This window comes from Nyctereutes procyonoides, unplaced genomic scaffold (genome assembly GCF_905146905.1).
Source record: "Nyctereutes procyonoides isolate TBG_1078 unplaced genomic scaffold, NYPRO_anot_genome, whole genome shotgun sequence".
Classification (NCBI taxonomy): domain Eukaryota; kingdom Metazoa; phylum Chordata; class Mammalia; order Carnivora; family Canidae; genus Nyctereutes; species Nyctereutes procyonoides.
This window is the reverse complement of record NW_026575044.1, coordinates 43,496,864-43,641,042: the sequence shown is the minus strand read 5'-3', so window position 1 is coordinate 43,641,042 and position 144,179 is coordinate 43,496,864.

The window sequence follows — 144,179 nt, the reverse complement described above, 5'->3', positions numbered from 1 at the left end:
GAGAGAAGGCATGGCTCAACTCAGAATAAAAGAAAAGGTTGGATTAGTGATGAGCTTCTCCCTTTCCAAAAGTCATGTTCAGACTTGGTACAGTGATACAGTACGTATCACCTAGTGTGGCTCTAACCAAGTCTCAGAAGTTTTATTTTATTTTAAAGATTTTATTTATTTATTCATGAAAGACACAGAAAGAGAGAGAGAGAGAGAGAGAGGCAGAGACACAAGCAGGCTCCATACAGGGAGCCCGATGTGGGACTCGATCCTGGAACTCTGGGATCCCACCCGGAGCCAAAGGCAGAGGCTCAACCTCTGAGCCACCCAGGCATCCCTAAGAAGTTTTAAAGGGAAGTCTCCATATAATATGTACAAATGAAAGTTAAACTCACTGGTTCTATATCTTAACTGAAACAATGGATACCACCCTGGCCTCTTTTGATCACATGATGGCCATTATTCTTACGTAGACTCTGTTTTCATATATCCCTATTAAGAATATACCTTATAAAATGTCTGTAGCCACAAGTGGAGCAATATACTTTTTAAATTGACCCTAAAACATTGTTTTAGATCCCTCTGACAGGTGGATAATGTGTTTACAACTGATACCTTGTTGCTCTTTTTCTCTCTCCTCAAGTACAATTTTTCTAGTATTTTACTGCCAGCCAATGATCAATTCTCACAATTCAGGAAACAAGGAGAGTTTGTGGCACTGTCCTATATGGCACCTATTAGCATGAGCTGACAGAAATCATGAATTCCAGTTTACAGAATTATCAAATGAATTTATCATGCAAAACCAGTTTCATACCAATGTTAACAGAGAAAATGTTACCAGAGTCTGTAGGATAGACTATGATGAAGAAGAAATAATGCCGCTTTTGTTTCATCTACTACTTATGTTGAGCTTTATTGATTTGGGTACTGAGTTTCATTCCGATTTTTTTTCTTTCTCATTCTTACAAGCAAAAGAAATTTACAACTCCCTCTTTTCTTCCATTTCACTCCTGAAAAAAATTTTAAATCATAATGGATTGAATGGTACCCAGCTGGGGCTTTAAATGTGTAATCTGTGTTGAGAGAGTCAACAAGATAAACAGACTCTTAGTGTCAACTTAACAATCTTAAATTCCTCTTGAAAAGGTATTTAGAACAAAGATGGGCTATGATGCAAATAATCACATGTGGGGTTGGGGGGTAAAGAATCTATGAGATGGCATCCCTGTAGTTTCTAAGAGTGCTTGAGAAAGAAATACTGATGTGGAAATGAAAAATATTCTACTCAAGTCAAATGAACTGTAAAGCTTGAGGGAAAGACCACTATAGCAATTTTTTTCTGTCTCTGTGTATCATGTTAGGGCTCACGTTAGCTTGTTTACTTGTAAAGGGAGAAGTTAAGTTAAATGCTCCTCAGGATCTGTCCCAGCTACTGTGATTCCAAGTGCAGTGCTTTTGCACCAAGATTAATTTTCATGTTCTCTTCACACCAGCTTTGGATTCTAACACATCTGCTTTTAAAAGATGCCTAAACTAAAAAAAAAAAAAAAAAAAAAAAAAAAGATGCCTAAACTGATAACCAGCTGTGTTCCTTCTAGCATTACCTCAGATCAAGGACTTGGTTTGTACAATAATATCTAATCACCTTTATATTTTAAAAAACTTTGTCTTAAGCTGTCAAAGAAAGCTACTAGCTTTAAAGGTATCCAGCCTATTTTTCCATAACTAAAATAAATAAACCATAACCTTTCCCAAATGACATATTTATAATATCATTAGTTTTTCCAGGTAATATTTGTCAAAGAAATGGACATGAGTTGCAAAACTATTGAAAATATTGGATCAATTGTCACCAATTGATCGTATCCATTAAGAGTTTTCAAAACAGAACAGAACCGAGTACCGCATTTTAGAAATCAGATTAGCTGGAAGACTGTAATTGATTTGGAAAGAGGTGATCCCTTGGAGATGAAGACAAAGAAAATCAAATCTTAAGCAGAAACCATTAGCAACTGATACAGTGTCGAGTGAGTAGGTGGCTCTGTGGCAGCTGTGAAATCTTTTGAAGTGTCTAAGTGGCAATTTCCTGTTGTTCTTAGCTCTACAGATTTATTTCGGGAACATTCCTAAAGCCCAGAACCTGGTGAGGTGGAGGTACATGATCTCCCCTCATTTAAGATGAGATAATATTTTCGGTGGAGTAAATGACCAATTTTTGTGTCTTTCCATCCCTGAAGATTTTTTTCCAATCATTTTTACCAACAAGAGCTTAAAATATGAAATAGGCCCAAAACACAGCATTTGACTTACATTCTTTCACTTCATGGCATTTCTGTATCTTTACCACTGACTCAAATACCCTATAACCTGTAATTTAATAGGTATTCTTTTCCCTGTAATTGCAAGGAAAGTAAATTTTAATTCAGTGGAGTAAGACAGCGAAGTGGAAATTTGTGTAGAGAACAGAACTAGACTCATCTCAATTACATTTTGGAAATTATAAGCACAGTATTTGTTGCCAGGTGGACTGGGGAGACCCCCGGGCCCTGAGGCCTCCTCCTCTCAGCAGTCCCTGGGATGTCGCCAGAAGATCCTGATCTCATTGTAAGAAAAAATTCAAGGACAGACCAGACACAACAGTTGAGGGTGCAAGTAGGAAAGTTTATTAAAGTGAGAATACACACTGGACGTGAGAGGAGGCCAACTCAAAGGAGCCAGAGCACCCTAGGGTTTGGGCCTCTATCTTTTATTGATGTGTGTTAAATAGGGGGTGGAATATTTGTTAGTTGGGGGGTGGGGGAGATTTCTTTGAGAACAGGGGTTGGGCCTTTTTTCCTCACTTGGTCAGGGTTACTGGGCTTCTTTGTCTTGGGTCTGTCTGGTTTGATGCGGCTTCTCGTGGCTTTGTTTGGGGGAAAATACTGCCAGAACTGGCCTCTAACTGCCCGCTCCCCAACAGCTAGCCCTGACTCCACCTGGCCCCAAGGCATACTGTTAAAGCCTAACCAACTGCCTGCTCTAACATATTGAGGTGATATGGGATAGCTAAGAAAGACTACCCTAAGTAAATGAGATAGGTACAATATGAAGATAAATGGAAAATAACATTAGTGCATAAATACTACTATTAGGTTAGACTTAAAAACTGGTTTCTAAGAGCTAACATACTTCAAAATCTGAGGATAGAAAATATTTCATAGCCATGTAGCTAGGTAGTAAAAAAATGAAAGTCTGATTTGTCTCGTTCAAGTATGTATCTCTGATGACACTGAGAAGTCCCTGAGTAGGGGCTAGAATAGATTCTAAAGACATGTAGTATTCTTTCTAGTGGCTTTCATCTCAAATATAACTAAGGCTATTCCTATCTGATAATTTATGCATCTAAGCTTCTTTGAGTCACTTTTCTTTATTTAAGTGCTAACAAAAACTGTTCAGAATGTTATAGATGCCTATCAAAATGTAATACGAATAAATTCTTCAAGTGGGTGCAAAGGCAGTTTCCCATAATTGGGAAAGGCTTCTTCAGCTCCCAGCCTGGCTCCTTCTTTCATTCTTACCCACACTTTATTATTTACCTAATGACTTTTTACCTCCTTTTGAAGCTATTACCCTGTTTCCAATGCTCAAGTCTTCCTTTTGTCTCTTGTCAAGGTTAAAAAAAAAAAAAGAAGAAGAAGAAGAAAAGCCATATTCAAAGTCGATCTTTGAAACCCAGGAGATCATTTGATTCTGTAGGCCTCTGTGTCTTTTATGTAAAATGGAGAGTTTTGTAAAATAAATCCCATAAAGAGGATTCAAACTTTCTCTGCACGATAATAATTTGTGTTGCTCCAGCTCCACTGCCCTCTCATCTGGTTCTCCTAGACAGCAAGCTGGCGGATTGCCAGGGGCTTTAAGAGCAATGGCTGAGTAGAGAATTGGACAAGACTAGTTTCCTGCTGCCTGTGGGAGCTAGAAAGAATCCGAACTTCCGGCCCTTGGTTAAGCAGTCCATAGAGAAAGATTACTGAAATATCAAGTCTACAAGGATGATAAAGAATAAAATCTGGAAATGAGGAGAGAGCATGCAAAGATGCTTAGGTAGAATGATTGAGTTGTTGGAGAGGAAGGCCTTCTTCTGCCCTTCAAGGTTCTTCTAACTGGATTTAGAATAAAACTGACATAGGACAGATTAGTGGGGGGGGGGGGGAATCAAATGTAATAGGTGTAAGTACAAGACAGCTATTACAGACATGAAATTCCAAAGACCCTGAGGCAACATGAACTGATAGGATTGAGGGGGAGGATAGGTTCTAAAGATACAAAGAGGAAGATGGCTGTGGCAGGAAGGAGAAAGGAGATGTTTGGAAACACAAAGGTTGCTTATTACGCAGATGAGTTTCTTAGATAAAGGAAAATCTCTGTTCACAGCTTTTTTCCTGGTACAGGCTCTCCTTTCCAATGTAAATTTAGGCAATCGGTTGTGGTCCTGGAAGAGAGCTTTCCCTGCATCTGCTGGGTTTTAGATTCCTCTTAACTCAAAATAATGTTCATGCCAAAGTGGCCCATTTGGGGGCAGCCTGCCTTTGGCCCCTACAAAATAGACACGAAACAAAGCTTAGAGAGACCTGGGAGGCATTTGTAGAGTTGAAAGACAGAAGTGTTCCAGAGAAGTCTGTAACTGAGCCTCTGTGAGAAAGGAGACAGGAAGATGTTGAGTCAATTTGAACAGATTAAACAAGTCTTTCTGGTATCTTACCAGTAAGTCCTTTGGGTCCTCAGCCTTTTGAATTTTAGAACATAAAATCTCCATAGACTTTTGTCTAGCCTTTAGTTGACACTGAATAAGTGTAGGGTCTACAGTACATAAATGTAAATAAATGAAATGGGCCAGGTAAGGCTTACATGAACTGAGAGGTCTATGCTCCATAGGTGGATAGGGGTACTGGTGGTGAAAATATAGTACCCATGGACTCATGTCACCAAATAACTCAGGACTTCAAGAAACAAATTGAGTTTGTATCTCTCTCTCTAGCCAAAGTCATTGTTTTTACTAAGACACAAACCTTCAGAAAAATAATCATATAAATTGGGTCAGTTACGCAAAGGTTTTGTGTCAGAGTCCAGATGTGCACACAGTCTCCTGATTCTCAGTGAAAGCTTTTTCTCACATGATTATGAATTTCGGGGGGTGGTTTTGTGAGTAATGGAGACTGAAAGAATTTCAGGTTGTATTACACAGTAAAATACAGTCCTCTAAAAATATCATAAGATGAATTTTCTTCAATCTGATATCTCATTTATTTTCATCAAATCAATGAATAATGAGCAATATCCAGTAATTTTTTCTTATGCTTACTAATTGAAAGTTACTTTGATAGGAAATAAAGAGGAAAACAAACTACTTCATAGTCTCAGCATTAAGTTGCCATAAAATGGGAATTTGCATTCTCCTTGTTAATGATCTTTTAGTGAAAACCAAACCCATTTCTTTAAAAAAAAGGGGGGGGGGGGCAATTGTTCATGACAAATATGGTTTGAGAATAATAAAGAAGAGCTGTAAGTTTCTTTCTGTAACACTTTTCTTACCTTAATAATCCATTTTCCAAAAAGATTAGCTCAAAAAATATTCAACATTATGTCACCTGATTACTATTCAGGCTCTGTGTGTGTGTGCACGTGTGCTGTGTATTTAAAGTATCTTAACTGCCTTTGTCTCTGGTAATTTTGTCATCCAAACACTGTCTATAGTATTCAGTTTTGCTAATAAAAAAGATTTTTATATGCCATAATCATCAGATAAGTCAACTTTTTACCATTTGGTCACAATAGTCTTTTCTGCCTATAATCATGAGGATGCTACTTAACAGCATAAGAAGAATCTGTCATTTCTTTTTTCTTTTTTCTTTAATGATGGCAGAATTAGAATTTAGTGTGAGGGGAGATAAGACCAATTTGTTAAATCCATTACAATTATGTTATGCCCAAGATTGTGAATCCGAGAAACCACCAAGGAGCCAACACTGATGCAAGCATACGAGGGTTTATTAGCAAGCTCAAGCTTGGGTCCAAGCATACCTGACACAGCGGAGCAGGGATTTGGACCCCGAAGTGGGTTACAGCTGGGTTTTCTATAGGCTGGTTTACATTCTGATATGGAGCTTTCAAGGGCATTGAGCTCTGTTCTCATTCTAATATGGGACTTTCTACCACGGGTATGGGTTCTGTTGTCTTTCTGAAATGGGATTCCCTGCCGAGGACATTCTGCAGTTTTTTCCTGTAAAGTTCAGCTCTTATTCACAGGGGCCTAAGATGACTGTACTTGTGCTAATGCTAAACTTTAGGTGAAATGGCCTTAATTTTTCTCGGCCTCCACAATTATAATACATTGGTTGTCAATGTACCAACACTGTGCTAACCACAAAGGCTACAGAATTATAAACATACCTGTCCTCACGAAGGTAATATTCGTGAAGGAAGAGTCACTTACAAAGCACAAGAAGTGATGTTTTCTTTAGGTAAGGACTGTTTGGAAAAGTGACCTTCTCCGTTATAAAGGTGGTGGGCATTGCAGCCCCCTACTGAAGAAGATTATAAAACAAGTAATTCAACAGGTTTTTTTAGGAGCCATGTGAATAGACAATTGTATGTTTGTGAATAATTCAAAGGTACAGTTTTGCTTAATTCCAGGACCCTGGGATTATAACCCTGAGCCAAAGGCAGATGGTTAACCAACTGAGCCAACCAAGCACTTCTGTTTTGATTTTTTAGACTGGTTAAAATTAATACACTGACAAATACTACCTGGAAGTTGCTAAACTTCAGCACTAATTTGGAAAATAAGATACCATTTTTTCACCCAAATTATTAGAAACAAGTTAAATTTGATAATAAAAATATTTTGGTATAAAAGAAAAAACTATATGGGCACAAATATAGAAAATGCATATACTCTACAGTGCTAATAGGAATGTAAACTTGGTGAGCATTTTCTTGGTTGACAGTTTGCCAGGATTTCAGTTTTAAAATTTATGATTAAGTAATTTTGTTTCTCAATTGCTAAACTAGGATGCAAGGATGTTCATTGCTGTATTTCTCATAATAGTAAATCTTGATAACACCCCGAATGACTATCAGTAGGGGGGAATTAAATTTCTTACAGTGTAACCATTTTATGGAATCCTCTGCAGTTACTGAAAATAATTTTATGTAATCCATCTTTCCTAAAGTAGACCTCAAAAAACAGTGATCTTTTGTGCCCAACCAACTATACAGTTTCCAGCCTCACTGTTGATAATTAGAAGAGGAGTTAGCTTTTCCTGAAATGTGTGAATGTTTTACAATATTTTGTTATAAAATTAAACATAAATATGAATTTTAAACTAACAAGCAGAGCAGAAATTAGGGAAAGGTTGAAAATTATTAATCTAGTACTTTCTAATCAATATAGAGAGTTGATTTACAACTATTTATTAAGAGCTAAATTTGGAAACAATTTGAGTTTATTGGGTCCAACATTCTGTAGAGCACAAGGACAGTCACTCATTCACTCACTCTTTCTGTTGTTAATTCAGTGTACATTAATTCAGCACCAATGATCTCCCAGCCACTGTGAATACAAAGGTGACCATAATGGTTGCTGTTATCAAGAAGCTTACTGAGAGAGAGAGAGAGGGGAGGCAGGGAGAGGCAAAAGGAGGGAAAGCCAAAAGAGCTCACAAGCTCCTGAGAACAATCCCTAAGAAAATTAGTAACACTCTGATTGTGAGCAATACAAAGTATGATGGGAGTACCTGGGTTCTGGCATTTTGCTAGTAGCTCCTAACTCCATTCTATAATCCTAAAACTTGGGCTCATCTGCCTGTGGAACGGATTCAGTCCTGCTATCAAAGGTCTTGATGGTCAGACTTTTATTTAGCTGCTTCTATTTTTTTTAAGATTATATTTTTTAAAAGTAATCTCTTCACCCAGTGTGTGACTGACTCAAACCTACAACCCCGAGATCAAGAGTTGCGTGCTCTACCGACTGAACCCGTCAGGCGCCAGGCAGCTTCTATTTTTAGAGAGAAGTTTCCTCTTTGTCTCTTGATTCCAGCAATTAGACACAAGGTCAGTCTTTCTCAGACAGCTTCCAGAGATAAAGCAACCTGGAGCCAATTGCTCAATCTTTTTTTTTTTTTTCCTTGATTTCCTCTATTTTTCCTTATGTTCAAAGCTTCATTGGAGAAAAACCAAGATCCCTGTGTGCTTAACATGCTGTTTCCTAGTGGTGCCCTCTGCAGAACTGTAGTCTTTCTCAGGATATCCATAGGAAAAAATAGCTTGGTCAAATAATTTGGTGAAGGGATCCCTGGGTGGCGCAGCGGTTTGGCGCCTGCCTTTGACCCGGGGCGCGATCCTGGAGACCCGGGATCGAATCCCACATCAGGCTCCCGGTGCATGGAGCCTGCTTCTCCCTCTGCCTGTGTCTCTGCCTCTCTCTCTCTCTCTCTCTCTCTCTCTGTGTGTGTGACTACCATAAATAAATAAAAAATTAAAAAAAAAACAAAAACAAAAAAAAAACCAAATGCCCTTTACCCTGTATTTGTTAAAAAAAAAATAATAATAATTTGGTGAAAAAATGAAGTGTAATTGAACTGTTTTATTTTACTACAGAAATTTTTAGAGCCTTGAATTAGTTGTATCATAAAGCTCCAATAGGAGTAAAATCTTATTTAATCTCACATTCCTTTTTGTGCGGGGGTGATGCAGCTATTATTATCTAGAAAATCTTGAAGACATAGTTTGGGAAATCCCTTTCAAATGTTAGGCTGAAACTATCAGTAATTGCCTCCCTTATGAACTGGCTTTTCTTTAGTTACCTTGGATAAAAGGCTATCACTTTTGCTCCCTGGTCAATATATTTCTCTTTTTATTATATTTTTAGTTAGAGTATGATACTTCAAACCTGGCAAAAGAAAGAAAAATTATTTCACTTATCACTTATAATGTCACGTTCAAGTTTGTCTCCACACATTGTTTTACATGGCTTCAGGCACCATATGTGGTTTCCGACATGTAAAGAACAGAGTAGTATTTCTTAAGCTTTTCTAAGTTGCTCTGTGGTCTCATAGTCAACTTTTTCCTTGAAACAACATATTTCCAATCAGCAGCTTACTTATTTCCTTACTCTTAAACATTAGGTTCCTTCCAATTATCCCTTACTACAAAGCTGCAAAGAACTTCTTAACATTCATTATATTTTCGGTAGACACTCTTGTTGACTTCCCATCAATTAGCTTTAACTTGAGCTCCCAAGAGAACAAGCAAGGCCGCTTTGGGGCAGACTGGCTAGACTTACTGGGTACACTTGAGAGAATTTTCATAAGTAGGTCATCATTTTATTTTTTTAAAGATTTTATTTATGTATTTGGGGGGAGCATATGTGGGGAGAGGGACAGTGTGAGAGGGAGAAGCAGACTCCCTGCTGAGCAGATAGCCCAATGTGGGGCTCGACCCCAGGACCTGGGATCATGACCTGAGACAAAGGCAGATGCTTAACCAACTGAGCCACCCAGGTTCCCCAGTAGGTCATTATTTTAATTCAAAATTTAGTTTCACTGATGCCACAGTCATCAATGCTTTCACTAGTTTGGTGCAAATATATTTGTAAGCGCAACAAATATTTTATTATATCATCTAAAAAAAATCAACTTTAGGCTACAGATTAACCAGCTAAAACTCAACTTTACTTTAAAAAAAAAAAAACAGAGGACTTCCTTTAACAAATAATTTTTTAACTTTGTCTACCGACATGATAGCTCCTGGTTTATTCAGAAATCAAACTTCTGTGAAGTTTAAATCATTCAGACCAGTAATTTCTTTGATAAATATTCACTGAGCCCCTATTATTTGCCAGGCACAGTTCTACCACTGGGGATATATGGTCATGAACAAAATAGACAAGACTTTTCCTCGCAGAGTTTACATACTAGAGTAAGGAGAGAGACAAGAAGCAAAATAAAGTAGATCACATATATGTAAGATTGGAAGGTGATAGATGCTTCAGAGAAAAAGTAAATAAATCAGAAAAAGTGAGAGCACTGCCAGTGCAAAGGAGAGTTACACATTTCAATAGGGCCATGAGTGAGGACCTTACTGAAAAGGAGACATTGGGCCCCTGAGTGGCTCAGTGGTTCAACGTCTGTCTTTGTCTCAGGTCATGATCCCAGGGGCCTGGGATTGGGTCCCACATAAGGCTCCCCGCAGGGAGCCTGCTTCTCCCTCTGCCTATGTCTCTGCTTCTCTGTGTCTCTCATGAATAAATAAAATCTTTAAAAAGGTGAGGGTGGCAATCAAGGGAAAATCCTGAACTATGTAAGAGAGTGAGGCATGTGTGAATCTAAGGGAAGAATATACACAGCAAGGAAAGTGACAAGTACCAAAAATACAGTATAATTGTGAATTACCATATATGAGAAAGAGCAATGGAATTGGGAATTTGGAAACATAGATTTTCAGGTGAGCCCCTGTAGTATGCACCTAGATGTGTATTATCAAGTTGGTTAGGACCTTGAAGCTCAAGTATAAAATGTGGCATGGGCCTGGGGAATAGAATTGTGTCTGAGTTTCTTAAGTACTCTATTCACTAATAACTGAGTCCTAAAGAAGAGGTTAGATGACACTTAGCATATTTAATTCATGAGATGTAAAAATACATGGTGCATTCAAGAAAACTCTCCATCACAAAAGCTTCCAGTAAAGAGTCTCAGTGCTTAAATGTTAAACTTAAATAGTCTGGAAAACAAAATTATATCCAATAACTCATTCCCTGAAACTGATCATTGGTGGGATGATACTAGGAGTGAGAAGGATAAAGGTGAGCTACAGCAACAGATTTTACTTTTCATATATTAGAGGCACCAACAATTTCACCAAAGTTTCTATTTAGTTCAATATGATGCATCATTTCAACATGTGGTGTGGCATGCTCTGTCCATGAATTTTTAAAAATTGTGCAAGATCTGATAGTAATTTATTTTCTGCCAGTGGAAATAGGAGGCTGAATTCAAGTTAGAAGACCACCATCCCATAGAACAGAGCAAGGTGATGTGTAACTTGTGTTAAATCTGTGATCTGTCACGGGCTTTTATATTTCCTTTAAAGATAGCAGCAGCAACAACAACAACACTGCCTAGAAACACAAATGAAATAAATGTGCGTGTCAACACAAAGAGATGGTTCCCTGTATGTTTACCTGCCTTGGGTGAACTTTGGTAGTGTCAGAGAGGAAGAATTTCCTCTACCCTCCAAGCTGGGCTTCTAGCTGGACTTAGAACTAAATTGACAAGAGACATATTAAAAGGAGAAAATCAAATTTAATACTGTAGGTATGGGGAATCCACACAGACATGGAAATTCCAAAGACAGGCAGCATAATGCCATATGAGCTAAGGAGAGGGGAAGGAGTCTGAGGACACAAAGGAGAGAATGACCATTAGCAAGGAGCTGTGTCGGCAACAAAGGTGGCTCTATTATATAGACAAGTTTCTTAGGTAAAGAGGAATCTCTTTTGATAGTTCTTTTCCTGATACAAGCAGGCAGTTGTAGGGAGGTAAAGAGCTTTTCCCAAATCTGCTGAGGTTTGATTGCCTTTCAATCAAAATAATCTTAGTGCCAAAGTGGTCCATCTTGAGGTGGCCTGCCCTTGGCTCCTACAATGGTTAAAAATCGATAGGCCTGAGAGTCTGCACTGATAGCATCTCATCAGGGAAAGGAGGAGCTAAAGTTTTAGTCTTCTCGGCTGTATTGGGTTTATTTCTAAATTTTTCTATTTGGTTCCACTTTACAGCAGTTTCTAGGAAAGAGGCACACTTTATTCTTCTCCAGGTTGAAATGATTTTTTTTTTTCATTTTTATTGAAGTAGATCAGACTGAAACAGATTGGCTTATCAAGAGACATTTAGGAAAAGCATGGCCGGCCTGAACCTTGTAAGCAAAACCATTACAAAGGCACCACAAGGAATAGTTTTAAAGTTCAGCTCTAAGTGAAATAAATCAGATTCAAGGTTATTTATTACCCCAAGCTCTGCCCAATGCTGCTGACCTGGCAAGTAAATTACTTTTGTCACCATAAACTGAAGTGTTTTATATTTTGCTACATCTGTGTTTTCACAACAATGATATTCTAAGTTGATCTCAGTTAAAATTTTATATAGCAAGTGAATCTGTATTAACAAGAACAGTAGAACTTAACCTCCTCCAATTGTAACTGAATTAATGTGCTTTCACTCCTTGGTGAGTCACAGTTAGAAGGTGCATCAGATCAGTTGTCACACAAAGGAAACTTTATTCGTAGCAAATAAGGAGATCACGCTTTGAGCTAGCATGGATGAGTTCCTTTTATTTAGGGTTAGAATGAATATTTAAAAAGGGGATCCTTGTCATCATTTGTAGAGACGAGTGTAAGGTTGCACACATGCCTTAAGGAAGCCTGCCTGTACACACATCATGTTATGTAAATGAGGCTTGTGCTCCTCCTCGAAGGGGGGCAGGTTTTAGGAGGTCAAAGTAAACTCCGTGGTCTATCTGGACAGGCAGGAGCTCAAACTGGTCTAGGCCACCAACTCTCTGGACCGTCCTTATTGCTTGAGAGGTAATTTTGTTTTCCATCATGGGATCCTACGCCTGTCGGGTTTTTTGCCTGAATTAAGAGATAAACTGGAAAGAAGAGATTAAGGAAAAATGTAGGACAAAGGTCAGTGAGTACAAGCAGGTGAGCAGATGTCAGGTCTTGGAGTCTAGCTGGTGACACTATGGAGAAGAGAAGGAGTATGAGGGAACTAACTCTTTTGACTCCTTACTGTACTCCAGATTCTGGACTACAAAGTTAAATATGCCATTTCACCTAACCTTAATATAGTATATTGTTATTCCTATTCTTAAATGGGGAACTGAGACTCAGAGAAGTCATACAGTTGGTGCATAGTAAAACCTCCAAAATCTCCATACCTCTCTCAAAGAGAGCATGCAGACTTCCATTATCTAGCCACTGACTGCACTGATATAGTATGCCCTTGACATTAAACCCAAGGGCAGTGGTGTGGTTGCTGTAGAATCAGGATGGACCCAGGAAGCAGGTGGCTCTCTGAACCCCTGTGATATACTCTGCTTCTGCACTGCCGAGGCACCTAGCTTATTCAAGCTGAGTCTCCTGGGGCTGAGCCACTACCCCTATCATTCATATCTTAATAACAACGACAGTTATTATCATTAATAAAGATGCCTTGGAAAGTAACAAAACTCTTGGACTCCTGAGACCAAATGTCAACAGATACATTTATTTTATGAGACATTCCAGGACAGGAATGAGACCAAGAAAAAGATGCTTGTGTCCCTTTTCTGAGAGGTTGTTTCCCTGAGTGGTGTATATCACAGCCCAGAAAGCCACTGTGTAACCAAAGAACCAGCAATAGGCACCACTAAATAGATAACACGGGCAGCCCGGGGGGCTCAGCGGTTTAGCGCCGCCTTCAGCCCAGGGTATGATCCTGGAGACCCAAGATCGAGTCTCAGGTCGGACTCCCTGCATGGAGCCTGCTTCTCCCTCTGCCTGTGTCTCTGCCTCTCTCTCTGTGTCTCTCACGAATAAATAAATAAAATCTTTAATAAAAAAGTTATAAAAATAGATGATAGATAGACAGACAGATAGATAATGCTCTAACTAGGAAAAATGGCATGATCTCCTGGTGCTTTTCCTAAAGAACCAGGAAGGACTGTTTATAATCAGCACTCCTTCTTCTAGATGGTGTACGGACTCAGAAACTCTTATATTTTCAACTGTTCCCTTTTGGTATTTATTTAACCTTCTGGTAATACTCAACCCCTAAGTATATATTGCCTAGTAAACTACAACAGTTAAGCATTCTACCCTGAAAGGCAGAAAAACTATTGTAAACTAGGGAAGGGAGATTTGGCTTCACTATTTTCTTGATGCAGCACATTTAATCTTCTTTACTTCCTGTTCAGAATGGCTTGTGGGAGTCTGGATGCCTCCAAGTGAGAGAGCTAGTGTGTGACCCTTTTAGACAAAAAGCCACCAAGTCATCCCCAGAATGGTTTTCAACAGTTTAGAAGACTCAGCCTGACACTTCTTAGTCTTTGTGCATCTTTGCATATGTGCACTTCTTAGTAACTAGTATATGTGCATCTTTGTGTGGGGGGATGGCAGAGATCAAGGGGAATCAGTTTGAGGACCTTCTTTGCCTTTCATAAACTGGAAGCGTTATTGCAGCCACAGGGACCTGACAGCATGTTGCAACATAACCCTGTCAAAGCAGAAAGTCTGGGAAAAGCAGGCACCCTTTGGACCCTGAGACTCACTTCCCACAACAAGGAAGCAGATTCCGAGTTACTCATCTGTATTTGGCTATTTTAGAGATGAGACTGCTTGAATCATAGCAAAAGACTGTTTCAAATCAAAGTAACAATTTTCTAAAAATACTCCTGATTTCCTTGGTAACTGAAAATGTCAGTTTGAAGAGTTTTTAGTGGTCATATAAAGAATCCTAGAACTAGGGAATGAATGATTGAATAAGGTTATGGTTAGATTAACATTCTATGTATAGTTCTTTTAATTTGTAATTGCCAGCCATAAACAGGACTTGGGTACAAAATGTCAAGTGTAGACAGTGAAGATCTAAATTCAGGGGATGGGTGACTTCGGGAATCCTACTCTTCCGCCATCTTGCCCTGCCTCCAAAATCTAAATTCAGGAAACTTGTAATTTGATGCTTGTGTTCTGTTGAGAATGGCGGTGTCATAGTCCAAAAGTAAAGCGAAAAGGCCTTTGGAATCAGAGAACCAAGACTTGAACCAGTTACGTGACCATGGGCCAGTCACTCTCCCACCCTGAGGAACTGTTACCACATCAGTAAAATGGTTATAACAGTAATACTCACCTGAGTTCCTGCATCTGTCTACTGAGATGTGTAGCGTGCACACACCTGACTTTGGACGGAGTCACAGCTGTCTCCCTGTACACACTCCAGGCTTCAGATGTCCTTTCTGTCATTTTTCCTCCAGTTGTTTTATTCACTGCTAAATCTCTAAAACCTGGAATTGTACTTATTTGTAATATTTGTGGAACGTAGGAGAGCAGGTAGGTTACGTGGTGACCTTATCCAGTTTGCCTGGTGTTTGCATCTCACTCTCTCTGCCTGGTCCTTTCACATTGATGACTTAGTAGCATCACCTGCCCCCACTCTTGGTTTCTGTTTCACTCCTGGATTATAGTCTTATGGGCCATCCATCTGCGTCTCAGCACTACAGTCCCCAAACCCATCACCCTCTCCCATCTCCAGATCTGCCCTGAGTGCTTCTTGATTAGACACAGCAGTACTCTATAGGACAGAGAGGAGTCACAATCATCATCATACCACCAAAAGTGAGGCTTTCAGAGTATAATAGCAAGTGGTGTACTCTCCCCCAAATATTTCTAATCTCTCATTTCCAGTACATAAAGAGTTATTATTTCCATAGTTGCCCTGAGTTACCTGTGGCCAAATGAGTTTCTTTGCCCAAGGACATGTAAACATGTCCTTCTAACATGTTGCTTCTAAGCCAAACGTTCAGAACCAGAGGAGAATTTGACGTATCCCTTTTCTTGTCTTGGTGAACACAGAAGCAAATACTTAGTGAAAAACCTAATATTGATATTGCCAGGGTAATATATTCACTTGATCCAAGTCAGAAATAATGAAAGCTTGCCCAGCTGTGTTGTTCCCTGTCAGCTCAGGCCTTATCAGGGAAGCTGGGTCTCCAAAGGGACATGAGGCCAGGACTCCATCATTGGAAGCTCCAGACTCAAGTACAACTTTGCCTTCCAGTCCTAAAATTGACCAAGAATCTTTCTGATGCTGATACTTAATCCAGAAAAGGAGTAATTCATGGATAATTTAAGAACAGAGCCAACACCCACATAATTAGCAAGTAGGATTCTTTTTTTTTTAATTCAGTGGGGGGGGGGGCAGAGACACAGGCAGAGGGAGAAGCAGCCTCCATGCAGGGAGCCCAATGTGGGACTCTATCCCGGTCTCCAGGATCACACTCTGGGCTGCAGGCGACGCTAAACCGCTGCGCCACCGGGGCTGCCCCAAGTAGGATATTTTTATATGCTATCTCAGAGATTACAGAAGAGAGCAATTTAAATTCAACCTCCCAGATAAATAGACAGACAGACAAATTCAACTTCCAAAACATGACTTGGAATTTTATGCTTCTAGATTAGATTCAAAATCTATAAAAAAAAAAAAAAAAAAACTTTTAAAAATGGCAGTGGTACAAGATCAGAAACCTCAGATCAATCACATAGAGATGAATGCCAAAGGGGAAGAAAGAAACTCATGAATTTTACAAAAGGTGTACATACACATGCACACATGTCCCCCTATTGATCTCTTTTCTATTAACTACAAAATGCAAATTTTAAAAAATAACCTGATAAATAAAAAGAAATGAAAAATCACATTCAGTGCTAGGCCATTCCAATTTTGTCCCTACCTACCTGTACAGCCTGAATGATTTTAGAGGACCTCTACCATCTTCCATCTCCTAGATGAATCAGATACTCTCCAGAGCCTTGTAATTCTAATAGCCTATTGTCACTCCAAGTGAGTGGGAACATATTTTGTCATAGTAAGGAGAACAATTAACTCAGTATATTTTGAAAAATGTATTGATTCACTTATGGCTGCCTCCTTCAAGACATCTTTTTGAGTTAGGTTATGATAGGAACATAAAAAAGGTAATAACATTGAAATAAATTGGGTTCACAGAAAATACAAGATGTAAGTACACTCACTGAAAGGGTAAATATAGCTGTGATTACATGTTAAGTGTCTGAAAGCCATAGCAAAATGTTCACTAGGAGAGTGGTATAGCTTTCCTAGTATAAAAGCCTTAAAGGCAAATTTTTCTACATAATGAATTTTATTTATTTTATTTTTTTCATAATGCACTTTTAAAAGGACAACTTGAATAATATTGTTGGTAGGATCAGTTATGTCAGCCTTCCTCCTACAAAGTGAGAAAAAAATAAGAATAAAAAATAGGTAACATCTCTGAATAGGCAATTCACAGTAAGAAAACCCTAAATGGATAATAATTATTAAGAAATGCTCAAACTGTATAGAAATCAGGGAAATACTAATTAAGCCATCAATAAAATGCTAATCTGAAATCATAAGACTGCAAAAACTAAACAGCCATGCAATATCAAATGCTAGTGAAAAAAAAATGGAGACCCTAATAAAATTATTTGTGAAAATACTTTCACTGAATTTATTGAAAATAAATATGTACACATATAACAGTCATGCACATAAACAAGCAATTGTGCTATCGGATATTTCTTCGATAAGTCAGGTACTCAAGGAAAAAGTGCATTGATATTCATGACAGCCACAATCATTGGTAAATCTTTTTTTTTTTTAATGTACTTTTTTTTTTTTTTTAATTTACGATAGTCATACAGAGAGAGAGAGAGGCAGAGACACAGGCAGAGGGAGAAGCAGGCTCCATGCACCGGGAGCCCGACGTGGGATTCGATCCCGGGTCTCCAGGATCGCGCCCTGGGCCAAAGGCAGGCGCCAAACCGCTGCGCCACCCAGAGATCCCATCATTGGTAAATCTTATCAATGGATGAAAAGGATGGCATGTTGTAGAGTATAACGCCAGTGACTTAGATGTATATGCAATAACATGAGTAGATCTTTAAAAACCATGTTGAATAGAAAAAGTTAGATATTTATACCACAGTATCCTTAAACACACTCCATGCCATCGTTCAGAGCTTCCATGTATGTGTATGTAAAAGTAGAATAAAGGAATATACTTTAAATATATTGTTAAAGTGGTCTAAGTGGGAGGGGGGTGTAGGATTAGTGACCACAGATAATAGAGAAAAAAGTTAAACTGCAGGGAATTATATAAAAGGGCATTCTGTGGATTGATAATAAAATGTCATAAACTCAAGTCTACAGTCATCTCTAATTTGCTTATCTGAGGTCCATATTTAAAAAAATGAAAGCTTTAAAAGTTGAGAAAAACAAAATTAAGAACCTATAAAAAAAAAAACAGAAAAACACCTGCTCTATTTGAGAGGCTTCATGAAAGTTGGCCTTGAATCTCACACCCACTGAATTTACAGTAGTTTCAAGGGTTCATTCTTTCTTGGGGAGAGCAAAGATGATAAAAGCTGGCTGCAGGCACAGCAGTTGAGGGTGGGAATGTACCTGATTCATTCGAGGGTCCCCTGCCCCAGCACGGGACTGGGCACTTTACAGATACTCAAGTCTACAGGATGAATGAATTCACATTTAATTTCTTTAAAAAGAAGTATTATTTTTGTGGCTAAGCCTTGGGACAAATCTGATAACATGAGAGAGGTTTTTCCATTAGGTAAACAGTAAGAGCTGTATCAATTGCACTCAGGAGCAATTGAAGCTCGTCATGGCAGTCACTGCAACCAGAGGCCAGTGCTGTTGTCTGTGCTCTGATTTCTATTACAGTTCAAATCTTTCAGACTAGGAGTCCAGGTTATTTTCTTCCTTTAGACTGAAGCTGGACTCAGAGTGAGGTTTAGCCATGCAGTGACTTCATTAATGCTGAAAAAAAAAAAAGGAATGGACCTATTTTAAGACTTTATCATTCTCATACTTGAAAATAGAGTGCAGATTACTGTCAATATTAGAAAGGGGAAAAAATCCACAAAATCATTAAGTGAAGTCACACGGCTATATCAAGTATTCCTTATCCCTGGCTTTTAAAAAAAAAAAATTGTATCAAATGCCTTGTTAGGTCTGTCAGTAAAAACTAATGTTAAATTTTCCATTATTATTTTTGCAGTGCTGATTCATGCATCAGACCTATGTCTGGGCAAAATTTAGCACTTCTTCCCTCTAACACAGGAAATAGACATAGTACTGTGCCTCTGCTTTCTCCTATCACTTTAATGATACCCTATTTAGGAATATTTTAACAGGAGACCATGAGAAGAGTTAATCTTAAAACAAATGGTATATATATATATGTTGGTGGGTTTCAGGCTTCAGGAAAGGTGCACATGTGTGTGTGGTGGGTGTGTGGGTGTGTGCCCATTTGTTTCCCATCCTAGATCCCCTATGCAGGCATAGCTGGTGATCCTGGCTAACTGTTCAGTCCTGCAAGACACAAGCATCTTGTTTAATGTATTGATCTGAAGGTGCACCTGCACCCCAATGTTAACAGCAGCAATGTCCACAATAGCCAAACTGTGGGAAGAGCCGAGATGTCCTTTGACAGATGAATGGATAAAGAAGACGTGGTCTGTATATATAATGGAATATTATTCAGTCATCAGAAAGCATGAATACTTAGACCATTTGCATCCTCCAGTTGGAACTGGAGGGTATTATGCTGAGTGAAATAAATCAATCAGAGAAAGACAATTATCGTATGGTTAACTCGTGTGGAATATAAGAAACAGTGCAGAAGATCACAGGGGAAGGGAGGAAAAACTGAATGAGAAGTCATCAGAGAGGAAGACAAACCATAAGAGACTCTCTAACTATAGGAAACAAACTGAGGCTTACTGGAGGGGAGGTAGGGGGAAGATGTGGAAATTGGGTAAAGAGCATTTAGGAGGCACATGATGTGATGAGCATTGGGTGTTATACCCAACTGATGAATTACTGAACTCTACACCTATAACTAATGATATTCTAGATGTTGGCTAATTTAAATAAAATTTTTAAAAAGGCATCTTGTTTAATTACACTTATATAGTGTAAAAATGCCAGGAAGAGGCCTATCTTTTAAACTAAGCTAAAAATAAACAAATTCATGAGGTGGCCAAAAGTTATGTTTGTACTTATAGACAGAATATTCCTCAAATACTTTTACATATTTTACATAATAAAGTTAAAAGCATTTTTAACTGAAGAAAATACTTGCTCTTTTGCATAAAAATGAGTTCTAAATACATTAAACCGTTTAAGTTTTTTTTAATAGTTTATTTGAAATATTGGGATTCTTTTAAAATACATGGGGATAACAGGAGTTTTGGGAATCTACACAAAAATGATTTAATCTTCATAGGAACAGACTGGTGAGTCATAATGAAAATTTATAGTTAGCACATTGAATTTATGCAATTTTTTGTGCCATGATAGCTTAAAAATATTTATTATTTTTAAGTCTTTCACTGGATAAATCTTGAGCAACAGAAATGCTTGTGGACTGTTAGAATCTACATTAGTTTGAAGACCACTGAGAAAAGAAGGTGAAGCATCTTTGAAATTGCCATGAAAGTCCCTGGATAACATATATTCAGTGCAAGCGTCTAATTTTTATACTTTTTTTTTTCTTTAATGTGGACGTTGAGCAAAGTAAGGGGCATCATCTAATGCAGGAATGTGTAATGCTGAGGAAATGTCTTTGTGATTAAATTGCTGGCTCCCAGGTGAGGGGGGTCCTAAAACTTGGAGGAAGGTGCTAGATCATTAGATTGAAAGGAATGATTGTGCTCAGAAATGATCTTCAAAAAGAACTTTAGATGATTATTTAGTTGAAAGGCTCCAAGCAGAAAGAGTCATTAATTTTGGAAAGACTCAATGATGCCTTTCACTTCACTTAGACGCTTCACAAAGGACTCTTTCTTACAGATGTGAAATTTCCTATAACATCCGTGTAGTGAAATAATCGCTAATTTACAGTCTGAGGGAGGGGGCTCACTTGAACCTTGATTCCCCAAATCAAATCAGAGTCCCTTTTGGAACTTTCCCTTCTACTTTACCCCCAAGGCTTTATAATTCAGATTCTGAATTATTTTTAAAGATTTAATCAAGTGACAAAGTCACAGATATCTGAGCTGGAAGTTCTGGTTTCTACGTGGTCTATTATAATTCCCTATTTTCCTGGAGCCCTGTTTAAATCCCTTCTGAAAAAGTTTAAATCAACTGGATCTCATTCTTCCCTTATAATAACCACTCTTCATTCAACAAATATTTATTAAGTGTCCTTTATATATAAATTATATGTCAATTATTGTCTTAAATGTGTTATTAAACTTTCCAGTTTAAAAAAAATAAACTTGCCAGGTTTTTTTTTTTTTAAGATTTTATTTATTCATGAGAGACAGAGAGAGGTAGAGACATAGGCAGAGGGAGATGCAGCCTCCCTGTGGGGAGCCTGACACAGGACTCCATCCCAGGATCCTGGGATTATGACCCAAGCCAAAGGCAGACGCTCAACCCCTGAGCCACCCAGGCATCCCAAACTTGCCAATTTTAATGGACACTGTAATGGGCCATCCAGATACCCCTTTAGGACCAGGGTCTTTTATTCTACCCCCTGCTAGGAGTGTTGGCATGGACGCCTCTCAGCCGCATCCCTTCTAGGGAATGGCCTTTGGTTGAAAGGACCTGCCTCACTCAAGGTTGTAATCCCTCTCCAGGGCAGTCCACAACCAGTGACTAGTCATTGAGGACGATACAAAGGCCCAGCCCCCTTTCCTTAATTTGGGAAAATTCTGAAGGCCATCCCAGCTCCAAAGTTCAGCTGCAATCCTTCTTCCCTTACTACTTTAGTGGTGGTTTTCTCCACTGCAACCTCCCACAGACCCTCCTGCTCTCAAATGCCCATCGCAAAGCCTGTCTTCAGGGAACCCAACCTAATACAAGAAAAACCATGCTAGCCATTAAGGAATCATATTGCTGCTTCTTCATTATCAGAGCATGCATCATTATTTCTACAAATAGAAATGAATTTCTTATTCACATTATCTTTTCACTGTTGATGTCTAGTGTTAGTAATACAGATCAACAGTGTGTTGTGTCGTGTAAGACAGTATTGATTAGGTACCAACAAATACTCATCTTTTAAACTGATGTGTAACTTATGATATCAGCCAATGTAGGACAGTGCTATAAATGTATTTCCTTTATGATTTTCTTCTCTCTATTGTAAGAATAAAATATATAACACATCTATAAAATATGTGTTAATATACTGTTTAGGTTATCGTTAAGTCTTCTGGTCAATAGTAGGCTGTTAAGTCTTGGGGGAGTCAAGAGTTAGTCAAGTGCAGACTTTCCACTGTATAGGGGGTTGGTTCTCCTAATCTTTACATTGTTCAAGGCTCAACCCTACAAATAAACCTATTTAAAGCATAATGTGCTATTCCAGAAAGCTGAGTCAGTAGAAGAATCAACTGAAAATATGATGCTGGACCAGTTATTATTTGCTTTAAACACACACAGACACAAACCTAGCACGGAGGACCAGTCTTCACACTCACTTTAAATATAATCTAGACACTGCTGGACTTACTCACATGCCACCCGTTAGATCGTACCATTTTGGGGCAAAATCCAGTAATTTTGTTGGGTTTTTTTTATGGTTAGTATCTGATAAGCAGTGGAACTTTTGATAACCAGAAGTTATGCTGCTCTGGATACTAACAGAGATGATGGAAACAATGGAGGGAGCTGTGAAGAATGGTTGACAGATAATATCCTGTGGTTTGGGGGCTCTCTTCTAAAACACTGACAATCCTTTCCATAGAGTACTGTGTGTAATGAGCCTTAAGACTGATCTATAGGCGAAATTAGGAATGTGGTATTTGGAGGCAAGTACACTACTTTGACACCTTCAGTTCTGAGCTCATGGGACTCTGGATAGGTGGGTGAATTGTCCAAGATCAAATATACTTCAAAAGGCAGCGTCTTACTGACAAGGTACTTCCTGACTTCAGAAAAAAAGCATAGATGGATGCAATTCAGAAAAAGGGTTCTCATCTAAATCTTCTTGTACAACCAAAACTCTGGCAGCTGGTGTTTATCTTTTCCCTTCAAGGCTCGAAAATTAGTAGCTTTATAGATTGATCATAAACCCAATTGCATTTGTACAAAGCAGTAGAGCTTACCTATCCCTTCCTGCCTTAAAACTGGTGCTTACTTCTCTCATTAATAAATGTTTTTTGCGGCTTTTTTTCCCCAGAATAGAGTACATTTGTCTGCCTTGAAGACCTGTTCAAGCAAATATCCTTCCTCATCAATGATTTTCTTCATGGCATCTGGGAACTCATCTGCTGCCTCTTGTTTGGCAGAAGCTACTTCTGTTGTCTTGACTTTTTTTTTTTTAAGCCAAACCTCTAAAATTATCAAACCATCCATTGCTGGCACTAAATTCTCCAGCTTTAGATCCTCCACTTCCCTTTTACTATGTCATATAATAACTTCACTTTTTTCACAAATCATATTAGAGACTATAAGTGTGTTTTCTTATAACAATCCTGCACCTACCTAAAAGCTGCATTTGTGGGTCAAAAAGGTATTTCACAAGAAAAGTGTAAGGTTTTTGCTCTTGCTGGTGTAGCTACAACAGCTTCACAAATTTCCTTTTCTTAAAATGGTCCTGAGGTACCTGGGTGGCTCAGTCGGTTAAGCGGCCAACTATTGGTTTCTGCTGAGGTGATGATTTCAGTGTCTTGGGATGGAGTCTGCCTCAGGATTCTCTCTCTCCCTCTACCCCTCCCCCTACTTGCACATTCTGTCTCTCTAAAATCTTAAAAAAAAGAAAAATAGTCCTTACACTGGACTTGTGTACCTTGAATTGGTGGGCAACCAAAGCTGCAGACCTCCATCTATGGTACTCATCAAGCAACTCAAGTATTTCTTGTAATGTCAGGACTTTTCTGCACTTCTCGGGAATACTTCTAGCATCACTAGTGGCATCTTGTATGAGTCCTGCAGTCTTACTTAAGATTTTTGATATTATACTAAACACGACAAAAAATAACATAAGAACCGGGGAGATCATGTTTTACTGTGATACTTAGTTTACCAGCCAGACTAACTGCTCATGTGGAGATAATTGGTGTCATATGGGGTTTTAAGCAGATACTCACAACATGAGAGCTCACAAAAGCAACCAGAAGAGGCTATAAAATATTACAGTAGTATGGTATGGACTATGGTTAATTTTATGCAGTTATTTACTACTGCATCTTTACATTCATTCAAATCTCTCTTGACTGCAAATGGTACCATGTGTGGTCTGTATGTGCATAAGTTTTGATAAATTCTAACTTTTTATAACAGATTTGTGTATATTTTATGGTAGTAAATGATAAAATAGACTAATATTTACATATATTTTATGCATTCATGACATATCTTTTTCTCAATCTTTTTCTGCATTTCCAGGCTATGCAGTTCATCTCCAAGTTTTTTAAAACTTGTCACAAACCTGAAAAAAAATTCCAATACATTTATTCAAAAAAATCGACGTAAAAATGGACTTAGGTATTAGTGGACCCTCGCAGTTCAAACTCATTGTGTGAGGGAAGACTGTGGAGTGTCTCACCAATCAGCAGAGCAAATATTGAGTACTAGCAAAGCAGTTCTGAGCACGAGTGTTTGTTTACAATGCAGATGAACTACTTGCTTATACATCAGACATTGCACGTCATACTTAAGTCCAGACTGGATCAGGAGAGCATGAGAGTCCTTCTAACTGAAGAGGGAACAGTTTCAGCAAGGTCACTCTTGGTCTGTAGCTTCTAGGTACACTGGGGGTACAGAAGCAGCTTATAGATGTCTCTGGTATGTATTTGAAGAATATGAGTAAGATCAAGCATCTTTTCTGTAGTGGAAAATTAAAGACTTTATGTTGCTTGTTAGAAATGATTATTTTTGTCCCTGAACTCCAGAGAAAACAGAGGGTTCACTCCCAGAATGTTCCTTTTCTTTTTCTCACTATTCAATTATATTTACCAAATATTTATTAAGCATCATTAATCCATATGAGGGTCCTCAGTTATGTACTTGAGATGACAAAACCATAGCTCCTGCCCTAAGTTCCTACCTCTGTTCGCTCTCTTGAAACTACTACCTAGGGGGCAGAGAAAGAGAGAAGCTAGGAAAGGATGTGATGGATTGTAGGTAACATCTTCATGTTTTCTGCACACACAGACCTTTTAATTCTCTGTTTAGAGCATGTGGCTAATTCATTTGTTTATATTACATGGTCACTTTATTTTGACTATTGAAATGTGATTTTTGGATGCAACTAAAACTGAAAATTCTCAGCCCTTCTTCATCATCGATAAATATTGCTGGAGTGATGAGGGCTGGGAAGATGAAGGGAAGACATACTTAATGAGCATTTCATATACTCCATGTGCATATTATGTAAGATAAGCATTTAATCTGCACAATGATTCTGGGAGTTAGATACTATGTTTGTTTCTATTTTATATGTGAGAAAATGGAGAGAAGATTTGCAAAACTTCCTAATGATCACAATAATAATGAATGACTGACCAGGACTGAACCCAGATTTATCTGCCTTGTCCCTACCATGCTGATTCTGCAGGTAGAAACATAACAGTCTACCTAACTTATCTTTATACCCAGAGCAGAGAAGGGATTTCCCTAATTTAGTAAATATTTTTAACACTTTAGAATGAATACATTTAAGATGAATTTGAGCAATAGAGCTTGGTGGACATAAGAAATTTAGAAGTATTGCAAAGATTGGCGTAGGGGGCACCTGGCTAGCTCAGTCAGTAGATCCTGCAACTCTCAATCTCAGGGTTGTAAGTTCAAGCCCCACATTGGGTATAGAGATTATTTTTAAAAAAGAAAAAAGAAAATAAAAGATTGGTGTAACACTTGAGGCTTACTTCATGGTGTCTGCTCTCCAGCCATCTTTAGGTGGGAACTCTGGCTGTTTCCTCACACGTGTGCTCATCTTAGATTCTTCCACAGAAGCTTCTCCAAGAGAACATACAGAAGAGTTTCTGTGTAACCTGCTCCTCCATCCACCTCTGTCTCCTAAATCTTTGAAATGGGAGTCATTCCACACTTAAATACCAGTTGAGGGGGCTGAGGCAAAGATTGAAGCCTCCAGGAGAGCCCGATCATTGGCAGCCATCTTTGTAGACCTATGAATCTTGTTTTGGAAGAGTTATTTGAACCAGTGGTTTGTTTCTATCAATAACAAACTCTGAAAACCACTGTAAACTTATATAGGCTTTATTTTTTTAATTTATGATGTTTATATATTTAAGCATCTATAAAATTAAAAGCTAAAAGTGCTAGTCTCAGCCTATGAATAACAAATGTGATGTTTGGACAGGCCTTTTTGGTTCCTGTTATGATTGCAAGATGCCCTTTAGCAACCACCATCAGGAAACTTTAAAAGTAGTGGTTTATTACCTGTAAGACCTGGCAATTACCCAGTACACCTACAGCTACACCAGGAGGTTGCACAGAGAGAGAGAACATGCACAAGCTAGGGACTCTGCTTTTAATGGGGTTGAGGGTTGGGGTTTATGGTTTTACAGGCTCACTCTTCATTGGTGAATTTAAAACATAGAAGCAGGAATTTAAAGCATGGGAAGAGAAAAGACAAGGTGGTCCAAAAGATCAGTTATCAAAAATCAACCCAAATCTCTAAAACAAAGGAGCATCAGTGGGATGAGGTGGCCTGGCTGTATCTAGTCTTATGGCCAACTATGTGTTTATTGAAGATAGTCATCTTTGAAGTGGATGACTTAGTAATTAAAGCTTTAAATCAGACACTGTATAAGGAAAGAAGAAAGGAAAAAAAAAACTATCAGGGCTTTACAATACAATCTACCCTGTAATCCCTGTGTAGTTGATAAGCTAAAAGCCAGGGATAGGGCATGCTATAACTCAGAAAGTACTGAGTTATCTAAATAGTATCTAAATAGAATTATAGTAGCAAATACTGTAATAACACAAGTGACAATCTGAAATCCACTCAATAGCTATTGTCCCAAACTTGAAGGGCCCCACAGTGAAATGAAGTCAGTGACTTCGGGGACCCTAGGAATCTGGTCAAAGGTTTGGGTAATATTGTGAAATATTTTAACACCTTGGGCCCTCTGGTATATATCTGTCTTCCAGCTGAGGATGCTTTCAGTCTGATATCTGGAAATCTCAACTGGAGGCTTTCAGAACTCAGAAACAGATTATAATCTGCTCCAATCATTACCCTTTGCTTTTTGTTTCACAGAAATGCCTCTTACTAAATGCCTGATGCAAATACTTGTTCCACATAGGCCTAACTTTGGGAGCCTCCTGAAATGAAACACAACATTTTACTGAACTGACCACTATTCTGAGGATCAAGAGACTCATTTAGATGAGGACAGATGGTGGCATTCTGTTAGAATCTCTAGGTTTGCAGTTTGAACGTCTCTGGTGATCTTGCTCAGTGGCCTGCATGGCAACAGCCATGAAGACTGCCCATACAGGAATTGGTGTGATTCCTCTGAAGTTTGTAGCAAGCTCTCCCTCTTTAGTCTACACGGCTTTGGGAAAAGGGCAGTTTTCGTTCTTAATGATTTTATTTATTTATTTTTTTTTTTAACATTTTATTTATCTCTTCATGAGAGACACAGGGTGAGGGCAGAGGGAGAAGCAGGCTCCATGCAGGGAGCCTGATGCAGGACTCGATCCTGGGACTCTAGGATCACGCCCTGAGCTGAAGGCAGGTGCTAAACTGCTGAGCCACCCAGTGATCCCCTGTGTTGTTGATTTTAGCCATTCAGTCAGGTGTGAGGTAATATCTCCTTGTAGTTTTGATTTGTATTTCCCTGATGATGATTGATGTTGAGCATCCTTTCATGTGTCTGTTGGCCATCTGTATGTCTTTTTGGAGAAATGTCTATTTATATGTCCTATCCATTTTTAAACTGCATTATTCATTCTAAGATAACTAATTACAAGTGGTAATACAAGGACATATTAGGGTGCTAGGAGTTTCACATGGTTCCTAGAACATTTTAATGATATATATTCACATAAATGTAACCTAACCAGGTGTGGCATCACCTGTTTGATGATGCTTCCCAGGTAATTAACATACATGCCAACTAAACTTAATTTGTTTAACAAATCTTTTGAGATGTTCCAGGAACCCTCTGGAATATCCCAAAGTCCTCCTGACCCTCAAGTCTAAAAAAGACTTCATTTAGAATTGGGGGAAGTTTGCCAAAATAACAAAAAGATTTTAGACGACTTAACTAAGCACTGAATCATAGTGACCTATGATTCTATTTGACTGTTTAACCAAAGTGATGAAGACTTCACAGGCAAATAAAGAAGATTACATAGTTCTAAGCTAAACTCAGGTCTTTTAATATCAAGAAGACTGGGGTTATTTTAATAATCAAAGACCTGATCAAACACAGGAAATTATTTGATAAAACACAGAATCCTTGTTTTTTTTTTTTAGGCAGATAATTTCAAAAGATTAAAAAAAAAAAAAAAAAACCTTTACAATCTCTTATCAAGAGGAGACCAAAAGTTCAATACTTTGTCCTTTTAACAAAGAGAAAAACCTAATTTTAAATTTGTACCAAGTTCTAATTTTGAACTAATGTACTTTCAATATTAAAACTAATTTACTTAATTAAATCTATTCCAATCTTAGCCAGTCCTGACCACACATAAAATCCCTTCTCAAAGATTCCTTTTCTGTAAACCTTCAACGATTTTCTTTTTTACATTCAGATTTTGTCCTATGTTTTCCCTCTTTCCCAGCCTCACTTTTTATTATGTTTAAATTCAATTTGCCAACATATAGTATAACACCCAGCGCTCATCAAATCAAGTGCCCTCCTTAGTGCTCGTCACTCACTTAAACCATCTACCCCGACCCACCTCCCCTTCTGCAACCTTTGTTTCCCAGAGTTAGGAGTCTCTCATGGTTTGTCTTCCTCTCTAATTTTTCTCCAGTTTTCCCTCCTTCCCTTATGGTCCCTTTCACTGTTTCTTGTATTCCACATATGAGTAAAACCATTTGATGATGGTCTTTTTCTGACTGACTTATTTCACTCAGCATAATACCCTCCAGTTCCATCCACATCAATGTAAATGGTAGGTATTCGTCCTTTTTGATGGCGGAGTAATAGCCCATTGTATATATAGACCACATCTTCTTTATCCATTCATCTTTTGACAGACACCGAGGCTCCTTCCACAGTTTGGCTATTGTGGACATCGCTGCTATGAACATTGGGGTGCAGGTGTCCCATCATTTCACTACATCTGTATCTTTGGGGTAAATACTCAGTGGTAAAACTGGTGGGTGGTAAAGTAACTCTATTTTTAACTTCTTGAGGAAACTCCACACTGTTTTCCAGAGTCCAGCCTCACTTTAGAACACTATTACTTTTGCTTCAATAAAAATGTATTTCCATTCCTTATACCATCTTTTACCAAAAGCATACCTTACTTTGCTTGCATAACAGAGAAGTTTCCCTTATGATTTTTAGTAGTATTAACCACATATATTAATTGGAATTCTTGATTCTAGGAACCTTGACTAAGAAATACAGAATTGTAAGCTGTCTTTTACATTAATGTTCTGTGAATTGGCAAACCAAGACTACTTTGTACTATAAAAAAGCACATATTTCTAGAAATCACAATCTTTAAATAAAGCATAAAACATGTTTACTAATAGGCCCAAATTTTGTCTTTAGTTTCTCTGAAATAGGGAAGCCAAGAGTGATAAATCTATGCAATAATTTTCATTATTCTATCTTATTTAGAAATGATTTAGATATTCAGTGAATTTAACCTTGCTTATCATTTAACTTAGCAAAACTTTTAGGTTTCAGATTACCAAAAAGATTAGGGGAAACTAAAAGTTTACCCCAAAACTTTTTATCTTACTTACATTTATTCAATTTACTGTTCTTAACAATTCTGTTTAAATTACCAACAAAAAAATGTTGAGACATTAAACAAAGTCTACCAGTATTCTAAGTTAATTTTTGCTGACACATATTGCAACAGAGATAACATGAATTCAATAAACCCAGAGTTATTTATCCGCCCCTATAGTTAATGCTGATAATTTTGAAGATATGTCCATTTTAGTCAAACCAGCAACCTTAAATTAGCTTTAATACCAAATGTTTTCTCAGATCACATGAATATGAAATTCATTTGAATTGTTTTCATTTTATTTTTGAGAATTTTTATGAATACTAAATTTATGGAAGCACTTAGTTTTCTTAAAGCCAATTAAATAGAGCTCTTTTACAAGTTAAAATTGGCAATATCATTCAGAGGTAGAAAAATAGCACACATCTGCAACACGTGAATGTACAGGGAGATGCCTACAGAGACCTTATAGTTAGGGTCTTTTAAATCTTTAGCCATGAGTGGGTACATTAATGCAAAACTCACTAGTTTATAAAAGAACAGTTGGACTCAAACTTTTCCTAGAAGATAGAATAAGTTAAGGTTACTTGCTCAGGTGGTTAACATCGTTTTCTCTTTGTAGAGAAGACTTTTACCATTTGTATTTGTCCCTGGAAGTAATCTTAAGGAGGCTGTGATCTAGTGCCTGGGAAAAAGAGCCTTTATTTGCAGCTTGTCTTTTTAAAAGGTCTCTTTTCTTCCCTTTCTTTCCTTCCCTTCCTTCCTCCCTCCCTCCTTCTTGGGCCAGTGTGGTCATTGTTTCAGAGACCTTCTGGGTGTTTTCATTTCAAAGACATGGTAAGACTTACATGTTGAAGGGGCAGAGAAAGCGTTCAGATTTTCTTCTAGGAGTTTGAGTGCCTTTTGGATGGTTTTGGCAGCCCGAATTAAAATGTGGTAGTGCGTGCGGTCATGTAATTAGGGCAACTGGCCTGTAAAAACTAATTCTCTGACCTCAGGGTCAAATGGAGCCTCGTTGGGATTGGAAATGAAGACGTGATCATTGGGATCACTATGGTCATAGAAATGACAAACCCATTGGATTATGACAGTTTTGCACAGCAGGAAATGGGCCTCATCTTAATGTTTTCCACTCACTGTAAGCCTTAGCCATGATCACTGTGATGGAAGGAAATGAGCAGATAGGCTGGATGGATCTTTAAGAAAGTTATAGATTTCAGAGTCTTCAGAGATACCTACCAGTTGACCTACTTTGGCATCTGTGAATAAGAATCCAGAGCCCTTTAAATCAAAAAAGAAAAACAACAAGAGCCAATTAGTTCCCTTCTCTCTTTCCTATCATATAAAATCTTTAAGAAAGGGTTGAATTTCATTTAAGATATAGTTTAATTTCAGTTTCTATTATTGACTTTGGTTGTTACCTTAATCTTGGGTGGTGTTACAGGAAAATTTTGGATGACATCACTGTGAGGCCTCTTCATAGGCAGCTGCTTTTCTTTCCAGGGTCCCAGGAAACCCCGCTGGGATTGGGTGCTGCCTCTGCCTTCACTAGTGTGAGAAAGTCCATTGGCCTCTAGAGCTTAATACTAGAGTCTTAGCATACTGGTACACCTGGCAGTGAATAACACCCAAAAGCATCCCTGGGATTTTGCATTTACTGAGGAGCTGCTATACCTCCTCCTCAGGATTCTTAGGAGGTAGTGGCACCAGATGTTCAGGACATTTATATTGTTACATTAATTTTTCTAACACACTACACCAGTAACTGGGCCCATAATATTCTACTGGATCAAGGATGAAGAGTGACTACAGAGAAGTGGTGATGACACAGAAACTATGGTGTCTGTTGTGTTTTCTCTCCAATGGTGTCATTGGTTTCTTATTGCAATAATACCCTTGCAATCCATTCTGCCCTTCTCAGCTCTCATGGGGAGTGGAAGTCTTTTTCCCATGTCAAAACGTCTGACAATATGACCTGGATCATGCCACTCTGGGAACACTGTTCATGACTGTATTATGATTATTTGGGTTGGATACTGCAGCCAACACATTACAGAGGCCATATATAAGAGCACATAGCAGTGCCACAGACCCCCAGCAAACAGGCTCATTTCCCAGATGGTGTTACTCTGAGTTAGGTGGCTAGAAAGCAAATTATAGGTAGAGAGCATTCCCCTCAGTTAAGTGCAAAAGCGACCGTGCAGTCCTGTTGACTCCATTGTTTTGTATCAGTCTCAGCCTATCAACAACTAGTGCTGTAATTGGACTGGTCCTCATGGTTCTTATGATTGCAAGATGCCCTTGAGCAATGATCATCAGGAAACTTTGAGAAATTAGAGGTTTATTACTTAAAAGACTTGGAAATTACACAGTACCCCTGGACCACTCAAGGACGTCATAGACAGAAAGCATGCACAGGCCAGAAGTTCTGCTTTCACTGGGGTAGAGAGTGGGGGCTTAGGGTTTCATGGGATCCATCTTCATTGATGGATTTTACAAAGCATGGGAAGAGAAAAGGCAAGTGATCCAAATGGTCAGTTATTGGAATCAAGATCTCTAAAAGAAAGGTACCTCAGTGAGGTGAGGTGGCCTGGCTCTATTGCTGTAGCTGACCATGTGTAAATTGGAGATTGCCATCCTTGATGCCTTGGCAATTAAAGTCAGGCACTTGGGGATCCCTGGGTGGCGCAGCGGTTTGGCGCCTGCCTTTGGCCCAGGGCGTGATCCTGGAGACCCGGGATCGAATCCCACATCGGGCTCCCGGTGCATGGAGCCTGCTTCTCCCTCTGCCTGTGTCTCTGCCTCTCTCTCTCTCTCTGTGACTATCATAAATAAAATAAAAATTAAAAAAATTAAAAAAAATAATAAAGTCAGGCACTTGCATTACAGAAAAAGAAAAAACTGTCAGGGCTTCACATGAGAGTCTGTCTATAGGAAAAAGAAGTTGTTTAGTCATACTGGAGGGAGGAAACGAGACAAAAAGAAGACCTTAACTGTTATACTACTTGGATATAATAATCTGTTAATAGTGTATGTTTATTACACTTTGGTCTTAACACTGTAAAATTAATGGTCTGAAGCTACAAGAGGATAGCTGTTTATTTTTCATATTATTTGTTTTTAAATACCCTGCTTTGTTCCACTAGTGATTTGAAGTGGCCTACAAGGATAGATAGATCAATGGAGAGAGATGGCTAGATCTATCAATAGATATATCAATAAAAATTAGTATTATTGTAGGCTGAATTTAGGTCCCTGGATGATTACTGACATCATGCTGATACTTCTAAAAGCTGAAATGAAAAGGAACTGTATATCATTCATATATATTGACATGAAAGATAGCATTCTCCAGTGAAGCAAGATTTTCCTGACACCTAGGTTTGACAAGGACTTCTTATCTGACATGTGGTGGCCAGTATTTTTATGACATTCTGACAACAAAAGTTTACTTTTAAGCAGGTCTATCAGGAAACTTTAATTTTTTTCCCTTAATACAAGATGAGGGTATAATGCCCAAATCCAACTCAATGGATGCAATTTGCTGGAGAAGTGGGAAAGCGTGTGGACAATACCTTCACACGGCCAGGAAAAGGATGCCACAAACATAGCTCATTACAGGGCCTGGCACTTTGCTAAGTCCAAAATGAGCTGAGATTTTTGAAACAAGTGCTCTTGGCCATCTCTACCAATTTATTAGAACCGACAAAATTGAAGTCTATTTGTCATCATGGGCTAGACCCTCTAGGGTCAATATGTGCTTCAGAGAGTAGTATTATAGACACCATTTTCTGTGTATTTTTCCTAAGTGTATTTTTCTAGGGAAAGACTTCAGAGTTTTCAATCCATGAAAAGGTCACAGTAAGGAATGCATTGACCACAGATCCTTCAAACACTCATCCTTCAACGTTTCTGTCAAGAGCTTTTGATAAAAGGTGAGCAGCACTGTTCAATGGCCTAGTCTCTGGTAAGGACCCAGGGCCAGTGTTCAGTGCAGTTGATTAAAGGCAGGGCTTTAAGCACCATGGATCAAAACCACAGTTGGCCAAGGGAGTCTTGTGAGAGGTAAGAGCCTCACCCTCCTGGCACTACCACCGACCTGCGCACAGAAAAGGTGAGGCAAAACCTGGAGCTTTGTGCCAGAAAAACCAGATTCCTGCCCAGATTGTGCTTATGATTTTACGGTAATTAACTACTATTTTTCTTATTTATTGTAAAGGACAGGAGGGCTGAAATTGTCCTTAAAAAATGAGGTGAGTTTTCTAGAACACAAAAGAGAGGACATGTCTCAGAGTCCCACGAAACATAGACAAGGATGTAGTATTTATTTTCATAGTCTGTTACAGATCTAAAATCATCACTTTAGTTTAGATCTAATTATAAACATTTCTATACCTCTACATTCATTTTGCTAGCTTAGGACTATAGAAATATACTGTTTATAACTTTGGCCATAAAGTAGATTACTCAGACAATAATCACAAGTAGTTTCATTAAATCTGCATACATATTTAATGTCTACCATAAAATGAAGTCACGTATTGACAACTTTTTTTTTTTTTTTAAGAGAGCATGGGGCAGGAGAGGGAGAAAAATAATGTTAAGCAGGCTCCATGCTGAGTGCAGAGTTCTATTTTACAACCCAGAGGTCATAACCTGAGCTGAATTTTTTTATATGTATATTGATAACTTCTGAGGATTTTCTCCATGAAGTATAAGAAAGCTGCACAGAGAATAGAAAAGGAGAAATGTCAGAATAGAGCATTTAATCAGAGTATCTCTTTAATTTAGAGATAATTAAAAATTATCATTATATGAATATTACTCCGCCATCAGAAAGGACGGATACCTACTATTTGCTTCGACGTGGATGGAACTGGAGGGCATTATGCTGAGTGAAGTAAGTCAATTGGAGAAGGACAATCATTTTATGGTTTCACTCATATGGGAATATAAGAAATAGTGAAAGGGATTTAAGGGAAAGGAGGGGAACTGAGTGGGAAAAATTAGAGAGGGTTGGGGTAACTGGGTGATGGGAAATGAGGAGAGCACTTGATAGGATGAGCACTGGGTGTTATACTAAATATCGGCAAATTGAACTTTAATAAAAAAATAAAAATTACCATTATGGTTGGACCTCACTACACAAAAGCAGAAGAGACCTCCAAGTTAATCAACTTAATGCTAATTTTTTAACCAGAAACAGATATCCAAAATGCTCTACACATTTAAAAACTGGTATACCATAAGATTCATAGGTCAGAAGTTCGGATTCAGAACCAATGAACTAGCTATGTGATCTTAGACAACTTACTTAACACTGTGCCTCAGTTTCCTCATCTGTACAATGAGGTAAATGATAGGACCTACCTTAGAAAAGTGCTTTAGATAAGTGATATATTTAGTAAATGCTTATAGTGCCTGATAGTAAGTAGGTGTTAGCAATAATTATTTAAGGAAAACCAATAGCATAAGACACTAAAGCTAAAATGAACATTAAGAATAAATTATCCTAATGGAAAGAGAAATTTTAAAAATTTCAAATAAAAAAAATCCAGAAATTAGAATTTAATATTTCTCAATTAGTATTTTCATAAAACAATTAGGATTATGAAATAGGACCAATCTGCTAACAAGGTAGTCAAAATTTATAGCATAACAAGTAAAAGGACAAAGCTGAAAAAGGAGCACGGGGGCACTACTTGCTGCTCAGTGAAACTGGCTTTCTCTTCCTCTTATGCCCCCACTCCCTCTTGCAGTGTGTTGTGGCTAAAGGAGTGAGTTCCAGCCAGTGGAACCTGAAAATTGATGTGTGTCCCCAAGCCAGCTAGTGAGCACCTCCTTGGCACAGTCTGTGTTCTTTTTTTTTTTTAATTTTTATTTATTTATGATAGTCACAGAGAGAGAGAGAGACAGACAGAGAAAGAGAGAGAGACACAGGCAGAGGGAGAAGCAGGCTCCATGCACCCGGAGCCCGACGTGGGATTTGATCCCGGGTCTCCAGGACCGCGCCCTGAGCCAAAGGCAGGCGCCAAACCCCTGCGCCACCCAGGGATCCCCACAGTCTGTGTTCTATGAGGCCATGGCCTGTATTTCACGGTGTTTGTCTGAGTCCCTGGCATCACAGGGGCTGGGAAGGTGGCAAGAAGTGGCAAGAACTGTGCATACTGTGTGAAGGAATTTGGAATTTGAACTTTGCCTTGGGGCCATGGGATCTCCTGTGATCTCAGGAAGTGTATGTGTGTGTGTGTTTTCTGAAATCAGATAAGTCACTCCTTGGGCTGGGTAGAGGATACATCTATGAGAAGAGAGCAGTAGAGGTGGAGTGGGGCAAAGGCTGGAAGCAGTGAAGGGACTTGCATAACCACCCTGGTGGGTTTGAAGGAGGAGATGGACTCCAAAGGAAAGTGGGAAGGGAGAGTCAACAATCTTCCTGGGTGTGGGAAAATGAGATACCAGGGTAAGAACTAAAGGTGGATAGAGATGAGGGGTATGGCTATGCCTCTTGTCCTCTGTGTTCTCTGAGCATTGGGAAAATCCTCACCAACTGTCACATCTTACCAGCTGTCCGCCTCAAACTACCCATTGGGCGGTTTCATTTATCCCCGCCATTTCTGGTGCTGTGCTCTGTCTAGAAAACAGTCTAGAAGGTTTCTGATCTGTCTTTCCCCCACATCAAGCAACACCCCCTTCTCTGGGGGCTTCTCTCCCTCCTCCAGTCATGCTTGGTTGCTCCTCCTTTGTGCTCCCGGCCCCCGCCACCCCCCAATCCCTCTCTTTAGCACCTAGGAAATGTGCTCAGCACGCTCACTTGACATCTCCGCAACTGGATGGAAAGGACTTTGATGCTAAAGACTGATTTTTTCATCTTGGTATTTCTTATTACTAACAGAAGGCCAGCAATAATGGGTTCTCAAAAGATGTTTAATGAATGAGCTAATTACTTGAGAGCAAGAGGACAGGAAAAAAAGTAGGGATCTTAAAATAGCACAATCCTTACCTCCATTCTCACAGAATCTAGGAGGCTGAATAGCAACACCTGGAGGGATTGACAGCACTGAAAAAGATTATAATTAAGGTGGAAGAAAAAAAATACAATCCACAGTTGTAGGATTCTTATTCCTTTAGGACAAAATTATCAATTTATGAGAAAACTCTGCATGTTCGGCCTGCAGAGGAAGGTAAAAAAATACCCCCAGTTTTCTAATGCCCAGCATTTTCCAGAATTGTACATATACAACATACTCAAGTTAACATCACCCTCACATTCACACTGTGATATAAATGATGGGTACCATCTACTCTTCATAGACCATTTTCCATAGGTGGTGGAGTCTAGACTCCTAATTATTTACCTGTACATTCTCCCCCTTTCTTAGTATCAGAATTCCAGTTTTAATTCTGGCCAATCTGGCCAGGTAAAACCCCCATTTATCAGCCTGCAAGGCAGTGAGATGTGATCATTTATTTATTTGAAAGAGAAACAGAGATAGTGAGAGCACGAGCAGGGAGCCCAACACAAGGCTCCATCCCAGGACTCACTCTGGGATCATGACCTGAGCTGAAGGCAGGTGCTTAACCAACTGAGCCACCCAGGCACCCTAAGATGTGACCATTTAAATAAGTTCTCAATATTAAGGAAAGGGTAGTATGGGACATTACTGGGCTTTTCAAAAAGCTGACTCAGATGGGAGATTTGCCCCTTTAACCTCCTACTTACTTCCCTCTAGTCTTGTGTCTAAGGGCTGACATTCTAGCAGCTGTCTTGGAACATGAGGTAGGCTTAAACTTGGAAGTAACTAGAAAGAAGAGCATAAAGAGAGTAAGCACTGGAGTCCCTGACTTCCAAAGAACAAGACACTAGCTCTGATATATTCAGTTCTGAATTGCTTTTCTTGAAAAAAGTTATATCTCTATATTTCTAATAAAAAACCCAATGATGGCCCACAAAACCAAACCTAACATTGTGTACTAGAGCTAAACTTCTGGCAACTGACATAGTGTCCTCATGATTCTTGATCTAATTTTACTATGATTGCCACATAGTTTACTACAGCAGTAGGCTCAGGTGGTTACAAATTTTTACCTCAGTGAAAAAGCTGGAGAAATGCTATAACCTTGCATTGTGTTCTGCAATGTCTAAAAAAGCCTGCACGTGGGGGGAAAAAAAGAAAAACCAGCACAATCGTACTCCCTGAATATCACAGAGAAGCACAAATTCTGGGACGTGGTGCAAATCATTTGCCTTTTGTACAGCTTCAGTCTTTAGAGAGTCGGTCAGATATGACAATCCAAAAATCCTTTTCTCTCTTGTAGTGCTTCTCTTCTTCTTTTTCACCACCCTGTCCTCCCCACCTGCTACAGCTCCTTGTGGTCTCATGGTGTACCCATGTGCCCAAAGCTTCCAGTTCTTGGGAAGGTGATAGTGAACCTTGGCATATTTTCCCCAGCTACATTGATATATGATCAACATGTAACACTATATAAGTTCAAGGTATGTAACATGATGATTGGATACATGTATACAGTGCAAAATGATACTAAAATATTATATCTTAAATATTCTTACTACACCCACACCCACACACAATTATGTGGGGTGACAGATGTGTTAACATTACTGTGTTAATTTCAACTATATAATACAGTATTTTTTGACTAGTCCCCATGCTGTACACAGCAGGCATACCTTGGTGATATTGCAGGTTCAGTTCTAGACTACTACAATAAAGGGAGTATCTTGTTGAGTATCTCAACAAGGCTAGTGAAATGAAGTTTTTGGTTTCTCTGTGCCTATAAAAGTTATGTTTACACTACAAAGTGCACTAGCAAATGTCTGAAAAAACAATGTACATCCTTAACAAAAAAAAAAAATGCTAACCATCATCTGAGCTTTCAGCAGGTCTTATAATCTATTTGCTGCTGGAGGGTCTTGCCTTCATGCTGATGGCTGCTGACTGGTTGGGGTGGTGGTTGCTGAAGGGTGGAGTGGCTGTGGCAATTTCTTAAGACAACAACGGAGTTGGTCACATCAGTGGACTCTGATAGCATTTTACCCAGAAAACTTCTTTCAAAACTGGAGTCAGTCCTCTCCAATCCTATCACTGCTTTCTCAAGATTAAAGGAATACTCTAAATCCTTTGTTGTCATCCAGGAGTAGATGCCATCTCACAAAATCTTTTTTTCTTTTTTTTTTCTTTAAATTTCATTTTATTGGAGTTCAATTTGCCAACATATAGCATAACACCCAGTGCTCATCCCATCAAGTGCCCCCCTCAGTGCCCATCACCCAGTCACCCCACCCACAAAACCATAAGAAGTAACTCCTCATTCATTCAAGTTTTCTCATGAGATTGCAGCAATCCAATCATATCTTCAAGCTTCACTCCTAATTCTAGTTCTCTTGGTGTTTCCACCACATCTCCAGTGACTTCCTCCACTTAAAGCTTCCAAACCAACCATGAAGGTTGGAATCAAACTCTTCCAAACTCCTGATAATGTTGACATTTTGACCTCTTCCCATGAATCATGAGTGTTCTTAATGGCATCTAGAATAGTGAATTCTTTCCAGAAGGTTTTCAATTGACTTTGCCCAGGTCTATCAGAGGAATCACTATCTAGGGCAGTTATAACCTTATTAAATCTATTTCTTTGATATTAACACTTGAGTGTCAAAATTACTGCTTGGTTCCCCAGCTGAAGAATGGATATTGTGTTGTCAGGCATGAAAACCACATTCACCTCACTGTACATCTCCATCAGAGCTCTTGGGTGACCGGGTGCATTGTCAGTGAGCACTACTGTTTTGAAAAGAATTTTTTTTTCCTGAGTAACAGATCTTAAAAATGGATTTTAAATTTTCAGTAAGCCATATTGTAAACAGATGTGCTGTCATCCAGGCTTTGTTGTTTCAGCTGCTGTTTCTGCACGGGCAGAGTAGATTTAGCATTATTCTCAAGTACCCTAGCATTGGCTTCACCTTAAAGTCACCAGCTTCATTAGCCCCTAACAAGAAGTCAGCCTGTCCTTTGAAGCCAGGCATTGATGTCATCTCCTCTCTAGTTGTGAAAGTCCTAGGTGTCATCTTTCTCCAATAGAGAGCTGTTTTATCTACATTGGAGGTCTGTTGTTTAGTGTAGGCATCTTCATAAATTATCCTGGCTAGATCTTCTGGATAACTTGCTGCTTCACCTGCATTTTAATGTTACAGAGATGGCTTCTTTCCTTAAATCTCATGACCCAATCTCTGCCAGCTTCAAATGTTTCTTTTATAGCTTTCTCACCTCTCTCAGCCTTCACAGAATTGAAGAGAATTAAAGTCTTGCTCTGGATCAGGCTTTGGCTTACAGGGATTTGGGGGCTGGTTTGATTGTCCTACCCAAACTACTCAAACGCTCTCCATCTCAGCAATAAGGCTGTGACTACAACCGTGTGTTCACTTGAGTAGGACTTTTAATTTCTTCAGGAAATTTTCCTTTGGAACAAGAGGTCTAGCTTTTAGCCTATCTTGGCTTTCAACACATCTTCCTTACTAAGCTTAACTATTTCTAGCTGTTGATTTAAACTGAGAGTTGTGTGACTTTCACTTTCACTTGAACACTTAGGTCAACTAGTAACTCTGCAATGGCTTCTAGCTTTAATATTGCTGTGTCTCAGGGAACAGGAGAAGGGTGAGAGATGGGCAACACTTAGGTTGGTAGAACAATCTGAACACACACAACATTTAGGTTCACTGTCTTAATATGGGCACAGTTTCTGGTCCCCCAAAAACAGTTACAATAGGAACATCAAATTCACCATAGCAAATATAATGATGAAAAGGTCTGAAATGTTACCAGAATTACCAAAATGTAACCCAGCAAATGCTGTGGGGAAAATGGCACCAACAGACTTGCTCCACAGAAGGCTGCCACAAACCTTTTTTGTAAAACACACAGTATCTGTAAAGTGCAATCAAGCAAAGCACAATAAAACAAGGTATGTCGGTACACCCTGGAACTGAGTCACCTTATAACCAGAAGTTTTCACCCTTGACCAACACTTCCCCTCTTCTCTCACACTCTGGAGCACCACTGTACTCTGTCGCATGGAGCTCATCTTTTCTAAATCCCACCTATAAGTCAAATCATACAGTAGTTGTCTTTCTCTGATTTATTTCACTTAGCATGAACCTCTCAAGGTCCATCAATGTTATCGCAAATAACAGGATTGTGTTTTTTATGGCTGAAAATATGCCATTTTGTGCATGTATTTATGACACATTATGCATTCATTTATTGATGGATGCTTAGGTTTTCCTATGTCTTGGCTATTGTGAATATTGCTGCAGTGCACATGAGGGTACAGATATCTTTTCAAGATCATAATTTTATTTCCTTCAAATATATACCTAGAAGTAGAATTACTGTATCATACAGTTCTTTTTTTTTTTTTTTGAGTAATCACCAGACTGTTTTCCATTATGACTGAACTAATCTACATTCCCACTGACACTGTCATTCTTTAAATGGGAATAACTACAGGACAGTGCCATTTTTATCATAAGAACATTAATTACACACATAGCATAACTTACATGTATTATTATGCTAAAATTTTCCTTTTTTTAAGATTTTATTTGAGAGAGAAAGTGCATGTGCACAGAGGGAGAGGGAGAAGCAGACTCCCCGCTGAGTGGGGAGTCCAACATGGGGCTCAGTCCTAGGATCCTGGGATCATGACCTGAGCAGAAGGCAGATGCTTAACTGATTGAGCCACCCAGATGCTCCTATAATTTTCCATTTCTAGGAGTGAGGAGAAGACGGAAAGAGAGGAACAAAGAGTGAACCCTATTCAGCCATAAGCATTTTATTATTTGTGTCCTTCATTAGACCTTAAGTTCCTTGAGGGAAAGTACTCCTCTTTATCTCCAATGTCAAGGATAGTGACAGGCACATTTTAACTGTTTTGTCATTTATTTGTTGAATGAGTGAATGTGTAATAATGAGGCAAATGTTTGCTGCTGGCACAGTGGTTGTCCTAGCATCCGCTGTAAAACAGAAGGAATAATGGATGTCACTGAATGCTTGCTCTTCTTAATGTAGTTCACAAAAGATTACTAATGCCAGACAGTAAAACAGTGACCTGGCCACCTGTATCCACTCATTCATGGAAGGGGTCAAGAGGGGTTTGCAGCATAAGTGGAGTTAAAAGAGAATTGGTGGTTAGCTCTCCTTTCCTATTTCCTGTAGCAGGCTTTGTCAGCATTTGTTCTACTGTGAATAACCCAGTTTCCTATTTTGTGCATTGACTCAAAAGTCAGAAAAGCTAAATAGGACCCCTAAAAAGCAGCATGTTGAACACTTGTGCTATCTGAATAAAAAGCATATGGTAATTATATAGAAACTGTAATCATTATTTTTCCCCATCACCAGTTTGGGTTTGTCTGCCTTTCACAGCATAAGAATAAAAACACTTTTACAGAACAACTCAGAAAGTTAGAAAATGCTGGGCATGAAAAATGACTTTCATTTTTGGACAGATGTGATATATCTTCAGGAAGCTATTTATATCCGACAGCTGTACCTGTCTTTGAGAAACTTTATTTTTAAAAGATTGTAGCATGATGAAAGACTCTACAGGTTTCTGCACAGTCTTTGGTAAGCAGCTTGGATTTATAGACAGTAACTAAGAGATCAAGCAAATATTTTGTAAAAATTACTATACTTATTTTAACTATACTTGAAAAAATATAATTAGAGGTGTGATTTTGTAAAGAGATAACAAGTTGCTATCTACATTTCACATAGTAGCTGGACATTTGTGGTTGTTAAATCATAAAGTTCTACTGAAAAACCCTAACTAATGGCCAGATAGAGGAAACTGTGCAGTATTTATTAGTAACTCCACTTTTAAAAATGACTTATGAAAAAAAATGGCTTATGTGACAATTAAGCAAGTGAATAGTCACATCTTCAAAATTTGAAGTATTAGTTTACCATCAACAGAATGAACAGCAGCAAAAAAGGGAATCCTAACAAAAGCAATAATAAAAAGCAAACTTAGGACAATCTAAAATTAAAGATAGAAAATAATTTCAAAGAATTCAACCTAAGTAAACCTTGACTTAGACTGGTATACATTATGTGATATGTATGGATAAGTCTTTGAAATAAGTCTGCAGTGATAGAATAGTGAACCAACACTAAACTCAGATGTACCAAAGAAAGTAATAGAGCTGGAGAAATACAATAAGTTAACTGAAAAGTACAATCGAGGGGATCAATGACCTTAAAGATAGGTTAGTAAAACTCATTCACTGAGAGCAGAAAAAAATTTTAAAAAGAATGAAAAAGAAAGAATGAAGACAATTTAAGGGATATATGGGAAAATATCATGTAAGCCAGCATTCATTTTATAGTGGCTCCAGAAGGAGAAGGGAGAGAAAAAAAGGACATAAAACCTAATTGAAATAATGGCTAAGGGATGCCTGGGTGTCTCAGTGGTTGAGCATCTGCCTTCCACTCAGGGCAGAGTCCTGGGAGAGAGCCCCATCTCAGGCTCCCCGCTCAGTGGGAGCCTGCTTTTCCCCCTCCTCCAAGCTCACACTTTCTGTCAATATCTCAGTCTCTCTCTCCCTCAAATGAATAAATAAAACCTTTATTTAAAAAAAAGACTCAAAGGGACCCGCAAGACAAATCATAATTAATATAGCAAAATTAGAGGCAAGAGAAAAACAACCTGTTACATACCAGGGACACCCCACCCACACCCACCCCACACCTAAGATAGAAACTTTGCAGGCCAGAAGAGAGTGGCATAATATATTCAAAGGGCTGGAAGAAAAAAAACCTGCCAAACAAGAGTACCCAGCAAAGATGTCCTTTACAATTGAAAGAGAGATCATTTTCCAGACAAGCAAAAGCTAAAGAATTGACCTCCACTAGACTGGCTTTACAAGAAATGTTAAAGGACTTCTATAAGCTGAAACAAAAGAATGTTACCTAATAATGTGAAAACATAAAAGTATAAGTTCCATGGCTAAAGGTAGATATATAGGAAAATTCAAAATAATCTAATGATGTAAAGCTGGTATGTTAATCACTTACAAAGCTGTTATGAGGGTTAAAAGTAGTAGAAGTAACCGTAATGAAAATAATTTGTTAAGGAATACGTAAGATAGATGTAAACTGTGATATCAAAAACATAAAATGCTGGAATAAAAATGTTCAGCTTTAAATGCATTTAGACTTATTGTTATCAATTTAAAATATAATATTATCAAAAAGTTGCTTATGTAAGCTTCTTGGGAACCACAAAATAAAAACATGTAGTAAATACAGAAAAGTTAAAGAGAAAGAAGTCTAAGCATACCACTACAGAAACCATCAAATCACAAAAAAAGAGAGCAAAAGGAGGAGTAAAGGAATTTTTAAGACAACCAGAAAACAATTCACAAAACAGCTATAAGTACATACTTTAATTATTTTGATATAAATGAACTAAATTATTTTAAGATTTTATTTGTTTATTCATGAGAGACCGAGAGAGAGAGAGAGAGAGAGAGAGAGAGAGAAAGGCAGAGACACAGGCAGAGGGAGAAGCAGGCTCCATGCCCAGAGCCCGACGTGGGACTGAATCCCGGGTCTCCAGGATCACACCCCAGGCTGAAGGTGGCACTAAACCGCTAAGCCACCAGGGCTGCCCAACTAAATTCTTGAATCAAAAAGACATTGACTGACCATATAAAGATAATACCCATCTATATACAGTCTACAAGAGACTCACTTCAAATATAAAAATATACACAAACTAAATGCAAAGGGAGGGAAAAAGATATTCCATGCAAATTGAATACCAAAAGAAAGTTAAGTACTACACTAAGATAAAATAGGCATAAGACAAAGATTTATAATAAGAGATAAAGAAGGTTATTATGTAATGATAACAGGGTCAATCCAACAAGAGGATATACCACTTATAAATATCTATGCATCCAACAGAGGAGCATCTATATATAAAAAGTAAATACTGGGATGCCTCTGTGGCTCAGCAGTTGAGCGTCTGCCCTTGGCTCACGGCGTGATCCCGGAGTTCCCGGATCAAGTCCCACATTGGGCTCCCTGAATGGAGCCTGCTTCTCCTTCTGCCTAGGTCTCTGCCTCTCTATCTCTCATGAATAAATAAATAAAATCTTTAAAAAATAAATAAATGAAAAGTAAATATCAAAAGACATAAAGGGAGTAATTAAAAGCAATATAATAATAATAATAAGGGACTTTAATCCCTCACTTTCATCAATGGCTAGATCATTCAGACAGGAAAACAACAAAAAAAATATTGATCTTAAGTGATATGTTAAACCAGGTGGGTTTATGAGACATCCAGAAAAGCCCAGCCAAAAAACAAGAGGACGTACATACTACTCAAGCAAAAATGGCACATTCTCCAGAATAAACATTTTAGGGTACAAAACTTGTCTTAATAAATGTAAGAATATTGAAATCATATCAGGCATCTATTCTGACCACAATGAAGAGCGGTCAGTTACAAGAAAACCGAAAAATTTACAATTACGTAGAGATTAAACAGCATGCTACTGAATAACCAATGGGTCAAAAAAGAAAATAGAAATTTTAAAATTACCCTGAGATAAATGGAAATACAACATACCAAAACTTATGGGATGCAGAAAACAGTTCTAAGAAGGAAGTTCATAGCAATAAATGCCTATATCAAGAAACAAAGATCCTAGCTTTATGCCTCAAGGAACTAGAAAAAGTATAACAAAGTTCAAAGTTGGTCAAAGAAATGAACAAAAATCAGCACAGAAATAAATAAAATAAAGACCAACATGACAATAGAAACATCAATGAAACTAAGAGCTGGTTCTTTGAAAAGATAAAATAGAGAAAACTTCAGGTAGATTCACCAATTAAAAAAAAAAAGAGGACTCAAATAAATATATTTAGAAATGAAAAAGGAGATGTTATTACTGATACCAAAAATGTGCAAAGGCTCATAATAGACTACTAGCAATAATTATAAAGCAATGAAGTGGACCACTTAGAAGACCTGTTTGAATTTTTAGAAACGTAACCTACCAAGACAATCATACAGAAGAAGAAAATCTGGACAGACTGGTTCTTAGTGAGGATATTAAATCAGTAATAAAAAATCTCCCAAGAAACAAAATTCCAGGATCAGATAGATGCAATAGTGAATTCTACCAAACATTAAAAAAAATTAATGGCAAACTCTTCAAAAAACAGAGGAGGAAAGAACACTTCCAGACTAATTTTTTGTGGCCAGCATTACTCTGATACCAATGCCTGACAAGAAGACCATAAAAGAAGAAAATTATAGGCCAATATCCCTGATGAACATAGATGTGAAAATCCTCAAGAAAATATTAGAAAGCCAAATTTAACAGTACAGTACATGTAGTCCCCGCTTTCCAAAAGTTCATGCTTTCATAAAAGCAAAGTGGTTTTACATAATCTTTTGGAAAGCATGAAATACTCCATTTTGCTCCATTTCAGCTTATGAAAGTTTTTAAAGGAAAGCTCTTTCAGAGAGTGGGAGAATCCTGTAGAAGGATCATACTCCATGATCAAGTGGTATATATTCCAGGTTGCAAGGATGGTTCAACAGATGAAAATCAATGTGATAGAACACATTTAAAAAAGGAAGGTCAAAAATCTTATGGTTATCTCAATAGATGCAGAAAAAATATTTGACAAAATTCAATATCCACTGATGATAAACCCCCAAGAAAGTGGGTATATAAGGACTGTACCTGAACATAACAAAGGCCATACATGACAAACCCATAGTTAATTCATATTCAGGTGTCAACAGCTGAAAGTGTTGACTCAGATTAGGAACAAAAAAAGTATGCCCATTCTTGCCACTTTTTATTCAACATTATATGGGATATTCTAGCCAGAGGAATTAGTCAAGAAAACTAAAAGGCATCTAAATTAGAAAGGAACAAATAAAATTCTATATTCAGATGAGATGGTATATATAGCAAATCCTAAAGTCCCAAAGAAATAAATAATCTGTTAGAACTAAAATAAAAAAAAAAAACTGTGGAATACAAAACCAATATACAAAAATTGGCTGCATTTTATACACTAATCACTAATCATCAGAAAAGAGCTAAGCAAATAATTCCATTTATAATAGCATCAAAAATTCCTAGAAAATACCTAGGAATAAATTTAACCAAGGAAATGAAAGATCTGTACACTAAAAACTAAGAAATTTTTCAATTTCAAGGACACCAATAAATGGAAATACATTCTGTGCCCATAAAGAATATTGTTAAAATGTCAAAGCAATCTACAGATTCCATGCAATCAAAATTCCAAATTTTATAAGTATGGAACCACAAAATGCCCCTAGTAGCTAAAGCAACCTGAAGAATGAAAGAAAAAGCTGGAGGCATTATGCTTCCAGATTTCAAATTTGATTACAAACTATAGTAATCCAAATAGGATGGTATTGGCATAAATCAAGTATTTAGATTAATAGAACAAAACAGCCCAGAAATAAACCCATGTTTATATGGCCAAATAATTTATGACAAAGGAACTAAGAATATACAAATAAGAGAGGACTTTTTCTTCAATAAATGGTGTTAGGAAAACTGGACATATATATACAATAAAATAAAACTGGACTACTGTCTTACACTATACAGAAAAATTAACTCAAGGTGGGTTAAAAAATATAGATGGTAAGCAGATTGGTAATGGTCTTGGCCATGACTTTTGAATTTGTCACTAAAAGCAAAAATAATCAACTGGGATTATATCAAACCATCAACAAAATGGAAAAGCAACCTACAGAATGGGAGAAAATATTTATAAATCATATATCTGATAAAGGGCTAATATCCAAAATAAATAAAGGATCTCTACAACTCAAGAGCAAATATCCCAAACAATCTATTTAAAATATGAGCAGAGGGGATCCCTGGGTGGCGCAGTGGTTTGGCGCCTGCCTTTGGCCCAGGGCGCGATTCTGGAGACCCGGGATCGAGTCCCACACTGGGCTCCCGGTGCATGGAGCCTGCTTCTCCCTCTGCCTGTGTCTCTGCCTCTCTCTCTCTCTGTGACTATCATAAATAAATAAAAATTAAAAAAAAATTAAAATATGAGCAGAGGATCTGACTAGACATTTTTCCAGGAAGACATACAGATGGTCAGCAAGTACATGCAAAGGTGCTCAACATCACTAATCATCCAGGAAATACAAATCAAAATCACACTGAGATAATTCACACTTGTTTGAATGACAATTGTCGAAAATACAAAAATGCCAGCAAGGATGTAGAGCAAAAAGACTGTGCACTATTGGGAATACAAATTGATGCAGCCACTATTGGAAAACAGTGTGGGATGGTCCTCAGAAAATTAAACATAGAACTATCGTCCAATCCAGCAATTCCACGTCTGGTTAAATAAAAATGAAGGTACATTGAGATCACGATGATGGAGCAGGAAAATCATGAGATCATCTCCTCCCACGGAAACATCAAAACAACAACAATAACATATGTATCTCTCTGGAAATGACATATAAACTAGCAGAACAACTCTTCTACAACTAACAGTATAAAGATGAAGCCACATTGAGATGGGTAGGAGGGGCAGAGATGCAATCTAGTCAGGACCCATTTCTCCAGGAGAGTAACTCAAAAGTGGGAGGGATATCATGAATGCGGAGGTCCTCCTTGAGGAGAGAAGGGTTTAAGGCTCACATCAGGCATTCCTATCCTAGGCACCTACATCAGGAAGATAAGTTCCTATAATTTTTGAAAATCAGTGGGACTTAACTATGGAAGAGCCAGAGAGCTATATAAAATGGAGACTCTGGTCTTAAAGGGCCCATGCACAAATCCATTCCTAGACTCAGCACAGAGGCCTCAGTTTATAAAGAGCTTTATGTGAAGGATAGACCTCCTGACTAATTTTAGAGTGTGTTCTGGAGGGTAGATCTTTCCCCAGGAACAGAAGCACAGACAGGCACCTTGGTGGCTCAATTGGCTAAGCATCTAACTCTTGGTTTCAGCTGAGGTCATGATCTCAGGGTTATGAGATCAAGCCTTGCATCAAACTCATGCTCAGAATGGAGTCTGCTTGAGATTCTTTCCTTCTCTTTTCCCCTCTGGTCCTCTCTCTGGTTGCACTCTCACTCTCAAATAAATAAATAAAAATATTTTTAAAAATTAGAAATCAGACCTGAAGAATATAATGACTGAATTGAAAAATATTAAAGGAATCAGCAGCAGATTTTGTAATGCAGAACACATTACCAGTCTGAAAGACTGGGTAATGAAAATCACCCGAGCTAAACAACAAAAAGAAAAAAAGAATTTTAAGAAGTGAGGATACTTTAAGGGACCTTTGAGACAAAAATCAAGCATACCAGCATTTGCATTATAGGGATTTTAGAAGACAAAGGGGCAGTAAAGTTATTTGAAAAAATAATAGCTGAAAAATTTTTTAACCTAGGGAGGGAAACAGACATCTGGCTCTAGGAAGCACAAAGATTCCCAAACAATATGAACCCAAAGAGACCCATACCAAGACATATGATAATTAAAATATCAAAAATTAAACATGAAAGGAGAATCATAAAGCAGCAAAAGAAGAGCAATTAGTTAATACAAGGGGACTCCCATAAAGCTATCAGCTGCCTTTTCAACAGAAACTGAATCTCTAAGGTGACTTCCTTCTGGCCTACAAAGTGCTGAAAAGAAAAACATACAACCAAGAATACTCTACCAGCTAAGTTTATCACTCAAAATTGAAGAGTTTCCAGACAAAAGTTTTAAGAGTTCATCACCACTAAACCAGACTTAAAAGAAATGTTAAAGAGACTTCTCTAAGCATAAAACAAAACATTATTAAAAGCAAAATGTAGGGAGTAGCTCAGTGGCTCAGTTAAGCATCCGACTCTTGATTTCTGCTCAGGTCATGATCTCAGGGTTGTGAGATCAAGCCCTGCATTGTGCTGTATGCTGGGCAGGGAGTCAGCTTAAGATTCTCTCTCTTCTCCCTCTGTCTCTCACCCTCCCTAAAAAAAAAATAATAATAATAAAAATAAAATAAAATGAATAAAAAGTGGTAAAGGTAGTGGATCAACCACTTATGAAGTTAGTATAAAAGTTAAAAGACAAAAGTAATAAAATCAACTATGTCTACAATAATTAAGGGGTGCACAGAATTATATTATGTAATATGATGTCAAATACATAAAATGTAGGGGTGGAATGGTAAAAATGTAGTTATTTTTTAATGTGTAACCAACAATTTAAAACAGACTGCTATATCCATCAGTTGTTATATGTGGACCTCATAGTAACCACAAACCTCTAATAGATACACAACAAATAAAGAAAAAGGAATCCACACATAACACTAAAGAAAGTCATCAAATCACCAGAGAAGAGAGAAAATGAAGAAAGGAACAGAAAAGAACTACAAAAACAACCAGAGGCAATTAACAAATTGGCAATAAATACATACCTATCAATGACTACTATAAATGTAAGTGGAATAAATTCTCTAAGCAAAGGATATGGGGTAGCTGAATGGATTAAAAAAACAAGACCTATATATATATATCCTGTTTGTTAAAAGACTTATATCAGACCTAAAAACACATACAGACTGAAAATGAAGAGATGGAAAAATATATTCCATGCAAATGGAAATTTTTAAAAAAGCAATACTATATTAGGAAATAGACTTTAAAACAAAGACTATCAGAGAAACACAAATACCATATGATTTCACTCATATGTGGAATTTAAGAAACAAACAGCAAAGGAGGAAAAAAAAAGAGAGACAAACCAAGAAACAGATTCTTAACTATAGAGAACTGGTGGTTACCAGAGGGGAGGTGAGCAGGGCATGGGTTGGATAGTTGATGGGGATTAAGGAGTGTACTACTTGTTGTGAGCACAAGGTGTTTTATGGAATTGGTGACTCAATGTATTGTGCACCTGAAGCTAATATTACACTGTGTGTTGACTAACTGGAATTTAAATAAAAGCTTTTTAAAAAGGTAAAAAAAAAAATCAAAGACTGCAACAAGAGAAAAAGTAGGGCATTACATAATAATAAAATGATCAATTCAACACAATATAAATAACTATAAATATGTATGCATCCAACATAAGAGCACCTATATATATAAAGCAATTATTAACAGACATACAGAAACTGATAATGATACAATAAAAGGAGGGAATTTTAACACCCACTTACATCATCTAGACAGAAAATCAATAAGGAAATCATGGCCTTGAATGACACATTAAGACCAGACGAGCTAAATATATAAATACAGAATATTCCATTTAAGACAGCAGATGATTCATGCTTTTCAAGTGCACATGGAACATTCTCCAAGATGGATCCTAGGCTAGGCTACAAAACATGTCTAATAAATTTATGATATAAATAATATCAAGCATCTTTTATAACTGCAACAATATGAAAGTAGAAATCAATCACAAGGAAAAAAAATAGAAAAAAAACCCCACAAACATGGAGGCTGGACCACATGCTACTGAAAAACTAAGGTGTCATTGAAAGAAGAAAGGAAATCAAAAAGCACCTTAACACAAATGAAAATACAATGTTTCAAAATCTATGGGACTCATCAAAAGCAGTTTTAAGAGTGAAGTTTATAGTGAGACAGGCTTACCTGAAGAAACAAACAAAAACCTCAGAAAAAAATCTAATTGTACCCCTAGAGGAATAGAAAAACAACAACAAAGTCCAAAGTTAGTAGATGAAAAATAATATCAGAGCAGAAATAAATGAAGTAGAGACTAATAATTAAAGAGAAAAGATCAATGAAACTAGGAGCCAGATCTTTGGAAAGATGAACAAAAATGATCATCTTAGCCAGACTCAGCAACATAAAAAGAGACAGAACCCAAATATATAAAATCAGAAAGAGAAGTTAACAATACCATGGACATGCAGAGGGTTATAAGAAACTACTATGAACAAGTATACACCAGCAAATTGGACAATCTAGAAGAAATGAATAAATACTCAGAAACCTACAATTTTTCAAAAAAGAATCAAAAAGAAAGAGAAAACCTGATCAAATTGATTACTAGTAATGAAATTGAATTACCAATCCAAAAACTCCCAACAAACAAAAGTCTAGTACCAGAATGCTTCAGGTGAATTCTACCAAACATTATTCCACCAAACACTGTTTCTACATACCTATCTTTCTCAACCTATTCCAAAACTAGAAGATGAAGGAATGCATCCAAATTCATTCTGTGAGGTCAGCATTAACCTGTTTAACAAACACAGTACTACCAAAAAACAACAACAACAACCCTTATATATACTAAGCCAACATCCCTGATGAATAGAGATGCAAAATTTCTCAAGAAAATATTAGGAAACCAAATTAAACAATACATTAGGGGATCCCTGGGTGGCGCAGCGGTTTGGCGCCTGCCTTTGGCCCAGGGCGCGATTCTGGAGACCCGGGATCGAATCCCACGTCGGGCTCCTGGTGCATGGAGCCTGCTTCTCCCTCTGCCTGTGTCTTTGCCTCTCTCTCTCTCTCTCTCTCTCTCTCTCTCTCTCTCTCTCTCTCTGTGACTATCATAAAATAAATAAATATTAAAAAAAAACCAATACATTAAAAGGCTCATACACCATAATCAAGGAAAGTTGTTCCAATATCCACAAATCCATTAACATGATGTACCACTTTAACAAAATAAAGGATAAAAACAATATGATCTCAATAGATGCAGAAAAAGCATTTAACAAAATTCAAAATCCATTTATGATAAAAACTCTCTAACAAAGTGGGTATAGTGGGACCACACTTCAACATAATAAAGGCCACGTATGACAAAAACCGCAGCTAACATCATACTCAACATATGACAAAAACCACAAGTAACATCATACTCAATGATGAAAAGCTCAAAGCTTTTTTCTAAGATGAGGAACAAGATATGATGCACACTCTCACCACTTAACACAGTACTGGAAGTCCTACACTTATCAATCAGACAAAAAATAAATAGAAGGCATCCCAGTTGGTAAGGAAGAAGTAAAACTGTCACTATTTGTACATGGCATGATAATATATATGGAAAACCTTGGAAACTCCACCCAAAAACTATTAAAATAAATGGATTCAGTAAAATGGTGGGATGCAAAATATACATAAATGTATTATTTCTATACACTAATAATCAGGAAAAGAAATTAAGAAAAAATGTCATCTATGATTACATCAAAAAGAAGAAAATACCTAGAAGCAAATTTAACCAAGGAAATTAATGGAACTTGAGGGCAATATGCTGAGTGAAATTAGAAAAAGGCAAATACCTTATGTCATTTATAGCGAATTAAAAAAGAAAAGAACTCACAGAACAGAGTGGTGGTTGCCAGAGGCCGTGGGTTGGGGAGGTCAAATATACAACTTCTAGTTGTAAAACAAGCCCTGAAGATCATGTGATCATGTACAAACACAATGACTATAGTTAATACTATACTGTATTCTGAAAGTTGCTAGAAGAGTAAATTTAGAAAATTTTCGTCCCAAGACAATAGGAATTTGTAACTATGTGTGGTAACAGATGTTAACTAGACTCACTGTGGTGATCATCTCGCAATATATACAAATACCAAATCATTATGTTGTACACCTGAAACTAATACAGTGTTATATTTCAATTATATCTCTTAAAAAAAAAAAAAAGCAAAGAGGTAACAGAGGCAGAGGCACTGATCTTCCAGGAGCATACCATTTGTGTGGGTTGATAGGTCAGGATGTTGATAATTATGACTATTACAACTACGCCTGCAGCTATGACTGTAAAAAAATTTTTTTTTAATTCACAGTTGGAGTAGCCTTCTTACAGTGACTCCAATTCTCTTTAAGGAACTGAATTAACCTTATGCTAGTTGGTGGGAATAGAGTAGTATTCTTCTTGGGTGGAGAAGAGAATGTTAATGAAGAAATCACAACTGATAAAGCTCAGTCCCATGGAGAGAAGGGAATGCTAGAATTTAGGTGCTTCCTGGACATTCTAATATTCATGGAATATTGGAATCACTCATTTTCAGTCTCTTCAAATACATTTTAGCCACAGTCTTGCCCTAGAGGACAAAGAGGATGAAGGAACTGTTTTAGTCCCTAATAGTTGTTCTTTTTCCCTCTCTCCAAAATGGCCATAGACAAATACTTGATTAAAAGAAAATGTATCAGGGTGCTGGGTGACTCAGGGGTTGAGCATCTGCCTTTGGCTCAGAGTATGATCCTGGAGTCTCAGGATCGAGTCCTGCATCAGGCTACCCACAGGGAGCCTGCTTCTCCCTCTGCCTGTGTCTCTGCCCCTCTCTCTCTGTGACTCTCATGAATAAATAAATAAAATCTTTAAAAGAAAATATATCAAGAATTCACTCTGTATCATTAGACATTAAAGATGGGGCAAAAGGAATTAGTAGTAATCACACACAACAAGTGAGTCAGGAAATATTCCTTGGCTCCGAGGCTCTGTCCACCAAAAGCAGTGAAAGCTAAGCATGTAGGACTACAGACACACAGTGAAGCAAACACTGTCTCTTGTCTAGAAGCCCAGGGAAGGTATCACTCAGAGTTTACACGTGAACCAACCCAAAAAGATGAAGGAGGCTTTTCTGGATGAAAAAAGGTGGCAAGGTGTTCCAAAAGGATGTCTTTTGAGGGCACACAGATATGAGAGAGGCAAGGCTCATTCTCAGAGCCTTTAAGTACCCTCAAATGGGAACATCTGCTGCCCGGGAAGAAATGGAGAGGATACTGAAACAAAAGAGGGGACCCAAATTTTAAAGTGCTTGGTGCATCATACTAATAATTATTAACTGTGGTTACTGGGCACCACTTCAGGTTTCTAAGTGGAGCTTTGATGCAATTGTTCTAAAAAAATGAACACTGGCTATAGAAGGAGGATGTACTAAAAAAGAGAAGAATGCGGTGATATGGCAGGGAAAGAGGGGTGCAAGCACAGCCTGGCACAGCTGGGTGGGGAGTGCCGCTGCTCCCCCGGACAGGCCACCCTGCAATGCCACAGAGTATTCTTTACAGCAAAAACGGTGCTGCCCCTGTGTTCAATGCCTACCAAATCACAGGCTTGAAAACCACACGTCTGACACTCACACCCTCAAGCTATGCCTATTCTATCACAGAATCTTGAGCCACAGAGCTCAGCTCTGAGATACAACCCTGCTCCTACTATAGATACTCATTAGCTGTGCAGTCTTGAGAAACCACTTAGCTTGTACAAAACTCACCACTTTTTTTAATCTATAAAATAGGAATAGCCATAACCTATACCTTGGCGATTTGGAGAACTAAATAACATTTGTGAATTTGTTTTACAAATTGTAAAATGAATTGCATTTGCTAATATAGTGTAGGCCTGTTAAGCAGGGATTTCCAAAAGAACCATAACTTTGAAGGATATTCTTGAGAGGGACTTACTTCCTTGATTTTAGGAGAAAGCTCATGGCATGGGGGTAAACAAATGCTGGTACCAGCCTACTGAGTTTAATCCTGGCTCTGGCACATGCCTGGGATCCAAAACCAATTCAATGAATTTTCTGTGCTTTTGTCTCATCTATAAAATGGGGCTTAAAAATAACTCCCCCACCCAGGGTTACTAATAAGGTTAAATAAATTTTTATAGGAAAGTACTATCACTGGCCAAGAGTGACTGCTTGATAAGGGGTAGCAGTCACTGTTCTGCTGTGATTTAAATTCAGGACTTGAAATTTTAGGATTTAGGAGTTCAGCCATTATCTGTACTATCCTGGGTACAGTACGCAAAGTAATGGCTGTCCACAGGCATCCAAGTCCTAATCCCCAGAACCTATGAATATGGCACATTACATGACAAAAAGGGATGTAGGGCTTGCAGGTGGAATTAAGGTTTCTAATCAGCTGACTTTAAAATAGGAAGATTATTCTGGATTTTCTCGGTGAGCTCAGTTTAATCACACAAGTTCTTTAAAACAGCATTTGACAGGTGGGTGAGAAAGAGGAGATGAATGGAGAAAGATTTGGCCTGCCATTGCCAGCTTTTCAGGTGGAAGAAAGGGGCCCAGGGCATAGTGAGCCTCCCCTGTACAGTGCAGAGTCTGATGTACAAGAGAGCAAGAAGCTACAAGATATTCCCTATTCCCAAAGAATGTACAAAATAAAGATGTAATAGAAAATAACAAGAGGAACTTAAACTGAGTTCCTGGAGGAGTTCAATTATGAACTCACTTGTTCAGATGGGGAAGAACCTTCTAAAGACTTTAAGTAAAACCTGAAGTATGAAGACTTTAAGCATTAAGGAGCAGGTGGGATTTAGGCAGAGCCATGTATTTGTGGGGGGAGAAAGGTGGTTGACTCTCCCAGGTGCAATAGCTGCGTCTATGAAATAAGTTGACAACAGGCAGATTAACAGGAGGAAAAGCATACAAGTGCATTGATGTTTAATATTACTTGTCTGGGGCATTACAGGGAAAAAAGTTAATACCCTAAAAAGACGTGAGATTTGAGAACTTATATATTATCTTGATAGGGAAGGTGGGAAATTGAAGGAGGTGTAGGCCACTTGAGGGCCTGTAAATGATTTTTAGGAAGGAAGAATGGGCCCTCAGAAGAGTAGATGGGAGGTATGGTAACATGTGACCAAGTTTATCTGGGTATGGTGTCCATTTTTAATCTCTTCTCCTGTGGTAAGAGTAAGTTTCCCATTATGATAAAACTCTGGGGAAAGGATTGATGACAACTGAGTTCCTTTTTGGAAGAGCTGTTTTCAGGTAGGTAAAGGAATTTCAGAGAGAGCATTTGCTGCATTTGCTGTTTTTCAAATGCCTTCAGCTCAAAATAATTCTTAGACAAAAGAAGTACCATTTAGGGCAGCAGATTCTATCACCCTGCACGTTCAATAAACAATTCTTAATCCCTAAAAGACTCAGAGATGAATGTGGCATGGTGTTTGCCCTTAGGGCTTCAAGGAAGAGTTTAGGGGTTTGATAAGAGAAGTACTAGCTGCTGAGTGGAGCACAGACTCAGAGGCAGGGGTGTGATAACTTTGGTGAAGGATGGTAATTGTGGATCTGACGAGCCCACAGTAGGTGAAGGTTCACACAGGTGACCAGTAAGAGACTAAGTCAGCTTTTTTTCAAAACTGGCTGCACATCAGAAACCCCAAAGGAAGCTTTACCAAAGCATCTGCTCTACATGTGAATATCTGTGTTAAGAACCCACTGACCAAACACAGTTGCCAATGGATCTTGCTGCACAGCAAGGGTTGACCACTACTAGAACAGGTCAGACCATGGAGACTAGACTATAGAGGTTCTAAATTTCAGATTACCTGAAGCCAGTGAGCAGTAGACTGCTGTGGATCAGGTATGATGGAGAGGCTCCCTATCCAAGTGGCTAAATATGGATGGAAAGGAAGAAATGAAAGACACAGGTACTGTGATAGTCATGGTGAACAGGTAGGAGGGAAGGAGTATACAAACAGGGCCAGCTAAATTGTAAAACCCTGAGGACACGCCGACATTCACTGCCCCACCCCTGAGTGCCTAGTACCTCAACTCACACATGACAATTGGACAGGTATTTGTTGAATAAATTATTGGATAAATATATGAAAAAAATCTGGAAAACTGGAAGCTGCGGAATATGTATGACCAAGAGACAATCGAGAAACTCAAGAGGATAAATGTTCAGAGAAAAGATGAATTTAGTAAGTCTAAAACTGAATTTACAAGTGAACTGATGTGATAGTAAGGGTCCAAAGAGTTGACAAGTCTATCTGGTATATAAAGGAAAGTCACAGGGCTCCTGAGTTTCAATAAGTTTCTGTCACCTCCTCCTGTTTCATGTGTATGTGACCAGGAGGCTAAAATATGCATTATATTTCTAACAGGCTAGATCTATTCTGAGGTCTACTGAGTGCCACTAGAAGGTGTGATATCTGCCACAGAGAATTCCTGATTGACAAAGACATTTAGAACAGCCACAATGGAGAAGCAACATGGAAACAAAAGAGCCTATGAAGCACAGCCATCCTAAAATGAAGTAGGAAAAACTTAAGGCTATATTAAATATATATCTAAATTTCCAAGAAAGCTGCCAGTTTCCCATATGCCTCCCCAACAATACACATACCCCTAAAGGCAAGTATGGGTCTAAAGAACCTGTTTAGTAAATTCCTGACTTCTGTGGGAACCATAATATCATATGCCAAAGGGAAGAGGTAAATGCACAATCAGAAATCAATGCTATCTCTGATTTCTCCAAGCTCAACACGAACATTTTAACTTTAAAAATGCTCCCCATTTTTGGGGTGCCTCGGTGACTCAGCCAGTTGAGCATCTGATTTTTTTTATTTTGGCTCAGGTCATGATCTCATGGTTGTGGGATTCAGTCCATACCTGGTGGGTAGTTTAAGATTCTCCTTCTCTTCTCCCTCTGCCCTTCCCCTGCTCTTGCACATGCTCTCTCTAAAATAAATAAATCTTAAATAAATTAATTTAAATGTCCCCTATTACTTATAGCTTGATTTTTTTTTTTAGTGACTCCATATAGGTTATTTTGATGAAAGCTAAAAGTCTTGGTTATTACGTATTATGTACCTGAAATTAATAGAATAGAAAGACCCTCCCTTTAGTGACTGTTTTTCCCCTTGTGAGTCATACAGTTTTCCTTTTGTCCTCTCCACCCAGTATGGATGAGTGTTCTGGCAGTCTAACTCATGTATACGTCAGTGCTAAAAACAGAATATAAACATCAACTGAAGGTAAGACTAGCTAATGTTAACATCTAGGTGAAGAAGAACAGGTTAATTAACAAGACGGGCAAAAGGGGGGAAACAGGACTATGAAGAAGGAGGAGGGAAGTCCTCCTAGTTTTTCAGTACTTAACCCACCTGTTCCATCTATCATATTCAGGAAACAAGGAAAAAAATATTAATACCATAGAAAGGAGAACTGACTCTCAGTTACCTCCAGATCTATGATCCTGCTTTAATTATGGAAGAAAAAGCATATGAACCCAATAAAACAAAAACGGCTCAGGGATATAAAGCTACTTATCCTTCTGAAGTCAAAATGATCAATAGTCTTGCTTATAAAAGTCTACTTACTTATTTATGAGCCATTTTTATGAATTATTTAATTATGATATGACCTTAAGTTACTGATATTTCCTGGAAACTGTAGCTTCTGTAGATTCCTCAGAATTTATCCTGCACATTCTATGCTATTATACTCTTGAATCACCCAGCTGGACTCATCCAGCTATTAGTTCCTTCACCCTTCCCTTTCTTCAAACCCTGTTACCAAATCTTTGGTGATCTTCCCTTCTAGAACCAGAGGCAATACCAACCCCAGCATCTATCCAAACCTTTAATGCACCCACACAGCACCTTTATTTGTGCAAATGAAGATAAATACATTTATGAAATTGTCAGAGCTTATGGCTATTTCCAGTGTCTGTTCTCTGATTTCTGTTCTTGTCTTGGGAATTTTCTCCATATCGTGATGTCCTTCTCCTAACCTCTCTGGCTCCCTGTATTCTCTCCCTCTGTTAAAACAGGAACAGATTTGTTATCATTAGTTTGTCTTTGACAGAAACACTTTGAGACAAAATGCCACATATTTCAAACTATCCCATTCAATGCCTGCGTGGACCAATCTCTACCTGTATGACAAAAGATTTTGTTTTCTGTTTAAAGTTGAGTTTCTAAGCTGAAAATTTGAAAGGTATGACTTTAAATGTCTTGAAGATAGAATAAATAAATGCCTTGAAAATAAATCTCCTTCAGATGTTAAGCTGCCTAAGGAAGAAAATACCCCCAAAAGCAATTAGATCCTTGGACCACAGCCTTTTCTTTTTTTCACCCCATCTCTTAATCTCTTTCTCTTTCTATTCCTCTGTCCAAGGCCCCTCATATGGTATAGAGCCAAGAGCAGAGAACCCAAATACCAAATACAACCTTATTAGAGGTCTATTAAAATCTCTTGGGAGGCTTTTTATTAAACTACTTCCAGTGTATTCCCTCTTCATTTTTCTTCATTCCCACTGGGGCCATACTTCTCTAAGTCTAATTTTCTACCACCCCAATTAAGAATCGGTGATAGTACCCCATTGGGGGAAGAAATGAAGAAGGGGTGTTTATGATTATGACTATTCCAAAGCCTGGTGATCAAACAGGAGTACTTCAGAAGAACAATAGTGTTAGCATCCAGGACACTCAGGACTTTATCAAGAATGAGATGTTCAAGAGATTCCACATAGACTACATAGCAGCTTGGCAGCGTGAAAAGGTTTCAATAGATCTGAACTGTGAAGATAATACTTGAATGCTCAGTGGTAAGTAACACATGTGGGCACCAATACAACCAGCATTAGAGTATATCAGAAAACCCGTTAAAAACTGACAGAAAGAGCCCAGATGTCCATGGACAGTTGAATGGATAAAGAAGATGTGGTATATATACAATGGAATATTACTCAGCCATCAGAAAGGATGAATACTTATCATTTACATTGACATGGTTGGAACTGGAGGGTACTACGCAGAGTGAAATAAATCAATAGAGAACGGATTATCATACAGTAAATAGCATAGAGGATCATAGGGGAAGGGAGGGAAAACTGAATGGTAGTCATCAGAAAGGGAGACAAACCATGAGAGACTCTAACTCTAGGAAACATACTGAGGGTTGCTGGAGGGGAGGGCTTGGGGGATGGGCATTAAGGAAGACATGATATAATGAGCACTGGGTATTGTATACCACTGATAAACTGTTTAACACTGAGACTAATGGTGTACTATATGTTGGCTAACTGAATTTAAATGAAAAATGGAAAAACAACAGAGCTGTAATAAAGGGGAAAAAGACTAAGAAACATAATAATGTCACTGCAGACACTGAACACATGCCAGAAAGACATGCCAACAAAATTGTAATCTAGTATTTGAAAAAAAATTTGGAAAACAATGATAGGAGCTTTGGAAAAAAAAAAAAACAGCATCATCCAGATTTAGAAAAAATCAAAGAGAGGCTAACTGGAGAACACAAAGACTTAAAAAGTTTATACCATTTAAGAAAATATTTGAGGGGATCCCTGGGTGGCGCAGCGGTTTAGCGCCTGCCTTTGGCCCAGGGCGCGATCCTGGAGACCCGGGATCGAATCCCACGTCGGGCTCCCAGTGCATGGAGCCTGCTTCTCCCTCTGCCTATGTCTCTGCCTCTCTCTCTCTCACTGTGTGCCTATCATAAATAAATAAATAAAAATAAAATAAAATTAAAAAAAAAAAGAAAATATTTGAGAAGAAAAATTTGTCTTAAAACTTCAGACTAAAAAAGAAATAAAACCATGAATGAAAACCACAAATAATAGTTTAAAAAAATTGAAGAGGAAAGAATGATTATTTTAAACAAAAATAGTATTTATAAATATAAATTATAAATCATATATTTATATACATATTATATATAAATAAAAATATGCATTATATATTTATTTATATATTAATATTATATATATTTATATATACATATAAATGAGATCCAGAATACATGTAAAAGAAATCTTTTAAACAAAAGAGAATACTATCAGCCATAATTCAAAACTACTTTTCTGAGACTAAAAAAAGACTTGCACTACATATCAAAAAGACACACCTAACCAAAAAAAATAAATAAATAAAAAGACACACCTGGCAAATCTTTTTTTTTTAGATTTTATTTATTTATTCATGAGAGACACACAGAGAGAGAGAGAGAGGCAGAGACACAAGCAGAGGGAGAAGCAGGCTCCATGCAGGAAGCCCGATGTGGGACTCGATCCCAGGTGTCCAGGATCACACTCTGGGCAGAAGGTGGCACCAAACCGCTGAGCCACAGGGCTGCCCACACCTGGCAAAATTGACCCAGGATTGCCTACACCTAAACATAGTCTACTAAAACTACCGATCTTTAAATAAAAATTCCTTGTGGCACACAAATAAAAGGTCAGTATTCTTTATAAAAGAAAGAAAATGAGACTGTCATCATACTTTTAGATAGCAGTACTTTATGCCAGAAGACAATGGGGTAGCACATTTAAGAAATACAAGGAAAATGAACGTGAGCTAAAGATTTCATATGCAGCTGCAATGATCTTTAAATGTAATGGTTACAATTTTTATGCTCCTGTAAGAACTCAGAGAGTATTGCTCCCATGAGCATTTCCTGAGGAAATTAGTGGAGAACAAGTTCAAACAACCAAAATTGTTAAAAAAAAAAAAAAGAAGACCTCAACAATAGAACTGATAGACATTAAATATATTTAATGAACTGTATATTCTAAGGGAGACACTATAAAATGTAATAGTAACTTGCTATATACACATCGAATTGAATTATCTAAAAATGAAGGAAGGCAGATCAGAAAAAGAAGATAAAAGTACAATAAGCTCTCTGCCTCAAAGGTATCAATGGGGGCTAAAAGATACTAGTTGAAAGTAGATTCTAGAATCTGAGGGACAAGGTAAAGAATAGGTCGCTAGCTAATCTCAATTTTATTCAAAGTCAGATATTAAGAGAAAGTAGTTAAAAGGAAATTAAAGTCATCACACAGGTATTAATAAATCATAACTCATAAAGAAATAAAAAGGCAGTAGAACAAAGAAATACCAAATTTTCTCAATATAAAAAGGTTATGCAAAAGAGAGTGCAAGCAAGTAATAGAGACAGGTACTTCTTAATTTCTGTAGTGGAGAACCAATAGTTCACTCTTCCAGTCAATTGCACCTCACTACTTTTGCTAAGTAGAAAGTCACATGGTTTGATTTGTCATGCTTAATGGCATGGCAAATTAACTCAATAGTTTCAAATGTTTTATTTCACTTTCTGTACATATATCATGGCTTGGTAACAAGCTATTCATGGACAAGCACTGGTAAAGACCACACAGTGAAAAAATAGTGTAGGAGCAATATAGACTCAGGTAAATAGATATGTGTGTATTTGTGTACACATACATACTTCTATATATATGGAAATAGGTGTAACAAATATGACAAAACTGATTTAAATAAATTAGAACATCATTAGACTGAGTAACTCTAATTCCATGGTGGCTACATAAGCAAACCAAAATCTAAGCCTGTAAATGCCTCAAGGTTACCAAATTGAAACCTAAGGACAGCCAATCACAAATAGCTGGTTGGGCTATAATTATTTCAAATGGAGAAAAGTCTGCAAATTATGCTACCATATCTAGTAAAGAGGAGGAGGATAAAATGTGATATATGCATGTTAATTTTATATACTCATATATAAGCATATATTAAAATATGGCTACAGGTTTTCTTTTGCTTCAGTGCCTGTGGTTCTTGGTCACACTATCTGGAAGAAGGAAGAGGTAGACCAGATGTAGAGTGGTGGGCAGCAAAACAAAGTTTACTGAATGATAGTAAAGTTATTGAGCAACAGTACAAAGCTCTCGAAGAGGGAGGGGACCCGAGAGTTTTTAAGTCTAGGGGTTTTTATGGGCTTGTGGGGCTGTTTTAATCTGATTAACCCCTCCCTGTGCCTGTCACCCAACAAGGTTTTTGTCATCTACCTGTCATGTGGGAAAGGGTGGAGGGCTCCTTCCAGGGTGGTGTAAAATCCTTTTAAGAGTGGTTTTCTCTCTGGGCACTGGCCCTGAATCCCTGGCCTGCCTTTCTTCCAACTCTCCTTCATTAATATGAATGAAAAAACAAATCACAGCATTTAAAAATAAAATAGTTACCTAAAGGTAGAGAAAGGAAATAGGACAGAGGGGATAGGGAAAGAAACTAGGTTTATGTTGTAAATTTGGCTTTAGAGTCATATAATAAAACTGCATAATTATAAAACAAAATTCAATTTAAAATAAAGCACTCCCCTACACGTCAAAAGCCAAATGGGACGACTGTGCTTGTGCATCCAGTAGGTGGCATAACAACACTAAGAGGGCTAGTCCAAGTGATTTAAACACAGCTATTTGACTGTTCCTCCCAAGTGGAATGTTATTAGAAGAACAAAACAACTGCCAAGAAGCTTCGACTTTTTAAATCAGTTTTTTGGTGGTAGCCTTAATAACTGTTGTGTGTGCAAATTATGGGTCAAGTGAATGTGTAATTATACTCCTGATGTGAAAGACTTTAATATTTGACATGGAAGGACACTCAAAAAAATTCCCCTCCAACTAAAAGCAACCAAGGGCTCCTTGAAGAAATAGCTGATTACAAATCTGTGGCAGGAAATGTACGAGATGAACCTAGCATCTCAAAGGCTGCTTCCAGGATACCAAGTTAGAGAGGCTCCCAGGGGCCCAAGATGAGAAGTTTTGAATAATAAATACAGTTACTGCAGTAGATTGAAACACATCAGATGGATTAAAAAATTCATGAACTCCTAATGATGCTGTGAAAATAAAATACTAATGATTATCCTCAAGAAATCATTCTTTTACAAGCTAGCAAACAAAGGGATGAGATCATTTCATCTGCCTTCTCTATACAAACTATTCCAAGCAACCACATAGTTAAGATGTTTCTTTAACATAGGTATTCCATCTAACAAAGTTTTTAAATTCCAGTATCACCATTTTACAACCTTTAATTAATTACTAGATCTAGACAATGATAATCAATGACAGTATCACAAACTCTCTCCCACACACACACAAAATCTCAACAACAAAAATCCACCAGGCAGGTGCTTCTGCATGTAGGTATACACTACTGCGTGTGGCATATTTGTCCCAAAAATTGAACCTCAATCTAAGGACATCTGTAAACTATCCAACACTAACCACATGTGGCTACTGAACATTTGAAATGGGACCAGGCCACATCAAGACATGCTGCAAGTGTAAAATACACATCAGATTGCAAAAAGTTAGTATGAAAATAAAATGTTTGACTACAAACTAAAATAATACTTAAATATAGTAGGTTAAAAATTATGTCACTGGATTAATTTCAACTTTTTTCTTTTTTAAAATGTCTTATTTTAAAATACTTATGGCTCATGTTCAGTTTCTATTTGGACAATGAGTCCTGCTCTAGTTCTAACTACAACCTTTATAGGAAATGCCTTGGACAGAAGAACATGTTAGATGACACCAGAAGAATGGAAACAAAATGCAGGCTTTCAGAAATTCAGCAATTCCTATTTCTAATTTGTTTTAATGAAAGAATCAAAGTAACTAAAAATGTATGTGCCTGAGGATTGTGGTTCATGTGTAAGGTAGCCCTAAATATTAATATCTATGAAATCATGGATTTGGAGTTATTTTCTCCACTGCTTATAAAAATAAGTGCATAAGAATTAAAAACATATATCTTAGCATTGCTTTATCATCCGTGATATGTGAACAGCACTATGGAAAACAAACACATAGTTATTTCTTTTTATTAGAAAACCTTTGTTTAATATTCCTTATATTCTAAAACTCCAAATCTCATTTCTACCTCTCATGAGAATGAACTTGTTTAAAATAATATAAAAATCTAATACAAAACAAGTTGGTAAAATCTAAATACAAAAACAAGGATATGTAAAATTTTTAAATCCTCCCTGTCATCTGTTCCATCTTTACTATTTACCCCAAATTAAATATCAAATTAATAAATGTATTATAAAACCTTGAAAACTGCAAAAGTTACATATGAAGTTTACACAGACTTCAGCTTTAATATGGTATTTCTTACATACCTAACATAATAGGCACCCAAAAATATTAGGTAATTTGTCTCTCGGTTCATTAAATGAGAAATTACATAATGGTACCTAAATTTTTACTTCTATTTTTTTACTCCAAGGCGTAAAATTATGAAGTCAGATAAAATTATATGACTTTAGCATGCTTTAGCCTTTTATCTAGACAAATATAATATCCAACCCACAGAAATAGATATTACACACTCACCTAGCAAATATACTAATACTATATATATATATAGTATATATATATATATTGAAAATAAATACTATATATATAATATATATATTCAATATATAAAATATATTGAAAATACTATATATATAGTATATATGTATATTGAAAATAAATACTATATATAGAATATATATATTCAATATATAAAATATATTGAAAATAATATATATATATATATATATATATATATATATATATATATATTGAAAATAAATCTTGGAACTTTTTTCCCCCTTTACTCATACTGCATGAAAGCTAGAGAACACTAGGGGGCAGTGCTGTTAGCTCAACCATCTCCCCTGGGATTGGAAAGAACAGTTCCTGTCAAATTACCAACCACTACTGAGATACATGGGGTCTAATGGCGAAAAAAACAATGTTTAACCTTCGTTTTCTAAACTTGTATGGACTATACTATATAAAATATATTTATATATATTTAAATAATATATGTTTATATACATACATAAATAAAAATTACAATTTCTTGGAAGAGACACCTTGCTTCAACCCTGAGCCCGTTAGCTTGGTGACAATCTCAGTAACATTCTCAATTCAATTCAATTCAGGTGAATTCCAAGTCAACAAAAGTATATTAAGGAATTAATCCATAATGCCACCTACTACCTACAAAAAGAATAGGATCAAAATTAAAAGGTTGAAACTTAAAAAAATGAAATGCTATGATTTTTTTACAGCCTTTTTACATTTTCTAGAATTAAATTTTTTGTCTATTTTGAGAATATAAAATTCTTGTGAGCAGTGACGTGATGGTATATTTTGCAGAGTATTGGGCATAGTCTAAAGATGCATAATACATGGTAATAAGATAAACACATACATGCCAGACTCAGAACAAGGAGACACTAAGTCTCAATGCCTTTTTAATATACGGTGACTTTTCTAATAAGCAACAAATCCATTTTTTTCTTTCAGAACATAATAATCTATGAGTACTATATGAGTGATACTCTGAATAGTGGGTTTGACCTACTTAAATTTTCATAAATCATTTTACAGAAGGCACGTTATTTAGTGTTGAGCAATTCTTGCTGTCTACAATATACAACGTAGCAGCAGGTGGTTCAGCTGATTATACAAGTGCATGATTAATGTAATTAATACTAGTTGATTTTGATTCATTTCTTCAGATCTTTTTGGATTTGAAATTGTACCTGGGATTTCTATAGACTATTTATTTTTGGATTTTATAAACAATAAATGGTTCACTCTCTTTGATGCAGTGGCAATCCTCTAGACTTTGCAGCCAGAAATTGCAGCTCACGATGGTTTCTATCTGATCTGAGGTATTTTTAGTCTTTATCATTCGGAATCTGATGGCAGAGACCTCACTTCAAAGAGTTGAAATGAGAATTTAAAGAACAAGGGGCATGTGGGTGGCTCAGTGGTTGAGCATCTGCCTTCTGCTCAGGTCATGATCCCAGTCCTGGGATCAAGTACCGCATCGGGCTCCCTGCAGGGACTTCCTCTGGGTCTCTGCCTCTCTCTGTCTCTCATAAATAAATAAATCTTTTTAAAAAAATGATGGGCACTGAGGAGGGCACTTGACGGGATGAGCACTGGGTGTTCTACTATATGTTGGCAAATCAAACTCCAATAAAAAAATATACATTAAAAAAACAGTACAAATTGAAACTGTCAGGATCCAAATAAATACATAAAAATAAATAAAAATAAAAAATATTTAAAAAATAAAAAGGTTATCCAGAAATACAGTGGGCACAGTGGGCATTGGGCCCAACCATAGGCCAGAAGGGAGAGAAAAGGGGGAGAACTAGCATTTCCTGAGCCTGTAGTAACTGTGGCTATAGAGGAGCCACTGTCTTAGAGGGCTCACTACAGAAATGCTGGTATTGGGAGGAAATGGGCCAGATAGACCCAGTCCTGCCCAACATCCTCCTCCACTCCTCAAGCCAGGACCTCACTGGACCACCCAGAGCTGGGCAGGGAAGGGAGGATAGCTGGATGGTGGGAGTGGCCACCCAAGATGGAGAATCTCAGGACCACTACAAATACTGACTTAATAAAGACAATCTTCTTATCTGAGGTGTCTACATGGTTTCTTCCTTAGCTTTTTATTTCACTCCCCACATGGTCACCAAATCAAAGAGAAAACATTATTTTAAGGAAACTCTTTCTTACAAATGTCAAGCATCTAGATGGAACTTTGTTTTCCCTACCTCATGTATCTTGTCTCTTAAGTCATTCAAGAGGAAGCATTTTCCAAGATATAAAAATCTAGAACTTTTTATCCTCATCATCTCAACATGAGCAGCTTTGGAGTAGATTTAGTGAAGTCTGCTGCCTGCATTTGGAGAGCTCAGTCAGGATCCAGCAAGAAGGGAGACTGGGTTCATTCTCTCCTATATGTTTAAGGAGTTCCTGTTTAAAACCCCAGCTACATAAATCACCCCCAGCCAGGACCAATGGAATCTCACCTTCTCGTGTGGCTCATTCATAGCATTTTTCTTCTTATGATCTACTTTCAACCCAAGCCAAAAATAAATTTAAATGCAACACATGTTGTCACTTTCATAAAATATTGTTCTTCCTGTGTCCTGCCCTCCGTGCCTCCTCACCTCTCCTTCCTGATTTGTACTAAAAGGATAATAGGAAAGGAAATCTTGCTGGTTTCGTTCATTACAGTAGGAATTATTTAGTGACTGAGATTTTTGTCACATAGGTATGGACAAAGCTCTTAAGGAAAGCAGTTGAGGGGATCCCTGGATGGCTCAGCGGTTTAGCGCCTGCCTTTGGCCCAGGGCGTGATCCAGGAGTCTCGGAATCGAGTCCCATGTCGGGCTCCCTGCATGGAGCCTGCTTCTCCCTCTGCCTGTGTCTCTGCCTCTGTGTGTGTGTGTGTGTGTGTGTGTGTGTGTGTGTGTGTCTCATGAATAAATAAATAAAATCTTAAAAAAAAAAAGGAAAGCAGTTGATTAAAGCCAATGACTTTCTTTCAAAAAGCACATTCTGTCCCAAAATGTAAACAGTGAATGAAAATTTACTCTGTCATTTTTCTCTTTCCTCGGAGTCCTCTGCATTATTCAAAGGAAGCCTTGTCATATTTTGTTTCTAACCTTCTTTCCCTCTTTCCCCTGCACTGTTTAATCCTGTCTTCTTCCCACTTGCAGTACTGGGGCACTGAGTGGGTTGTGAGTGTGGTCCTTGCACATGTAATCTTTGCTTCTTCATCTACTCACTTTTGAAGATAAATGCCTTACAGAAACAGAAAACCAATGGTCTTGTACATTCCTGCCAGGGTGAGGCTATTTTGTGATATTTTATAGCCTTCCTTATGCCACCAAGTCACAAAACTGACTTATCTTCTAACTATTCTGACCAAAATTAAAAACTAGATTCTGTTACCTGCATTGACTCAGATTTTTAATATTGCTCAATCCTCTTGTGATTACCAGGGTACACTTCCTGACATAATTTACAAATAGGTCTTAAAGGTCTTTCAGGGACCACTTGTTAGCCAAAAAATCTTGAGAATTATTACAAAGAAATTTTAAATTTTTAAAAAATGTGTGCAGTTATCAGTGCCAGTATTTACAAGTGAGTCTCTTTGTACAGGTTATACAAGTTACTAACAAGACCTAATTTAAGTAGGTGGTAGCTTTTTGTGCATTTTTACTTTTGGAAAGAATGAAAAGAAAAGCTACAGATCTGTGCCTTAAAACCAAAATCTATAACCTTAGTTTTAAGGAGCAAGTAAGGCAACCAGGTTTCCCTATTTTGCAAAAGAGTTGCTTGGCCATGGATATTCCAAGCAGGAAATCATTTCCAAAGAGGTTTTAAATCACTAAAATAGAGGTAACAAGTCTAAGGAGATAAACAAAAAAAAGTAGGAACTTCTTAAATAAACACTTTTAAGGCATATAGAAATTACAAAAAGTAAATGGATTTTTTTTGGCATATACTGTCTTATTAAACCAGATTTATCCTATTTATTATGGAACTACATGATTGGGTTGGCCATCAGGGGAGAGAAGTACTCTGTGATATAGAAGCCCAGTCTCTAATTTTACTTCAATTTTTAGAAATGCCACAAAAAAATACACTTCTCCAGAGTCTTTAATATAGAAAGTATGTCAAGGCAGGAAAAAAGGGGAAGTTAAAATGGTTAGTTATAATGAGATAACCAACCACTGTACTCAAGAAATCTACATGTATTACAGTTTTCCTTTTGTGGGGAAAGAAGATCTTAGAATCTAATCTGGAAGTTAGGTACAATATTAGCATGTGAAGCAGGAATGTGCTAAACTACGTGGTGTGTATGGTTAGCTGTCTGAGCCCAACGGGGCTGGGTCTCGGAAGAAGGGAAGACAAAGCAAAGCAGAAAGGATCTCCCCGATTCTCTAGGCTGCTCAGTCTGTAGCCTTCAGGAGAGACCTCCCCCGCCCCAGGAGTCTGGGTCCTCCAGGCACTGGCTGTCGGTGGTTTCAAAGACCCTGACGCACAGCCCTAGATTCCCCATGACTCCCACTGGCCAATGCGGGGAAATTCCCCTGGCAACACTTCCTCACTACCTTAAGGCTTTGATTCCTGATAAAAGCAACAATGTCTCTTACCCCTTCTTTTCAATTCTACCCCATTAACCAAAACTAGACAAAAACAAGTGTCTCAGAGTCCAATTTAATTCTAGTCATTTGAGTATTTATTGAGAAAGCCTGAGCCAGATAACGGTTAAAATTCATAAGGTCTCAGAATGGACTGATGCTTTAGGGATTCAGGAAATGAGGTTTTTAACCTAAAATCAGGACTATAATAAGTCAACGTATACTTTTGGGATTAGGAGGACAGAATAATTGGAGTCTGGGATGGATAGTTAATGCTGTGTAAAGCTCATCTGGTCCATCCACACATCCTGTTTAAATTCATTTATCATCTTGGGCAAGCTTTCATACAGCCTCTGTGTGGATACCTCCAGTGGCTAGTATTCCCTTCCAGTGACATCCAACTGCTCATCAGCTTGATTCCTGCCCATGGCAGCTGCAAAAATGGATGTAGTTCCTCTCCTATGTGTTCCATCACTTTATTAAAATACAGGAACCCCTGGAACCTTCTCCTCATCATCCTGTACAGCTTTAGTTTGTATCGCCCTCCTCTCCTGGACTCAGAAAAGTCAGCACTGCCTGCTAGCATGGGCCTGAGCTTCACTGATGCTGGAAACAACAGCCAGGCTCCATCCCTCCCAACCAGAAGCTCATTTGGATGGGGCTGTTGGAGAGAGAAGCACAAGAAGCTACTTACCACTTAAGAACCTAAAAAGCACTACAATGGAGGGTAGGTGGAGTGAGCAGTGAGTCCAGGGTCTCTTCCATAAATTCATGGGGGAAAGGCAGCAACGAGGAACTACATGCTAAGTTTTGCATCCAGTTGTTTATCCCAGTTAAGTAAACAAGTGTTGAGAACTGGTGCTCAGGCAATTTCAAAGCACATTAAGAGCTCTCTCGACTCATGGTCATGGACTGTCACTAAAAATGGACTACTAGGTCTTGGTTGAAAGTGAAGAAACCCATACAAGCCATAAGGAAAGCACATGCAAAATTGCTACTATTAGTCTGATGATATCCATGAGTTAAAGACAAAATGCTCTTGAAATTTGTCTAGAAATCTGTATAGTAGGGATACCTGGGTGGTTCAGCAGTTGAGCATCTGCCTTTGCCTCAGGTTATGATCCCAGGGTGCTGGGATCGCGTCCCACATCAGGCTCCCTGCATGGAGCCTGCTTCTCCTTCTGCCTATGTCTCTGCCTCTCTATGTCTCTCATGAATAAATAAATAAATATTTTAAAAAAGAAATAGAAATCTGTATAGTACATAAGAAAGACAATATCATGATTTGTATTTCATTGGATAATCATTGCAGGATTACTACCTTTGAATAAATTATGACTTGAAATATATCTAAGGAAATAATAAAAGTGAAAATAGATACATCTGAACACATATCTTTTAAACTTTAATAATTATAATGAGAATTACAACACTAACTCATATTGTTGTTCTGTGGATTAAGTGAGTTTAAATATGTAACGTACTTGGAACAATGCCTGGCCCAGAGTAAGCCCAATATAATAAGTACTTGCTATTATCATATAGAGATAATTTTTAATAGGGTTATAATGAATTTAGAAATGTAAAATAGGATGAAAGATTAGAAAGATTACCATTCATCTGAATCAGTGGCTTTTTTTTTTTTTTAGCAGCAGCAAAGTCATTTTTCAAAATAATTTCGGCAAACAAAGAAGGCAGAGTGGATCCCAGTGAGTAGGCCAGATAAAGAGGAGCCTCTCCGCTTGAAGTGAGGCCCAGATCTCCATTATCAGCAGTATCCACTTCAGGCAACTCTGGAAGCCAGTCTGAAAATTAAGCCAGTGTGCCCTACCATTTCACTGATGAGGGAAATAAGCCCTAGGGAGGTAAATGCCCTTATTCTCAAAGCTAGCACATTCAGATTGCTTTCCAGAAAATAAATAATACTTAATCTACCTGGAAACAGATGCACTTTGCAGGACAGTACTCAAAATATTTAACCAGTAACCAGTAAGAATATCTCTGCCTAGCACCAGCCTGTTGCTATTGATAACTTGTTTGTTGCTAAATTAGAGGGCATTATTGTGGGAGGCACAGTGTTACAGTGGAAAGGCTGGGGATACAGGGTATAAAATTGACCCCAGTCTTAACAATTGGTGATTTCAACAATGTAGGGTCATACTGAATGCCAGCTCTGGGTGTTTGAGACATCTTCTGCAGGCTGGAGAAAAGCGACGTCAGATTGGAACTCTGTTGAGTAAAACTACAGTAAAATGGAAGCTCTGGAGAATGGTATCTATTTCCTCTCATTTGGTCTTTCTAGAAATTAAAGTTCTGTTCTTCTCTTCCAAAACATTTAGGCATTTATTGTCTTCCAAAACATTTAGGCATTTATTGTCTTCCAAAAGAAGGAACTACTAATGATGTTTACCATTTAAAGAAGGTAACAGTATAAATCACTTCTCTTCAATGGGAAAGAATCATGTAGGAGGCATCTGGGTGGCTCAGTGGTTGAGTGTCTGCCTTTGGCTCAAGTCATGAACCTGGGGTCCTGGAATCAAGTCCCTTGTGGGGCTCCCCACAGATAGCCTGCTTCTCCCTCTGCCTATGTTTCTGCCACTCTCTCTGTGTCTCTCATAAATAAATAAGTAAAATCTTAAAAAAGAGAGAGAGAGAAAGAATAAGTAAACCAAATATCCATTGCCATAAATGAGTTGGTACTAAAAAAGCATTGCTAAGTTAAAATAAATTTTTTAAAACCAGGTCATTGCAGGGAGTTGAACAGTAGTTGTCTGGGATGAAATTGTAAATGATTGCTCTATTTCTCATCCTAAATAAGTTGAAGAATCCAAACTGGTAGCTGAAAGCTGCTAATTTTAAGAGATGATCTGTAGCTCTTTTTAAAAAATTACAATAATATTTATCATTTCCTTGCACTTATTGAAATAATGACTTCCACTGGTGGTTCTTGACACAGACTATCTGCCTACATAATAGGCAGGTGGTGGTGATGGGGGAAAAAACAAGAACAAAGACCCTGCAGGTGTCCCAAATGAGAGAACTGGTAGGTTGGATTTGAATGAGAAGGAGGATGTTCTGGGGGTATGTGGGGAGAGATGAGAAGGGAGAGAGAAAGCATTATGTGTGTTGGTGGGACAATCAAAGCATATACAAAGACCTTATTATTTTGAGCTAGGATGGCTTCCTGCCACTTCATGAAGTTTAGACTACCCCATATCAAAGGCAGATCTGTACCTCTTTAGTATTCCAGAAAAATGTGCATCACTTTCTGGCTCCTGGGGGAAGGAGAGAAGGATGGGAGAAAATTCATTTAAGTGTATGACTTAAAATGAAGAGCATTTGGCTAATGAGTAAGCAGCTGTTTGGTTAAGCAAATGACTCATCCTGGGATATTTATGGAGCGCAACTATTTTTCAAGCCTGTAAAAATGTGAGGTTAAAAAAAAGTCTCCCTAAGATCCAAAAACAGATGTTTCTGCATTTATGAAAAAAGTACTACTGAACAGTAAGCTCTTCCATCAGGTTTGTCAATTTATCTATGAAAACATGGGAGTCTTCTTAAGAAGTACTACGTTTATTTTCCTTTCACTGAACAGAGAACATTTACACATTGGTTATTTTATGCCAAGCATTGTTCTATATCAAAAAATAAACAAATAAATAAGACAAAGCTCCTTTAAGAAGTAAAGTCTGATAGGAAAGTTATAATATATACCTCAAAAATATAATAATTATAAGTGTTTTTTAAAAAACACAAATAAAATTGACAGTATATAAGGCCATAGGCTACAATTGACATAACATTTTTTGCTTATAATAATTATATACATATTAATTATATAATTATATATTATATTCAATTATTATACAAATATATTACCTATATTTATATAAATCTATATTAACATGTTTTATATGTTAATATAACTAATATGTACTTATTAATAACACATAATTAATAGTTGATATTTACTGAGAGCTTACCATGAGCCAAGCTTTATGCCTCTGAGGCCTCCTATTAGAAAAGGATGTGTTGGGGTGCCTGGGTGGTTCAGTAAGTTGAGTGTCCAACTCTTGGTTTCAGCTCAGGTCATGATCTAATGGGATTGGACCCCACACTGGGCTCCATCATCAATGTGGAGTCTGCTTGAGATTCTCTCTCCTCCTATTCTTAAATCAATCAATCAATCTTTTTTTTTAAAGAAAGAAGAAAAGTGTATGTTCTGGGGCACCTGGCTGCCACAGTTGGAAGAGTGTGAAACTCTTGACCTTAGAATCACAAGTTCAAGCCCCATGTTGGATATAGAGATTACTTATATAAAACTAAAAAGAAAAGTATGTGTTCCAAAGAAAGTTTAAAATTGAACTGAAAGAAATAGACATATTGAGAACAGGAGAGAAGTGTGACTATAGCCTGAGATGAGAGATGGCTCTTGAGATGGAGCATTGTATTTGACTCAGAGGCACTTACTAATCACGATAGAAAAGGAAGCAGGATAGGTTACAGAAGCTCAAGGAGGCAGATCATCTACCTGATGTCTTTTTTTTTTTTAAGATTGTGTTTATTTATTTGAGAGGTAGAGCACACAAGCAGTGGGTAGAGGAAGAGGGAGAATCAGACTCCCCACTAAGCAGGGAGCCCAATGTGGGACTCAGTTCCAGGACCCTGGGATCATGACCTGAGCTGAGGGAAGACACAAACTGACTGAGACACCCAGTGTCTTTGAATAAAGGTCCATACAGGAACTGGATCTGAAATTTCCTTTGAAGAATGGGTGATATTTGAAAAGTAGAAGGGATTTTTGAGGAGAGAGAATGGCTTGAGCAAAAACGATAAGGCAGAGGAGCATCTGGACTCCTGGTCTCAGCTCAGGTCTTAATCTCAGGGGTGTGAGTTTGAGCCCCACACCAGGCATGGACCCTACTTTCAACACAACAACAAAGCAGTGAGGTTGGAAGTAGGAGACACTCACTGCTCACTAAGTGCAGGGACATTCAGACCAGAACATAGACCCACTTGATTAGGATAGAGGACACATGTGGGGAATAAAGGATAGCAAGAGTGGTCAGGAATCAGAGGCTCCAGGGCAGGAGAAAGGCTCAAAGACTTACATAAAACTAAAAAGAAAAAGAAAAAGTATGTGTAAATGGAGGGGTAGCAGGAGGATTATTCTGGTTGATCACAACATGTGTTGCTACATGGTTAAGTCTGGAAGGGAGATTCTGGTTAGGAGTTTACTGCAGGTGGTCCTGGGAAAGAGGTGCCATGGGGCTTACCAAGGTTGAGGAAGATAGGATGGCAATGATTGCTATGCTAGGAGATGCACTGAGAGAAACCAACTAAAGATGCTTTAGTGGATGAAAGCAATAGGAGTAAATCTGTCTCATCAGACAAACCGTGAGTTCAGACAGGGAGGTTAGAGAGCCAGGTAGTGATGGACAGCCAGGGATGGACACATGATACAGTCTCTCAGGCATCTAAATACGTGGAACCACAACTCAGTATCTACATGGAGACTTGAGATAACTGAAGTGATGAGATCTCTGAGGGAATGTTGAGAAAAAAGCATGCAGACTTGAGGGGGACTATTGAAGATTACCTGCCCTTAAGGGACATAGTTTTCAAGGCCTGCTGTGACCACATACCACAAAATAAAATAGATTTTCTCACAGTTCTGGAGGCCAGAGGGCCAAGATCAAGATGTTAGATTCTCGTGAGCCTTCTTCTCCTTGGCTTGTCTTCATATGGCCTTCCCTCTATACCTGTCAGTGTCCCAATCTCCTTGTCTTATAAGAATGCTAGTTATTTTGGATTAGGACTCACTTGTGTGACCTCATTTCAAACACAATAACCTGTTTTCAAGCCCTATCTCCAAATACAGTCATAATCTGAGGTACGAGGGGTAAGGTCTTCAAGATATGAATTTTAAAGGGACACAATTCAACTTTGGAGGCAAGAGAACTCATAAATGGGGAAAAGGCAGAGCATTAAATCTTGAACAGAAGGACCAGAGAAAAGCACACTCCTCTTTTTGTTTGTATGTTAAGTGGTACCAGAATTGGCATTCTCTGAGATCTTGCCCAATTAAATATCTCTCATTATATAATAGCATTGCAAAGTTAATTTTTAACATCACGTTTTTTCTCAGTTCTGCATGCCATGGAGCAGAGTGCTTGTATTGAGCCAAAAAGGACCTAAATAGACTGGCTTGGGAAAAAGGCAAAGTAGGAGGATCCTGAGCTCACCTCCTCTCACAGACACATCAAGGCTACAACTATATGTATTGCAACTCAGTCTGAAAATGACCTAAAGACTAGCAGAACAGCTCTTTCACAACTAAAGATATAAAGAAAAAAAAACATATTTAAAGAGGTAGGAGGGGCAGAGACACAGTAGGGAGCTAAACCCCCAGTGCAGCAATCCACAAGCAGAAGGGTTATCACAGGTGTGGAGATCCTACCTGAGGAGCAAGGGGATCACCCTGCCCTGGGGATCTATACCAGGCATATAAGCCTTCGTAATGTCTGGCTTTAATAATCAGTGGGCCTTGGGACGCCTGGGTGGCTCAGTAGTTGGGAAGCTGTCTTCAGCTCAGGTCATGATCCTGGGATCTGGGATCAAGTCCCACATCGGGCTCCTGCAAAGAGCCTGCTTCTCCCTCTGCCTGTGTCTCTGCCTCTGTGTGTGTGTCTCTCATGAATAAGTAAATAAATCTTAAAAAAAAAAAAAAACCAGTAGGTCTTAACCCCAGAAGAACCTCAGGATGTGAAACTGAGGAACTGCTCATAAAGGGCCAGTGTACAACAGTACTCACTCCAAGATTCAGCATAGAGGCAGCAGTTTGAAAAGTGTGTTATAAAAAATAATAATAATAAAAAGAAAAGTGTGTTATACGAGAAGGAGATTTAATTGGTTTTAGGACATGTGCCAGAGAGGCAGTGATCCATGGGAATTTTGTGTAGGAATGCGAGTGTTGATAGATGCCATTTTTCTTGCCCTCTTTTAGCCTAGCTGTCCCAACACTGGTAGAAGCCAGGTATCATACTTTCCATCTACCTTGTGAGCACCATTTGCTTCATATTGGGCATTCCCCTGTGGATTCACTCTACTGACCTTGACAGGTACCTCTCCAAAGCAACTCCTACCTGCCATACATGGTGGGCAGACTTGGTAGAGACCAACTATCCCCCAAAGCAACCCCCACCCAATCATATGTGGCAGGCAGCCCTGGGTGAGACTAGTATCCTTCCAAAGTGTTTCCTACCCTAGGGAGTGTGGGGTCTGCCCTGCCCATCAGCAGGCCCACAATATTTGTGGCCAGGCCTCTCATCCAGCTTTACTGGAAGTTAAACCCATCCACCAGCATGCCAGCAGCAACTGCAGCTGGACCTTTCAGCCAGCCTTGCCCACCAGTATGCCTGCAGGAGTCGCAGCTGGTCATTGCTGATGGCTGGGCTAGGGGCAAACTTTGCCCACAAATGTGCTTGCAGCAGTCATGGTCCTGTCACAATAGAAAGGTAAATGCAGCACACAAAGAGGATACCTTGGAGCACCTGATTCTGATGACTGAGGGGATGCACTAAAGGGCCCAACAGAAAGACCTCCTTAATTGGGCCACTTCTTTGAAGACCAGGAGACCCAGCTGACCTACCTAATACATAGAAACAAATGCAGAGTCAGACAAAATGAGAAGACAGAAGAATATGTTATGAATGAAAGAACATGACAGAACATTAGGAAAAGAACTAGATGAAATGGAGATAAGCAATCTACCTGATAAAGAATCCAAATTATGAAGACTTCAAAAAGAGAAAGTATTTAAAAAGAACCTATCAGAGCTAAAGAATACAAAAACTAAAATAAAAATACACTAGGAGCACCTGGGTGGCTCAGTGGTTGAGCATCTGCCTTTGGCTCAGGTCATGATTCCAGAGTCTGGGATCAAGTCACACATCAGGCTCCTCTCAGGGAGCTTGCTTCTCCCTCTGCCTATGTATCTGTTGCTCTCTGTGTGTCCCTCAAGAATAAATAATTTAAAAAAAAAAAAAAGAAAGAAAAATATACTAGATGGAATCAATAGCAGGTTAGAGAAGGAAGAAGAATGGATTAGCAATCTGGAAGACACAGTAGTAGAAATCATCCATGAACAGCAAAAAGGAAAAAGAATTTTAAAAATGAAGCTAGGTTAAGAGACCACTAGGACAACATCAAGCATATTAACATTTGCATTCTAGATGTACCAAAAGGAAAAGAGGGAGAGAAAGGGACAGAAAACGTATTTTAAGAGATAATAGCCAAAAGACACAGTATGTAATTTGGGGAAGAAAACACATTCAGGTCCAGGAAGCAAAAAGAGTTCCCAAAAGATGAACCCAAGAAGTCCACACCAAGACACATAATAATTTAAATGGCAAAAATTAGAGATTAAAAAAACCTTTAAAGACATAAAAGAAAAAGCAACTAGCTACATACAAGAGAATGTTCATAAGATGATCAGCTGATTTTTTGGGAGAAATTTTGCAGGCCAGATGATATAGTCAAAGTGCTGAAAGGAAAAACCTAAAACAAAGAACTCTATTCAACACGTTTATCATTCAGTTACAGCTCCCCACACAAATAAAACTTAAAGGAATTCATCACCACAAAGCTGGTTTTACAAGAAATGTTAAAGGCACTTTTTAAAACAGAAAAGGTTTAAAAAAATAAATAAATAAAAATAAAACAGAAAAGGCCATAGTTAGAAGAAAATGATGAAAGAAACAATTTCATTAGTGAAAGCAAACATATAGGAAAGTAATATGTCAATCATTTATTAAGCTAGTATGAAGGTTAAGAGACTAAAGTAGTAAAATCAACTATATGTACAATAACTAATTAAAGGATATACAGAATAAAAACCTGTAAAATAGGACATAAAATATGTCATATGCATAAAAGGTAAAGAAGGTTAAAAATGTATTGCTTTCTTAATATGTTCAAACAGAATCAACTATCAACTTAAAATAGACTATACACAGGATATTATATATGAACCTCATGGTGACCACAAGCCAAAAAATCTATAATAGTTACACAAAAAAATTAAAAGAAAAGTATCCAGGCATCACATTAAGGAAAGTAATCAGATCACAAGGGAAGAGAACAAGAGAAGAAAAAAAAAATAGAGAAGAATTACAAAAAGCAGCCAGAAAACAATTAACAAAAGAGCAATAAGTACATACATATCAATAATTACTTTAAATGTAAATGGACTAAATGCTCTAATGAAAAGACACAGGTTTACTGGATTTAAAAAAAAACAAGACCCACCTATACACTGCCTTCAATAGACTCACTTCAGACCTAAAGATACAGACTGAAAGTGAAGTGATGGAAAAATATATTCCATACAAATACAAGTGAAAATTAAAATAAAGGGTAGCAATACTTATAGCAGACAAAATAGTCTTTAAAACAAAGACTGTAACAAAAGAGGAAGAACGATATTACATAATGATAAAGGGATCATTCTAACAAAAGAATATAACAGTCTTAAATATCTATGCACCCAGCAAAAAGCACCTAAGTATAAAAAGCAAATATTAACAAACATAAAAGGAGAAATTGACAATAACACAATACTATGGGGCTAGAACCCCCTGACAGAAAATCAGTGAGGAAACAGTGGGCTTGAATGACACATTAGGCTAGATAGACATAGCAGATATATACAGAATATTCCATCCAAAAATAACAGAATACACATTGTTTTCAAGTGCACATGGAACATTTTTTCAGGATAGATTACATGTTAGGCCACAAAGCAAGTCTTAACAAATTTAAGTAGATTAAAGTCCTATCAAGCATCTTTCCCAAACACAACTGCGTGAAACTAGAAATTACAAGAAAAAAATGGGAAAAACCACAAACACTTGGATGCTAAACAACATACTACTAAACAAGCAAGTGTCAACAAAGATAACATGGGGGAGATAAAAAAAAATAAACTTAAAAAAATAAAAATAAACTTGAGGCAAATGGAAATAGAAACACAATAGTTCAAAATCTTTAGGACAAGGAAAGTAATTCTAAGAGTGACAGTTACAGCAATATGGGCCTACCAAAAGAAAAAAAGAAAAATACCAAATAGTGAATCCTTAGATCTTAAGAAACTAGAAAAAGAACAGATAATAGAACACACAGTAGAACAAAGGAAATAATAAAGATCAGAATGAAAATAAATGAAATAAGGACAAAAACCAGAAAAGATCAATGAAACAAAGTGCTGGTTCTTTGAAAAGATAACCAAACTAATAAGGCTTTCGCTAGACTTCTCAAGGAAAAAAAAAAAAGGAGAGAAAGTGGACTCAAATTCAGAAATGAAGTTAAACTAACATCACAAAAATATGAAAGAGATGAGAGACTACTAAAATAAATATATGCCAACAAATTGGACAACCTAGAAAAAACAGGTAAATTTCTAGAAACATTCAATCTTTCTACACTGGATTAGGAAGAAATAGAAAATCTGAGCAGAACAATTACTAGTAACAAAATTGAACTCGTTATTTTTTTAAAAATCCCAACAAACAAAAGTCCAGGAACAGGTTTCACATGTGAATTCTACCAAATATTCAAAGAAAATACCCATTCTTCTCAAATTATTCCAAGGAATGAAGAAGAAAGAATGCTTCCAAATTCATTTGACAAGGCCAGCATTACTCTAATACCAAAACCAGACAAGGGCATTTCAAAAAAAGAAAACTATAGGGCAATATATCTATGAACATAGACACAAAAATCCTGAACAAAATATTAGCAAACCAAACTCAATACATTAAAAGTATTATTAAACATGATCAAAGGGGATTTATTCCAGGGATACAAGGATGGTGTAACAACCACAAATCAATGTGATACACCACATTAACAAAGGATAAAAATCATATGATCATCTCAATAGATGCAGAAAAATAATTTGACAAAATTCAACATCCATTCAGGATAAAAACTTTGAACAAAGTGGGTTTAGAGGGAGCATACTTCAACATAATAAAAACCATATATGGAAAACCCAAAGCTAACATCATGCTTCATGATAAAAGCTGAAAGCTTTTTCCTTTATAACAGGAATGAGACAAGGATGCCCACCCTCACCACTTTTATTCAAAAGGGTTAGGAAAAAGGATGGAAGAACTAAAACTGCATCTGTTTATAGATCACATGATACTATCTATAGGAAATCCTAAAGAATCCATCAAAAAACTATTAGAAATAATAATGAATTCAATAAAGTTGCAGGAAACAAAATTAACAAGCAGAAATCCCTTGCATCTCTATACACTAATAACAAATTTGCAGAAAGAGAAATTAAGACAACAGTTTCATTTATAATTGCACTCAAAGAATAAAATGCCTAGGAATAAACTTTACCAAGGAGGTAAAAGATCTGTGCTCTGGAAAATATGAAACACTGTGATATTTTCAATTCTTTTATAACCAAACAAATGGAAAGATATTCCATACCCCTGGATTAGAAGAATAATACTACTAAAATGTCCAACTATCCAAAGAAATCTATAGATTCAATGCAATTCCTAATATTTTTCAAAGAAGTAGAATATTTTTCAACTCAATCTACAGATTCAATGCAATTCCTAGCATTTTTCAAAGAACTAGAACAAATACTAAAATTTGGATGCAGGGATCCCTGGGTGGCTCAGCGGTTTAGTGCCTCCCTTTCAGCCCAGGGCATGATCCTGGAGTCCCGGGATCGAGTCCCACGTCAGGCTCCCTGCATGGAGCCTGTTTCTCCCTCTGCCTATGTCTCAGCCTCTCCCTCTCTGTGTGTGTCTCTCATGAATAAATCAATAAAATCTTTAAAAAAAATTTTAAATAAAATTTGGATGCAACTACTAAAAACCCCAAATAGCCAATGCAATCTTGTAAATAACAAAGCTGGAAGTATCACAATTTTAGATTTCAAGATATACTACAAAGCTTCAGTAATCACAATAGTATGATACTGGCACAAAAAAGAAAAAATAGATAAATGGAACAGAACAGAGAGCTCAGAAACAGACCCACACTTATATGGTCAATTAATCTCCGACAAAGAAATGAAATGACCACTTTCTTAAACCATAACACAAAATTAAACTCAAAATGGATTAAAGACCCACATGTGAGACCTGAAACCATAACTCTCCTAGAAGAAAACAAAGTCAGTAATTTCTATGACATCAGCCACAGCTTCATTTTTCTAGATATGTCCCTTAAAGCAAGCGAAACAAAAGTAAAACTAAACTATTGGGACTATACCAAAACAAAGCTTTTGCACAGGAAATAAAGCCATCAGCAAAATGAAAAGGCAACCTACTGAATGGGAGAAGATATTTGCAAATGGCATATCCAATAAGGGTTTAATATCCAAAATATATAAAGAACTCTTACAACACTGATAAAACAATCTGATTAAAAAAAAAAAAAAGTAGGGCACAGAAACCTGAATGACATTTTTTCAAAGAAGACATACAGATGGCCAATGGGTACATGGGAAGATGTTCAACAGGACAAATCATCAGGGAAATGCAAATCAAAGCCACATGAGATATCACCTTACAGGTGTCAGAGTGACTAGTAGCAAAAAGAAAAGAAATGGCAAATATTGGCAAGGATGTGGAAAAAAAAAAGTAACACTCATGCACTCTTAGTGGGAATTTAAACTAGGGCAGCCACTGTAAAAAAATAATATGAAGTTTCCTCAGAAAGTTTAAAAAAAAACCCTATCATATGATCCAATAATTTCACTTTTGGGGATTTACCCAGATAAAATGAAAACACTGATCAGAAAAGATATATTCACTCCTAGGTTTATTGTAGCACTACTTACAATAGCCAAGATATGGAAGGAACCTAAGTGTCCGTCAGTAGATGAATGGATAAAGTGGTGTATCTGTATACAATGAAATACTTTCAGCCATAAAAAAGATGAGATCTTGCTCATTGTAACATGATGGACTTAGAAGGTGTTATGCTAAGTAAAATAAGACAGAAAGACAAATACTGCATGATTTCACTTATATATGGAATCTAAAAAACAAGTGAAGAAACAAGAACAAAAGAGACTTAAAATATAGGCAACAAACTTAACAGAGAGGGGACGGAATGGGGGGGGGGGGAAATAAGTGAAGGAAATTAAGAGGTACAAACCTGTTATAAAATATGTCATGGGAGGGCAGCCCCGGTGGCTTAGCGGTTTAGCGCCGCCTTCAGCCCAGGCGTGATCCTGGAGACCCAGGATTGAGTCCCACGTTGGGCTCCCTGCGTGGAGCCTGCTTCTCCCTCTGCCTGTGTCTCTGCCTCTCTCTGTGTGTGTTTCTCATGAATAAATAAATAAATCTTAAAGAAATATACGTCATGGGGATATAACGTACTGCATAGGGAATATAGTCAATAATAGTTTAATAATTGTTTGGTAACAAATGGTAACTAGACTTGTGGGAATCATTTTGTAATGTATAAGATGTACATGTGAAGCTAATAGGATATTTTGTGTCAATTATACTTCAATAAAAAGAAGAATGAAAGTATGTGTTTTAAGAAATCAGAGGAAGGCAGCATCATTGGATTAGGATGAATAAGGAAATTCTTAGGAAATATAACCAGTCACTGTATCATATCTACAGATGGTATAGTATACCACAGATTCTCTATTCATCCTAGGAAAACCAGACAGTACTCAATCAGCTCTTTATTTCAATTTCAAGCTTTTTAGTCCAGCCCATACAAAATCTGAAGGGCACTGAAGATTTGGAATGAGCTTTTCTTACCTAGTCAACTCATTCTCGAAGCTCTTTCCAGGATCCTGCTCTTACCTGTTGGACCTTTTAGAGCAATGGGCAGAGAACATTCCCAGGGAGCTCATCCATACTTCCCTTCCCCTGTGGTTCATAAATCCTTTTGTGTAACGTTTTAATTCCCTTGTGCCAAAGCCCTGCCTCCTCTTTTTTTTTTTTTTAAGATTTATTTATTCATGAGAGACGGGGGGGGGGGGGTGCGCAGAGACACAGGCAGAGGGAGAAGCAGGCTCCATGCAGGCAGCCCGATGTGGGACTCGGTCCCAGGACTCCACGATCATGCCCTGGGCCAAAGGCAGGTGCAAAACCACTGAGCCACCCAGGGATCCCCCAAGCCCTGCCTCCTCTTATATAGCACTCCAGTATGGGTTGTCATCTCAGCCATGTCTGAGTTTATGCTAGCAGGTTCATTTCCCTCCTAGCTTTGAGTCATAGCATAAAAGGTGACAGATGGGATTGCCTGGGTGGCTCAGTGGTTGAGCATCTGCCTTCAGCTTGCATGTGATCTTGGGGTCCTGCAATTGAGTCCCACCTCAGGCTCCCTGCAGGGATCCTGCTTCTCCCCCTGCCTGTGTCTCTCCCTCCCTCTTTGTGTCTCTCATAAATAAATAAATAAAATCTTTTTTTAAAAAGTGACAGACATGGAAGTAGGGAGGAAAACCAAACCTTCTTCAAAGACAACTATGATCCCAGTCTTTTAAAAGGTGTTCTAGGCAGCCCCAGGTGGCTCAGCGGTTTAGCACCAGCTTCAGTCCAGGGCGTGATCCTGAGGTCCTGGGATCGAGTTCCACATTGGGCTCCCTGCATGGAGCTTGCTTCTCTCTCTGCCTGTGTCTCTGCCCCTCTCTCTCTCTCTCTCTCTCTCTCTCTCTCTGTCTCTCATGATTTAATAAATAAAATCTTTAAATAAAAAATAAATAAATAAAAGGTTTTCCAAGTTAATAAAGTACATTTTGCCTACAGAGGCAAATACCCTATATTCTACCTATCCAGAAATATGGGTCTTTGTAGGCAGGCATTTCCAGTTTTTAATTTTCTCGTATTTTGAAATTTCACTATTTCCAATATATTTGAACATCTTTTAAAAAAATAGGAATACATGTAAAAATGAACTAAAATCCTATCTTTTAAAAATAATCTCAGAAAATAGGCAGTAGTGAACATATGGATATATTATCTGGACTCTGGAGCAAGAACAATGCAATGAAAATGGCAGAGACTCTTTCTTAGGAATAATAAAGACAGTGGCAGTAACACCTGCACTTCTAATGCAAAGCTCAGTTATTCTGCTAGAAATCAGTGAAACAGCTTCCTTTTGCAAACACAATGTAAATCACATTTAACAAAATCATGGGCACAGATGAAAATCCTACTTCATTATAGACAGAAATTATTAAGACATAAGGACTTTCTGTTCTTGTTCATCAGGAACTATTCCAAAATCTGATATCTCTAATTTGGCAAAGTCTTTCTTATCTAACTGAGGTTCTGCTTAAAACTGGGCCACTGCTCTCGGTCCTACTACCTCCAATTATCCAAGACTCCTGTGTGAGGCAGTGTGTACCACCTTTAGTAAGCTGTGATGCATTAGACCAGATCCTTTTGGCCATTCCTCTTCTCCTTTCTCACCATTTTTACCTCTCATTTTATCTTCAATACTCAGTGCAACCATCCAGACAAGTGCATTTACATTCCACAAATTCTTCATTTAAATGTACTTCTAAAATTTTGCTGTGCTGTTCACCTAGTTTATTATTTTTTTAAAGAGTTATTTATGAGAGAGACAAAGTGAGGCAGAGACTTAGGCAGAGGGAGAAGCAGGCTCCCTGTGGGGAGCCTGATACAAGGACTCGATCCCAGGACCCCGGGATCATGACATGAGCCAAAGGCAGATGCTCAACCACTGAGCTACCAAGGTGTGCTCATTTGCCTAGTTTATATACCCTCCCCTGCCTTCTTGCCCATCAAGAACTATCCTATATATATATCACAGTAAATTCCAAATGAAAGAGTTCAGTATGCAAAATCAAACTATAAGAAAATTAGAGGGAAAAGAATCAAATGGTCTTCAAAAGCTCTAAAGTGAGAAGAACTTTTAATTTTTGGAACAGAAGAAACCATGAAAGACCCAATGCAATTGATTCAGGAAATTTTAATATTTCAATACAACTTTAAAACACAGTGTTAATAAAAAAGCTATGTAAAAATATCAAAGCATCACACTTTTAAAGAGAAAATATAGCTACTAAAGAGTAATATAGGAACATGCTAATGATTCAGTGTCACTAGTAATTTAAAGAAATACCAGTTTAAATCATGAGATGCAGTACTTTATTAAACCACCATTTTATTATTTATTTATTCATTCATTCGTTCATTCATTCATTCATGATAGACATAGAGAGAGGCAGAGACACAGGCAGAGCGAGAAGCAGGCTCCATGCCAGGATCCCAATGCGGGACTCGATCCCAGGACTCCAGGATCATGCCCTGGGCCAAAGGCAGGTGCCAAACCGCTGAGCTACCCAGGGATCTCCTAAACCAGCATATTTTAATATGTTCTCCGATATTTGGTCTGATAAGAGGACCTTTATATCTTGCTGATAGCATTATAATTTAATAAAGATCTCTTGAAAAGCTATTTGGCTTATACATTAAATGCTAAGAATGGATTCAGGCCTTTACAAGAAATTATCCTACAGAAATGATACAGTCTCTGCAATAAATGGCACTGGAGAAAATGGACAGTCCTAAGCAAAAGAATGAAACTGAGCCATCATCCTACTCTACACACAAAAATCAACTCAAATGGATTAGGGACTTGACCTTAATATATTAACCCATAAAACTCCAAAAAGAAAATATAAGGCATAAGCTCTTTAACATCAATCTTCACAATGATTTTTTGGAGGGATTTCAAACCAAAAGCAAAGACAACAAAAGCAAAAATCAACAAGTAGAAGTATATCAAACAAAATAACTTTTGTATAGCAACGATCATCATCAACAAAACGAAAAGACAATCTATGAAATGGGAGAAAATATTTGTAAATCATGTATCTTATAAAGAATATCCAAAATATATAAAGAACTCATACAACAGAAAAAATTGGATTTAAAAATGGGCAGTGGGGATCCCTGGGTGGCGCAGCGGTTTGGCGCCTGCCTTTGGCCCAGGGCGCGATTCTGGAGACCCGGGATCGAATCCCACGTCGGGCTCCCGGTGCATGGAGCCTGCTTCTCCCTCTGCCTATGTCTCTGCCTCTTTCTCTCTCCTCTCTCTCTCTCTCTCTCTCTCTCTCTCTCTCTCTCTTTCTCTCTGTGTGACTATCATAAAATAAATAAAAATTAAAAAAAAATTTAAAAATGGGCAGTGGATCTGTATAGACACCTTTTCAAAGAAGAAATACAGATGGTCAACAGGTACATAAAAAAGTGTTCAACATCACTCAGTGAAGGAAATGCAAAACCACAATGAGATATCACTTCACATCTTTTAGAAAGGCTGGTTTCAAAAAGACAAGAAATCACAAGTATTGGGAAGGATGTGAAGAAAAAGGATGTGGTGTGATGTGAATACACTGTTGATGCAGCCACTATGGAAAACAAAGGAAATGAAATCACTATTTTGAAAAGATATCTGTATCCCACAATTCACTGCAGCATTATTTACAGTAGCCAGGCAACCTAAGTGTCCATAGATGAATGAAGGGATAAAGAAAATGTGAGGGACGCCTGGGTGGCTCAGTGGTTGCACGTCTGCCTTTGGCTCAGGGTGTGATCCTGGGGTCCTGGGATCTAGTCCTACATCAGGCTCCCCACAGGGAGCCTGCTTCTGCCTCTGCCTCTGTCTCTGCCTCTCTCTCCATGACTCTCATGAATAAATAAAATCTTTAAGAGAAAAAGAAAATATGATACACACAATAGAATATTATTCAAACATATAAAAGAAAATTCTGCCATTTGCAATAATATGAATGGACTTTGAGGGCATTACACTAAATGAAATAAATCAGAGAAAGACATGATCTCAATTACATGTGGAATCTTTTAAAAATGAGCTCACATGGATAGATCTTGAAGACGTTATTTTAAGTGAGATGTGTCAAAGATGAATACTATATGGCATTACTCATATGTGGAATTTAAAAAGCCAACTCATAAAAGAAACAGTAAAATGGTAGTTACCAGGTAAGAGGGATAAGACAGATGTCGTTTAAGGGTACAGACTTGGAATGAATAGCAAATAAGTCCTAGAAATCTAATGCACAGGAAACATAAGCAGTATTGTAATTATCAAACTTACTAGGAGAATAGAACTTAATCATTCCAACCCCTGAGAAGAAACAATTATGTAAAAAAAAAAAAAAAGAAACAATTATGTATATGATGGTGCAAATTATTGTTACAATGGAAATCATATTATAATATATAAATGTATCAAATTAACAGGTTGTACCCCTTAAATTTATACAATGTTGCATGTCAAATGTATTTCAACTTAAAAACAACAGCCCTGAACTCATAGAAACAAAGGATTGATGGTTGGGGGTGGGGGATGGGCAAAATGGGTGATGGTGGTCAAAACTTGAAGTTTGTAAGATAAATAAGTCCAGGGGATATAATGTACAGCATGGCAACTGTAACAAACTATACTACATACTCATACTATACCTCATATCCCAAGTGCTTTTACACCTTTTGTTTATAAATTTTGGAATCCTACCCAGCCACATGACTATCATAGTGACCTCTCCTCTGTTTTAACCATTTAAATCCCCCTTTCTATACTAGGCCTTTTGACATTGAATTTATTTGTACCATGCTCTCCTTTACCTGCTTAATAGAAAGTACTTAAGGTTTCACTTTTAAACCAAAAGAGAAACCCAAAGACAATCAGCCCAATAGAGAAGAAAAGTATCTGTGGCCATGCTAGAAGAGAGACAAACCCCTGATGTATTCTTGGAGAGACTGGACTGTTTCTTCTCCTAAAGTGAGGCCTTTTAGATGTAAGGATGTTGAAATCTGATGCTTCCCTTAGAAAGTTGGGAAGTTCTTCAGACAATATTTTAAAAACCTCCAGCCAAAAATCCTAATACATTATCTTCTCCTGTGGACTCATTGGTACTCAACATCCAACATGGATGCAGAACCCTGGGCCTAGATCCAGTTTATTCGGTTTCAGAAAGAAGAAAAATCATCCAAACTAGAGCAAAAAAACTCACTGCCAACAACAGATCAAGAAGCCTACCAGCACATTCCTTATGGTGCTCACTCAGGAGGCCACAAGTGAACCAAGAAAGGCTGTAGCTCCTAACAGATGAGCCAGGACCATAGAAGCTCTTGCACCAGCTCCCTCTCTCAAAAGAGGGATCAATCCCCAAACCAGGCTATTTGGTCATCAGTAAACTGGACACGAAGCTAACAGAGCTCTGAGGGAGAAATATTGCAGCTTCCAAGAATGAAATAAATAGCAGCTTATTATTTGTCATTGGTTCCAGCAAAATCTTACAGTCTAATTAAAAACAAATTTATTGACTATTGACTACTTTTTACAAAGGGGAATATGATAGTTAATGTTATGTGTGAACTTCACTACACCACAGTATCAAGGTCATTCATAGCCCAAATGTCACTGTAAATATATATTTTTAGGTGAGATGGGTCTCCAGCCTCCTGGCCTATCCTGAAGATTTGGGACTTGTCACAGCCTCCACAAATATGAGCCACTCCCTTAAAATAAATCTCTGTGCATGGATATGTATACACACACACACACACACACACACACACACACACTCACTGGTTCTACTTCTGTGGAGAACTCTAATATAGGCAAGAAAAGCCTGGTCATTCTTTTTGCTGTGCCTATTCTCTTTTACTGAAAATTGCTTTTTCCAAATTGGATATAAGCAGCTTAAAGGCAGGACCCAATATTACATTTCTCTGTTTTCTTTGTAGAATCAAGAAAGTGCTTTGAATGCAGTAGGTATTCAATAACTATTTGATTACTCAATTTGAAAAGAGTCAGATGATAGCTTAATACTGCCAAAATTAAGTCTTCCTGGGCAGTGATTTGTTGAGGTGTTTTTTTTTTTTTTTTAATTAACTGTTAAACGTGACAAGACTTACTTACTTCAGTTCATGCTTCATTGTTATCCTTTTAGAGCACCAAACCTAATTAATGTAGAGGCCCAGAGTCTAGTTCATCTTCTGGGTGATTGCTACAGATTGAAATCTGGGTGAAGGAAGGCAATTCAAAGTTATCCTCTAGCTCCTGAGAGAAGGTGAGTGAAGGAAGCTCTTCTTTGGTCAGAATAATCTGGAGCATATCGGGAGTACTACAGGAGGTCAAATGTGGAATCAAAGGCTAACGCAGCCATCCCAATGATTGATTAGGCCTTAAGCCTGTATTCCAGCTTTCCTAGTTACAAGGAAACAATGTATGGCTAGACCAAAGAGTAGAATGGAAACAAACCTCATAGGTCCAGGGTATAGGACTTCTGGGAGGTCCTCTGACCAGGGAGAAAGCTTATATTTAATTTCTGAATCTCAGTTTAAAGTGAATTTTAGTGACATTGTTAATACTGAGATACTTCTAACATGATTTAATAAAATATCCTTAGTTCTAACTTTTGTTCCTGTTCGAGGGTTAACAGATTAAAGACAAATTAAAAATTGTACTACGTCAGATTGATAACAGGTCAAGATATTTATTGCCTCCTTTGCTTCCCTTAAGATTTTCTAAAAGGTGTACCATTTGATTTATTTCATTGATTAATCCAGTATTTCTTCCTCATCTTCCATATGTTTGAGATACATATTTGCTGTAATCTGTAGCAACATTTGTAAAAACAGCTTTTAGCAGTTGTACCTGAGTTAAAGTACAAAATATGTTTATTACCAAGGCACCCCTTCTTTGGAGGATTTTTTATTGTTATTGCTACATAATCGAGTCTAATGGCTCCAATAAGAACGCTAGGTTGAAGTCTCTCTGTAGTTACCACATTTTCCTGGAGCCCCAGGACTTGAAAAATGCAAACAAATGATCTCATATTTTCCCTTTGAGATTTGAAACTAAAGCTCTGATCATTTAGCCAAAATAAAATTCAGTGAAATCATATTTTTATGTGAAAGAAGAGAAGGGTGAGTTGCATAAGAACAATAGCATTCAACTCATCTTAAATTCTGCATTTTCATTTGTGTAATATGTTTGCTTCATCCTGCTCTGAAAAATCGTGTTGTTTCTCTTCTTACAATGACAAACATTAATCACACTTGCCATTATTACCTAGCAATGATTAAACACCCACATCCTAACACAACAAATCTGCCTGCTTCTCTATATGTGCTCTCCATCTTAACACATACACAGACAGACTTCAGGGAGCCTTTTTCCAGAGATATTTACTCCTGGACTCTTCCTATACATATTCTCCACATGAAAGTCCCTTTACGTGAAGCACCTGTTGGTGTATTAATAGAATAAAACGTGCAGCAGGATATTTTATAAAAATCAATGGTCACTATATAAATGGGAGATCTCATTATGCTTCTCTATCATTTGGTCTTCCCAAAGGAGTGGTTCAAGATGGTATTTCTTTTTAGGCAAGAATTATTGGATGTTTTGATTGACCAATAATAATGAAATTTCTAATATACCCCCATAATATTAGGATACTGTAAAATTTGGTGGATGTAAATTAAAATATTTTGACCTGGAGAATTAAATCACCTGAATCTTCAATACATTTCCTCCAAACACTTTCAAAGTGACAAAACAGGGCAGCCCGGGTGGCTCAGCGGTTTAGCACCTCCTTCAGCCCAGGGCCTGATCCTGGAGACCCAGGATCAAGTCCCACGTCAGGCTCCCTGCATGGAGTCTGCTCCTCCCTCTGCCTGTGTTTCTGCCTCTCTCTCTCTGTTTCTCTCATGAATGAATGAATGAATGAATGAATAAATAAATAAATAAATAATTTTTTTAAAAGAGTGACAAAACAATCACTATTTTTAAAACTATTATTAGGGAAAATAGTATTTATCTTTCAGAACATATTCCTTATCTTCCTGATGCTGTTCATTCCTTCTTTCTCCTTGTCTCACTGCGGAGAGACATAGATCTTTTAGGAGACATAGATCTCCGAAAAGAAAGTTGAACTTGAAAGTTGCTCTTCAAAAAAAAAAGATTTGTGGGTTTTTTTTTTTTAAGTAGTTCCTATTCATTACTTGTCTTTTGTCTTAATGCAAAATGCTATCTGTTTTTCTGATTATTAGCTCAATAAAGTTGGGCAGGGAAAATTTTTTTAAAAAATTTCCTTTACATAGTATTACTTACTAGCTGTTCCAGTAAATGTTTGATTGGGTGTGATGATTTAAAGTTCTCAAGAAAGGCACTTTCTTTGAATTTCAATTATCTCTACTTTTCCTAGGCAATATTTGCCCAAGTAATTGAGTATCAGTTCTAAATCATCCTCCAAACATTATCCTGCTTTCTTCAAACTTCATGAAACTGTTTTGTGTCTTTTGAAGACTAGGAATATAAAGATGTTAACTGTCATAATGGTTTTATTTTGTTAAAGAGATAATAAATGATATTTTGGGGTAACTTTCTATATTTTTAAGGTGTATATTGAGCCATTTTAGTCAGGAGATATTAGTGGGTTGCCCAGCATAGGCCAAATGACATGCTAATCACTGGGGTTATTACTGTGACTGGGATACACAGGTGCTACACATTTTACTGCACCAAATAAAAGATTGAGATCAACAGCTTGAAAATGATGGAAAGGGCAGCCCTGGTGGCTCAGCGGTTTAGTGCTGCCTTCAGCCCAGGTTGTGATCCTGGAGACCCGGGATTGAGTCCCACGTCAGGCTCCTTGCATGGAGCCTGCTTCTCCCTCTGCCTATGTCTGTTCGTCTCTCTCTGTGTGTCTCTCTCATGAATAAATAAATAAATAAAATCTTTTTAAAAAAGAAAAGAAAATGATGGAAGATTGAGGCAAGATTTGGCTTTTCCTTTTATGAGGAAAGAGCCCTTCACATTTAAATCTATAATGAAAGATACTGATGGACAGTGAAGGGTTTAGGATTATAGCAGAAAGAAGAGGTGGGGGCTTGGCAAACTCATGCTCCTATCGGAGTAGTTACAGCTCCTCCTTGGAAATACTATCAAAGGAGAAGAGATGTGAAGAAGTTTAGGTAAATTTTCAGGATGAGTGTCAGGAACGTTCTCCAGTAAGTCTTTTTACTTACAAGGAGTAAAAGATAGATTTACTTGCTGGGAATGATAAGCAAATAGGCAAATGAAATGTTCAAAACAGTTGCTGGAGAACACGAGGAAGGGTGGACAAGGAAAATATGGGGCTTCTTCTTGGTGTCAAGTGTCCAGTGCAGCTAAAAGCCATACATTGATCCTGGGACCAGTCAGCTCAACTGGGTGATTGTCTCAGAAGTGCTTAGTTGTACTTACATACTAGAAATAAACAAACCCCCCAAATTTTAAATAGCTTCACATAGTCTAAGCCAAAAGTAGACTGAAATATGCCTTAAGCCAACATAACTAAGTATGGGCTTCAGAAATGGAACAGGGAGTGATAAATACCACCATGACCCCTATATGTGTTATCTTCTCTGTAGACACTAGAATTCTTAAATGGAGCTTAAATGAGCAAACTCTCTCTTACCAGTTCTCAAAATTGAGGGTGCATTGGAATCACCTGGACGGGGGCGGGGGGGCTTGTCGAAACAGATTGTTCATTTGGTAGGTCTAGGTGGGGCTCTAGAATTTTCATTCCTAATAAGTTCCTAGGTTCTGTTGAGGCTGTTGTTCAGATACCACTGTTCTAAATCAAACTTTGCAACACCAGGATGAATACGTGCATGGTTCAAATCACTGGAGCTCCCAGGTTCTGGATCTATTGCTCATTCATTGCTCATTCTGCCCGTGTCTACCACAGCACCTGGTATATAACTGGCACCCAGTCACTGTTTTGAGGAGGAAGGTGAACTAGCTTTTCCTGAATGCCCTCTCTCAATGTGGCAGGCACAATTCCGTGAATGCAGAGAAGCACTTCCATATACATGAAAATAGTAACGGGTTGATACACCTCCGTGCCAAAGCTGTAAAATGGTGAATTATGGGTATACCCAAAACTCCTCAACTAATGGCATTTACTTCAGAATTAATGCGTATAAAGATAATAAAAGGTCACAACTAAAAATGTATTCCTTGAAAACTATAAAATGCCAAAAGGTATATTATTTGCTCCAATAAGCAGGACATTAACTTTGGTATTATCCCCATTTTAGGGAAAATCTTAAGTAACATTCATAACTACTAAGACTAGGACCACAGTCTCTCAATTCTCACCACGTTACCACTGACCTCTGTCTTGCCAGGTGCCTGTGATAGTTTTCTGTGTCTTACTTGGTCAACTCAGCAGTTTTGAGGCAGTTGACTAGTCCTTATTTTTTTTAGACCACTTACTTGAGCCTCTGTGCCACCTAGCCTCCTCCTTTCCCTTCTGCTTCTTTTAGAAACCCTTGCTTTCTCCCCCTCCCCTGGACCTTGAAACACCGGAATGCCCCAGGGAGCCTGTTTCCTGGCTGCCTCCTCTTCTCTCTTGATGACCTCATAGACCTAGGGCTATAGATAACACCAGCCTGCTGATATCACCCAAATCTGCATCTCCAGCCTGAACTCAGCCCCACACTCATCTAACTGCCAACTGGGCATCGCCACTGGAATACCTAAGAAGTGTCTCAAATGTAACAGGTTCAAAACGGAATCCTTATTCACCTTGAACTTTTGCCTTCTCATTTCTGTAGCTGTGACCCCCCAAATATCAGTTGTTCAGGATGAAATTCTAGGTGTCATCTTGGATTTCTTTCATGTGCTAACTTCCCACAAACCACTTGGATCAGTTTTTGCCCCCACATGGTTTTTGGATCACCTCTTTTGTACCATCTCCCCTGCTACAACCACAGTTGAAACCCCCTTCTGTCTTCCCCTAAATCCATGGCCATAGCTTCGTCTCATAGCTCCCATTGTCACCTCCATCACTCTATGTCCCACGGAGCTGCTGGAGTGATTTGGTTTTAGGGTGAATCAGACTTCAGGAATTCTCTGATTATAACCTGCCAGAGATTTCTCTCCACAAATAGGATAGAATCCAGTCTCTCACCACGGGATGTCTAGAGGGCCCTACTTCACCACTTCATCTTCTACCACCCCTCCTACCCAACCACTTATGCCTTCTTTCTCCCTCTTGGCCATAACAATCTCCTCTCGTCCCTAGGCTACAGTGGCCTCTAGTAACCCAGGCTTTTCTTAACAAAAATGATTAAGAAAATGGTTCCCCACCATTTCACTCTTTGTCCCATATTTATTTCCTTCACAGCACTTATTTGAAATTGTTCATATAGTTGTTTAAATAGTTATCTGTATCTGGCAAATAGTTATCTGTATCCAAGCAGATAGAGATTTTTTATTCTACATTGCAAGAACATAGCACATCACACAAGTGTGTTGACTTGGTGGCCTTTAAATCCATTGATCTTCTACTACACCATCTTGATGCCTCTTCAGATTCAGGTTTCACTTCATTATCTGACCAGAATCTACTCCAATGTCTGAATAATGGATTATTCTAATCAGTGATAAATCTGTAACTCGATTTTGTTATTTTTGAATCCCAGAAGCCATAATTCCAAAGACAGATGCTTGGGCTGCTTAAAAGAAGTCTCATGCCGTTGTCTTTATGTTGTTCTGGGTATATAATTTTAATCCAGATCATAGACCATGCTTTTAACTCAACATAAACTCCTTGTGGCTTGTATTTTTCAAAAATTACAAACAGGATTAAGTTTTAAAATTTAGGTCCTCTAGATACTCTAGATACACTTCAACTTACGAATTAGTGGAAGTTGGGCAGCCTGGGTGGCTCAGTGGTTTAGCGCCTGCCTTCAGCCCAGGGTGTGATCCTGGGGTCCTGGGATCAAGTCCCACATTGAGCTCCCTGCATGGAGCCTGCTTCTCCCTCTGCCTGTGTCTCTGCTTCTCTGTGTCTCTCATGAATAAATAAATAAAATCTTAAAAAAAAATAGTGGAAGTTTCAAGGCACCTGGGTAACTCAGCTGGTTAAGTACTCTTGATTTTGGCTTAGGGCAGGGTTGAGAGATTGAGCCCCATATCAGGTTCTGTGCTCTACTGGGAGTCTGCCTGAGATTCTTTCCCTCTCCCTCTGCCCTTCCCTCACTTGTGCATGTGCTCTCTCTCTCTCTCAAGTAAATAAATATCTAAAAAAAAAAAAAAAAGTGGAAGTTTCAATATTGACCTGTAGCCTCAGTTCAAATAAATTTGACAGTGGGACGCCTGGGTTGGCTCAGTGGTTGAGCATCTGCCTTTGGCTCAGGGCATGATCCCAGGGTCCCAGGATCAAGTCCCACAAAGGCTCCCTTCGAAGAGCCTGCTTCTCCCTCTGCCTGTGTCTCAGCCTCTCTCTGTCTCTCATGAATAAATAACATCTTTTAAAAATATATGTATATATATTTTTGACAAATATATGTGTATAATATACACACACATATATATGTTTGACAGTGATTATATACTTTGTGGTGATGTTCAGCATTTTGTGTCCAAATTTAGGCCACAGAAAATAAATAAAGAGAATCCAGCCTCAAGCTGTTTACAAAGTTCTTTTTCCCTCATGCTTAAATTCTATTACTATAACTTTAAAAACCACAGGAATCTCCACTTGGCCAGGTACTAAGGATTTGAAACATCATTGTACTGTGCTTCAGATTTGGAATTAACATAATTTGGTCCCATTTCCTACCATGGCCAGTTTATTTTCTAGTAGAATCTTTTATAAACACACAGGAATAAGAGCAAGATTCATTCATCCTAATCTGAACCAGGAAGAGACTCCCTTGTTTCCATGGCAAACTCCTTGTGTTCACAGGTTTCCACTTTCTCCTCATATTTATGTGCCACCTCTTAAAAGCCTTTGATAAAAGCTTCCACTGGTTAAAATATACCTCACACTATACTAATTCCTGAAACACCAAGTGTATGGAAAGCTACTGTTGTCACCTTAGAAGTTAAATTACAAAAGCATCCACCCAAGGCCTACCTTGTACCATGGCTATGCTAGATTTTAGAAGACAAATTTATCAACGTTCCTTTTGCCAATACCCCCTTCTCAAGGCTCTTCCTCATCAGCCCACTCTTAAGTGGTGGGTTTTCCAAAGCACCACCATGGATGTGCACACCTCTGGGTGATTTCATGTACCACACTGATGGCCTCCACCTATTTATCCCTAGCCCCAAGTCCTTTTCCCAGCATCACTCCTGCTCCCATCTATCTATTGGACATGAGGATAGCCCAGGGATGCCTCAAATACTGCCAATCCAAAACCAAACTCATTATCTTCACACCTCCTCTGACATATCTGCTCTCTTTTCCTTTTGTATGAAGATCCCAATTCATATGATTAACAGCACCATTACTGACCCATTTCCCCAAGCTGGAAACAATTTTTTCCTGGGCTTTCTTCTTGAAATAAACTGATACCTAAATCACATAAATTATAATAAAGAATATGCCTCTGGTCTGACTTCTTTCCATCCACACTTTACCTTTAGGAGCATAATTTATCTCACTCTTGTGGTGTGAGATCTTGGGCATGGATGGGTAGTCGATATACATATTCAGTTCATCATCTTGGTCCACTCCCCATACTTTTACATTAGAAATAGCTCCTGCAGCAGTGAGCAGCACTGTCCAGTAGAAATATAAAATGGGACACGTGCAATTTTGTATTTTTCTACTGACATTATATATGTAACAAAGAAAAAAGGGAGATTAACTTCAAGACTATTTTAAGCCAATACATAGAAAATATTAAAATTTCAAACTGTAATTAATGTAAGAATGTTTAATAATGGATATTTTACATTTTTTTTCCTTTGAACAAAGTCTTTAAAACCATGTTCTAGTGACCACATGTGGCTAGAGGCTATTGTATTAAACAACACGAATGTAAGGGTGAGCTGGAGTGGGGCTAACACTCATGTAGAAGGATATACCTAAAGCTTCGGTGCGAACTGAGGCCATTCATTAAGGTACTAGCAATGGAAAAGACTCAATCCATAACCACACTGAAAAAATAGCAAGAAGAACTATTAGCAGAGAACTTATAAAAGCAGATGAAATCACATTGAGGATAAAACCACAGCCCAAACTGGGGAGATGTTTAAGGATACAAACTTGCAACTATGAATAGGTTCTGGAGATCTAAGGCACAGTATAAGGATTAGAGTCAATACCACACTATATATTTCAAAATTGCTAACACAGAAGATCTTAAATGTTCTCAGCACAGAAAAGAAATGGCAATCATGTGATCTGATAGAGGCTTGAGCTCCAGTGGTATTCATGCTGCAATATATAAGTGTATCAAATTCACATGTCGCACATCTTAAACTTAGACCATGTTCTATGCCAGTTATATCTCAATGTTTAAAAAAAGCCAAAAAACCACAGCCCAAGATACAAAGAGAATGCACCTTCCCCAGTAAAGTAAAAATTAAATAAATAAGTAAAATGTCATTAGAGAAGCCCAGCAGCCCAAATGCAATCAAAAGCTCAGGGTCAAATGCATCAGTAATTCAGAAATGGCCTTCAGAAAAGCAAGGTAATGTAAGGCACCTCATCCTCATGTGCACATGCCCCTGTGCAGCCTTTCCTGCAGGCTAATAAATAGCCCAAGAACTATTCTCCCAACAAAGTGAAAGATCCTCTGCTGGTTTGTCTTCAAGAGAAGCAGATGAGAACATGTCTTGGAGGGTTGGGTAGGGGAGGGACAAGGGCACTGGTCCCCAGGGTAGGGCTCTAAGTATGTATTCTGAAGTGTAGACTTCAACAAGAGAGCCTCCCAGGGCTATGCTGCAGGTAAGGAAATTTTCCTTCTTCTCCACCCCCAAAGCAAGAGCAGCTTCACTCATCCTGCCTTCCATGCAACTGTGAATGGCAGACTGCAGAGATCAGAACCCATGTTAATAGAAAATTTAATAGGGTTTCTGATTTGAGCTGACAAAATTCAGTCTTCAATCCAATCTTTCAACATAAGTGTGAACAGACAACCAAGAACTGCCAAACTTTGAACGAAAATCAACACCTTCAAAGAGAAACATCAAATTCAACCAACTGAAAATCTAACCCCAAGAAAACATTGTTGTTGTTTTTTTTAAGATTTTATTTATTTAAAAAAATAAAAATAAATAAAAAAGATTTTATTTATTTATTCATGAGAGACACACAGAGAAAGAGAGAGGCAGAGACACAGGCAGAGGGGGAAACAGACTCCATGCAGGGAGCCCGATGTGGGACTCAATCCCGGGTCTCCAGGATCACACCCTAAGCCAAAGGCAGTGCTAAGCCACTGAGCCACCCAGGCTCCCTGAAAACACTGTTAATAGAAAAAACGAAGATAATTTAATATATAAAAATATGTAATTCTTATCCTCAAATATTAAATACTTAATAAAATAAGAAGATACTTTTTTTTTAATTCCCAGGAGTTAACCATATGATCAGAAACAAACACACTCTCAGTCTAGACTGAACAGCAGAATGAATACAGCTAAAAGAATGAATGTTCTGAAGGATTCTCTAAAAGATCATGTAAACACACATAAGGATGGAAAGAATGGGAAGAGTCAAGATGTGGGAACAGAGACTAGAGCCAAACCTCAAACATCTGTGTGATAGGAGTTTTAGAGGAGCAAAAACTGAAGGAGAGAAAACACTGAGCAAATTAAAAGAAAATTTCCCTGCAGGACACAGCATGTCTCCAGAACATTCAGACATAAATAAACACATGAATCAATGAAAGTTTCCAGGTTAAGGGGGAGGATGAACACAGATTACATACAAAGGAGCGTGTGCTGGGTAAACCAGACACTTCACTATTCTTTGTGTAGCAAACATGGGACCCATTTGTCAAAGTGCTGAGGAAACTTGAATACTAGCTTGTATCTAATTCATACTTAAATTTAACACGGGAAGACAAAGAGTGCTTTGAACCAAGTTTACCAAATGAAGTTCTTTCTGAAAAACTATCTGGGAAATTTCAGCAAATGAATCCAAGGAAGAAGAAAGAATAAGGTACTGGAAATGGTACTAAAGGAAACATCTTACCACTTAGGTTCAAATGCCCAATTGCATATAATACAATAAAAAATAAAATCTCAGAAATTCTCAGTTGTTTTCAAAAAGCAATATGCTAGGACATTATCTTGTTCCAAAGAAGGATCAAAGTATAAACATGGCCTGTTACTCTATAGCCATGGAAGCCTGATCCTGACTCAATCTGAGGATCCACTCAATCACATTAGCATGCCTCATCTAGTTCTAAGACCTGAGCAGCTGGGGTCCCAACCCCAGGGGCCCTGCTTTAGAAGGCCCACTGTGGCCCTCTTACCATGCCCCCTCACAGTAGCATGATGCTGGAATTCCCCATCAAGTGGCCTTGAGCCTACTTTCAATGCCTGTCTGCCTGGCTTTTTTTCTCTCTGTGTGTCTCTCATGAATAAATTCTTTAAACCCCTGTCTTTCTACTGCCTGCCCTCCTTAGGCTGAGGCTGACCAGGCACTGATGTGTGTACTCCTCAGATGAAGGGAGGCCAAGGGGTGTGGCTTGCAGGGAGTGAGGAGTTACAGCGGGGCTTGGACACCATCCATGTGTGTCTGTGTGCATGCTGCTCATGGTGTGGCATGATCCACATGTAGAAAGAGAAATGGGCAAGGCCACACAAGCTAGGATCCTTCCGTTGTGTTCCTGACCTAAACCTTAAAAATTAGAGACTGGCTTGCTCTCATCTGTGACAGCAAAAAGACATGGAGGAGAGAGAGAATTCAGTAAATAAAGAAGTGGGGTCAAAAGGTGACTTAAGCATAGCATCAACCAAATATAGCAACTAGAAAGAGAAGAAATGAAACCTCTAGAGGGAATGTCAAGGGTTTTCTACAGTTAAGTGACAGAAAACTCAGTTACAAGTAGCCTAAATGATATGTATACTTGTTAGTGCTCATACCTCAGGAGGGAGGCCTCAAGACGACTTCCGTGAAATCCTCAATAACCTGCCTCCCTTCTATCTTTCATTCCTGTGACCACAATCAGTACGTGGCTTGGTCTCTTTGGCCATTCCCTCAGGATAATGACCATAGTGCTGAGGGAAGTACGTAGTCAACAGTGTCCAGAAACAGGAAGAGCAAGCCTGTCTTGTATCCTTTTTACAGAGTATGAAAAGCCCCTAAAAACTCCTCTGTCCCCCACCTCCCAGGTCTGATCTTCCAGAACCCAGCACTAGCTAGAGAAAGTGCATTCACCATCAACCAGGTTAGACTCTGGCTGATACAAGGTCAGCCCTGACATGTCTAAGAGCCAGTTGACCCTGAACCAAACATTGATTGGCTCTGCCAGCCAGAAGAGGGGGCATGGCTGTTGAGCAGATACCCCCAGGGAGGAAGGGTAGAGTGTCAAGGACTGAAACTTAGAGCAGCAGTTCTCAGAGTGGGGTCCTCAGACCAGCAGCACCTGAGAATTGATTAGAAATGCAAATCCTCTGGCTTCACCTCTGATCTCTAGAATCAGAAACTCTGGAAGTGAGGCCCACGAGTTTGTGTTTCAATAAATCCTCCAGACTCTGAAGTCTCCAGACCACTGCCTGTCCTTGACCTCCCTAACAGGATGAATCCACAAAGGAGAAGCAAGGAGGGGGAACAAGTAGACAGCTGTAAAAGCAACCCTGGGCGGGAAAGGAGAGAGTTATCAGCAGTGTGTAGTGCAATAAAGAGGTCCTACTTTTTATCTGAAGGGTTTCTCAGGGATAGGAAATTGGGAAATAGAACTTAAAGCTGTTACAATTCAAGCAAAGAGCTTTCAGGGGAAGCCTGTACAATTTAAAGACAAAAGGGGGAAAAATCCAATGGAAAGCTGAAGATACTGGAGGTAAATTAATACTCAGGGGAAGAGTTTCCCTGAGGACAGTTAAGAGAGATTAGACCATGCTTTCCAGGGTGTTAACCACCTGCCATGGGTGGCTATGGAGCACTTGGAATGAGGTTTGTCTGAATTGAAACGTGCTGTGGATGTAAGGCACACTGGATTCCAAACCTTTGTATAAAAAGGACAGATGATAGCCCAGTAATTATTTTGTATTGATTACATGTCAAAGTACTTTTTGATATATGGGGTTAAATAAAACATTCAAATTCATTTCACATTTTTTTAAATGTGGCCACTAAAACCATTTTAATTACACTTGTGACTCATACTATGTTTCTGTCAGAGAATTCTGGTACAAGGCAAAAGAAAGTCTAATAGATCTGAAAAAAAAAAAACTAGATGAAAGAGTATAGAAGTTTCAGGTTGGTCTAAGGGCCTAAGGAAAACACCACATGCAATTCTTTCAAGAGTCTTATGTTAAATTGTCTCTTAAAATAATGAGTGAAAAGGGTTTCTGCCGTTTGGGGGGAAAAAAACTAAGGAAATTATAAAGATCCAAATTAGCTTGTAAAAGACTGGCTACAAATTCAAAACTAACAAGAATTGAGTTCATTGAGTGAGGATATAATTTGGTGCTGAAATTTCTGTGTTTGAAAGAAGTCTTCAGTAGGTTAAACTGAACTTTCGGTGGGCGAGGGAAGAAAAAGGACCAAACGTCATCCCTTGCTTTTGTTGAAAGGGTCAAGGTATAAGAATAAGATGTTGAAGTCTCCCGTCTGATATCATTTCAGAAATGCACCAAATGGCTAAACACAGAGCTTGTCTAGGAAGGATCTGGTACCAATGACTAAAGCAAATAGGAGGAGGCTTCTCAATGGGGACTTTTAAAAAAAGGCTTCACATTACCCTATCCTGAGAAGCTGTCACTCAGAAAATTCCTCTCAATGCTTGGAGCAGCACAGGTGAGGGAAATAGTGCTAAAAATCCCATTTATAACTCCGTATTCTTAAATTCCACAAAACCTGCCACAAAGGCATCTTTCCTCAAGAAGATTAAACTGCCCCAGACCTTCCGTTTCTAAAATTGTAGACTCTCTTAATCGCCTTTTTTTGATCTTCATTTGGTTTTCTGGCCAATCGTAAGTACTTGTCTTGGCTATGAGGGGACTTCTTTTTTATTCTGTAGGGTCTTTTTGCCTCCCCTAAATGGCATTCTCTTAAAAATAACATTGAAATCCCAGCTGCAAAACCAGACTGCTCCCCCACTCTCCTACTTCCTCCAACCACATCTTCCTTATTATTTAAAAAAAATGTGAAAGGGGCAAGAATATAACAATGACCTTACCAGAGAATGTACTCCCATCAAATACAGACTTTAATGTTCTAATACTGGGTTCCACATGGTTTAATATGAAGGAGATGAGTGATTAAGTAAGAAGGCAATTCCTTTCATTAGAACTATGAATTTAACTGCTTTGCTTACAATGGCAAAAAGCTTTTAATAGTCAGATTTCAAATTTTCAAGTAACCAGCATTAAAGAGAATTTTGAAGCAAAACACATTGAATACATTTTGAAGGTTAACAAAGTAGAAAGGAATTATCAAGTATACTTATAAGTGAATAGGTAAAGGTTTTGGAAATATCTGACTCGTGTAAAATCTACGTGGTTAGTCAGTTACAACACAAATGTTATCTCCTGAATATAAATATAGTAATTTACTTGCTGTTATAATGGATTACCACATATTTAGTGGCTTAAAACAGCCCAAATTGTGATCCTACATTTCTGAGCGTCAGAAGTCCAAAATGGGTCTCACTGTGCTCAAGTCAATGTGTTAGCTTGGGCTGAGGCTCTAGAGGAAAGTCCTTTCTCTTGTTTTTTTATTTTTATTTTTTTTTCCAGCTTCTAGAGGTCACATATGCATGCCCTGGCTCATGCCCCTTCCTCCATCTTCAAACCAATCTCGGACTGCAACTGTTTTCCTCTCACTTACAAGGATGCTTCTAATTACATTGGACCCACTGGATAATCTCCTAATCTCAATATTTTTATCTTCATCCCTCCTACAAAGTCCCTTTCATCATGTAAGATAACTGCTATGGACTGAATATTTGTATCCCCCCAAAATTCATATGCTGAAATTCTAACCCCCAATGTGATGCTACTTTGGGAAGATAGGATTAGTGTCCTTATAAAGGAGACACCACACAGCTCTCAAGTCTTCTCTGCTGCATGAGAATACAGTGATTAGTCAACAGTCTACAACTTGAAAGACAGCTCTCCTCAGAACCCAATCATCCTGATCTCAGACTTCCCATTTTCAAGAGCTGTAAGAAATAAATAGTTAAGTCCCCAATCTATGGTATTTTTCTTAGAGCAGTCTGAACTGACAATAACATATTCATAGATTCTGGGGATTAGGGCATGGACATCTTTGGGGGGCATTATGCTGTCTATATGGTAGGGCTCTAACCATTTTACTTGCTGGAAAAGAAAGGAGTAAAAAATATTAGAGGACTTCCTTTAGAGTTAAACATCTATATTTTACCTCCACTTTTGAAAGGTGTTTTCTGTGGGCAGATTTCTAGGCTAATAGGTTCTTTTTTTCTTTCAGTACTTAAAGATCTCAGTTACATTGCTTTCATGAGAAATCTGCCGTCATTTATCTTCTGTGTGTAATGTCTGCTTTCTTTGGCTGCTTTTAAGATTTTCTCTTTATTATTGGCTTTATACAATTTGATTATCATGTGCCTTGGTGTAGTTCTATTTCTCATGTTTATAATATTTTATAATATTTTATGTATAATATGTTCATGGAACTTTGTATTATGGTTTTCATTAAATTTCAGCCATAATTTCTTCAATAACTCCTTCAAGGGTTCCAGTTACACATCTATTCATCTGCCTATAGTCCCAAATTGCCAAAGATCGTTTTTGAGGGATTCTTTCTTCTCTGTGTTTCATTTTGGATCGTTTCTGTTTCTAGATCTTCAAATTCACCAGTCTTTTCTTCTGCTACATCTGATCTGCGATTAATTCCATCTCCAGTGTATTTTTCATCTAACACACAATTTTGTCTCCAAAAATTCAATTTGGGTATCTTTTATATCTTCGGTGTCATTAACTTTTTGATTACCAGAACTTGTGAATTTTATCTTATTGTGTAGCAGATTTTTTTTTGTTTTTTTGTATTCCTATAAGTATTCCTGAGCTCTGTTCTCTGAAACAGTTAAAGGACTTTGAAACAGCGTGATCTTTGGGGGTCTTACTCATATGATCTGTTAGGCAAGTCCAGAATGGTGCTTAATGTAAGACTAGTCTCCCCATTACTGAAGCAAGACCTTCCTGACTCTACCAAATGTGCCATGAATTCTGAATTTTCCGGTTGACTGGTGTGAATAGGCACTACTCCCAGAACTGAATGAGGACCATCCACTGTTTGCTAGCCTTTTTTGATGTTCTTCTCCCAGCCTTGGGTAGTTTCTTCACATGCATTTGCTGGTCAGACCCTATGCAGATCTCTGGGATTCTCTGTGTAGCTCTCACCTCTTTGGTATTCTGTCCTGAGAACTCCATCTGTCTTAGTCTCCCTTGACTCTCTCTCCTAAACTTGGAGTCATCTGGGCTTCACCTGGATTCCTCTCCCTGCACCAGACCCTGGAAATCTCTCTGGAATAAATGGGAGCAACTGACAAGCTCACCTCATTTCTTTCCTGTCTCTCAGGGATCATTGTCCTCCCTCTTCTGATGGCCAATGCTCTGAAATCTGTTTCATATATTCTGTACAATGTTTTTTGTTGTTTCTAGAAGGAAGTATATCTAGTACCTTGTGACTCTACTTTGGGCAGAAGTACCTCATCCTTTCAGCCATTTCTGGACTCTTTGAAAAGATCCTAAATGCATATGTATTATTATCCCAAAAAACTCCTTTACATGTCTTACAGACAATTGAGACTTTCTATTTATTTGAACATGATGCTGTGGAACTAGAGATAACTATTTTTAAAGCAGAAAAAGTTATTGGACTTAAGTGTGACTGGAACTTTGTAATGTGAAATAGTTTATCGTACTTAGGAAAAATATTAATTTGTATTGAAGTACATTCACTGTTTGATCCTTCACTCATCCTATTACCATCTTCAGATGTGTCAGCTAAGATAGAATATGTTCACACCACTTAACATCAAAAGCTGAATTTGACAGTTTAGAATCAGAGACTTCTGAATGGAGACAGTGCCCTACAGGACCTTTTATTTTCAACCCTTGAGTGGTATTATATAAACATGGTTCTAATTTATGTAAAATGAAAAATGTTATTAAGATAACATCTTTTTATGAAGTTAGCTTTATCCTAAAATATATTTGATTTTTTAATTCTGTAAGTCTTTATCTTTTCTACATTGGGCCACTTTCTTCCTTAAAATACCTATGTATTTGCAAATGATAAACAGTTGCCTATAGCTTTTATATATTGAAAAAAATTCAAAACATCAATACTTAAATAATATTAAGGACAGGAGATAAGTATCTTATAATAATAATGTTAAAACTAATTTTCCTTCTTCAGTACAATGGCAGAGATAAAAAGTTTCAGGCCAAAAGCCTTATGTGAAATAACTTCATCCAAACCATTGAGTTCCTTTGACCATTCTCTTTCCATCTGACTAGAGCCTAATTTATGAGAATTCCCAAGAGAGGACTATAGGGTTCTAAAGAGAGAGAATTTCAATATGGTGGGGTGGGGGGGATGGAGGTTCCCCATCAGTTGAGCGTCAATTGAGTTTGTTCAATTCTGACACTATTAATGTGAAGATACCATCAGACCCCAAAAGTAACAGGGCTCAGTCCTACAAGACTGTTCTCCTTCCTCCCCTGCTTCAGATATCAATTCCCAGTTTCCTGTACTTCTGACTGATTTGCTATAAATCAGAGGTTCCCACAACCCTCTTCTTGAGTTTGATTAACTTGCTAGAGCAGCTCATAATACTCAGGAAACCAGTTTACTCACTAGATTACTCTTTTACTACAAAGGATGTTAAAAGATCCCAATCAATAGGCAGATAAAATGATACATAGGGCAAGGTATGGGGAGAGAGTGCAGAGCTTCCATGCCCTATCCCAGCACTCTATCCTCCCTAAAGAGCCATGTGTTCACTAACATGAAAGTTCTCCAAATCCTGTCCTTTTGGGTTTTGTGGAGGCTTCATTACTTAGGCACAATTGATCAAATCATTGACCATTGGTTATTCAACTCAATCTCTAACCCCTCTCCCCTCTTTAGAAGTCAGTGGGTAGGACTGAACATTCCAACCCTCCAACCACATGGTTGGTCCTCCTGTTAAGCAGCCCCTATCATTAGGTACTTTCCAAAAGCCACTCATTAACATAACAAAAGACATCTTTATAACTCTCCACATTTTAGAAATTCCAAGGGCTTTAAGAGCTCTACCAGGAACAAAGACTAAATATATATTTCTTACTATAAGTCACAGTATTAACAATGACATGAAAGCTCACTATGTGTTTTATACTGACTGAAATATCATTTAAGCATCAATATTTCAATGGTTAAAATGTTTCCATTTAGCAAATACAGAATAGAACACTAACGATATTTTAAAAATCTGAAATAATGCAAAATTTTTTAAAAGATTTTAAGAGAGAGAGCACACATGTACAGAGGCAGGGGTGAGGGAAGAACAGAGTGGGAGGGAATAAAAGGGAGGGGAAAAGAATCTCAACCAGACTCAGTGGTGAGCCCTACTCAGGGCTCCACATGGGATTCAATCTCACAACCCTGAGATCATGACCTGAGCCAAAATCAAGAGTCTGACTGAGCCACCCAAGCAATTTCTTAAAACAATTTATTTTAAAAGCCTTAGCTTATTTTCTATGCTGTATATTTGGTTTACAATTAAGACTTGGAGGTGAGGACCTTCATTCTTCTAATTGCTGAACATAGGGACTAAACTGTATGTAGAAGAATCCTTTCATGGTTAAACAGGCCAGTGCCCTGACATCAAGAAAGCAACATGTAGCAATCTGTCCTGAATGGTTTAAAGAGATTCCAAGTGCTTATTTGCTTACTATAAACTCTCTCCTGCCTTTAATTTTTTTTTCCCATTGCTTAGGATTCTGTGGCAATCGAGACAAATTGATCAGTATCCTCCAAAATCTTTCATTTATTCACCTGATATCCATCTTTCCTTATGAAAGATAATCTCAGTGAAGTTTGATAAATGAGTCTATGTTTACTTAAATGATCAATATTAATTTATTCTCCTCTTTGTGAATGTTTGCAGTGGTTTTGTTTCTATTCTCAGCACACTCTCACATACCCCTCAACTCAGTTGAAACACAAGGCTAGTGGGGTCCAGGCTGCATGCCAAGGTCAACCAGTTCACTCAGGGGGAAAAAAATCAGTCCCTTGAAGTGGTCATAGGCCACCAGGTTATCTCCTTTCAGGCACCTGGTCAACAAGTAACAAGGGGAACTAAACAGTTGTGTGGAATTAACTGAGAACAGCCTTTGCCACCAAAATGAAAACCTGCTCCAAAGGTGTAGACTTGGTCATGATGCCAAAGCACCATTATTTGATACATCATGATACAAAAAAAAAAAAAAAAAATCAAAGAGTTTAAAGGAAAGTTCCTTGATATTTTTCTACCTGGCATTAAAAAACAAAAGCAGGAAAAAAAATAAAAATAAAAAGTAGGGAAAAAAATTCTTCACAAAGATAATCTAATTCTCATAAAAGTATGCTCTGAGTCAGTGTTCATTGACTTCAGTCAAAGCCTCCACACATGGCACTGGAAGTCATCTTAAAAACCAACTAATCATTAACAAAAATGTAATATATCATTGTCTTACTGTAGTATAGCAATTTCCCTTTGTTTTTCTACTATCCTACATTTCCTATAAAAGATCTCAATTATAATAACCTAAATCTTCAAGAAAACTCACCCTCCATTAATAATTTTCTTCTTTATAAACCAGAGATTTTTGAAATTACAAAAGGTTTTAGTGGAGGCATCTGAAATTTAGAGTGTTGGACTAAACACTTTAGTGGAGGCATCTGAAATTTGGAGTGTTGGACTAAACAATAAACAAAAGAAAGCTTTTAAATGAAGGACCCATGTACCAATTTCAAGATATTTTGACAACCACCCTCGAATATACTAGAAAATTTTTAAAGAGACACATTTTAACATTTAAAAACCAACTATTTAAAAATCATAAAATGTCATAAGTGTATTAAATGTCCATTTCCATTGTATTATAGTGATTTCTTCTCCTTAGAAATATTTTCATATGTATCTGCACATGTGTGTAATTTGATGCTTTTAACACCAAAAATGCAAAACCACTACAAAACTACTGTCAATCACATTTTAATTCACTCATTGTGTTCTGACTGGAACATTAATGCTTGAGTAAGCTCTAGATAAATTGCATTGGTCTGATAGCATTGGGCACACATGTAGCAACTCAGTGAGCTGTCTTCCATTGCTGTTCAGGGTCTGCTGACCTGAAAACCCTTGATTTTTTTTAAATGAAGGGCAAATAAGGCAACTTCTTGAGTAATTATTTTCCTTCATATGATACTGTTTAAAGAACATTTTTCTTGCTTTTTCTTGCATCATGGAGTCCTCACCAATCTTTCCATTCCTCAGACATGGACAGCTGTCATCCCATGTACTTCATCCACATTGATATCTACTTTTTTTAATATTGGCCTATCAAAATCCTTTCAGTTTTAATACTACAACTAGAAAACACCATGAACAACTAGTCCTTTTTTAGGGCAGGTAGGGATAAAATAATCTTTTCCAAGTGAATTTGCCTCAGGCTAGCACAAATGAAAGCAGTGTCCAGAAGAGTCCTGAATCTGCAAAGTAGAAGTTGGGGCCAGTTACAGTGCCACCCCTACTTCCTGAGCTTGAGAAGTTCTGTGCCTACTCTTTGTTCATTCATTCATTCAGTTGGTTTGTGTTAAGGATCACTATGTGCTATTTACCAGGACAATAGACATAAGCAACATTAGAAACAGACCCTGCCCTCACTGAGCTTCCTGTGTAGTAGGAAAGAGAGGCTTCTAATAAATTCAGCCAACAAGTATAGTGTGATGTGTGCTACTGAGGACTGTGAGGGGATTTGACTCCATGAGTAGGTACTGACTACAGATTTAAAGGACTAGAGGAATTAACTAGGTGGAAGAAGATAGATCATTCCAAGATAAAGTCCATCTGTGTGAACTTATCCCTTAATTTGGGACCAACAATGATGGTGACGTGACTTTCCACAACTGATGAAATATTGGTTTCTGTCTTGTTTTCAGAGAGTTTGTCTGTAGGGTTTATTAACTAGTCCTATAAGGTTTTCAGAGATGCTCAAGCAATTGTGTATGAAGTGGTAAACCTAACAGGCAAAGTGCCCCAATCAGCTTGTTCCTGAACATGGAAATATTTAATTAGTGGCATGAAAAATCGGAGTAATGTGGAATTCACTTCTCACTGTGCCTTTAGATCTCAGATATTGTTATAAAGCTGCATTATTCTAATGTTTTTCCTAGCATATACCATCTGTTTTAAGATTTAAATAAATGAATTTGTTTTCCTGACATAAACAAAATATCATGTGGACTATAAAATATGCAGACAGGTGGTCTTCAGTAAGATAGATTTTTCCATAATGTGATTTACACTTACTATTTAATGTAATTATTACTAACACCTCACCCATCTTCTAAATGATCTCATAGAAAAGTAGAAAATAACAGATTTCCTTTTCAGAGCAAAGAATAAACTAGTATTTATGCCAAATGTTTTATCTATGTGATATTAAATGCAAACAATTAAATGTTAGATTGGGTCAACCACACATACCCATAACTCAGGAGATCATGCTGTCCTATCTTTAAAGAGAAAAAATGTATTACCTAATAAAATACAAGAAAACACATTCTGACCAATGAAATCCTCTACAGTAATGCAATGGAGAAATGACAGCCACAGTCCTGTGAAGAAAGCCAAACACCTGCCACATGATTCAGTGGAGGTAATTTAATAGAGGGACTTGGTTACAAAGATAGTGGCAAGAGTTGAAACACAGTAGCAATAGGAAGCCAAGGGGTGAGAGAAGGAAACAGAGGAAAGGGGTGTAATCAGAACCCAAAGCCACAGCTGGGTTCCTCAACCAATGAGGTCACTTGAGACAGAAAGGGGAGAGATACTTCTTACTTGTATCCTGACCTTCAATTCTTCTTTGCTCTTACTTGCTCCTGACCTTCAATTTTCCTCTGATTCAACCTAACTCTAGCCAATTGTAAGGGAAGCTGGGAAGTAGAGTTTGGAACCAGGTATACAGAGAAGTGGCACAAAACTAGAAAGCAAAGCTGAATGGTACCAGGCCTAAAGATGCAGGGCCCTGGGACTATTGGTGCTTCTTTTCTTAAGCTTTTCTTCAAAAACAGTCTTTCCTCAGAAACGTTTTTAACTGTTCCTTACTCAATGTTATTTTTCCTTCTATACTTTCACCAATGTTAGACACTCATATTTGGCTTTTCCTCTATGAAAAACACCAGACTAACAAACTCCACTAATCTGCAGTGCTTGAGTAGCCAGGCTGTTGGCAACATACACAGCTACAGGCATGGTGCAAAGAAAGAATCCTGGGAAACTAACAGCAGGGTGGGAGTGGGGAGGAGGAACTAGTCTATACATAACCCAAGGTGTGTAGACTAGAATGCAGTCATTGGCATGGGACAAAGAATGGTAGAATGGTAGGTTTAGGGGCTGGAGCAAGGAGCAAAGGTTGGAGGCCCCATCTACAAGCATCTCTCCTACCCTCCAGTCTCCCTTCTTTATTGTTGAAGATCCATCCAAAGAACAAAACAAGGAGCTTTATTCCATTCATGACATAAGACTGCTTTCTAACACAATCAAGAAGTTAGTGCAAAATCTTATAAATATATCTTCAAATTAAAGCAGTAAGTCCAAAAGCATGTCAGGGTTTAAATAAAATGAGACAAATGTGATTCGTTTTTTTCAATCAAAATTTGGTGTTAATTTTAGCATTGCTGGCATCCTTTATTAGCAACAAATCAGAACCTTTCATTATGAATAACTTCAATCCACAAAGAAAATGATAGGATTTTTCCAAAGAGATTTTCATCAGTTACAGACCAAATAATTCTAAGCTTGATAGTTTTCTTCAACAGAGGAAATACTCAAGATTTGTTGTCTGTGTGCTTGTTTTAGATCTGGTAAATTCCCAGAAAAAAAAAAAAACTCTTTGCAGATATAGTAATGTAAATAATTTGACCAAACAATAAAGCACATATAAAATGGATCAGATCTATTCTAATTTGGCTTGGAAAAGGACTTAATCTCTTAATATTTGGCTTTATATGTAAGCTGTTAATTTCCTTTTCATTGATCTTTGTTGCTTGTAGAAACCATACAATTGACACATTAGTTAAGGCTCTAGACTAATATCTGGTTTAATAACTAGTATGAAGTGTGGTGAACAAATAAGCCAAGCCAGAGTTTTCTTGATTCATATTTTTCCACCACACTTATTAGACTGGGCCATCCACTGGTCAGAGAAAATCCACAGCTGCCCTGACATCTGAAACAGCAATGGAGTATAAAGAGGCTTTCATAAGAGAAGCTCATTACTTTTTACTCTTCTAAAGTTATTTGTGCAACCAAAATATTCAAGGAAAAGCAAGGGAATAAAGTTATCTAAGCTGTGAAATCCCTAACCAAACAAAGGTTGATATCAAGTATACATGTTACAGCTTTCTACCAAAGTCAAAACCATTATCCAGCATTCTTAAGATTCAAGTTTTGAGACCCCATTTCCTAGGAGACGAAGTTTCTGATAGTAGTGTCCTCAGTCTCAGTTTATCTAATAATTATAATCTACTGAGCTTCTAAATATGTAGCCTAAAATTACCTTCATCATCTATTCTTGGAACTATATGTTAATATGTTCATTATATTTGAAGGAAACCTCATTATTTGAAACCATTCCTTCAGAGAACATATTAACTCTTGAAATTCCATAAGACGCTATTGTCTTTCTTTTGTATAAAAAATCCAGAGCAAGTGTACTTAAGAACGCTTGGAAATGGTTTTTTCCTTTGGAAATTTACCTTGACATTGCCTTTAACTTTTTTATTTCTATGTAAATGTTAGGACCAACCCCAGTGCTCAGTGATACTTCCAAGACTTATATCCTGCTCCAAACAAAACAATTCTTAAAATATTACATATTCACAGTCAGACATGACGAGATCAAAGAGTGGTATATATTTGTTGCTTCAAGCTTGTTTCTGTAAGATGGCTTATACTTTGGCTGGTGAATCCTATTATCCTCTTAAAGCACACTATTAAGTATAATTAGAGATGTTCTATTGGATTTAATGTTAGTGAACTCACATGCCAGGCACTGTTCTAAGGAAGTGATGTGTATTAATTTATTTAATCATATCAATCTGATGGTATAAATATTGTTATTCTCGCTTTTTAAGAAAAGATTTTATTTATTTATTCATGAGACAGTGAGAGGCAGAGACAGGCAGAGGGAGAAGCAGGCTCTCCATAGGGAAGCCCAATGTGGGACTTGATCCCAGGTCCCTGGGATAATGCCTTGAGCTGAAGGCAGATGCTCAACAGTGAGCCACCCAGGCATCCCTGTTGTTCTCATTTTAGAGACAGGCAAACTAAAAACAGAGAGGTTACTTCCATGTGGGATTCAGACCCACACTCACTCCACCCACAGCCTGCCTTTCAATGGCTAGAAAAATGGCTAAGAATGAAATTCTTACCCTAGATGTAAGGAATTCAAAATGTTCTTGAAATGAAGACAAAGTTAACAAAAGGCCACCCAAGCTTGGTTATTAGAACATGAGCCACATTCTCCAGGGGTACCATGACAGGTTTCCTATCCCACCTCAACTGGGCAGAAGGCTCAGTAGGTCTTTCTGTCCAACTCAGAGGCCTGAGGTATAAGCAGGGACCCTCTCAATGAAAAACTGATTCTTAACTTCTTGATGTCTTCATGCCCTTCTGAGAGGCAAACACTTTCTTCAGTAACCGAGTTTATTACAGGCAATAATTCTTAAACTGGGGATTGTCCATGCTCCCTGGAAGGGGCATCTGCCAATCTATGCAATCCTGGTCCCAACTCACACCATGAACAGAAAGTTGGCTAAGGCGGCTGTGCATCAGCATTAGAAATGCTCTTAGGGAAGGGGGCACTCCAGCTGTTTTTTTGGAGTTGCCAAAAATTTTTTTTTCACATTTTCAATTTGGGAGGGTACCGAGCAGGAAGAAATGTAAAGACATATATTTCTTCCATCCTCTCCAATCATTGTGTGACAGAGACAGAGAGAAGTGATGAGATACCCATGAAAGACCATTAGTTGGCTGGAGCTGCCAAAACAAAGTACCACACACTGGGTATTTAATAAAAATTCTCTCACAATTCTGGAGGCAAAAAGTCCAAGATCAGAATGCTAGCAGGCTTGGTTTCCTTGGAGGCTGCTCTCCTTGGCTTGTAGAGGGTCATCTTCTCCTTGTTTCCATGTGGTCACACTTGTGTGTGTCTGTGCCCTAGACTCCTCTTCTTATAAGGACACCAGTTATATTGAATGAGGGTTCACCTTCATGACGTCATTCTACTTTAATTACCCCTGTAAAGACGATTTCCAAATATAGTCCCCTTCTGATGTACCAGGGGTTAGGACTTCAAACATGTGAATTTGGGAGGAACACGGTTTGCTCCACAAGAGCCCTAAATCCAAGCACTGTGATACTGAGGAGATATGAACCACACATAGAAATTTAAGATTATATGATATCACTTTAATTGCTCTGTTATTAAATAGAATCACTTAGAAGAAAATTGGGATGTTGGTTGTTATTTGAATTTGGATTTATTTTTGATGCCAGTTTTTCTTAGGTATGGGCTGCAACTAGAGTTATCTCCCCTTTCCAATGGCTGAGCAGTTCTACTGATTTGCAAATTCACAAAAGAAGCAATTCTATGTTAGGCCCAGACCATTTCTTGGCAGCGATATTCTTTTCCTCATGCCAGGGGGAAAAAAAATTTCTTTCGCAGGAGATAATCCTCTATCTTTGTTGTTGATCACCTTTAAAACCTTAACATGAATTAAGTTCTGTGATGAAGCCAAAAATCAAAATAGCGTTGCATCATTAAGTCAGCAAAGCCTGACCATCTGTGAAGCCAAACCTCTCAACATCCAAGTTGTTTGTTTTTCCTTTATTTTTTCTTCCCTCCTTCTAAAATTTGTATTTGTCAGCTTAACCTTTATGATCCTTGGAGAATGAAAGAGGAGAGCAGATCCAGAAATGGGAGGTGATATGACCTGGTGAAATTAATACAGCAGATTGATCCCAGAGAACTAAACAACCAGAAAAGAGATGTGACATAGAAAACTGAGAGAAAGAAGGAAAATGGTAACTAATTTTCCTTGAGAGTGAATGATGAAGAAAGCTGAAAATTAAACCACTTTTTTTTTTTTTTTAAATAGTAGCATTGAGGGAGGCCTTAGGTAGAAAAAGCCCAAGAATGTTACCAATCTCCAGTCATTCTCACCTAAGGGCTAAACTTCTACTAGGTGCCACATCTCCCAAATTTTACCCAAATGGCACCTCTCCCTTATCCAATCCCTGGAGGGTATGTTAGGTGTAGAAAAAAATGTCTTCATATTCTGGACATAACAATGATCTTCCTTAGAATTTTGAGAACAAATCAGTTCAAGAGACGTTACTATATCTTAGGTACTGTATAAAATGAATTTCTGCCCTCCAGGAGAAAAAAAAGGCCCCAAACAGCTAAAGGTTTCTGGTCTTGACTCTGGCTACAGACCCTCCTGGCTTGCCATCATGGGTTGCTTGCACTTTTTCCTCATGTTCAGGATGGACATGACCTGCAAACACCGCAGCCCTTCCTTTCCTAAGGTAGATTTGGTTGTCACAGGTCCAGATCTAATACATTTGTTCATTTCTTATTCTCCGAGAATTCAAGCCTGAATATGAGAATTCCAAGATTGAGTAGGATTTTCCCAGATCATCATTTCTGTCTTCAGGTCCCATAATACTCATTAACTTCTGTAGCTTCTACATCTGGGGGAGGGCATCTAACAGAGATGGAGAGTTCAGTCAGATGCCTGCCTTTGAACATATGCACTCCTAGTTTGGAGTCCTTGGGCAAATGACTTAACTGCTCTTTTAGGCTCAGTTTCCTCCTCCATAAATTGGAAAGACAGCACTGCGAACATTGCTGTTGAAATCCAGCAGGAACATGCGTGCAAATCCCTGGGCACAGGGCCTGGCTTATGTTGCTATTCGTTGGATGGGTGACCCCTGATGACCCTTCTCTTGGGTAAAGAAGGCATTTCTCTCTCTGAATCCCAAGAGTCTTCCAGGTTTCTGATCTTATAACTTTCCCCTTTCACCCTTTCTAGAATTGTCTCCAGATTCTAGGAACCAATCTTTTCTCTCAATCTGTTTTCCTCCACCCAGTTGCATTTATCAACCTGATAAGACTCCTTTCACCTCTGCTCAGCTTGGCTCCTATCCCCAGGACTCTCAGCCAGCATCTCTGTTTAGGCCAAGTGACCCCATTGAAGAAGTAACACGTCCCTGGAACCTAAGCTTACTCCAGAAGCTGGGGCATGTCCATCTTCTTGTCTTACTAGCCTCATTGCATTTTGAGCCTGGTGTCCTACACCATGTTCCACGTCTGACAAGTGCAAATCATTGGCCAAGCAGAAATCACTTGCAGATTCTAAATTCAGTCCAAGCTAAAAGCTTTTGCCCCAGGTTATAAGTTCCATTTACATCCTCGTGTTCTGATTTACTAGAATTTAATCATATAGTTTGGTCTTTACTGTACATTTTAAGTATTATGGCAAGCGAGTAGACATCATTTCCAACAAGGGAAGAAAATGCTATTCCCTGTGGCTTTCTCCATTGTGATGGACTAAGGTATTCACTTATTCCTCCCAAGTTCCTTAATAGACTAAAAGGATCTTTCATGGACCATTCTCAATCTCTCTGTCTCTCTCTCTCTCATCTCTCTCTGTGGAAAATTTTAAAGTCCTCATTAAAAGTCAGGAAATACAAAATTATTTCACTCATTTAAGCTCATCTGTTTATGATGTTCTATATATCTGCCTTAAAAAGCTCTATAAAGAGAACAAACAGAAGAGGTTTCAAAGCACGGTGATGGCTTCTCAGAAGTCTGGAAGAAGAAAAAGAAGCTTTCATGAAACCAACTGTGCAATTTTAGGATTATTTTATCTGCTTAAAGATGCTAAAGTTGATTACAGTGCCCAACATTTGATTTACAGAGACCAATTTTATAGGATTGATTTTACCTGAATCACATTTTTTTTATTTTTATTTTTTTTATTTTTATTTATTTATGATAGTCACAGAGAGAGAGAGAGAGAGGCAGAGACATAGGCAGAGGGAGAAGCAGGCTCCATGCACCAGGAGCCCGATGTGGGACTCGATCCCGGGTCTCCAGGATCGCGCCCTGGGCCAAAGGCAGGCGCCAAACCGCTGCACCACCCAGGGATCCCCATTTTTTTTAAATAAAGTGATTGCTTTTAGCATCTTTATCAATGGGTAGAAAGGAGGAGATGACAAGAAGCAATCAATCTGTCCCAAGCCAGATGTACCTTTACTCCTTCACAACTCTTAGTAAGGCAGTTCTGAGTGAAAGAGTTCAAGGTACCAGCTAAAATTGGGTCCATTTAATCTATTGTTGTATAACCATTTACCCCAAAAGTTATCAACTTAAAACAATGATAACCATTTAGTATCCGTGTAGTTTCTGTGGGCCATGAATTCCAGGAGTGGTTTACTTGGATGTTCTGGCTCAGTCTCTGGCAAGGTTGCTCTCAAGGTATTGGCACATTAAGTCATCTGTTAACTTCACAGGGAGTACAGGCTTTGATGCTGAGACAGTTCACTCACATGATTGGCAAGTTCATTCTGGCTCTTAGCAGAAGGCCTCAGTTACTGACCATGTGGACTTCTCTGTGGAATTGCTTGAGTATCCTTCCCCTAAATTGAGTGATCAGGAGCACCGGGGTGACTTAGTGGTTGAGCGTCTGCCTTCAGCTCAGGTCAAGATCCCAAGGTCTGGGATTGAGCCCTGCGTCAGGCTCCCTGCTCAGTGGGGAGTCTGCTTCTCCCTCCACCTCTCAAAGAGAACAAGGCACAGCCCAAGTGTTGTTAATGACCTAGCCCTGGAGTCAGATCATGCCATTCACCTGCTCCTAGCCCCCAGCAGCCCCCCATTGTTCTGAGAACAATGCCAAAGTTCTGTGCCACCACCCCCACCACCACTACCACCTCCCCCTGCCCTGGCCCACAGGGCCCTGCATGGTCTGAACTTTTTTGTTGGCCTTCTCTTCCACCACACTTCTCTTTGCTTCTGATATGCCAGCTACACTGAATTCCTTATGTTAATTTATTCATTACAGAACATTAATTCATCAAACACTGTGTACATAATATTCTCTATTCTCTGAGGTACCTGGGATAGAGCAGTGAACAAAATAAACAGGCCTGCCTCATGGAACTTTCATTCCAATGTCTGAACACCCACCAGGCACAGCAAGACTCCCCTGCCTGACAACCACTGTTCCCTCCACCTAGAATGTTCTTCTCCAGATTTTCAGTCGCTCCCTCACACTATTTTAGGTCTCAGCCCAAGCTCTCCTCAGAGGCTTTCTCTAATCCCCTCACCACTTTCTCCATGCTCAGCTTCATTTTTCCTCATATCTAACATTCTACCTCCATCTACTAAAAGTCCAGGTCCCTGGTCATACTGAAAGATCCAAGAAGAGGGGACACTTTTACATCTTTTCTAGTTCTGAGGCCAATAGCCCCTGTGTACTGAGCTTTTTAGGTGTGTGTTTTGTTTGATGCCCACATTGCTGCCTAGACCTCAGCTGACTCGGCTCTCAGCACATCTGTCTTAGGACCACCGTCTTACTCCCTGCTTCTACTTCACTCTGAAGTGTAGATAACTACACTTTATAGTAGCCAATCTTTGTCCTATGTCTTCATTCTCATGACAATCCTGTTATTGTCTATTATTATTTCCATTGTGTAGTTCAGGAAACTGAGGCACAGGATATAAATACCTTGTGCATGGTGACTCAGCTAATAAATGTCAGAGTCAGATTAGAATGAATGCAGACTGGTTCAAATGCACCCACCCTCCACTACTGTAATACCTGCCTATCCTTTTCTAGAATTGCATGGAAAACAATTATAAACTGGCTCTAAGTGTCTGAGGGGACCTCCTAGGAGTAAAGGTCATAAATGCTAATGCATGGATTTGGAGATATACTTATTTTGATTATTCCTGATTTAGCACTGCAGCTAGAGAGGTGAAAGTGTTGGGAGGCTAAATTCCAGATATACAAATTGTTATCGTATTCTACAAGCAGGGATGGCAAAAAAAAAAAAAAAAAGCATAATACTAACTTGGAAGCACATGTACAGTAATGAAGTCTAGAACACTTCCTCCACATTTTAGAAGCTGGCCTCTGCGGGGCATACTCATGTTTCAGCCTCCATTCAGAGCTTATAAGCCTTCCATGTGCTCCCTCCATGACTTCCCTGCAAACTAGTTTTTAATAAGAGCTGAGACATGTAGCTCATCAGTCAGAGCTGACTGACTTCAAATGCCCATGTAAAATGAGTATCTCCCTCCATCCACCTTCATTGGCTTTTAACATGCAGTTTAGAACTTCTTGGTCAGGGGTCATCATCCCTGGTTCTCTGCTCCTGTTAATCTAACCTTTGCCACATCACCCCATACAGGTCTCCAAATTGTGAATAGTTTTATACATAGTGAACAGCATTTCACCAAGGTTTCAGCATTCCAGGAGCTTCTTATTCACTTACTCATTCATTCAAACATCATATTTAAACTCTTATCGCAGACCAAAAATTTTGCAAGGCTTATCAGACAACGGGGCCTTTCCTCAAGGCATTCATGATCTAATAGACAGGAATGTACCCCAATTTCCATGTTGGGGAAATAATGGCAAAATGCATATGAAATAAAGGAGATGATTGGGGAAGGAAGCACCTATCCCGCAACAAGGGGTAAGTGGACAAGAGAAAAGCAATGGGATAAGAAAGGAAAGGTCCAGCACCAGGCAGAAATAACAGGACCTGTGGAGAAAAACTCCAACTTATATGTCCCTGTGGGGAAAACAATGGAACAGGAGTGGAGCTAAGAGAGGCACAGGTCAGATCATAGAGGCCTTCATGCAGGGAAGGCACATGGAACTGAAGGCTTTCAGCACATTCACATCAGGATGAGATCACAGGCTGAACATAGTCTAAGGTCTCTGGAGATTGGACTTGCAAAGGGAAGATGGTAGAAGGCACCTAGTGAGTTTCAGCGGGGCAGGCTCTGACCCCATCAGGGAGCGCTCTAAGATGGTGACTTAACCTCTAGAAGATGAGCCCAGATGACTCGAAACAGAGAACTATATATTGTGGGCTGGTTAAGTCTCTTATCGAAGTACTTACTGGAGTTAATGTTGAAGATTTGATTCTTGTACAGGGTTTGTATAGTTAAAATATTTTTCTTTGGTAAAAGACAACCTCCCAATTCCATTCTGACATTTTTCTCATTAGGGAAAGAACAGAAAAGGCTTGGACTTTGGATTGAGGGTGGGGTTCAAATGTGTGTTCTAGCACTAGCTGTGTGACCCTAGACAAGTTATCAAATCTCTCTGATCATGGCTATCCTCACCTATAACATTTCACCATATATACACAGTTCTAACACACTTTTGGTACTCAGACCCAGTACCTATCACGTCGTTTGCATTATTGTTATTTATCACCACTGTCGCTTTGCAAAGAAGAGGTAGGCAGAAGTAGCAGATGGACCACTGCACCTGTCTTGTTGATATGAGGAAATGTCAGATTGCATCATCTGCCCATCCTTGGGTGTGGTAACCTGTTATTCCTATAAGCAACAACAAATACCAATATACTTGCTTGAGTCATTCTTGAATAAGTGCTTCACAGTTCATTTTGCCCACCATTGCCAGATTTGCCTCCCCCAAATACTGCTATTCTATTTCTGTTTTAGGATGTTCAGTGATATCCTATTACCTATTGAATTAAAACCCCAACACCTCAACTACTCCTCACATCTATGTTTGAGATAACCATTGCATACTGTTTCTTTTCTATTTCTCTAAGAATGGATGGCATAGTAGAAATATCATAGGACCTATAAAATGAGGGTATTTATACTTTCTTTTTCTATGTCTCAGTTTGTGATAAGGATCACATGAGATAGTATCTACAGAGTATTTTCGAAACTATAAAAGAAAAAAGGAAATAGCACCTATTGAGAGCCTACTATATGTCAGGCAGTGTGTATTCTTTCTTACAGTCATTATAGAAACTATTAGGATGGTTTTTTTGTCACCTTTCAAAGATTAAAAATAATCTGAGCCTCACCAAGATTAAGTCCCTCGAGCAAAGATGCATGGCTCTCAGGAATGAAATAAAGGTATGAATTCAGAATGGTTTTTTTAAAAACTATTCCTCATTATTCTGTTTCATGATCCTTAAAAAAAAAAAAAATCCCAGACTAGCTACACTAGTCTAGTTACTGCTCCATGAACACATGTCCCCTTTTGCTGTCTACCCAAATTATATCCCCTCCTCATGGCTCTGCTTTGGACCTGCCCTGGCTGCCCCCCAAATAACCAGTCATGTCCCCTTCACCTGACTTCTTTATTTGGCACTAAAATAGTACAGATAGCATGAGGGATCTTTTGTAATACTGTCTGGTATTACTCTCAATTCTAAAAATCTTATTTTACTTTATGTATAATCTGTGTCACCAATAAGTCTCTACATTTTTTGAAGCAGAGAATACCCCCTTTTCTAAAATGCCAAACATTCTATCGATCCATCCATCTATCTTCACCAACATATGGTAGATGCTCTTAGATATTTACATATATATTGAATAAACAGAAGAATGAGGGAGTCCATGACAGTGAGTTTAAATATTCTTGTCTTTGTAAGTCTCCTCTGGAGGACCTCCTCTTTCCAGGGAGCCTACTAGCTTGAAAGCATTCTGTTCAGGCCTAGAACCTTTAGGGAAATTCACACAACTGCAGTCTGCTTTGATAGTGTCACAGGCATGCTCACAAATTCAAAAGAGTGAACTGCAGAAGTGTCTATGCTTTGTCACTACCTCTTTTTTTAGTAAATGCAGGTCCAGTTTTAAGTGACTGGACAAAGTCACTAAATAAAAATTACACTTAGTGGGCAGCCTGGGTGGCTTAGCAGTTTAGCACTGCCTTCAGCCCAGGGTGTGATCCTGGAGACCCAAGATCAAGTCCCACGTCAGGTTCCCTGCATGGAGCCTGCTTCTCCCTCTGCTTGTGTCTGTGCCTGTGTGTGTGTGTGTGTGTCTTTCATGAATAAATAAATAAAGTATTTTTTTAAAAATAATACTTAGCTAGCATATCTAATCCAGAGAGACCTCCCTTACTGCACGGCTGCTCCATGCTTGGGACAAATCATAGATCACGTCTGTAACTTCGCGTTTAGGAGCTCACTGGACTGCTCTGAATGACTTCACATATCCAAGACTCAGAAACCTGTTGTCTTCAGACCAATAGGTCTATCAGTGACAGTTTTGGAATCCTGTGCAGGAAGACACCATCTCTTTCTAAAGGACTATCAATGTGATGAGTCTACTAGCTTTTCTGTACAATTGTGGCCACTGGAAAACATTGTACAAGGTTCTCTCCTTCTAGCCTACCCCACCCACATGTCCCTCAATTCTGTTCGAACAAAAGAGCAGGTTCCAAACCAAGAGAGTTATGAGAAAGGGAGCATTCACACCAGGTTCAGTTCCTCTCTCAGAGGGGATTGGACAGAAGCTAAGCAGTCTGTGATTAAGGCCAGTAGCCAATGACCAAGAGGGCCATGCTTTCAGAAAGAGCACAATAAGCAGGCAGAAGGAGAAGCCCCTGGCCAGGCCCATACTGTTGTGTCACCTTCTCTGCTGCTAAGAGTAAATGTAGAAAAAATGGAGAAGATCCTTTCCACTTAAAGAATAGAGTTTAAACTTTGACTTAAGCTTAATTTCTAAATTGACTAGAAATTACCAAAAAGGTTATGAAAAAGACTCCAAATCTTTAGCAGAAATGGGTTCTCAAGAACAAATAGAGTTCAGATATGAGGAAACAGACCATTGCATTTCTGCCACCTATAGTCTGGTGACTATAAATTGCGGCTCTGCTGCATGTAGTTGGTGATTTTATTCATGTCCATTTCCCTCAGCAGACCATAAGCTACAAAGATGACAAAGGCCATTGTATTTTCCACTCATTATATCCTCTGCTCTGAGCTCACTGCGTGCTCTCTAGAGTAACAAGAGAGTGATAAAGAGTACAGCCTCTGAAAATAGAGGAGCTGAATCTTAGCATATTAGTGGCATAAATGAATGAATGACCAAGTGCAGTGCTCTACTATCTTGAACTCATCCCAACTCTAAAGGTCAAATGTTCGCCATTCATCATCTCTAAATTGTAGAGCCTGCCTACACAGCAATATCAACCCATAATCTCTGTCCTCTCCTTACCCCCACCAGCAGCCTGCCTTTCAAAGTTTCCAATAGAAAGCAGGCTAGGCCCAGCTTACTTTACCTGACTTCCACACTGCATTCCAGGTGCATATTCATGAAACTGAATCCTTTTGTCCCCTAAGTGACCTGTGCCATCGATTTAAGTTTTTATGGTTCAGATAAGTGCTTAGCATCAAGTGGCCAAATGGATATGGAATGTAAGTTTAGGGTTAGGGAAAGCCATTGGCCTTGTTCATGTTCCATTTGTGCCCTGGATTCCATTTTTCTCCATGGCATATTCTGAACAGAGAGGACATGTTCCCTCCAAATGTGGCTCAGTCCCTGCTACCCTTCTCACATCCCATACTTTGATTTCACTGGCAGCCTACCGCTTATGTCCCTCAGGGATCGCAGGAGGTGGAGATTTGCCACCGCTGGTGAGCAGGGCCTGAGCTCTTCGCAAGGGTGTTTTTGCATCATTCCTTCTTAGAGGCTGATACCACAGCTTCATTCTAGCACAAACCTTTGGAAGATGGAGGGTTGTTCCCACCTGCCACTGAACATATGAAGAGGCCCCAGGAGGCACTTTTTGTTTTTATTGGCTAGATCTGCAGAGGAGGCAAAAATGCATAAAAGGACTTTTTGGCCTCACAATCTGTGGGAGGTGGGATGTCATGAATTATTTGGTTTAGGCTGCCTCCATTCATTTACCTACCCACCTTGAGGTGCTAGGAGAATCTTCATCTACCCAAATGTTTTCAAATAGCCCTTCCCAAAGTGACAGGGACATAGCAGATCTCTTTAGATGTAACCATGTGGGAGTTAGGAAGGAGCCTTATTAGGCTGTGTAAGTGCATTCTGGATACTCTGATGCAACTTTTCTACCTCTTTGACTGGGCCTGTGGGTGTTTAGGGTCTGCCACAGCAGCTCTCATTAAGAGAAAAGTGCACATAAGGAAGAAATCTGAGCAGCAAGATTGGAGGGAATGCTCAGAGATCCAGGACGCACTCCCAAAGGCATGTAAGCCGGAGGGCGGCAGATGAAACCACCCTGCCATGGCTGGAACAGGAAATGAGTCACAATAGAGACCAACAAAATGTAGGAAGCAAAATGTGAACTCCTAAATGACTTCCTGTATGTTGCATTTATAGTCTATACTTGCAAAAAGAAAAAACAAAAAAAACTTCTTTAAGTGCAATTGATTATTGCCATAATTACTTCACGTTTTGAACGATAATCCTCCACCCAAAGGTAACACCAAACTGCTGTTGAGATTTGTGGGAAGAAAGACATTCAAAGTGATGCATGTTTAGATTGTTTTGTCTAAAACATACCAGTTCTACCCCCCTAATCCTTGCTCCCCAATTTCCAGATGTGCTATGTTAGAATTATCTGAGAATAGTTAATTACTAACACAGATTCTCTCTATCCTATTCTATTGAGTCAAGGGGGAATAGGGCACAGAAATCTAGATTTTATAGGTGCCCAACTCATCCTGCATCACATCCACATTTGACAACTACTATGTGACCATTGTCCAGCCCTACCCCTTTCTTCCCAATCCCTGAGGAAGGCACATGTTCAGAGAAGAAGCTAATAATGACTCCTCATTCCCAGGCTTAGAACTGAGTGAACAGGGCAAGACTGCATGAAGAGCTTCTTTTGAGTTCCATCCACCTACAGGGCCAGAGCCAAAGTAGATGGAAGAACTGCTGTTGCCTATTTCAACCCCAACCTCTAAACCCAAAGCTTGCATCATGCCTCTCCATACAAGGAAAGGCAGTAACAGTAAGATGCCAGCAGGAGTATGAAGGGAGCACGGGCACCAAGTCAGGCCTCAACGAGTGAACTGGTAGAGCAGAGAGCACGTCACGGGACTGACCCAACCTTTACCTTGCTACAGTGTCTGTACCCAGAAGCCATGCTGTGTCCTTAGGGCCTTCTTAGGGGAGGAAAGGGGCAGACAGTAGAGAAAATGGTGAACATAGTTGATAGGCTCCTACACCAAGAAGTTAGCATAGGGGCCATTTTAGACCAGCTTTCACAGAACCATGACAACAAGATAGACAGTTGCCAAAACCACAAAAAGGAAGCATCTGTCTTATGATATTTCAATGGCCAGTGGGTCATCGCTGTTCTTCCTTTATTTTAATATGGCTTTCTATGAGGGCCGGGATAAAAGGCCAAGAGCTTCCTAAACTGTTTTTTTTTTTAAGATTTTATTTATTTATTCATGACAGACAAAGAATGAAAGAGGCAGAGACATAGGCAGAGGGAGAAGCAGGTTTCCTGTGGGAAGCCCCATGCGGGACTCCCATCGCAGGACGCCGAGATCACACCCTGAGCCAAAGGCAGACACTCAACCACTGAGCCACCCAGGCACCCTCCCTAAACTGTTCTTAACCCACATTTTAGTGCCACTGAAAAGTGGCATCATTATCACCTCATTATGCCTACTCTTGTGATTCTGTCACTTTGGGATCCACTGAAAAAGGGATGTGCACAGAGGGATGTACACCGAGTATGGAGGGCCTAATTTTAAGGCTACCACCAAGAGTCACAGGCCTGAGCATCCAGGGCAGTGACCACGTGTGCCCCCTGTCAGGCTGAGGCCTTTCTAATGAAGGATGTGTTTGGAACCACAAAAAACTCAGGGGCAGCCTACACGAGCTCTGCGCCTCAGTCCCCCACTCAAGATGTTAAATGCTAAAAATGAACTAATGCAGACTTCTAAAACAGGCTGCTCCAAAAACTGCCTCAAGAAATAGGAGTCATGATTTCATTAGAGTATTTTAAAATTTGAGCCTCCTGGGAAAATTTTGCTGTGTATTTGACAGCAGTGGGCTCAGCACTGTGCCAGGCACAAAGTACTCGAAAACTTTTATTATTTCTGCCATTAAAACAAAGCTTTCTACAAGTCAATAGAAAAACAGGGAAGAGTATCCATAGCAGACCGTTCACAAAAGATGAGATTTGTGTGGCCCACAAAGCATTAAAAATAAATATAAATTAAAATAATAAAACACTTCTCCACACATTAAATTGGCAAAGTTTGCTTTCCGACCAGTGTTAACCAGACGATCAGCTGACCTTCAACCTTTCCATAGAATGATCTGCCAATTTATCTTACAAGATTGCAAACTTAGAAATGTTCATATATACTTTGTTGCAGTAATTCCACTGGTAGGGAATTCATTCTAAGAAAAATATAGAACATGCACAAATATCTATCTATAGAACATTACTTACAAGGTTTATAAAAGCAAAAAAAATAATTATCTAAATATTCAACAATAGAGATTTGACTACAAATATTATCATACAAGATATTCAGGCCTATCTGTGATGTTGCAGACCATTGTCTGTTATCATGTGAAGACAGGACAACCATTCTGGGGAAAAGGAGCTTACAAAACACTGAATTAAAGTGTAGGAAAATATAGCATGTAATAACTGATTGTCTATGCATGGATTATAAATTTATTGTTTTGTTCTGCCTAACAGCATTTTCTAATTTTTCTGTAGTACATTTTGTTGCTTTTGTATTAAGATAAGAAACAATTTTGCCTTTTAAAACTTTAGGACATAGTCCCAGACTTAAATGCATATCTGAATTGGGATTCTTTTTTTATCCCACTAATATTTAGAGTACCTACATATGCCCAACTCTGTGCTGGTGCTGGAAATAAAAGTACATGTCAGCTCTTAACTACTGGCTAGTGCTTATTTTATTATCAACAGTATTATTTGCTTTCATGCTAGCATCAAGCTAAGTATTACTATTATTAAGGTAGTGAATATAGATCACATAAGCAGGTCATTGAAGCATAGTAGTTCAAGCACAGGGATATATGGAAGAAGTCACTAACCCAGACTTCAGGAGCCAGCAAAGGAATGGCTACCTGGAGGAAAGGATAATTGGTAGTTTAAGCCAACGAGCAGCTAGGGTAGGAAAAGGGGAGGAGAAATGTTGCTGGCAGAAGGAAGAGCACATGCACAGAATTCAGTAAGTGAGTTATGGTACAGCAAAGAACAAAAGTTTTTTGTTCAGCTTGGATGTTGAAAGTTAGGAAGGGAAAGAACTAGAGGTTGGGAGGGAGGACTTGTCAATAGGCTGGGGACTCTGAACTTGATTCAGAGCTTTTGGAGAAGATTTGCTTTATGGAAATGGTCCTTGCCATGGGAAGAAGACACTTGAGGCCAACAGGATGGGAATCATGGAGCCTGATCTCTCATCTGCTCCCTTTTACTATGTCATGTGCTACACAGTCCTACTCTGCACATATTTGGTCCACCAACGATGTGGGCTTTCATCAATTCAAGATACCTCAGTGGATCTTCCATTATATACTTCTAACCCTCTGAAGAACCCAGTGTTACAGTTGAATTCAGACAACACTGCCCCTGCCCTGATTTGCTGTTATTGCCCTGAAAACTCCTTCCTGCTTTTCTGGAGAGAGATCTTATTACTAAGCCCATCGAAAGTACTACAGTTCATTAAAAGCTGCATGATATGGGTCTCTCCTCCACTTTCTGCACCCTGTTACTGTTGTCTCTCCCAGTCCCCTTCTTTTATAGTTTTTAAACAAGGGCAGACCCCAGGCTCTTATGGAGCCTTTCTTACAAACAACTGAACACTCTCCCTTTGCACAAGAAACTTTGATAAATACAATAAGGCAGTTTTACTATGAGTAGACAACAAAAATCCACAGCAAAAATTTAAAGTTCAGAAGAGAAAAATAGAGCTGTGAAGGCTAAACAACATGCTACTAATCAACCAGTGGGTCAGCAAATCAAAAAGAATATTTTTGTTAATGCAGAGAGATAAAAATGAAAGCACAACAGTCCAAAATCCCTGGGATGCAGCAAAAGCCATTCTAAAAGGGAAATTTATAGCAATACAGGCCTCAAAAAACAAGAAAAATCTCACTCTAATCATATACCTAAAGGAATAAGAAAAAGCGCCACCAAGACACCAAGTAAACAGAAGGAAATAAATATTAGAGCAGAAATAAACAGACAAAGAAAATAGAAAACATCAATGAAATCAAGAGCTAGTTCTTTGAAAGGGTAAATAAAATTGATAAGCCTTTAGGCAGACTCATGAAGAAAAAGAGGACCCAAATAAATAAGATCAGAAATAAAAGAGATGATAGTTTTCTACATTTGTGTGGTGTCAGCATACAACTTTTCATTGTCTCTTACAACCAAGAAATTGCACAACTTAGAAAAGAGATGGTTAAACTCCTAGAAATGTGCAATCTTCCAAAAGTGAATCAGGAAGAAAACAGAAAATCTGAACTAATTACTAGTAATGAAATTGAACTGATAATCAAAAAACTCCCAACAAACAGAAATCCAGGACCAGATGGCTTCACAGGTAAATTCTGTCAAACATTTCAAGAAAAGTTAGTACTCCTATTCCTCCAACTATTCCAAAATTTAGAAGAGGAAGGAGAGCTTTCAAATAAATTCTACAAGGCCAGCATTACCCTGATACTAAAACAAGACAAAACACCACAGGAGAGAGAGAGAGAGAGAGAGAGAGAGAGAGAGAGAGAGAAAGAAAGAGAAATTTGGATCAATATCCCTGGACATAGATGTAAAAATTTTCAATAAAATACTAGCAAACCATTTACCATGATCAATTAGGATTTATTCTGGAGATGCAGGGATGGGTCAATATCATTATCAATGCAACACATTAACCAAATGAAGGATAAATATCCTATGTCCATCTCAATAGATACAGAAAAAGCATTTGACAAAATTCAACATCCAATCAGGATAAAAAAGTTCCAACAAAGGGTAGCCTGGGTGGCTCAGCGGTTTAGCATCCCATGTCACGCTCCCTGCATGGAACATGCTTCTCCCTCTGCCTGTGTCTCTGCCTCTCTCTCTCTCTCTCTCTCTCTCTCTCTCTCTCTCTCTCTCTCCCTCCCTCCCTCCCTCCCTGTGTCTCTCATGAATAAATAAATAAAATCTTAAAAAAAAAAAAAACTTCCAACAAATCAGGTGGAGAGGGAACATACCTCAGCATAATAAAGGCCATATACGAAAAACCCACAGCTAACATCATCATACTCAATGGGGAAAAAACAGCTTTTTTTTCTAAGATCAGGAACAAGACAAGGATGTCCACCCTCACCATTTATTCAACATAGTACTAGAAGTCCTAGCTGCAGCTATTAAACAAGGAAAAGGCATTATCTAAATAAGTAAAAAAAAAAAAGTCATTATTTGCAGAGGACATGATACTATATACAGAAACCCCTAATGACCCCACCCCAAAACTATTATAATAAATTCAGTAAAGTTGCAGGATACAAAATTAATACCCAAAAATCAGTTGTGTTTCTGTACACTAAAAACAAAGTAGAAGATAAATTAAGGAAACCATCCCATTTATAATTTCACTGAAATGAAAATACTTAGAACCAAACTTAACCAACAGGTCAAAATCCTGTACTCTGAAAATTGTAGGACACTGACAAAAGAAATTGAAGACAACATGAACAAATAGAAGATATGTCATGATCATGGATTGGAAGAATATCATTAAAATGTCCATACTGCCCAAAGAAATCTACAGATTCAGTACAATCCTTATTAAATACCAATAGTATCTTTTTTATAAAATTAGAACAATCCTAAAGTTTTATGGAACTACAGAAGACCCCAAGTAGCAAAGCAACCTTGACAAAGAGAACAAAGCTGTAGGTATCACACTCCAGATTTCAAGATATACTAACAAAGGCATAATAATCAAAACAGTAGGACACCAGCATAAAAATACTTATAATGGCTCGATGGGGCTCGATGGAACAGAAGAGAAAGCCCAGAAATAAGCCCACATTTTTATGATCGGTTAATCTACAATGATCTACAGTGGAGAAAAAGACAGTCTCTGCCATAAATGGTGCATGGAAAAGAATGAAACTAGACGACTCTCTTATAACACACACACACACACACACACACACAATCTCAAAATGGATTAAATACCTACATATGAAACCTGAAGCTATAAACTCCTAGAAGAAAATCTAGACACCAATTTCTGACATCGACCATAGAAACATTTTTCTAGATCGGTCTCTGATGGCAAGGATAACAAAAGCAAAAATAAACTACTGGGATGACACCAAAACAGGAAGCTTTTACAGGGAAAAGGGAACCAACAAAATGAAATGGCAACCTATCGAATGGGAGAAGTTATTTGCAAAGGATATATCTGACAAGAGGTTAATATCCAAAATACAGAAAAGGAACTAATATATCTCAACACCAACAAAACAATCTGATAAAAAAAAAATAAACCATGGACCTGAAGAGACATTTTTCCAAATAAGACACACAAATGGCCAGTAGACATACAAAAACATGTTGAACATCACTAATCCTCATAGATATGCAACTCAAAACCACAATAAGGGATGCCTTGGTGGCTCAGTGGTTGAGCATCTACCTTTGGCTCAGGTTATGATCCTGGGGTCCTGGAATCAAATCCTGCATCAGGTTTCCCACAGAGAACCGGCTTCTCTGTCTCTCATGAATAAGTGAATAAACTCTTTAAAACACACACACACAAAGATATCACCAAATATTAGTCAGAATGGCTAGTATCAAAAGATAAGACATAAGGTCGGTAAGAATGTGAAGAAAAAGGGCCCCCCATGCACTGCGGTGGGAATGTAAATTGGCACAGCCACTGAGGAAAACAGAATGGAGGCTCTTCAAAAAATTAAAAATAGAAGTACAATATAATCCAGTAATTTCACTACTGGGTATTTACCTAATGAAAACAGAAACACTAATTTGAAAAGCTATATGTACCCCTTTATTTATTGCAGTATTTACAATAGCCAAAATATGGAAGTAACCCAAGTACCCATCAATAGATGAGTGAATAAAGTGGTATAAAGATACACAAGGGAATATTATACATCCATAAAAAAGGAGATCTTGGGGATCCCTGGATAGTTCAGCGGTTTAGTGCCTGGCTTCGGCCCAGGGCGTGGTCCTGGAGTCCCGGGATCGAGTCCCACATTGGACTTTCTGTATGGAGCCTGCTTCTCCCTCTGCCTGCATCTCTGCGTGTCTCTCTCTCTCTGTCTCTCATGAATAAATAAATAAAATCTTAAAAAAAAAAAAAGATCTTGCCATTTGTGACAACTTGAACGGACCTAGAAAGTATTACACTCAGTGAAATAAGTCAGAGAAAGACAAATACCATATGATTTCACTTACATGTGGAATCTAAAAAATCCAAAACAATGAACTAAACAGAAACAGACCCATCGATACAGAGAACAAACTGGTGGTTGCCAGAAGAGGGAGGGAGATGGACAAAAAAAAATGAAAGGGAGGTACAGGCTTCCAGTTATGGAGTGAACAAGCCACAGGGATGAAAGGCACAGCACAGGGAATATAGTCAATGGTATTGTAATAACACTGTATCTTGACAGGTGGTAGTTACACTTGTGGTAAACATAGCAGAACCATGTATAAAGTCACTATGCTGTACACCTAAAATTAATGTAATATGTGTCAACTATACTCCACTAAAAAAAAGAGAGGAATAAAAATGAAATCATCCAAAAGAGCAAGAAAATTGTGCATGGAAATCATAATTTGAGTAAAAAAGGTGAGGACCTTCACTCTAGAGTCAGATGCCTGTATTAAGCCAAGTCTCTATAACTTACTAGCTTTTCTTACTTTAAAAATGTTACTTCACTGTACTCCTAGGTCTTCATCTGAAGGGAGGTGAGGGTACAATTGTTCTTACTCCACGACATTTTTTAGGTTACATGAGCTAATGAATCTGAAGTACTTAGTACCATGTGTGGCATCTAGTAAGGACTCTATATAAGGCAATTCTCACCCTTCTCCTTCTCAAGTTATCAGTAATAGATGCCTTTATTTCTATTTTCACTTTTTATAAGATAATTAATAAATTAGAGCACTTAATTCCAACCTCCTTTCCTGCCTCTTTAGGAATATTTTTAAGGTACGTAATAAATTTTCAGCATACTGACTGAGGAAACACTTCTCTACACTCAAACGCTCCTCCAAGGAGAAATGCTTAAGTACATCAACATGGCCACAACTTAACTGCCAAAGGGGTAGTCAAAAGGTCTTTTTCCAAAAACTGGACCTAGCTCCTCAACAGCGAAAAACTGCAAGTGTGTCCTTATAGTCAGATTTGTTCAACAAATCTCTTGAGCGTCAGACGCTGTGCTAAATACAAACACGGATAGAAGATGGTACAGACATGTACCAGGAAGTAGAAATAGAATAGGGTGGGGATAGGAGGAAAGGGAGATCCAAAAAGTTCACCCAGAGAAACGTGAGCTGGTAACTTAGAATGCAGAGAAACATTCATTGGTGGAGCAAGCCACACAAGACAGGAGAATCCCCAAACAGGTAGACCTGCAGGTCTTCTGCTTTACATGACTCATTTGCAAATTAGATCACCACAGCTGTTTGCAAACATAACAGAGAAGAATGTTCTTATTGGTGTACAAGTCAGCAAAAATCAAATTATTCTAATGTTACTTTATATTTGACGTATTTTTTAAATGTATTCATACTGCTTAATGATATAATATACAATGTACACTTACAATAAGTATTACTTAATTTCAGTTGCTTGTATCCCTATCAATTATTCTAGTGGACTTCATATTAAAAGGCTGAATAATAGGGGTGCCTGGGTTGGCTAAGCATTTGTCATAGGCTCGGGTCAGGATCTTAGGGTCCTGGGATGGAGCCCCACATTGGGCTCCCTGCTCAGGGCCGAGCCTGCTTCTTCCTCTCCCTCTGCGCCTCCACCTGCTTGTGCTCTCTCAGAAATAAATTTTTAAAAATTAAAAAAAAAGACTGAATATAAAATAATTCCAATTTGCCTTCCTTATCCCATTACCAGAAATTTTTTTCAGTATCAAAACTAAATCATACACATAAGCTAGGAGCCTAACATTTAAACTTTTTTACTAACGTAATAAAATTTTATTTAGGCTAAGAAAAAAAACACAACTGGCTGCTTCCCTCATATGCCACAATGACACATTTATAATTCTTATATTGATGCAACTATATGTCATACTTAATGGGGAGACATTATTCATTCAACAAATATGTATTCTGTCAGACATTGATGCTAAGTGTAATTACATATACTCATTTGAATCTGGGATATACTATACTATAATTTAGATTTCTTTCAACCTTTCAATAAAAGAATTTATACAAGAATTCAGTCACATGCTCCTCAATCAAGCCATTGATTTCCAAAAATTTAAAGATATAAATATACTGTTACTCATCTACTTTTGTCCACTAGTTTTAGCACCCATTAATTATTCTTGCCTGAATCATGACCAGCTTATGTGATCTCCTAATAATGAAATCAGCATTATTTCTAGATTAATTGATACTATACTATAAAAAAATGCTTTATCTCTTTAGTATAAACTGTATCCTTATTTTACTCTACTATTTTGTTACTCAGATTTTCTGAATCTGTTGCCCTAGATTTGATCAGAGGGATCATCTTCAAGCAAGCTATGTTTGATATGTCCTCAATGTCTTTTGAGCTTTCCCTTAGTTTTTTGACATGAGATATTCCAGGATTATCTTGTATTTTTCCAGGTTTAGCCCTGGACAGGGTAGAGAAGCCATTTCTCCAAGGTGTCCAGATTCCTTTTAGATAAGAATGGGACTCCTAACCCAAGGCCTGGGTGTTAGATGTACTCACTGCTCTTATGGTATCATTGCCTCCAAGTCAATAGAAATAGGAAATACATGTATGTACACATATATACATATACATACACCTATATCTGTATCTTAAAAACTATTATCTTAGACAAATCATTTTCCACCAGGGAGATTTTGGTCCCAAAAGACATTTAACAATAGCTAAGAACATTTCTGGTTATCAGAGCTGGAAAGAATAGTACTCACATCTGGTAAGTAGAAGCCACAGATACCACTAAATATCCTACAAAGTGCAGGAAAGCCCTCCACAACGGAGCATAGGCTGACCCAAAATGTCAGTAGTACGGAAGTAGAGAAATCCTGGATTATAGGGTCACCTCCAATTTCAACTCAGCAGCACAGCGTTTAGCTCTTGCATTTCCTTCCCTGACAGTGACAAACATGGCTTCCTGTGTGCTCACTTATGTAATCAGTCCCCAAACACACCAAGCACTTTCTGCATTGTTGTCCCATACCTCTGCAGAAAAATAAACCTACTTACTGAAACTATTTGTTTAGATAGACTTTGTCTTTATGTATGTGTATTTGTCTTTGTTTCTTTTGGTCTTTAGCCTGAAGATAATCAAAATATCTTATTCAAAAGTTACTTGAGTTGTTTTCTCCTCCTGAATCTAATTTTTAAAGATTTTAGAGAGGAAGAGAGTATAAGAGAGTATGGTGGGAAGGGGCAGAGGAGGAGGGAAAGAATCCCAAGCAGACTCCCCATTGAGCATGGACACACACCCTCCCCAACGCAGGGCTTGATCTCACAACCCTGAGAGCATGACCTGAGCCAAAAATCAAGAGTTGGGCACTTAATCAACTAAGCCACTCAGGTGCTCCCTCTTCCCAAATCTAATTAATGCAGGAGTTCAACTTGACCTTTATTGGTTCCCTCTTCTCTGTACCTGTAGCTTTAAAAACAGACTAGGTTTTACTCCGATCTCTAGGTCCTGGAATATGGAGGGCTTTAAACCTATCACCCTATTGGCCTATGTAATTCTCTGGCTTAACTTCTAATATGAAAGAAGATTATTTTACTGGTATTGTTCTTTCCTCATATTTGCCTTAAAATAGCCAGGTTAAAATTTGATTTTTGACAAGTTACAGGTATGCTGAGGCTGTAACAGGCAGAACCAGGGCATCCTGAGGCTGAGCCTAAAGGTGACTACTCAGCATTTTAACTCTGTTAAAAAGCAATGGTCAACTATCATGTGGAAGTAGAGATACATGGGCACTCCTTAGTAGCAGTGACCTGCTACTCTTAGGGCTATTGTAGCAATAGTACAAAATAAAATTTCCAAATTTGCAGATGAGCTGCTTTTGGGGATCTTAGAAAAAAAAATCCCATAAATCTTATTAAATAAAAATGTAACAAAAAAAAATGTGATGCTACTGAGCTACTTTCCTTAGGGATGATGTATTTTGAACTCCCACATACAACTCAAGATTTTAGATATCATCACAGATTGTGACTAGAAACAAGTAAAACAAGCAAACAAAATTTTAAGAATAGCTTAAAACAAGATTTCTTTATTATCAAACCTAGACTTTTTCATAGACCACTCTTCTGAATTCCAGAACCTCAAATCCAACTGTATGCTACACGTTCTCCAAGGGCCCCAAGTAACCTACCCTCATCAAAGTGCATTGTGGTACAGCTGACTCCAATTTACTGGTCAGGATGAAATGTTTCAATGCTGAGAAAACTGGGACATGAGCGCATAGCAGGGCTCAGAACCTAGGTAAGGTGATATGGTCTCTAGGACTTCTTTAATTCATTAGCAACATGTTCTGATGTGCTCATGACCCTCAAGAAGGGCCTACGTGGGTTTTTCTATTTATTCTGACATTTATATATTCACAGTTTACATTGTAGTTTGGCTTTTTTTTACTTGTCTCTGCAATCCTGTCCATCTAACCCCTTGCCTTTTTTAAAACAAAACTCATCAAGTTTAATGGAATTTGCAAATTCACACATACATATGGAAATTGGAGAGAGCCTAACTTCAAACTCATATATCCTAAGTTGGAAAGCCATGTTCTTTCCAGCACATCTGCTTTCTTCTTCTTCTTCTTCTTCTTTCTTCTTTCTTCTTTCTTCTTTCTTCTTTCTTCTTTCTTCTTTCTTCTTTTCTTCTTCTTTCTTCTTTTAAGATTTTATTTATTCTTTTGACATGGAGAGAGAGCACAAGCACGGGGAGTGGCAGGCAGAGGGAGAGGGAGAAGCAGGCACCCACAGAGCAAGAAGCCCAACGTTGGGCTCGAGCCCAGGACTCCAGGATCATGACTTTGAGTCCCAGGACTTTGAGATCATGACCTGAGCCGAAGGCAGATGGTTAACCAACTGAGCCACTCAGGCTCCCACACACATTAGCTTTTTTGAATAGTATCTGCAATGTCCACATAGTGAAAGTGCAGTTTCCCTAGCGATCATCTTACCATCCTCCACAGAGAAACTGTTTGTGCACACAAATATATCCATGAATTTTCTCAGATTCTTATAACACTTCAAAATCTTCCCATTTTATAATTGTGGAATCTCAGAATACTGATATTCTAATATCTCAGAATTATCTTGCCATATAACACAGATAGGAAATGACAAAACCAGAATAAACCAGTTATAATAGTTTCTAGTTTAATTTTCTTTCCTTACATTTGTGACTCATGAAAGAATACCTCCTGGTGTGTTTTGTACTTCTCTTGGGCTGTACAATCATCCCAGATTGCATCAGTACACTGGGAAATTAAAGAAACCCTTTTGTCATGTAGTGATTATAAATACAGCACAACTATAGTTTTAGAAACATACAAGTTAAATTTTTGGTGGTTGGAGCAATTGTTAAAAATGCAAAAAAAAATATGTAATAGTCTTGGCTAGCAGTTATCAGCACTGTAAGGTTCACTTTTGCGAGAGAAAATAGAAAATTGACCTAAGAATACTTACGTGAATCAGAATGTAGCCTTTGATATGTAGTCTAACTCTTGGAAAGGAGAAGCAATCAACAAGAAGTGATTTCTTCCTTAAAACAAGATGTGGCTATTGACTGCTATCTGGTCAGCAAGACCTTTTACATCAGGAGACATTGTTCCTTGTATACCTGGTCACAGAATCTTGAGTGGGGTGGAATGGGACAGGAGAGGGCTATGCTCTAAAAGCCCAATATAACACAAGCATTTAATTTACCTCATAGCTATCACAGAGAAATCCAAGGGTGAGATATGTGGCAACAGGCAGTACTAAAAATACTCTAGAGAAGAAATAGGGCATTAACTGGACATGCCAGGTGGCATTAATGGGAAGGCACAAGACTTAAAAAAATTCACTATAATTTTCACAAGCTTAATGGTAGCCTGGCTTATAATGCAGAGAAATAGTGCAACTAGAATGGCAGATCTATTCCATCCTACTAGTTCTGCCTCAAAGAATTTCTAAATTCTTTCTCACATTCATGGTGATTGATGTACAAAAGAAAGATTTCTTTTCTCAGGCCAGTAACTTCTGCCTAAAAGCCATCTGGGCAATAACTCACCTCCCAGGCAGCTGAATCTGTGTGGCCTCTACTTCATACTGCGTCTTGCACTAACTCTTCTTTATCCTTGCCATTTTCTTGTTTACTGGTTAAGAGCACAGGTTGGAAGTCAGACAGATCTTTGTCACATACTAGCCACATGGCCTTAGGCTAAATTTTCTGAGTCTCTGTTCTCTTCTATAAAATGTGAGTGATGAACTTGCTGCACTGCTATAAGGATTAAGTGAGAGACTACAGGTTAACTGCTAGAATACAGTGCCTGGTATGTCAGAACATTCGATCGCTCATTGCTATTACAATCAGTATCATCACATTTCAGTCAGTTCCTATTTAATAGCATGATTCAAGAAACCTACCATTTCTCCACCATTGCCATATTAGCTTGCTAAAAGAATACCTTAACTATGGCATCCTCTGGCGCAAAACTCATCAATAGCTTCTCCCTTATCAATGCAGGGAATTCAATATTTAAAGTCGTTCACAATCTACCCTCAGCCTAACTTTCCAGGCTTACTTGCCAATTAAACGCCCAGGAATCTCTCTGGTCTGCACCTGATGGACTCGTGTAACCTTCAGACAAAGCTAAGGATATGAAATGTGTGAATTACAGGTCATTTTAAGTGCCTACCAGGGAGACCAAAATTATTCAAGATACCTACAAAACTCGGTATTGGAGAAAGGTCAGTCTGTCTTGTTGGTCAACTTTATGTCCAGGAATCTTCAATACAGCATGTATATTATTTTGGCAAAACCCTCATTGAGCTGGGCAGATTACAAATTATCCAAATTTGTGGAAGGGTGTGAGGAATTAGCTGGTCCCTGTAGTAGGGAGTATAGATGGAAAAGAGGGTGGGAAGTGTAGGAAGAAAGAGAAAGAAAAGTCAAGGCCTTCATCCCTTTGTGTATCTAAACTGTGTATAACTCTTGAGAACCCTGTACAGTGCCAACACTGGTTGGCTGCCCTGCATACAGGTTCCAGAGATATCCACCACCAGTGTTTGCAACTTCCTTCCTGAGCCTGGCCTTTCTCCTGATTCAGCTCCACAACAGTTCTTCCATCTGCCCTGTCCTTTCTAGTCCTCCACCCTTGGCAGGCCTAGTTCAGGGCCTCATCACAAACAACCGTAGTCTATTTCAGTGGACAACCACCTGGCCCTCCTCATCTCACTTTTTCATATTGTGCCTGTCCTCCACAGGAAGAGTAGTCTCTGCCCAAAATGTCAGCCCCTAGGTAGAAAGCACTTCAGAGAAAACTTGTGGAGAAAGGCCCCAGAGGCACCTATCCAATGGCCTTCCCAGGGTCATTGCCTTTAAGTCCCAAGCCCAGAGTTCTGTGATCCAGTCCCGTGTGGCATTTTATCACTTAACCCCTTTTCATGACTGTGTCTGGTTGGTTAGTACATCTCTTCCCACCTAACTGTTGGAGACTAAAGAGAACCTGGAACACATCTGAAGAAACAGGCTCAGAGAGGCAAAAGGACTTATTTGGCATATATTCATTCAAAACTAGAATTCCACTGTGTGTTGTTGTCTGCTGTTATGCAGCTTGTGTCTTTCAAGTCTGAGTCCAGCCATGCTTCATTTTCATCACAACAGACACGCTATTAGAACAACAGTACCAAAGTGCAGGGCTAAGTCCACGCGCCTGATAATAACAGGTGTGGTGTGTCTCGCAGCTCAGCTTGAATGGAGATGATTGGGAAGAGCCAAAGGAATGCAAATGCGTAAGCAGCATCTTCATCCTCCAGAATGTTAATATCCTACCATTTCCGTCTCTGTCCTATCCTTTAGCTTGTGTTCAGAGGAGGAAACCATTACAATTGTTACCTTTGGGTACTGACTTTCCCCATATAGACAATTTTCACAAAATTAGTAGGATGATTATTACTCTAGCAGAATATCTGCTATGTATTCTTACATACATGGTGCTGCATTAAGAACCACGCAATGTAAGCTCAACCGTCAAACCAAAGTCTGCTCTTACTTATGTCGTTTGGTAGCAAATGGCAGTTCAGTGGGACAGGCCCCTGGTTTTGACCAAGGGTGTCCGTCTAAAGACTTGACCAACTCTCACATTTGTAAATACTAGTGTAGTTCATTACTCCATAACATGATGTAAAATAACATATATCGTGCTTTAGAAGACTCTTCCAGAAATGAGGACATACAATAAAAACTGATAGAAATAGATATTTGACCATTTGGACCATAACCATCTTTTCTTAGACTGAACTACTCCAGGGTCTCCCTGATCTTATCAATTGGTGCAATGGTAGGATGCTGCTGGCCCCTGTCTATGGGTCCTCAGCCCCCAGTGCAAACCTCTTGTTCTCTAACAGACACTACATCCTTCTGTGGGAAATTCACTGTAGTGTGTATAAAACAGGGAACCTCCTGCTATATCCTGTGCTCTTTCTTCCTACCCTCTCACCCTCTCCTCTATCCACACTCCCTACACTACAGGGACCAGCCAGTCCCGCACACCTTCCTACAAGCATGGCTCATCCATTAGGTGGGAGACAGTGAAGCCTAATGGTTATAAACACAGACTCCAGAGCCAGCTTTTCTTCACTGGCATCCTGACTCCACCACATACTGTCTGTATTACTTGGGATAAGTTACTTCTTTGTGTTACAATCTCTTCATTTCTAAAAAGAGAAAATACCTACACAGAATTTTATCAGTAGAATTAGAGAAATTCTAATGCATAATTAACAGGTCATCTGAAACAGAAATGTAGTCTTTCAGGATGTCCTACTTAATAAGTAACTGAATTTTGAAAGAAAAAAAAAATCAAACTTAGGAGTTTCAAAGTACCTAGTGATTAATTTGCACAGGCTTTTAGTAGGAACTGTCACCATAACCTCATAGGGCCACTCACAACCATCTCCTTACCAGGAGTGGTCAAGTTATATGTTTCTATAGGATTTCATTTGGTCATTTATAGATGCCAGTCCAAGTCAGAAGAAAGGGTAGCATATTCAGGGTGATAAAGGATGCTGCTGGAAAAATCAGAGATCTTTTTTCCTGATTAAAAAAAAAAAAAATCACCACTGTCATGTTCATACTTTACCCAGTAGAGCACAAGTAGAAATGGAAGTGAGCGATACACTGGGTCTCAATTCCACTGAGGAGGAAATCACACTGTGCTAGTTTTTAGAAATTTAAATGGGAGTTACTAGACAATAGTTCTGTGCACGTGATTATTGTTTACAATGATTATGTGGCAAATGAATGAATGTCCAAGCTCTGTAAAAACTGAGCAGGGAGTATGGATTTTCTCGTGTAGTTTGATCCACAAGAGCTCTGGGGAGATTTGAGAGGAGAATAGGGTTATTTCCATTGTGTGGCTTCTCCCCATCTGAAAACTCTTCTTATCTGGGGCCAGCAGACCCTTCTCTGTGAAAAATTGTTATCTCCTAAGCCTCCGTGCCAATTGGGATTGCATGTGCTGTCCTGCCCACTCTTGACAGATGGCAAGGAGCCCAACCCTTCCATATGCTCCTCTGTTCTCTGGGAAGGCACGGGCGCACGAACAGATTTGGCTGGTGCTACCATGACCGTGGGTGTCTCTCGAGCAGCATCCCTGTCCTAGGGCTATTTAGCACCCAACAAGGCTCCAGCAATTTGAACATGTTCTGTAGTGGACGGCACAGAGAGCAAATCAAGTTCTCAGATGTTTGGCTAGAAGTCTCCAGATACCTCCAGGGGATTTAATTAGTTCCTTGAGCAAGAGCAATACAGTTCAACGTAGCATCCCTTTCTACAGACTTCCAGGCATCTTGCTATCCTGGAGAGTAGGGAATAGGCTGTTTTCACTGGATTATTCTCATGCAAGGTCTAAGTCTTGTCAGAACTCACTATTCCTTCACCATGGCAGTAGAAGGTTTTCAGAAATGACATTCTCCCAACAGAGAACTTGCAAATTTTGCATCTAAATGATATTTCAGAAATATTCTGTTCCGGGCCAGTAGGCTGTTTTCCTTGTTTTATCTCTTCCTCCCCCTTGTGATCATTATTTTCAAAAGTCAAAAGCTTAACTGAGTTTGAAACTCTTGAGTTTGCAAAAGAATTCCCAGGAACAGATCAATCACATGTTGTATTTGTGACTCAGTTCTACAGCGCCTTTTTCAGTTGCAATTAGCAGTTTCTATTCTTTGTTCTTTTTTTTTTCTTTTTTTCTTTCCAGCTTTGTTCTTTTTTAATCTTCTTGATTACCTCCTTAGGTCAGAACTGGGCTACTCATTCCTTGAGCTATGGTGCTGTGAATCGCCTGCCATTTCATTCACAGGGTCACCCACTACTTTAAATCTTATGAGGTTCACTTCAAAGGGCTTCTGACTGGGGCTCGGTTAGCGTGCTTTCAGTATTCTCAGTTATTTTGGCACATAATTGCCATAGCTGAGTTTATTGCACACTGCTTATAAAACTATTAAAATTCTTTAAAAAGCGGCCGTAGTGACCATTGGAAGCAGCCACACTGACCATTGGAAGTGTTCTTAATTAAAACTGAGTTGGTAAATTGCTATCAAAGTAAAGCCTGAGAGTTTCAGTCAAACTAGCTATGCGTTTCTTGTTTGTCATTTGAGTACTATTCTCTTGGTTTCTGTTTGGAGGGGAAAATCTCATATTGTAACGTTTTTAAGCTAGCAAGCATACGGCAGATTTGGGAAAGAACAATTTCAGTCATTGTATATTCATAAATAGAAAAAAAGAGTAGAATTTAGTTTAACAATAAGACTTTGAACTCTAAGATTTTTCTTCTTTCAGTTGGGATTTTGATCTACTTTGAAACTTTTTTTTTAAGATTTTATTTGTTTATTCGTGAGAGACACACAGAGAGAAGCAGAGACATAGGCAGAGGGAGAAGCAGGCTCCCTGTGGGGAGTGTGATATAGAACTCAATTCCAGGACCCCGGGATCATAACCTGAGCCAAAGACAGTCGCTCAACCACTGAGCCACCTAGGTGCCCCATGAAATTTTTGTCCAAGTCCAAAACAGTCTATATTTCAATTCTGCCATGGGAAAAGTGTTCTGTTCTTTGATTGGGATAGAAAGTTGAAAAGGTAACTATATGCCTCTTAAAGTGAATCTTGAATTTTCTTTTTCTATCCCATTGAGTGATAAGCAGAAGCTGCATTTAGTAGAAATATTTATCATTTCACCTTGTTACTCCATTACAACTTTCTGCAAAGTATTCAAGATTACTTGCTACCAGTGAATCCTCCCAGGACCTTAAGAAGTAGAAACCATAGAAACACAGAAGGCTGGAACAGACCTGAGATCATCTAGTTCAGAAGTTGGTTTGTTTTTTTCCCCCCCTTCAGCTACGGAAACCCTTTTCAAACAAAAACTTACATGGGGGCCTGATATATAAATGGAGAAACAATGGAATTTTCCAGTTGAAGCAGAAGGCATGGAGGAATTTGGCTTCCGACACCCCCCAACCCTTCAAAGTCAGCAAAGAACATTTTCAAATCATAGTTCCTGTCCCACCCCAGGCTATTTTAGAAGGGAGATGGGGCAAAGGCACAGAAAGGAACTGGCTTTGACCTGGGAAAATTCACCTGCCCACCACAGGGCTGAGGCTTCAGTCTGGTCACACCTTGTAGATGCAACAGCACCTCAGAGCACATGTGTTTCTACTGAAGGCTCAGCCCCGTTTCCTCTCTGGCCTTATCTTTCTCCATAGATTTTATGCATTTATAAATTTAAATATCCTTCCTCCACTCCTAGATTGTAAGATCCTGGAAGAAAAGAACTGGAATCACTTGTTTGCTTTATATGGAGCAGGTGCTAAGGCCAGTTATCAATGTGAACTGAAGTTGCTCCACCTGAAATGATAGGTCCTGCTAGGTAATAGCACTAGAGTTGCTAGAAGTACAAGAAATCGGAGTTTAGCCGGTTAAAGTTTAGATATCCATACAGAACAGGTTAATATGTAACAGTCTTTTATTTTCAAAATAAAAGTAGACCTAAGAAGAATAATCCTTAGTCCTTAATTGGAGCATTAAATATCCTGCATCTTTGGTTTGAAAGTATTAGCAGGTA